Below are 123816 nucleotides of genomic sequence, written 5' to 3' on the forward strand. Positions count from 1 at the left end.
ATGAAATGTGCAAAAGGGGGGGAAGAATGGGAGAGGAACTGGGGTACACATGTATCAGCTGGAGAAAACTGTGGAGGCAGACAGATGGGCAGAGTGGGGGAGAAGGAAAGAGAAATGGATTGTAGAGAGGGAAGGATAGAAGAACTGGGGGAATGGACACACAGAAACGGACTGGTTGGGGGACAGCAAGAGAAAGGCTGTGAAGGAAAGGAAGGCAGATTTGTCAGGTATGTGGTGAGGAGGTAGATAGATTATCTGTGGGAAAGAGATGTGTATAAGCTAGGTACTACAGTAATAGGTAAGTGTATAACTACAGAGATGGAGATAAACAGTGTGTATATGTATGTGTGTTGGGGCGTGTTTATATAGGCCTGTGTAAGGGGAGCTGAATGATTGGCAGTAACGAAGAAGAGCCACAAGGAAAGGGAGAGAGATAAAGCAGAGGAACAAAAGACCAAAGGTAAAGATGAACCGTGGGGAAAAGAGAGGCATGGGAAGGCAAGGCAGCCCTTGCAGTGCAAACAAGAACTGGGACCTGGCAGGGAAGCAGAAGAGGATTCATATAGGAAGAAGGGAGACTAACAGCACTACTGTGTTTGTGGCTGAGGTTTTCTTACTGAGACCTGAGAGAGGATGCAGGGCTGAGATCAGAGCACAATTCCTCAGTACTGAACAGAAGCATTCTTATGTGTGCAGGGCTCACTGCGAGCGCACAGAGAGACCCAGTGGACCTGGGAGTGTAAATGCCACTGTGCTAGTGCAGACAGTTTCCTGCCTGCTGAACTGCAATGTGACCCTGAGCATCTGCAACCTGTGGACTGCTTCTTTCCAGTTTACCTGCTTGACTGCTAGGAGCTGTTTAAGATGACACCTCAGGCATTTATCTATCCTTTTCTCCCTCCTCCTCTTGCCCTTTTCCTCACAGTGTACTCACAGTGGAAAAGGAGGCATGAAAAAGCAGTGCTCAGATTCACAGGCACCTTCTTAATTCTACTGCCTCATGTAATAAACACCACCTTGCTTTGCTGCCTGAGTCGACCTTCCCCCTTCCCTTTGACCATTTCTTTTCTCTTCTGTTATTTTCTCTGCCTTTTTTCATCTCCTCCTTTCTCTCTTCCTTCAACTTTCTATCATTTAAAATTCTTACTCTTCCCTGTAACCCCAACCCCCTTTCTCTCTCGTGTTCTAGGGTCCTAGTTTACATGCCTCCCCTTGCTGTTGCAGCTTATTCCCTCTGGTTACCCTGTTTCTTCTGCTCCTTTTTATCTCTCCCCAGTTCCTCAGTCTCCTTCTGTCTGTGCCTGTCTGCCTGCTTTCCCTCACTCACTGTCTGTCTCTCTAGAATTGGGTTGTGAATTCTGTTGGCATCAGAGCGGGACAAACTGTAAAACCGAGGTTCCCGGAGGGCCAGGTTGTGATCATTTTATTTTTACAATGTCCTTGGATGTGTAAAGGTGTTTGTTTGAGGGGGAGGAGCAGTGCATGTGCTCCATGTGGGAGAGCAGAGTGCAGGCCAGAACGAATGAAGCTTATCACTAATATAGGTCAGTCACAGAGAAGAATCCCAGTGGTCTGTGAAATAGAGAAGTGCTTTGTCTCTTCAGGCTGGCTACTGGAAAGGTGGCAACTGAGCCACCTTTTTTGTTTATCCAACAGACACAGGAAACCTGGAAAAGTGCCCTGTCGAAGAATGCAGCAGTGGTGAGCATGGGAGGAGGATCAGCTCTGCACAGGGGTCTGCTCGTCTCCCAGCCACCCCCTTAACCCAGGGAATAACCAGCCTGAGATTCACTTCTCCTGCTCTGAACTGTCTTCTCTTTCATGTTTGTATGTCCTTGTTACACAGTGGGGAGCACGGCTGCTTCCCCCTCTGTAACAAGGATGCAGGGAGCTCCCTGTGCCCCCTATCAGACTTGCTCATTGTGTCAAAGCAGACAGCAACAGAGAATAATAATTAGAGAAGCCCAAAAGAGAACCATACCCCTGCATCCTTGGAGGATGGGCTGAAGGGTTTGGCCAGCCTCTGCTGGGGTTGGTGCTGCCAAGGAGACCTACACAGCCGGCAGTGAGGTATCACCAAGGACCTGAGCCTGATCTGGTGGAGCTGCATGAGCCAAGTGTACTGCTGAAAACTGCTTTGCTCTGCAGTAGACTTCTCACTTCCCATATGATTCGCCACCATGTGAGTAAACTCTGCTTTCAGAACATTCCCAGCAATTTTCATAAGTGGTCAGTAGCTGCAGTAAATGAATGAATGAATAAATGAATGAATGAATGCAAGTGGCAAATCCTGATGAGCGCAGCATTTGTCCTTGGAATTTTTTATTTCGTTTCTACTAAGACTTTTGTTGTTACATGAGGTCAAAGTTAATCTGCTAAGATGACATTCAGACAACGGAACAGACATACAGATTTTCGTAGGTATTTGGAGCCTCTGCATCTCTGCAAAATCAGTGAGATGCTGACTGCTCAGCACAACTGAAATTCAGGATAGCTCTTCGATATCTAAATATGGGGTTAGAGCCCTAAATGGGTGTTTTGTTTTCTTTATTAAAATAGGCCTCTATTCCCAAGACAGAGAATATCACCTCTCTACAATTTCTACCCATGGTACACTCTTCTGTGCCTCACCAGAATGTTCCAGTTTAGCATTTGACTGGCTTAATCTGATGTGTTTAACATACTTCCTCTATAGGAATTCACATTGGGAATCCTAAACCATTACAATGGCGATGTAAAACCAGACCGTAGGAGTTCATGTGATAGCCCTGTGACCACAATACACAGCTTGCTTTCTCTGAAACCGTGTCTAAAGCACATGTACATCTCATGGGATGTCTCCCTGACTATGTGGGACTACAGAAAGAAACCCTTCTCACTCTGAAATCAATAGCTTGTTACTGACATCAGAGGGACCTGATGATTTTGGATTTTCCAGGATCGCCCACTCACTGAACTCCTGAATAGCTGTTGGGTTACGTACTTCTCTTGATTGTCCCTCTGAAAAGACAGAGGACTAAATAACCTATCCCAGAGACTGACCATTTTTCTTGGTTTTCTTAGGATGTTCCTTCAAGAGTCTCTTTTAACCCTGATTTATTACTGAGCATCAGACAAATTAAAAGTTCACTATTCCTCCCCTGATACCTAAACTATCTGACAGTGAAGAGCAAGGGATGTCCTAAAGAAGACAAAAGTGTGCATAGCTGGCTTACAGAAGGGTTACCTGCATCAGTACCAACCACACCTAGAAGAGCAAATCTGCCCCAGACAGGAAACCCCAATGATACCTTTGCAGCTCTGAGGACCAGGTGGCAAAAATTCATTCATGTTTGGGCTGGATTGTCACTTTAAATGATGATACTGAACAGATGAGGCTGCAAAGGGTCCTCCTATCTGTCCCCATCTGTGCCCTTTACACTGGAAGAAAGGCTTGGAATATCGATCAGTGTTGACACGAGCCATCTTCATTGTAAGCCTCACCTTTCTCTCAGCATTTGTCATTGTGCTGATGCTTCCAGGAAGATTCTGAAAACCTTCAGTTCAGAAAAACCCAAGGCCTTTCTTTTTCAAGCCTTATTCTTTGCAATTCTCTGATTGCTGCTATCTTCACACGAAACAGGCTTTCTTTTTCTTTAGGAAGCAAACCACAGCCAATGTACATTTCTTCCCAGGAGCTTCATAAACCTGTTTGTCAAGAAATGATGAGGTTTTCAACTTGTGGGTTCTGAAGCTGACCAAGAGAAACCATCCTTTCCATGAGAGGCAGATCAGGAGTGACAGTCTACTTTAGTTACAGTCAGTGGATGAATAGACAAAGGCTTTATTGGAAGCAAGACAGTTATTTGTGCCCATATTTCATGCACAACGGGCAGTGAGGCCCCTTGCTTCTCTAATCCAAGGGTCTGGAGACCCTTTCCCTGTGCCGTGACCTTAGAGCAGATTCCGATTACAAAACCTGTGCAATAGCCTTTTCTCTAACTTTTTGTTTTCTGGATAGTTCTAGGGTTGGATGTATGTGGATGTCAGCAGGAAGTATCTGTGCCTGGGTTTGGATATGAATGGGAAGAAAACAGAGGATTTCCATGAAGGATCCGGGGATACAGCAAAGGAGAAGGAATACCTGTATGCTTGTGAATAAGTTGGTCTCAGATTGGATTTCTAGAGTGTGTTTATGGAACGTATAGTGTATGTGTGTATTTTCTGAGGTTTATGCAGGGGTAAGGGCATGTAGAGGTATGTATTTATTTATACACACGATGGTCTAGCATGAAGGTAGCCTGGGACTATGGAAAAGAGTGTAGAAAAATGTGTGTTCTGGAGTGGAAAAGTATGAGGGACAGCATCTGAGGGAGGGGGATGGTGCCTTCAGCTTAACACAGTTATGCAAATACATGGCGATAGACGTGCTGGTGGGAGCGGGAATGTTCGCACAACTTATTTTCTCTCCTAGTCTTCTTCAGTAAGTTTGTAGATATGTGTATGCACATATCCTCACTGGGGATGCTTTACCAAACACTGGAACACCAGCTAGAGTGACTTGTTAGCAGCCTGCCCTCTGTTAGAGCTAATGGGTTGCAGGCATTGATTTTTACTTTTTTTCCCTTATTGATTAGGCTGCTGTACACACAAACCTCAGCACAGCATGGAAAGAGAAAGGGGGGCAAAACAGTTCACATCCCAGCAATTCATCATGGTGGAAAATTCATCTTGGGAACCCCAGTTTTCTCCCGCTATCTCTTTCAAATAAAGAAGGAAGCCTTTCCCTTTTGAAGAAATCAACCCACAGGGCTCATGAGATGATAACACTTTGTTTTTATTCCAACCATCTTTCAGTAGCAAGCATTTCAAAGGTTACCATTCAATGGAAGAAAAAGGAGTCTTGCAGAAAGAGCATGGGAGTTGTAGCTTCAAGACTCAATCTGGAACAGATTTCTTGGTTATCTATGGGTACCCAACTCATTTATAACAACACCCAGATCCCACTAAAATCAGTGCAAATACTTTGATTTTGGTGGGCTTTGCTACTATATTCTGGACTTTTCAGTGCTTCAGTGCCTCTGTAAACTAATGTACTTTGTAAGAGTGTTATGAGGCTAAATGACTTGTTTGCACAACATTTAGCTTGGAAGAGGATATAGGTCAGAAGCTGAGGGAATTACTTATTGCAGCTTTATAACCTCTTACTTGGTCCCTGCCAGAGTTCCAGTCCTGTCTAAAATGGAGTTTTTTAGGCACTCTCAGGGCAGAACCAGAGCCACTTTTGCATGGAAACCTACTAATTTTAATTATTAGACCTCTGTGCTCTGTATCTCTCTTCTTTCTTCCTTTCCAGTCACAGTGTTACACTAGAGATGACTCTTCTGTAGTATTTGAATATTCGATGTTTGAACTGCCTTTTATGTTGATCCTCAAATTACATGAACCTGAAGAAAAGAGGACCACTGAGGCTATTTCCATCTGTATTTATCTCCCTATCTCTATCTCATTTAAATCTCTATTATCCCAACCTGCAATTCTCTGGCAAAGCCCCACAAATCTTCTTTCCTTGGTTTACTAGTTTGTCAAATTGGCCTAAGAAAACCACCAGCATGAAGATATGATGAGAATAATGTTTCTTAAGTGCTTTGGGACCCTCAGCTTTGGATGCCAGTGATGACTGCTCTGATCATCTCCTCTGCTTATCTAACCATACAGACTTTTTTCAACTTCCTCTTTTCATTCTCTTTCTGCATCAGATCTCACTTCTGTCTTCTCTGCCCCATTGGCTTCCAGTTCTATAATCATCACCCTAACCCCAATTTATTTTTCCTAACATCTCCTCTGCCGGTGCATCTGTCTATTAACACCTCTGCTCTGCCTGCAAATACAGCTGCATCAACTCAGTCTCTTTTACATCTCATTACAGCAGCTCCTTCTGAGCTGGTCTCCCCAGGATGAAGATTCCTAGATACCAGTTTTTGCACACTATCGCTGTCTGATATGTGCCAAAAAGCTCCACTGCAGCTCTCAATCCACAAACACTCTAGTCAGCTCCATTACCATCCCGTGGAGCTGCTTCCGACTTCGTGCCCTTCATCTCCCTTCCTGCATCTTTCCTCTGCCCCTATTTTTCCTACAGCACTGCCCCTTCTCTCCACAAATAGCAGCACTCTTGGTTTGCCATTGGAAGCAGACTTCCTGTGGCTCCCTGTCTCATCAGCTTCTCATTTCAAGTAATTTAAAATGTAATTTAAAATCTCTCTATTTCCTCCAGACTATTAATTTCTCTCTCCTTACTCTTCTATAGATGTCATTCTGTGTTGCGCTATTCAGTAAGACTGTTGTAAAAACCTGCCACAGTGTTTTCATTCTGTATTCTTGTTTTGGATTATAATTTTTAATGGTTCTTTGTAGAAAAGATGAAATCTCAGCACAGCATCTAGCCACAGCACAAGCAGTCACACAGGACATTCTGGCATTTGCATTGCCTTTGTTCCATTCTTCTCCTGCGGCATTTAGAACCGTAGAGGGAATGTTGTGAGTGGCTTAAGAGTATATAAGTAGGGTAGCAGGAAGAGAATTATTTCTGGAAATTGGGAAGTGTGAGGCAGGAAGCTGTGTTCAGGCCTGATCCTGGGACGTGCTGAGCCCTCATAGCTCTCACTACTCTCAGCCAGAGATTGAAGATCTCACCACCCTGCAAACGTTGCCTTCTTACACTGGTCATTTCTTTCTGACGTGCCTCTCTGCTGTTGTCACTTGGAACCAAACTTGTCAATGCTGTAGAAATATGTAATAAAGACAACAGTTCTGAATTGGTTTGAGGGTCTCTGTTTTGGACCGGCTGCTGCATCATCCTTGGCATCTGCTTGGATTCATTAGATGTAAAAATATGTAATCCTGACATTTCAGCGATATTTTTCTAGTTACAGGTGAAATCTGTAATTTCTCACAGTATTGGGGTCCCCTGCAAGCCCAAATCCATAACCTGTGCAGTGACTGCTTGCTCCTCCTACTAGTCTCACTAGACTCATATACCAATAGAAGAAAACTTCTCAGCCCAGAGACAGCTTCTGTCCAGGCAGCCACACATACAATGACCCAAAGCAGCACTGCCATTTGTAACAGTGAAATAAACACTTAACCACATGGGCTACACAGGGGAGCCCAAAGTGAAAACACAACCTTGTCTCCGTCTCCTCCTTGAATGACCCTTGTGTGTAAGGATGGGATCCTGGGAGCTTTCAGAAGGCCAAAGATCTCTTTGCTTCCACTAACTCCAGCCAGGTCGCTCCTGTGGCATTACTACAAGAGCTGTGCTACACATTTTTGAGGGTACAGAGTAACTGAGGAGCCCACCTTCCTTGGAGCTATGAGATCCACACATTGGTGCTTGATGGATTTGTGCCGGAATAGCCAGCTGAAGTTTTTTCCTCTTCAGAGTCTTCCAGACTCCTGGCTCAGCTTTTCTACCTTTGAAGAGTGAAGACTTGAATACTGGGGTTAAGTTTGAGGTGAACAACCACCAACACAAAAAGAAAATGGCTTAGAGGCCCGATAATTATTTATTCCTTCCTTATACCTTCCCCCTTCAAGGCCCCTTCCTTCTTTCAGTGGAAATGTCTCAGAAGGGGAGATGGAGTCCTTGGGAGATCTCTAGCTTCTCCAGCTAAGAGCCTTACAGAGCCTCCTCTTCAACACAGGCCGTCCTTGTAAAGCCATAATCTCCTACCATCACAGGGGTGTTCTCTACATCTCTGCCTCTCAAAGTCCTTTGAACCAAGGACAATGGTTCAGAGGCTGTCCACATCTACCATACTCCACACTCCTGCAGCAGGCTGCGTCCTAAAAGTGCATTGGGGCCACATCCCCCTTGCCCATCACTCCACGAGTACAGAAAGAGACTCCCAGCTCCTATGGCAGAAGTCAAAGCCAGGATTCCCCCAGGTGAGGCTGGGAACTCAGTGATCTTAACCTGCACTGTCTCCTATCACCCCCTCCTTTCATCCCTTCTCCTGCCTCCCCCAGGTCCTTTCCTGCCTGCTGGTCGTGATCTGTGTATGGCTGATGCCAGACACCACAAGTGCTTGCTGCTGAACACCGTCTCAGCTGTGCAGGCCCTCCAGCTGGGGAAGGTGATCAGTGGTCTGCAAGGCAGCCCATGCCCCCCCACACACACACATACACTGCTGGCTATGAAGCCTTTCAATTCCAACAGTCCTGGGGCAGACTGTCCTGAAAGGACAGTCCCAGTCTGCACCCAGAGAAGGAGAAGAGAAGGGAAGAGAGGTAGATAGAGTCAGGAAATTGCAACGTGGCTGAAGCCCTCCGAGTGGTTCAACTTCCTAGCACCCGCTTCCCTCAGCCCTGATCCCTGCACAGAGAAGCAGTGAACCTACAGCAGCTCTTCTGGCCCCCTTTTCACCGAACAATGAATCCGATCAGAGAGAAATAAAATCAGCAGCATCAAGAATTAGATGATTCCTTTTCTTTATGGCTGTTGCATTAATGAGCAGCTACATGTATAGGACCAGGAGGTGACTAATGTAATTAACCTGGTGTAATGATACTGCTGAGGAAGAGAGAGAGGATTATGACATACTTAGATATCAGTACTGCACAATTTTGTGTATGTTCCCGGTACTCTCGGGTTGTGTCTGACACAGGAAACTTCACCACTGATAAAACTCAGCCTACATCCATTCAGCTCATGCATCTTTCTGCGTAAAATGAGGATGTGAAATGGGGATTGCTTCCTTAGGTTTGAAGGGGAGGGAGGTATTCAGTTTTGGTGGCTTCTTTCCTTAACAGCATAATAGTCATAATAAAACAAATCGTCCTTTCTGGTGAAGAATCTTCCCAAAATGTCTGCTTCTTCGAGCAGGGGTTGGGGTTTCACGGAAAGCTGTAAAGACAAAGTCAGAACGCGGGGATTCACACAACACTGGTCAGGGGGAGATAGAGGGACAGAAAACACCAAAACACAGCCAACTTGCAGCGAGCCCACGAAGAGTGAAGAGCAAGCATTTAAAACCCCACCACAGCAGCAATAATAGCAGCAATAAGCGCTTATTTTTTAAATTACCATTTCACCCGTCTCCTGAGGACAGAAACGGCTGCCTGAAGTTTTGCGCTGGGCTGGCCGCGGTGTGCGGGTTTGCAGCTCTGAGCACGTACGGGAGGAAGGCTGAGCTGAGGGGGACAGAAAACCGAGAAAGAGGGGGAGCCCCATCTACGCCTGTGCCACCAACCCTTCTCGGGGCTGGCAGCGGCGGGTTGGGAGCCGGGAGCGGGGGGGGCTGCCCCCTTCGCCCCTCCCTGCTTGCTCCTTGCCTGCTGCCCGCGCAGAGAGGAGCGCAGCGCAGCGCAGCGCAGCGCAGCGGAGGAGGGCGGCTGCCGCCCGCGGATGCTGGGGCGCGGGCGGCGCGGGCAGGGCGGGCGGCGCGGGCAGGGGAGCTGTCCTTCAGCACCGCGGGCCGCCGAGCGCGCCTCCCGCACCGCCGCCGCCCGGAGAGCCGTCCTGCAGCACCGGGGCCCGGCAGCGCTCCTCCCGCACCGCCGCCGCCCGGAGAGCCGTCCTGCAGCACCGCCGCACGCCGCCCCCGAGCCGTCCAGCGCCGCGCCGCCGCCGCCGCCGCCTTGATGCAGTAGAGGGGCCCGGGAGTCGCCGGGGGCCACCGCGGGGCAGGGGGTGCCGCAGCAGCGCTCCGCGCCTGTACCCCCCCCCCCGCTTCCCCCCCGCCCCACGTTCGTGTCCTCGTCTTCCCACCGCCACCCGGAGCCCCCCTCTGTCCTCGCCCACCTCCGCCGGGAGCGAGCGCCGCGGCTGTGCGGAAAAGCCATGGGAGGCAAGACCTCGGCACCTGTTCAGCTGAAATCAAGGGCTTACAGTATACTGGGCAGCCTGGCTTGGTGGTAGGAGCGAGCGAAAGGAAAAGAGAAGCAAGCAAGCAAAAGTGAGAGAGGATTGGAGCGACTGCCGCTGCCGGGAAAAAAAAAAAATAAATAAAACCCCAAGGAAGATAACTGGGAAGGAAAAGGATTTTCATGGCGCAGGCTGCAGAGCTAAGCAAGAAGACTGAAGGTTGCATCTCTGCTCTTACAGTCTCTAACTGTCTAGGTCCAGATAATGAGAGATTGTGTTGAGGATGCTGCTGCTGCTCCCCTGTTCACTGTGGAAGCCATCTCCAAATTAGCCATTACATATGGAAACTGGAGACCAGAATTTTAGAAAAAGGGATTAAGGCGTCTCATTTTGGGGGGGGTTCTCTCTTTATTTGTTTGGTTTTTCTTGGTTCTTTTATCTCTTCTTTTTTTTTTTTTTTTCTTTTTTCCTTTTTTTCTATTTCAACCAGAACGTTTCCGATTTAAAAGGCAAGCCTCTTCCCGTGTGGTCTTTCTAATTTACACTCTTTTCCGTGGGCTTTCTTACCTCTCTTTTTTGATATCTATCTCTCTATATATACCCATTATATTATTAGTCGGAATTATTATTCATTTATTTTATTAAACACACACACCCCAAGAATCAGAAGGCGGTTGGGTATTTGTATAATGAAGAATTATGGGGCTCTTTGACAGAGGTGTTCAGATGCTTTTAACCACCGTTGGTGCTTTCGCTGCCTTCAGCCTGATGACCATAGCTGTGGGGACCGACTACTGGCTTTACTCCAGAGGGGTTTGCAAGACTAAAACTGTCAGTGAGAACGAAACCAGCAAAAAGAACGAGGAAGTCATGACCCATTCTGGATTATGGAGAACCTGCTGCCTGGAAGGTATTTGATTCTGGATCTCCACCACCCCCTCCTTTCCTCTCGCACCAACCCATGTTTCCCCCCCCCCTTCCAAATAAACCCCTCCACATTCCACCATTTTCTCACTTCACTCCTTTCACCACGGATTGAGAGCGGTGGGCTCGGTTACTCAGGGCACAGAGGCAAGAAGACAGGCAAAACATTCTCTGTTCCGTTCCCTTCTCCCTTCCTCTTCCCCACATTCCATCCCCCCCCCCCCCCCCGAAAAATTCACTTCCCCTCTCAAACTGGGATAACGCGCGTGTTACAAGAACACTGAGAGACCCAACTGTGTGGTCTGCCTGTCTTCAGCTTGTTTGTACTGCCTGGGAAAGCAATGCCAAAATGCTGTATTATTGCTGTGCTCCGGCTGTAACCACAGAGTGAAGTAATTTACAAACGGCTTATTTGCAAAGACAAGACTGGGAGCGAGGGGTGATGCGGGGAGGGGGTGACTGCAAAGCACTTTGGATGCAATTATCAGTTCACTTTAGGAGGGGGGAAGAGAGAAAAGGAAGCAACGCTGTTAGGTCCAAAATGCCTCATGCAGTGAACCTAACGATTCCAGTCATCTTGAGCAGAGTTCAGGGCATTTCGTAATGTCTGTGAGCAACCACATCTCACTGGGCTGGGTGCAGAGGGGTCTAGGTGGTGGCTGATTGCTCTGGGACTGGGATTTTTCCTGGGTTTGTTTGTTGTTTGGGGGGGTGGGTTTTTGTTTGGGGCTGTTGTTTTGGGTTATGGGGGGGGGGGGGTTGTAAGGTTTATGGTAAAGGCTAAAAATAAACAAGCCTCTGAAGGGAAAAAATCCAGCCTAAGTCTGATGTGGTGAAACTGAACAGCAACTCAGTGACATGTCTGATGGCAGAAGAGACACCGCCGCAGCCAACTTCTTGAATCAGACGTTCCTAAGGGAGAGGGAAGGAAAAGAGAGAGGCAGTGATTCGCTTTTAAATATGTGTTGCTCAGTACCGCTATTGGCATATGTGGGGGCTGGGGAGGTGGTCTTCAGCCTGTGCTGGAGGGAGAGGGAGAGGGGCAACCGATGTAAATGCATGGCTTATGTTACACACGTAGCAAGGAGGAGAGATGCGAGAGCACAGGAGCGCACATTACAGCCCATTGTAAAAGCCCTGTTTGTGAATTAGCTCCCAGCCGAAGGGTGGGCTCCCGGGGCTTTGTGGACATCCAGGGATAACGCCTGGATCTGGTGGTGTCCACTGGAGCTGGGTGTGCCTGGAGCTCCCCGGCGGGAGACAACAGGGAGCGAGTACCGCAGGACTGATTCTCTCAGACCGGCACTGGGAGATGGGAAGGCAGTGGAGGGGGGGGATAAACTATGCATGTCCTGATGTCTCTCACCAAAGCAAGCTAAAGCTGCTGTTTGGAAATGGTTGTGTCCGGGGAGAAGCGCGAATTTCCCCCCCGTTCTTGGTGCAAACGGTTGAGTGATGGCTGGACATGTTTTGAATAGCTAAGTGACTTCATTGAGCGATGGTCTATTTGACGCATACTGCATTTAGTGCCCTTTGTCAACCCAAACTGCTGCCTTTTAACATATCCTGCAGAGGAGCTCTATGCTGAATACTATATGCTGTCTCCACGCCAGAAAATCAATAGCAGTAAATTAATGGGGGATGTTTTAAACACACGCGCTCACACACATGCACACATTTCCTCCAAATAGATAGAGGTATATAGCAATAAAAAATGAAAAGCTTTTCAAATTGCTATTCATTAGAACCAGGGGAGGAGACGTCTCCTTAATTAAAAATTAATGAGAGAGGGAAGAGAAAAAATAAATAAATAAAGGAAGCCTAAATGCAAAACCATGTGGGGAAGGGACACTGCGGGGAAGAGCTCCCTTCCCGAGCCGTGTCCCCGGGCTGGAGGGCGGAGGGAGGCTTGGGATGGAGAGACAAGGTATGAGGACCCTGACTGGGAGAGGCATTGAATTTGGATCATGTCTATCTGCCCACAGAGCCGTACCCGGAGGGATGAAGTCCAAGGGGGAGGAGGAAGGGGCGGGTGAGGTTTGCCAGATTGGAGGAGTTCAGGGTTCCTGCTCCTTTACATCTGACAGGACCCCACAGGCACTATGGAGAAGTGGCTTGCATGGCAAAGGAATGTGCCAGGATGCTTCCAATTAAAAGCCTCAAAGTGCTCCTAGTCTAGGCCCTCTGTCCTCCCTGTTGATGCTCTCCAGCGGGCTTAAACTGCAGCCCTGCCTAAGGGGGTGAAATGCAGCCTGAGAGCAAGGTGCATCGCCCTGGCAGGGTATTCACTCTTGGCCCAGCCATGTGAGGGTTGGGCTGGCCCTTTTCCCCAACCTCCGGGTGCTGGGCAGAAGCAGCAAGTGGGGTAGAAGGGTACAATGCACCACATAGGAGCTGAGCCCAGCTCCGAGTCCCTAGCCTGAGGGCACAGGTTGCACCAAAACTTGGATAAAGGCTCAGTAGCCAGAACATGTCAGCAGAAGACAAAAGCAGCCCTGCGGACACATGCTGAACAGGCCCTGGGCATGGGTTCACTTGCTGGGGTGGCACGGCACAGGTTTGGCACCACTGCTGCCAGGATGCCTCTACCTGGATTCCCACAGCCCTACAGCCTGCATGGGCTGCTGGCTGGCACTGCCTTGCTCACAGGACAGCACAGCCAGATCCCCTCACCAGCCCTTGGATGGCAGACCTCTTACTGTCACATCTTAACCTTAAAGGGGGTTATTGTCTTTCTCAGCAGGAGGAATCAGAAAGGTGTCCCTGATTGACTCACTCTCCCTGGTGAAAGCTGCCAGCTAGTGAGCAAGAGGGAGAAGGGAGCAGCAAAGGATCCTTTCTCCCGTGATACAGAGGTTGGGCAGATTTGTGGAGGGAAGGGCTTGGTCTCAGCAGGCTGTAAAAAGGGCAACCCCTTGGACTGTGTTCACACCCTGCCCACGGTATGGCACAAAGGCTGTGGGACAGACACACTTCTGCTGCCTGGGGCGGGTGTCAGAACAGGTCTATAGGGTAAGGGCAGGTAGTGACGAGGAGGGCAGGAAGCTTTGCAACAAGGAAATAATCAAAGGAGCCCAAACTTCCTCCTGCAACTGGTAGGAAACCTCTGATGAGGCCGTCTTAATTTCTGGGGATGTAAGGGAACGCTGGCATTAGTCAGGACCGTAGGATGTCAGAGATGGTGGACTCCTTGTGTTGAAAATGCTGTGCTAAATTGTCTTTTTTCCTTTTGGCCAAGATACCCAGTAGCAAAAATGGATTTGGAGCCTCAGTCCAGGCGGTACACGCACATACGCTGCTGTCAGAATTGAGAGCTCCTCTTGGAGAATTTGGTCCCCAGGCTTTCAATTTCTGGGTCCCCCTCTCTTCAGTCATTCTGTTCCCCACAGTGGACTTTCAGTCAGCATTCGCAGATCTTGGTATTGCTCCAAAGAAGAGTATCATTTGGGATCTTACTACGGGATTGATATTTCTTTTGCCCCCTTTCTTGTGTCATATAGTGAGCCCCTGCTCTGCGGTGGGGCTAAAGCAGAGTGGTGGCGTCGGTTCACATTACTGCCGGTCACACTTCTGATTTTTTTCCTCATCTTTCTTTCTCAAATTTGGGGTTGCCCAAATGTGTCCCAGGGCCATTAAAAAATATTTCCCCTTCAAGAAAAATGGCCTTTCTCAGCCCTTTAAGTGCATAGGCACAATACACACACGTGCACCGAGCAATTGAGATCTGCAAGCTCATGCCAGAGATGGATACTGCACCTCTTACAACTTTGAAATGGCTGCAGATCTTCCAGCCTAAATCCTTCTTGGCACCGAGGGCTTTAAAGCCGCTTTTTATTATGAGTGATGCCTTGTCTAATTCTTTCATTAGTTCCTGTAGATCTCCTATAGGATCTCAAAAAAGTGAGCGACGATGCCTTATCAGGGTCTTACGAAGCAAGCAAATGAAATGCATTTTATATCTGTAGGTTATTGGTTTTGTCATGTTGTCATTATTACTAGGAAAGGGATAGGTCTGGGAGGCTTTTATACTGAGAAGGAGGGAGAGAAGAGTCCAGGGCAGGCAGGCATGAGTGATGTGCATGGGGTTAGACATCCCTGTAGATCTGACTGGTGTGAAGGCAAGTAATTGAATGGATGTTGGTGGAGAAAATAATTCCTGCCTAGAGACCCTTCCCAAGGAAAATTAATGAGCTGATCTGTTCCCTTTCCAGCTTGTTATATCTGAACAGCACAGAAGAGTTAAGTGCAGTTTCAGTGTTTGCAAAAACGAAGAGCTGACAGCACAGGGAGGCAGAGCACAGGCAGTGGACAAGCTTCTGCCAGACAATTCTGGTGCTGTGTCGCTTCCTCATGCTGCCTTCTCCCACTGATGTTCACTCCTGGGCCACCTCTTTTCTTTCACACCCATCTTATGAGTGCTTTTTTTCCTTATATTCCCTCTTACCTTTCCCAACTTCTTTTCTTTATCCCTTCTTTCCTGTCAGCATCCCTAGTTTTGGGTTGCAGAATTCCATGCCGTCCTACTTCCAAGGATTCACAAATTGACTGGGATCCTTTCCCCTGACTTTTGCTGTTCTGATCCAGCGGCTTTTATGAACACACAGTGAACAGAGCAGTAGATTATTAAGTCAAGGTCTCCATGTCTTCATGGTTCAGGAGCAGGAGCAGCCTAGCACAGCCCTGAGATGCATCAGGAGGCAATGGCCCAGCACAGAGCTGATTGCTGCTGGCATTGCATCTGCTGGGAAGGAGGAGGATGCAAAGCTGGACGGGCCTTGAGTGAAGAGGAAGACAAAGGATTTTAAAAAGTGGAGTGGCAGATGGTGGGGAGAATTACGCAGGATCCCAGACTCGATTGGGTTTGGTTCTCCTCTCAGCTTAAATTCACACCTGACTGTACTGAGAAGGCAGGGGTGAGAGGGGCTGAGACCTGCAAGCTCAGTTCTTTTGTAAGATTTTAAACAAGGAAATGCAGATCCTCATCACTGAGTCACTGGAACTGACTTTTAAATTGCTTTTAAATGATGAACTTTCCTACCAACAGAGAAAGAGGAACGGGTTAATATTGTCCTGAAATGCACCAGAAATTGCCTTGCTGAAGAGAGTGAGAGCAAAATGCAGTGGGAGGGACATGGAGATGCAGTGTGGCAGCAGTAATGTATAAAGAAATTACACAGAGATAGAACAAATGTCTCTTTGCCAGGGAGACCAGGAGCTATTCCTATCTAGTGTTTCCCTTTTAACCCATTCTTCTTCCCATGCAGCCTCCTGAGCCCCCATCTCACTTTGCTGTGGTTTGGTACAATCTAAGCAGGAGTTTGGGGGGAGGAGGACCGCTGAGGCTTGGCAGCAGAATCTCCATATTTATTTCGTTTAAAAGCAGGAGTGAGGAGGTTGCCGGGGGGGAGCAGGGAACATTTCAGGCTCTCAGATGGCTCTGCCCCCTGCCCCTGTTTGAAGAGCAGATTCCCAATCAAGCATACCCGGTTTATCCCAGGGGGGAGCCCTCACTGCTCCATTCTGCGCTGCTTCTCCCTTCCATATTGCGCTCGTTGTCAAGGGATGTGCTGCTGTCTTTCACGGGCACAAAACCTTCCCCCTTGCAGGGGTCTCTCGGGGACGGAAGGGGGCTTCTGCTGGGGGAACGGGTTAGCAGCAGGGCTCTTGTTCCGTCTCCTCCCCCTGCAGCCCCCATCCCAGGGCAACAGCTACCCAGCACAGGCAGCACAGAGCACAGAACAGATCAGGCATATGTAGAATGTATTGTAAATACAATACACTTAAAAGTTATTTCTCCCTTGCCTCTATGACCCCAGCTTTATTCTCGCCCTCCATCTTTGACTCATTCTATCCATCTCCATTTTAATTTGCTCTTGTTTCCCTCCCCTGTTTTTCCTCTTTATTTTTCTCTTTCATCTTCATGTCTCTTCTGTGTTTTCTCACAAAAGCAGCTTCGCCTTCATTATTTCGCCCTGTTTCTCTCTAAGTTCGCTGAGGCCCATCCCCCTTGCTTTTTCCTCTATTATCTTGTCCTTGCTCTCCTCTGTCCCCTTTGCTCCTGCCGTCTCATCTCTCTCTGTCCTCTTTCCTTTTTGCTGTTATTTCCCCTGGCCTTTCCCCCATCTCATATACAGTCATTGTCCCCAGCTGAAGGGCCCCATTCTTTTGGAGCTGTGCTCCCTCTACACTCTAAAGCAGCTCTTTTCTGACCACTCTCCATCTCTCCCCCTCCTCCTTTCTCTGGCCAGTATTCCCCTTCCTCGAAGCAGTGCATAACACCAGTTGCTGTTGCTGTGTTCTCTTGCCCCCAGGGCAGCCTGGCTACCTCTGAGGGGGGTGAGACCCAAGCCCCTCCTTCTGCTCCCCTCATTGCTCATTGCCTGTGGTCAAGCCAACATCACTCCACTTTGCTGCCTCCAACCTCTCCTGGCCGGAGGGCTCCCTGGCAGCTCAGCTGATGAGCTGGCTCATCTGCATGCAGCCAGCAACTGGGCTGGAAGGAGCTCATAGCAGTCCTAAATACCCTCCCCGGCAACCCTCAGCCATGGATCAGGCCAGGATCCAAATGGAAAATCAGGGTCTCCGTAGCCATAACCCTGGGGCAATTGTTGTGCACTACAGTGAAGGATCTCTGGTTGTCAGGAAGAAGTGTTTCAGCAAGCAGTCATCCTTTTCAAGCTGCTTACGGGGGGATGATTTTCTCAGGGATGCCCAAGGGGGTGAGGGGAAGGGGCTGGGGTCTCCAGGCTCAATGGATCTTGATGATCAGCTGAATGAACCGCAGTGAATCAGGTCAGGAGGTGCTGCTGGCTGGTGGGAAATGGGGATTATGGCCCATGGAGGGCTCTACATGAACCATGCAGCTCACTGAATGCCAGAAACAGCCATATTGCTGTTAGTGGCCCAGTGCAGCCCATGGCTGCAGACAGAAAATTCACCACCACCAAGTCCCCAGGCATAAGGAGTAGAGCAGGATGGATAGCAGAGAGTGCAGGAGCAAGGGCCATTGTAAAGTCAGAAGAGGGTTCATAAAAGGGTGACAGGGACAAGGAGGAGAAGGAAAGACTGCAAGTATGAAGGCAGCCCTGCAAGATTGGATGTGTTTGCCTGGAAAAGGAGGTGAATGAGAGGGGAAGCAATTGGATTGTATTGAATAATGAATGGGTTAGAGAAGATGGATCAGTAGCTCTTGATTTCCCCATTTTGTAACACATAGACAAGAGGACCTGATGTGAGTCACCGGAGACCCAGTTAAAGCGTTCTCATCTGATGCGTATCAGGGCTCTGGAGCTCATTGCCACTGGAGCTCCCGTGGCCAAGATTTTAGCAACATTTAGCAAGCAAGTGGGCATTTACAACCGATTTCACGAAACTTAAGCATCCTTCTAATGGATGTGAACAGCATTTTGGGTGTTTTGCAATTCAGCAATTAAGACAGTCGCCATAAAAACTAGGATAACATTTCACAAGGGCAGTCTATCCCATAGCCAACTGCCATGTGGTTCTTGCCTCTTCCCTGAAACATTTGTCAGGGATTAAACAGGGCTCAGATTTACTTAGTCTGGCATTTCTTTTATTTCTAGATGCTATGGTATGCAGTTGCGATAAAAGATGCAAACTAGGACTGTGTTTCTGCTGGTGTCAATGACTGCCCTAATTTGACATATTAACAGTGAGTTTAGGTATTTCTATCATATTTTTCTAGGAAGGATCTGGGATAGAGAGCAATTAAGAACATATGGAATTAAGTGGAGTCCTTTTTCTTCACACCCCAGGGTATAAAGCAAGTAGTTAGAAATGAAGGTGCTATATATGTGCGAAGAATTATTATTGTTGAAGTCCCTGCTTCCCAGAAAGCAATAGGCTTTGGGTCTCTTTGATGCTATCATGACTAAATTAGAAACAAGGTTGTCTCTTTTCTCTTGTATCTGTGTAAATGATTACTGAACTGCCATCTGATGACGTACAATACCGTAGTGTTTCTATGCACAAGAGATGTGAAGGCCCTATTCTTCCCTCATCTGCACTGATGAAACCTCACTGACTTGGATGGAGCCACACTACACATGCTGTCCATGCAGGCAAGGGGAGAATGAGGCTGAGGATGGGCTGTGCATGCTTTAAACACCACGTCCCCAAGGTCACTGCATGTCCCCGCATTGCCAGTGCCGTACCCAACAAACCAGGGGCTAAATTCAGTTCCAGTGTGAATGGGTGCAACAGCCCCAAAGTTAATGAGATTCTGCACTTGTTTATGCCAGCCGCTCACCCAGTCCAGCAGTTCCTTTTTTAACTATTATTTCCATTGCCATCATCTTTCACCTTCATTAGAAAAACTCAACCTGGCTGCCCTCCCTGTGGGCCAAAAATCCTCTTACTGACTCCTCACCCTGGATTCATGAGCATGTAACACAGCAGAAGTGACCGTGAACCCCCTGGCGTTCACCTTCCTCGTTTTCATCTTTCTGTGTTTCTATCTTTCATTGAATCTCTTTAATTTACTGGCAGCTTTCTGTCTCCCAGCCCCCTTTATCCTCTTTGTGTTACAGAAAAGCTCTCCCACAAAATTCCAAACTACACAGTCAGAGTTTTCATACCAAGCCCTGCAGGATAGCTGAAATCCACTGCTGTTCTATGGCACAGGCTGCTGAAGTTTTTATACTAGCTTCCTATCAAACCTATAACTCCCCAGAGAAGTATATGGACTTTATCCTGCACTTCCTCTTCCCCCAGAGCAAATAGTCCTACCTGCTAGCTGCGAAAAATGGAAAATGATGGTATACAAAAACCTGAGGATGCAATGCCATCCTATCCATGGGTAGGAATCTTTCTGATGTGTGTTTTTGCTAGAAGCAAACAACTATAAATTTCTGATTTAGCTTGTTGTATAAAGTATACATTCTGTCAAATAAAGAACAACACTATCCACCTCCGTCCCCTGGATTTTCTATTCCTTTCTGATTTTTCTCTTCCTATTTCTCAGTTTTCATTCTCCCCTTGAACATGATATTTTTTTTTTAGTGTCTGTTTTATTTTTCTCCACCCACTGCTTCATAACTACATTTCATTCTTAAATTTGCAGTCGCTCAGGGAATTTCTCTGTTTCTTCAGGTCTTGTTTATACCAGCAGTGTAGCTGCAGTGCGATGGATCACGTTTGAACACTGAATATGTCCCTGAATATGGTCATGTTCATTCAGTTTCATAGACCAGCCACTGCCAATCAAACTACTTTTGATCCAAACCTGTTTGTTGACTCCTGCAACCTAATTGTGACCTGTCCAGTGTAACCAGTAAATTTCTGAGACCCTTTTCCTGGAGCTTTATTTCCTTCTGAAGATGTTGTCTAATACTTTTATTTCTTAGTTTCTTTTTTTTTCTTTCTTGGTTTCAGTTTTTCTTCATTCTATCTTTCCCCTTCAGAATTCATTGTTTCTTCTTTTCTTCTCTTTTTCTTCTTGTTATCTCTCATGTCTGCCATTTTCTTCCCCAGCTCTCACCCATGATGACATTTTTTCCTTCCCTTCACATTTCTAGACTGTAGTCCTCCTGGGTAGGAACCATTCTTCTTAATCCCAGACCATTCAGCATCTATGGAGAGGTGGTGGAAAGCAACTGACAACTAAGTATGTTTTCATGTCCATATGTGCACACATGCACATGTGCATCTACTTTCAGATACGGTTGATATGAAAGCTTGGTGGTTGAATTGAAGTGTCCTGGCTCTGACTTTTGCCTTTCAGCCAGCCATAAGGAGTCATTTCCGAATGCAGATGCCCCCCCGAATTGCCTTCAGAGTACAGGGTCTCAAGGGATCAATCATCAAGAGTTTCTGCTGCTTCCTTTTAGAGTCAAGCATTGCCCTTTTCCTTAGGCTGAGGGTCATGGGTTTTTGAAGGGCAGTGGCAGAATCATGAAAGAAGACATTTTTCTCTTGCTCATTTTTGACTGAGGGAGTGAATGAACTGTGATAAATATTTTTCTGTATATAGCTAGAGCTGTCTCAAAGAAGCGGCAGAGGAAACAGATGGCAGAGGCCCTTTATAGGCAGCTGCTGTTGTCTCTTAAGGTGTCACCATCAGAAGAAAAGTGGTTGTAATTGGGGAGCTTCAAGATCAGTAACGCCTGAAAGGACTAGAGTAGAAAAGAAAGTCATCCTGCATGAAGGTTGGGGAAAGAGACAGAAATCAAATATTCAGAGACTAAGGAATGGTGCTTGAGAGTTGAAATAAAGTACAGGGAATAAGCTGAAGCAACTATGAAGTTTTACTGAACGACAACAACAGAATGGATGGTTTCTTTGTGTTTGGGAGTTCATACTTGCCTACAGACAGTGGGAGCATTGTAGGCAGGGTGAAGAGCTGGTTTAGAGTGTTTTGGGGACAGCAAGAGAGGCTGGTGTCCAGCGGAAACAACTGATAGACATAGATCTCCAATGCAGTGTGGAAATGCAGCTAGGAGAGAGGAAAAGTCCAGGAATATCTATCTCCAGGCTCTTATCTTCTCCAACTTGCTTCTGAGCAGCATTGCAGTGTGTGCTTTTGGGATGGGGGGGGGGTTGGGGGGGGGGGGGGATGCTACAGTCTGGTGTAGAAACCTCTGTCCCAGATATTCCTCAGATAATTTGCCTGCCCGCAGCCGTACCACCTCAGTGTATGCAGCAGAAAATGAAATTGTAAATTGACCTGTAAAATAACAGAAGTGGAGATATGCAGCTGCTCCCTCAAGAAATAACCAGAGCTAGGCTCCTTCCTATCTTCCAGTCTGGAAGGGATTGCACAGTGGACTAGACCCCTAAGTATGCCAGCCATGGAGTTGTTTAAATCTCTCCTGCTCCATTTGTGCCTCCAAAAGCAGGAGCCATGTGTTCCTTTCAAGGAAGAGAACATTCACAGAAAAGTTCAATAGGAGGTGTGGGAGGAAACCAGGGAGGATGACTGGATCTATCATGAAACGGAAGGGCTTGGGGTAACAGAGAAGCTGGGATCAGGCTTGGTATTGGAGATTAATTGGAGCTGAACACCGCACCACATCTTCTAGCCGAGACACCTCCATTGCAGCTGTACACAATAGTCCTGAAGGAAATAACAATTAAGAGTACAGCAGTGCAGCTGTTTTGCTGTTGGAAAAGGGAGCAACAGAGAAAATAGTATGTCTACCCTGCCAAGTGAACTGCAATGCAAACAGCAGCGCAGCACGCAGGAAAAGCATGGACTGACCATTTTCCTAAATTTCAGGTGTCACCTAATCATTACACCACTTTTCCCCAATCATCCCTCCACTCTTTCCCTCTTCAGGCATCACTTTGTCCATGTGTTCACAGGAAAGCATAACTGAGAAAGGCCAAGAACGGCTTTCCAGGAATTATTTCCACGGGCTGTCTAAGATCACAGGAGAAAGGTGTTTTTCTGTGTGCTGCATCATTACAGCTTGGCTCACATTTGCAGGAACAGCGAGGGGGAAAGCATTCAAAGCAAAGGAGGACTGTGAGAAAGAGCACTGTGGGGATGTACAGGCACCAGGGCCAAGGAGAATTTATACTTTTCTGCAGAAACTGAAGGGATGGGTTGTTTATGGAAGTATACTGACTCAGCTGTGGAGGAAAGCATCTCTGCGTGCTGGAAACAGAGGGATGTTTGGGGATGGAAGTGTCTGTGGCAGCTGGGAAGCACAGCTGGCCAGAAGGAAACACAAGGCAAAAGAAGACCCAAAACAAAGGAAAGCTGGGAAAATGAAGATTCAAAAGAGTTTGAGTATAAATTTTTTGTCCCACCTTGGTGATGCCAAGAAATTTATCTATACAAGCAACTCAAGGCAGACATGGCTACCTTCTACAGTGAGGCTCTCTGCTGGTCTCACAGATTGTAAACACATGAATTTGTCCTTCCTCTGGAGGCCTGGAGTACATCTTTCATAGTAAAGAACCCATGGTTTGGCCAGATGATCTTTGGTAAAACAGGGGAACCAAAACTTAGTGCTCCTATTCGGCTGTTGCTCTTTGGCAGAGGGTTTCTGAGTATTTCACCTTTTATTGCCATGGTGCCATTACGACTTCACCAAAATGCTTCACGTAAGGGTGGAAACACCTTTATGCTAAACATCATGCATACACAAAAGCTGTTGTCCCCACATCAAAGAATTGACAATCTAAGATGACAAATGACATATGAAGGGCAGCAAAGCAGAAGACAGCAAACATGTAGAACTTGTTTCTGCATTGTTGCTTTTGACATCAGTAAGAGTGTGTTACACCTGGAGCTGACTTCGTCTCCTTCTCCAGGCAGAGCAGAATGCAGAACAGGGCACATCTGCCCAGCACCAGGCAGTGCCAGAAGGATATACCTGTATATCTCTAAGCAAGCTAGCTTAAATATTTCAAGCCCTAATGGCTACTCAAGCATGGTGCCCTGCACAGGCAAATTAGCAGTGTGTCTGGGAGCTGTCAGGATGCAGCACTTAGTCAGGTGTGCTGCTTCCAAGACCCATGCAAGGTCACATTAGATTGTGCCATGAAGCCTCTCTCAGCTCTCAATCCAAATCTAACTCCTGTATTCCCATATGAGCATGCCTGTGTGGTTGGAGGGGTTCTTCCCCATGCTTGGTAACCACAGGTGGTGTGAAAGGAAAGAATGATCACACCTCATTCTGTTCCTGTGGGAGGGGTACTGTATTAACTGGGGTTCTGAAAGGAAGCTTGGTTCCAAACATGTCTCCAAGTGACTGAGAAATCTGGAGCCTGGAGATGCCATCACAGCTGGATTTCTCCTTTGCAGTTTTAGCAACCAGGGCTGAAGGACACGGAAACAAATCTCCATGTGACCTGCAGATCCTGTCCTTTCACATGAGGGCTGAAGCATGCTGAAAAGGCAACGCTGGAATGCTTTTGCCCATGTGATATCTGCCCTGAGCATACACGGCCACTTCCTTTTCTAGGGTTGTCACTTACCAGTGAAAATTTGTTGGATTCATGACAAAACTGCAGGATTTACCAGCAAAAAAAAAAAAATAGTTTGTTCTTAAAATAAATAAAATCTGATCTGGAGGTGGCAATTTACTCAGACACCCAAGAGATCACTTATTTTGAGTATCTTGTTTAATTCTCACTGAGACTGCTAGTTTTCTGTCATTCTTGATCTTAGTTTACTCAGAAAAAGGTGTAATACACTATATGGCTACACTATGTGGCTTCTTCCCCACAATAAAAACAAAGGAAAAGGACTCAAGGAGATGAAGGCTCCATGACCATCACTTCGCTGAGCTGCACCACAGCAGGGACAGAGGCTGAACCCACATCCAAACAAATTCTTCAGACCTATATGAAGCCCTGCTCTTCTTTGGAACCCAGTGAAGATTTAGATCTCTGCAACAGATACACAGTCAGTAGCGTTTCCCAAATAATGAACTAATCAGAAATACTAAAAATAGGCTGCACTGGAACATCAGTTCAGCCATTTGGAATGTAGAGCAAACGGCACTGAATGTGTTTAATGAAGTAGAAGAGCTTTGTTTTTAATCACTGTGCCATCGATAAAATTCTTGATAGGTGATCAAATGTGGACTTTGTTTTCAAATGCTGTGGCTTCATGAACCTGCCAAGACCCTCTTAAGCCACCTTTGCTCCTTTCACTGCTAATGCAGTTGGACTTCCTGCCCTTTCCAGGACCTAAATTAAGAATAATTGTAATGTCGTCTTTTTTTTCCGGATAACAAACATTTAGCCTCTGGGCCAGTGATCAATTTTCAAGAATAAATGTTCATAGCTGTACAAAATCAGACCCTGGGAACTGGGTCGGATATGTGAGAGAAGATGACAAGATGGGAGGCAGATCAGTTCGCATCTCTGCATGCTGTTATGAGAATAATACCAGGGCATTAGATTAGTAGGATGGTGAGAGTGAAAGAGGGAGAATCTGGTTTTTAATTGTACAGCAGCAAAATGAGTGGGGAATCAGGCTAGAACCTACAGCTGAAGGGAGGTTTAAATTTCATACAGGGAAGGAAGTGAGCTGGGACCTCATGGGTGTTAGACCAAAGGACATTCAAGAGGACTAAGGGAAACTGAGGCTCTAATAGGAAAAATAGGTCTATTGTGAGGATTGAAGCAATCCTATTGAACAAGTTTAGTTCATGCAGACCCTGTTGACTGTCCTTCACATGTGGACTCACTCTTCCAGCACAACTGGATTATACTCAGACCAAAATGACAGAGGACAAAAGAGCCTTAAACTGCCATCATATTCACGTCTTTGAACTCGTGTCATCCAGGATTTCCCCTACATACAGAATGTCTTCAGACGGAATTTAAGCAAAATTTTTGCAGTTTCTTGCTATTAAATGGGGTGAAAAAAGCTAGAATGAATTTAAGGACTGAGCCCTACATCTGTGCACTGGCTGACATATGCTAATACGTTAGTGATCTTAGTGGGCAGTTTGCTATGCACCTTGAAGCTATCTTTATTTTTCCTTCTAGTGGAGAAGAACCACAGTGTCTTCCTCATGGTCTGCAGGAAATCTTCAAACATACTTGAGATATAGTTTACACGCTTTACAACAATGTTTTAACATTTGTTTTCTTAGTACACACACAGACCTTAACAGTTCCAGGGTAATGTTATTGGTGTGGGGGACAACATCCAATATGTGCTAGGCCAGTATAGTAATTAATTAGCTGACTGAACATTTGCATTGTGATTATAAATGCACAAATTATTCAACTCTATTCTTTTAGGAACCAGGTTTTCCTTTTAATCTCATCTGTCCATCAATTACAATGTACTTATACCTCAAGGTGATGAGAGCAGCAGAAAAGCCTAATGGGTTGCTAGAAAGTGCTACAAATAAAATAGAGATGTAATTCATTAGCGTTGGGATGATTGGCCACTCTTTAATTGGATGAATCACACAATGGGTGTGCTCTCAAAGCCAATCAGTGCATGCCAGTTCGGTAGAGCCACAGCGAGCAATGCTGTGCTGCGTCATTCGGCATTCTCCGGTGAGTGATTAAATCCAAGTCATTTGTAATGAATCAAATGCTGTCACAGGGTCAACCTTGTGGGTCATGCTAGGTTATCATGGTGGCTTTGCACTGGTTATATCAGGTACTGCTGTGTCATACAGGTTTTTGCTGGGTCATGGGGTCATGCCGGGTTCCTCAGATGCCATCTCTTGAACTCACAAAGAGCAGTGCTGGAGTATGTCAGGGGAATGATGAGAAGGGTTTGCTGCTTAGCCTTCTAGTGCACCTGGTTAAGGCTTCTTCTCTTGACTGAAATATCTCTTCCCTGGATGATGTCCATTTGCCTGGTTTATTAATTTAAACACTGTGACTTTAGTGATCTGTCCCCTCCAAAACAACACCCGCCTATGGCCCACAGCAGGCACTTGATCCAGTGACTTCTTTTTTTCAGAACAGAAAACATCATGCTACTTTGGTTAATTATATTGGTGCCTGACTCAATAAAGTCCAAAATAGATCCTGACCTCTGCTAACATTGTTGTACGTTGCTGGTTTAACTTCCCTGTTGCAGACGAATTATAGCCAAGAAATGCATACACCTCCCCTCAATTACGGGATGCGGCTGAAGGACAAATAGGGCCAATAACAAGACATTCCAGGAGTCCCCTGCTTCTGTGGCACCTTGTTTTGAGTTCTGATTTGGTCAGGTATATGTTACAACAGCCCTGAGGTACTCTAACTTGCATCAGAGACTAAGCCAATCTTTTCTGGTCTGGTGGTCAGAAAAATTCAAATGCAGCACAAAGCCACCTTAACCCCCACACCATCCATTGTGTTTCAGGTACCACCGGGAAAGCTGGGAATCCACATCTTCCCTACAGAAGTCACTTTTAATGGAAAGAGCTTAAAATGTTGACATTCCTGACTATTCCAGGATTCTTTAAACGACCGTTATGGCCTCCTGTGAGGTCTGTGGTTAGTTGAGTAGTAACTGATGCTTGCTTTTATAAAGAAGGAACACAGGAATAGTCTCAATAACATTTTCAAACCTCTCAAAATAAATTCATTTTCCATGACACAAATGGCACCTCCAGAATAGACAGTGGCAGATTGTGGCATGAAATTTTACTGATACCAATCAGGATGACATTCCCAACCCACTAGTGCCATCGCTGGTCAGGTAAACAAAGACTAACAGATGATTTACTGAAGGAGATGTCCCATTTTTCATCAACAAAAGCAACACTGCTGGTGAGGTTTCAACTTGTGGTTTCTGCACACGCCATTGCTATCCTCTGCTCACAGCAACAGAAGTCATTCTGGTAGTGCATTGGTTTTCACTCCTTGATGCATTTCATCACCAAGAGTCCCTGGAGCACAAGAAAATGCTCCCATGCCCATTGTATATGTGGAAAAATTTGGACACAGAAAGGTTAAGTGGTCAGTAAAGTGTACACAAAAACTGCAGTAGAAGTGAACTTACTTTTCTCCATGTCTTAAGTCCATATCCAGATCAATCCATCGTCTTTCCAGAACACTGTTCACCTGGCTCCACTGACTATCTTACATAGATGATTTCAAAATCACCACAGAAATACTATGGATTGCAATCAGTAACGTATTAGAGCCAATTCAAGCTCTATAGTACTTCTTGCAAGCTCCGAGATTCTTTGAATATAGGAGGTCTCTGCAGGAGCTGCATCAGATCTTGCTGGTCTTCTATTGGAGTCAGTGAGTGAACCAGGAAAAAAGTTATTCCCACTGCAACTGAAATCAAACTCATATTTTCCTCAGCAGAGCTATTTTAAGTCATTCATTATTATCTTTTTTCTCCCCAAAGAAAAGCCTGTTTGATACTCAGAGGTTGTTAGAACCAAAGGAGAAAGAGAGAACACTGGGGTATTGTTCTTGCTGCAATTGCAGACTTACTTGGTACCTTAAAAAGATCTTATTAAAAAACAAACCAACTCTGGACTGCTTTGAGGAAGAAGAAGAAAACAGCAAAGGAAAAAAGGAATAAAGAAAATCCATGCTGTTCTTGGGCAGTGTCAGGGAAGTAAGGCTGAGGTTGCCGTACTGGGTCCAGTCCATTGCTACTGTAAGTGAGCATAATCCACCGATTCTTGTGTTCAGCCGTGATGTGTATGAGGCTATGACACAGATTATATAATTTAACCTTTGTGATGTACAAAGGATCCAATACTGAGCTTCTGTGTACATATGCCACAGATGGTGTTCAATGCCTTTCCACGTCGTGCTGGATTCCAGCTTTCTCCTCAGGCTTTCCGTGTCAGTTGTAGCTCACCTGGAGAAATGTTCAGGTGTATTTTTCTACTGCAAAAGCCCAACATGGAAATGCACCCACATTAACTTCCCACCACAGTGCAGCCTCATGGGTGTTACGTGATGCAGGCAAAGGCAGTTTGGCACTTTACATTACTTGCCTTCTTCCACACACCAACACAAGGAATCATCTCACCATCACCCATTCCTTTCTTTCTCCACCTGCTTGTCTGTGATGGGGTTTTTTTTCTTTCTCATTCATGTTCATCAGGTGCCTTCAATTCCCAGACATGTTCCCAGATCTTTCCCGGTGTCAGCTGTTGAGCTAAAAAGGGATTTTCTGAATTTGATTGATCAGGTTGTCACAAACCTGGCTAGGAGCCATTTGTTGGACACTAATCAGATTGCTGCTGCAGGATCCAGCTGCTGAGTTTCCAATGTGCTTTTAGTTTCTGGAGCGTAAAGACAGACAAAAGCACTACACCTGACTGAGCATCTGCAGGGATGCTTGAGGGGCACAGAGCCTCTATCGACCACCCCTTCCTGAGCACTTGACCTCCTGCTGCAGTTGCCTGTCCCTGCAGGTTTGCACAACTTCCCCAGGTAGCTTAAGTGCAGCCTTTCACAGAATCCTATCTAGAGGCATGAGCCTTTTGGCTTACACTTTAATTCATCAGGCACTGCTAGATGTAACACACGTGTGGTAGAGATGAACTTTGCACATAATGCCTGAACCCAGCATCTCTCAGAAAATACAGATCATGAGAAAACAACAAACATACGTCCCCACCCACTGCTCCCTCTCTCTTTGGTTCAGTGGGGGATCTCCTGCCTTCAGATTGCCAGCTCATAATTTGTCTTTTCTGAATGTGGTTATTCCCTTCACTAAATTAGCCTTTTTCCGTTCAAAAACCATTCACTCCCCTCTCTGCCACCCATTCCCTCCTGCCTCTTGAAGCTTCCCCTTTTGTTCATTCCCCAAGTCTTTCTTTGATCTCTTCCATCCTTATCTGGCTTTGTTCAGCTTTTTGTGTCGTGCATAGGGCTCAGTAATCCCATCATCCCTGAGTTCAATCTCAGCCATCACCCAGCAGGGTTCAAGAACCAACTGCAGTCAATGATGCACGAAGGAGTCTTCTGCCTAGCACTGAGTAGGCACCCACGCTGAAGCTACATTATTAGTTACAGCAATGTAAGAACACCGTGACATCACGAAAAGCGCACAACTCATGCAAAGGTCCCACATCAACATGAGGCTCAGGACCAGCTGTTCAACAGCAGGCACCCAGGGAAGAGGCGTTTGAACTTAGTACTATTCCAGTAGCATTGTAGGCTTAGTAAGTACAATGACTCTGAAAGACACAGAGGTATTTACCTGAACAAGCAACTGGGGCCTTCAGCTGCTCATGTGGCAAGTGTTCAGAGCTGCTGGTTCTGGAGGACACCTGCCCACCTGGATCTCCTCCACCCATTCAAGTTCCCTGCACAAGAACTCGGAGGAAAAAGAAAAGATCAGGACACAGGTTACCTTCTAGCCATTATATAGAACAATAGAAGCATAGAATCACTCAGTTTGGAAAAGACCTTTAAGATCAAGTGCAACCATTAACCTAGCAGTGCCAAGTCCGTCATAATAATGAGTCTGGGTCCCAGAATATATTATAACCTGCATGTTGTTATAAAAGGAAATAGGTATCACACACAGTATCACAGTATGTTAGAGATTGGAAGGGACCTCAAGAGATCATCTAGTCCAATCCCCCTGCCAGAGCAGGAACACCTAGATAAGGTTACACAGGAATGTGTCCAGGCGGGTTTTGAATGTCTCCAAAGAAGGAGACTCCACAACCTCCCTGGGCAGCCTGTTCCAGTGTTCTGTCACCCTCACTGAGAAGAAGTTTCTTCTCAAGTTTAAGTGGAACCTCTTGTGTTCCAGTTTATACCCATTACCCCTTGTCTTATCATAGTTTGCCATTGAGAAGAGCCTGGCTCCATCCTCATGACACTCCCCCTTTATATATTTATATACACTAATAAGGTCCCCCCGCAGTCTCCTCTTCTCCAAACTATAGAGACCCAGCTCCCTCAGCCTTTCCTCATAAGGGAGATGCTCCACTCCCTTAATCATCTTAGTCGCCCTGCGCTGGACTCTCTCCAGCAGGTCCCTGTCCTTCTTGAACTGAGGGGCCCAGAACTGGACACAATATTCCAGATGCGGTCTCACCAGGGCCGAGTAGAGGGGAAGGAGGACCTCTCTCGACCTACTGACCACCCCCCTTCTAATACACCCCAGGATGCCATTGGCCTTCCTGGCCACAAGGGCACAGTGTTGGCTCATGGTCATCCTGCTGTCCACTAGGACCCCCAGGTCCCTCTCCCCTACACTACTCTCTAACAGGTCGTTCCCCAACCTATACTGGAACCTGGGGTTGTTCCTGCCCAGATGCAGGACTCTACACTTTCCCTTGTTATATTTCATCAAGTTTCTCCCTGCCCAACTCTCCAGCCTGTCCAGGTCCCGCTGGATGGCAGCACAGCCTTCCGGCGTGTCAGCCACTCCTCCCAGCTTAGTGTCATCAGCAAACTTGCTGACAGTACACTCAATTCCCTCATCTAAATCATTGATGAATATATTAAATAATACTGGTCCCAATACTGACCCTTGAGGCACTCCACTAGATACAGGCCTCCAACTGGACTCCGCCCCATAGACTACAACTCTCTGGCTTCTGTCCTTCAGCCAGTTCGCAGTCCATCTCACTACCTGATCATCCAGGCCACACTTCCTCAATTTAGCTATGAGGATGCTGTGGGAGACTGTGTCAAATGCTTTGCTGAAGTCAAGGTAGACCACATCCACCGCTCTGCCATCATCCATCCACAATGTTATTTCCTCATAAAAGGCTAGGAGGTTGGTCAAGCATGACTTCCCCTTGGTAAAGCCATGTTGACTGCCCTTCATAACCCTCTTATCCTTGACATGCCTTAAGATGGCATCAAGGATAAGGTGTTCCATCACTTTCCCAGGGATGGAGGTGAGGCTGACCGGTCTATAGTTACCCGGGTCCTCCTTCTTGCCTTTTTTGAAGACTGGAGTGACATTTGCTTTCCTCCAGTCCTCAGGCACCTCTCCCGTTTCCCAAGACTTGGTAAAGATGATGGAGAGTGGTCTAGCAATGACTTCCGCCAGTTCCCTCAACACCCGCGGGTGCATCCCATCTGGACCCATGGATTTATGGATGTCCAGATTGCTCAACTGGTCCCTAACCCATTCCTCATGGACTAAGGCAAACTGCTCCAGTGACCTGACTTCATCTGAGGTCTCAGGAGTACAGGGTTCTTCAGGACTGCCTCCAACAGAGTAGACTGACACAAAGAAGGCATTCAATAACTCTGCCATCTCAGTATCTTCTGTCACCAGGGCACCCATCCCGTTCATCAGTGGGCCAACCTTGCCTCTGGTATTAGTTTTATCAGCTATGTATTTGAAAAAGCTCTTTCTGTTGTCCTTGACCCCTCTGGCCAGATTTAATTCTAAGGAGGCCTTAGCCATCCTAGCTGCCTTCCTACATCTTCTAGCAGCAGCCTTATATTCCTCCCGAGTGGCCAGCCCCTCCTTCCATGACCTATAAACTCTGCTCTTCCACTTGAGCATACCCAGCAGTTCCTTATTCAGCCACGCAGGTCTCCTGGTCCTCTTCCTTGACTTCCTACGTGTCGGGATGCTCAGCTCTTGAGCTTGGAATAAGCAATTCTTGAATGCCAACCAACTATCTTGGGCCCCTTTACCTTCAAGCAGCCTTGCCCATGGGACTTCCCCTAGCAATTGCCTGAAAAGGCCAAAGTTTGCCCTGCTGAAGTCCAGGGTTGCAATTCTACTTGCTATTGTACTGGTCCTACCACACAAGATCCTGAATTCCACCATCTCGTGGTCGCTGCAACCAAGGCAGCCCTCAACCCTTACTGCTTCGACCAGCCCCTCCTTGTTAGTGAGGATGAGATCCAGCAGCGCTCCTCTCCTGGTTGGCTGATCCACCATTTGCATGAGGAAGTTATCATCCATACACTGGAGGAACCTCCTGGACTGTGGCTGGGTTGCTGAGTAGTCCTTCCAGCAAACATCAGGGAAGTTAAAATCCCCCACGACGACCACGGCCTGTGACTGTGAGGCCGCTCTCAGCTGCTTGTAGAAGGCCTCATCAACTTCCTCACCCTGATCTGGTGGCCTGTAACAGACACCCACAACAGTATCGCCCCTGCCAGCCTGCCCCTTAATTCTCACCCACAGACTCTCAACTCGCTCATCCTCTGTTCCTGGACAGAGCTCAGTACATTGCAGCTGCTCTCGCACATAAAGAGCAACCCCACCACCCCGCCTGGCTGGCCTGTCTTTCCTGAAAAGGACATAGCCCTCCATGAGTATATTCCAGTCATGTGAGCTGTCCCACCACGTCTCTGTAATTGCCACCAGATCATAATCTCCTGACTTAACACAGGTCTCCAACTCCTCCTGCTTATTTCCCATGCTGCACGCATTGGTGGAAGCATCATGCTGTCTGTGGCTGCAGCTCAGCAGATGGTCCATTTGCACCCTATAATTTATGAGCCATGCTGCAGTATGATATAGAGGGTAGAGAAGAGAGTGCTTCAGTTTCATCAGGGACATGGAGGTAAGGCAAGGCTTCTTATGAATGGGCTAGGGAATACAGCTTAGGGTATGAGACAGAGTTTTCCTGCACTGACATGCCCACACGCAGACCAATGCACACATCACCCTTGGAATAAGGATGACTCGATGGGCTCTTATTATAAATGATCCTTGGCTAACAACATAGGTAAAGTAATTTATGGCTCTTCTTGCATTTCTGAATAATCTTTAGTAGGCTGAATTATCCATAAATCTGTTGCTGTTCTTTGGGTACAGATGTGAATCCAAGGACTCTCTGACTCTTAAAATGATGAAGTTTGGCAAGCAGAAATCACTTTTAAAATCAAGGATTCAGTCTTCTCTCATTTAAAGACTGCAGGAAGTGGTGACACACTTACAGGAAGCAAGGCCTGATTCTGGTAAACTGAGCTGAAATAACTTGCAATTTTCAGAACGGAATGAAACACATGGCACTTCTAATGCAAGAAGCTTTATGAGGATGTAACTGTTTAAAAGCTGATTATGGAAAAAAGGAACTTGGCATCCAATCTGGAAGGGTAGCAGAGGGAGGGATGGCTGCATGGCAGGACTCCTGTTGGTGTATGAATGTTTGCACCATGGTGGCATTGTTATCCCCTTCTTGTCCTGACAATATACAGTCAATGGCACTTCAGGAGGTGGGTGGGGGACATCTGGTTAATGAGGAACAGATGGACATCATCGGACGTGTGCTCTACCTGCTCTTTGCTTTGCTGCTCCCTCCCTCACTCTCCAATTTCTCCATTCTCCCCTGCAGCTCAGCTCTTCCTTCTCCTTCCTTTTAAATGGCAGGGAATGTTTGTGTACTCCTGAGAAAGAGCAACAAATGGCTCTGAGCAGAGACAAGTGCAATACCAGCAAATGCAGTTAGTAAACATCTCATTGCTTGCATGTGCCTTTCTCTGGCATCCCTACATGCTATGCTGGTCCCCACTTACTGCATCTGCTTCCCACCTGAGTTCCTGGACCCATCATGACAGTGGGCAACAGAGGCCACTTTCTCATGTGCCATTTCTTTGATAACACCTGTTTAATGATTTGAGAAGGACTTTCTTGAAGCCCATTCCTTGTGACTTGGCAGTTTACCCCTCTGAGAAAAGCTATTTATTTATCCATCCTGGCTCTCACCTCCTTAGTTCATGGTGTGATTTTTAGAAGAGGTGAACCAATAGAGATGGCGACCTGAATTTCTGTTCCATCCTTCTGATTCCTTCACAGCACAGATTTGTGTCTGAGCTTGTGTGTTCTCAGCCAGTTCATGGATGTCAGTAAAGTGAGTTTGTTGGTCTCCCATAAAAATCTGAAAAGCTGAATACAAACAAGATCCTGAGAGTAATACAAATTCCCAAAGGCTTGTGCGTCTCACAGCTCAGAGGAGACACCACAGTGTTCCTATATGTGCTTCTACAAAGGAAATCTTCCTAAATCCCTGTGTTTCAACCAACATTGATGAAATGGCAAACTAATTCCTATCAAGTTCCAATTGGCTTTCATTAATACCAGTGGCTTTCATTGAGATTTTCTCCCTGAGTGATATGACAGAAAAGGCAGTCCCTAAACCCCTTTTCACTCCTTCCTATAACAATTTTTCTTCACTAGAGTTTTGTTTGCTCACAGTTATAGAATTAAACTGATCCCTCAGTTTAAGTTACATGACGTCCGTATGTAACATCAGGACAGGGTTTTACACCTTCCACCTTCCTTTAACTCACCAAGCATTTTAGTGTGGGTGAGCAAAGTGCCCTGAATCCGCCTTTCAAGGGCAGCAAGCAGAGGTATAGTCAGCAGTCTGGTGTGCCACCTTCTTCTGTCTCTCTGTTCTGAGAGCTGTTACAGTGTCCAAAAATGGGATTAATTTTCTGTGTTGGATAAAAGGCCCCTGTCCCTTGCATGGTTTCTACTACAGCTGCTTTTGAGACACATTGGATTTTATATATATGGCACAAACATAGCATGAACAAGGAAGGAGAACTTCAAAGGAGAATGGTTTAGGTTGGCTGAGGTAGAAACCAAGTTAATTCACTTGAGTTGATCATTTCAATGAGGAAAATGGACTGAGTCCCCATGATATTCTCACCATTGCACACAACGCTGAGTTAGCATCCAGATCCATCCTCTGCCAGGATCTGGACTTTATGGGCAATTCGGAAGTCTTATTCAATATACATCCCAGCCAAAGCATCATGACTATATCTGATTGTCCTTGGCTTTCCTTCCAAGATCTTTCCCATACTCCGCCTCTTTCTGCTTTTTCCCAAATGAGCCCTCACTCCTCTCTTACATCCGTGGGGAATTAACAAGCAGATTCTAACACAGTGAGTTAGCAATACATCGCCAGCTTTACAGAGTCCAATAGCTACTGGCAAGACCAGGCAACAGAAAGAAAAGCCTGTTTATCGCTCTCCTTTTGCCATTCATCAGAAGCTGAACCAAACCCATGTTAGCTTTTTTTGTATGACCCTCCCTGGGACTCTATTCTTGCCTGGAGCATTTCCTTTGCAACAGCAGAAGAGTGAAGAGCCTGACCCCCACAACAGTAACCTCTGAAGTCCAGAGTGACAAGACTGTCTTTACTGTACTCATCTCCCATGAGCTACTGAGCATGGCAACACAGTCTGGAACTGGTGTATGCTTCATTGAGTTCACAGGGAGATCCCAGTCTAAGGATCCCATCCAGAAGTCCTCAGGGAGAGAATGTACTCAGCCATCCCTGGCAGCTCATCTCCAGGCTTCACCATGCACATACAAACAAGTCTGTCAGTCCATTCGGTGCTACCACTTTCCATCTGCTTGAATGGCTGTATACTTCTTGTTTTATCTTAGATCCTTTCTTCAGGCACATCCCATATCTCTCCTTGGACACATTCCACAGGGAAAACAGTTCTCTATGAAGTTCCTTACCCATAAAAGAAGTACCTGGTCATTGGTCATTCAATCCTCCTCGTGCAATGGATTTGGGGTGGTCTGGGTGTTTCTCACCAGCATAACCTCTCTGTTTGACAGCTCCCTTGCCTTCAACCCCAGGGTGCCTGTCTTGGCAATAATGTCATCTTCAGTGTTCCACCTCTAAATAGTCTTCCATCTGCTAAAGAGTGAAAATTGGTGTCGGTGCACCTGAACCTGTTCCCTTGCAGGGAGATTTTCTATGCACTGCCCCAGATTTGTCAAGTCCATTATGAAGAGCCCTGTTGTGCAGAACTTCAAGACACATTGCTTTGTAAGATAAATGCAGGTTGAAAGCGTGCAGCTGCATTCCTAGAGAAAAGGGCTACAATTCCCCAGAGACCCTCGAAGGTCCAAGGTAACTGCAGTCATGACCTCGTTGTCTGCACCAGTCTCATCAGTGCAGTAGTGGAATGAACTTGTACAAGCCCCACTGGAGAAGGGACAGAACTAATAATCCTGAGCCTCTCTTCTACAGCAAGTGCATGCCCAGAAATGACCTGGTGTGCCTCTGAGGAAACCTTATGCTGGGCAGGGAAGGAAGTGGGGTTTAATGGTGGGTTTTGGATTCTTGCTGTAATTTCTTGTGAACTACAAGCTAATTTTTCACTTTGCACCAGAATGCTGCAACACTGGGAGAAGTTCATTGCTTTTTGGCTGTTGAGGCTGCTTCACTGGGATTTCAGGATTCCAATTTTCCTGGACTGCACACAGAACTTCCCAAATGTGATGAGACCCATGGTCATCCCAAGCCAAATAAACCATGCCTAGCCTGAGTTAGAGTTCAGTTTCAGTCCTTTTTCTCTGATTCAGTTTCACTGGTAAGTAAGTTGGAAACAATAATGCATCATAAACCTTAGGTGAAGTCTGGGCTTCCATCCCAAAATTTTTCTCTGAGGCTTACCAGTTATGAAGAACATTGTGACCAGCCAATGGGTGGATCCACTGTTGCGCTCACCCTGTTCCTACACTTCAACTGACGCGGAAGGGATTTTTTACTCTAATATACCATTCATCAACAGAAATCTATCAATATGTTGCCAGTCTGGGTAAGCCTGGTTTTCCCTGCACGTGCTTTTCAATCTGATTCCTTTTCACCTTTCAAGTTCTACATGTAACACAATTTTCAGCAGCTGGATCCTGTGGTAGGATGAAATTTTGCAGCTGCTCTGTAGGAATTTGTAGTCTGGTCATTATCATGCTGTGTAAGTATTTTAGCACTGGCTTGCCGGGCTTCACGATGACATAGCACTGACTTTCACCCCCCAGTTGTGTTTGTTCATATACACCCTCCTATCACTTGGCAGGGGGTGTTAGTTAAGAAAAGGTTGGTGAGACAGTTGTGTCTGTTATTTAAGTCTGAATCATAGAATAACTGAAGCATTCAGGTGAGGAGGGACCTCACAAAGTCTCTAGTCCAAGCTATTGCTCAAAGCAGGGTCGGCTGTGAGGCCAGGTTTGCTCAGGGCTTTATCCATCTGGGGCCAGGTTTGATATCATATTCCAGCAGAACTTCAAATGAAGCATATAGCTTTTTAAAAATTAATACTTAGGTCTTAGCTCTATGTGCATCGCACCTTTGCAACTTATCACAGCTCCTCACTCTACCAGTCCTCAGTAGGTGCTGATCAAGAGCTGAAAACAGCTGTATGAGATCTCAAATCAATATAAGCTATAAGCCCTGCTTGGGCCATATACTTGTAAGAAGGCCAAAGGAAGAACCTTGTATGACTTTCTAGATGGTGCACACAAGTAGAGAGAAAGCAGTGCTTCATCTACTTTATAACTAGAGAGTAGCCAGAGAGTAGGAGATGTAGGAAAGTGTGATCTGCAGTCTCAAGCTCCTTGGGAGCTCAGCATGTGCACACTGGAGACTGTGAACCCATGGGAACATCTCTGATGTCTCCCTGCACCCTATTTCTAGACCCTGCAGTCAGATGCACATAGGGCCACCCTCTGTCCAGGGAATGAGTGGACTCTGTGGTCCACTGCTAACCAGCTTCTGTGCATGTAGCAGGAACTTACTCCTTTCTGTTGGCAAACGATTAGGCTGGAGGAATCATTGTATCATAACCCACCCAGGCCATCCTCAGGGTCCTGGGACTAGGGCTGAGTGTATGAAACCAGAGAAGTTGTCTCTGATCAGAATGGATGTTACTGGATTCAGATTCCCTCACTAAGGTATAACGCCCTGTCAAGAGGGACAAGGAGAAAAATATCCCTCTGAAATCTCATTTATTTGGCCCCTTATTCGGAAATTGTACAACAGCTCAGGGGGTATATTACCCCCATCATGGAGTGTGAAGTGGATGGAAAGTTTTAACAGCAACACCAAGCAATTTAGCTGCTTCAGATAAAAACTACTTTTTTCTCCCCTAAATGTGACAAGGGATCATAGTCCACCTATGCCGAGGATCTACTGCTGTAGGTCGCAGAGCTGCAAAACTGTGTCAGCCAGGGCTGCTCAATAGTTCAACGATCTATTGGACAAATGGGAGCATGAGAAGCGCAGTAAAAGGCAATCTGAGACCACGTGAGTGTCTGTCAGCCAGTGCCACAGTTCTAGAAAACCCAGGGTTGTAATTAGACACAGTAAGTATTTCATAAAGCAGTATCTCTTACCGTGATACATGTTAGATAAACACAGAAAAAAGGCTTTAGGCTGGCCTACTAGATCTAATGCAGTCAGGGTAGTCAAACCTGCAGCTAAAGGAGCGTTCCCAAACTTCGGGCTCCCAGGAGATGCTGCATCTCTGGGTGATACCACACACTGATGCTCCATAGAAGCTGGCCACAGGGCTGTAGACAGCTTTGTGCCCTTTTTCCATAGCAGTGGCTGCCTTGGTTGCAGGCAACTCCTCTTTACTGCCACCGCCAGTAATTCCTTGCGTTTCCCACGTGTCGGTTACTTTCAGTCCTTCTTTTTCGGAGCTCACTGCTCAGGCCAGCCAGGAAATAAGATGCTGCACTCCAAACCTAATGCAATGCAGCCAGAAGAACCCAGTCAAATTACTTTGCAAACAGCCCCACATTTGCTTGCTCATGTTCGCTAGTACATCCCATGGCACAGAGTGTCACTGCACTACATATGGTAGATGAGCACTTGATGTTTTGTCAGTTTTGAGATGTGTGTGATTCCCAGCATTGCTTATCTGGTTTATAGCTGGCTTATAATTTATGTGTTGGGCATATAATGGTGTGCAGTAGCATGACTGATCCAGATCTAGATGTGGTGACACTGTCACCTCTGTCCCTCTCTTTTAAACAGTTCATCAGATATTTGCAATCTAAGTTTCCAATACCCACTTTATTTACCTGAGGCATCACTTTGCACTGCAGCCATTTCACTGTACACAACATCTGGGATTTAATTTCAGGACTTCTCCACTCAGAAGCAGAGGCCTTTCATCCAGCAAGCCACTGAGAGTGGTTTCGCTTGGATGGAGAGGATGGACGTTTATAACTAATAAATATGCCAGCAAATCATATACGTTTCGCTGCATTCACAGCTTGAGCTGAGTGAATTGGAGACAGTGTGAGCTGCTGTAATGTGTCATTTTCTCTGTCCTGCCTGCACACAACTCACACAACTTAAACTATCTTAACTATTGCTGGACTCCCCTGCACTTGTCCCTTGCTGCCCAATAAACGGGATAGCGATGTGGTGCTTCTAATAGCACTTCTAAGACTACCCTATACTTCAACAATAGCATTCCTGGAGCATCCAAGAAAAGAAACATAGCTGAAAAGAACAGTAATTGAGAAAGCTGATACATTTTCACCAGGAGAAGATAGCAATTCATACCCTCTACCTACCATTATCCTTAAGTATTGATTCTCCAGTCACATTTTCTTTGTTAAATGGCTTATTTCATCAAGAAGGGATTCTGCAGTTGCAGCCAAACCTTGACTGAGCATATATGTGCATTTGGTGTGAAAAGTGCATGTGACCTGAATTTTAGACTAACCTCTAATACTACCCTTTTAATGAAAACTCAGCACGCTACATCTTCTACAGTCGGTAAACTCCTACCCTCTGAAGGGACAGGTTATGTTCTCATGGGCCTGTTGTCAGGATATTGTATCTTACTTCACAAAAACTATGTGTTGGTTATCAGATGGGCGAGAAGACAGGTTTTAGTAAATAACACATGAAATATTTGTGTGTCATCGTTCAGTTTACTTTAAACAAATTTGCTTCAATTGTGTTCCCACTCCATTTGTCTGCCTTCTGTGACTGTTCCAGCAACATATTTACTGGCACGGATTTTCACTTAAACAGCAACATTTAAGTGAACGTGTTCGTAAGAAGGCAAATGTTGAATCTATAACCAAAAATATGCCCTGTGATGAGACATTACTATTAGTGAGTTACAGGCACTACCGTATTGTTACTGGAAATTTTTGTCTGAGGGGAACTTAGAATTTAAACACAACGACAAGAGCTGCAAAAGAATCTGTTTTCCTGGGCATATTTTTGACATGTTCTTTCTTTTGAGGGCGGGCGATGGAAACTAAAGCATTTTCCATTTCCAGCTGATGGCATAGGATAACAGCAATTTAGTATATGCGTCCAGTCAGAAAAGAACTGAATTTTATATCATCTCATATACTTAAAGCAATGCTGGCAGAAATGGATTAGCAAACAAATCAGAGGTTGAATTACCCTGATGTTGTCAAAAAACATCAATCAACAAACAAATTAAGGGAAGTTATTGCTTTCCTCCAAGAATTATTTAAATACAAATGGGAGCGAGGGTTAATAGCTCTGAGGGACTGGATACGTCCCAGAGTCTTCCAAAGAGGGAAGAGCTTTCTGTTGCTTATGCATGGAATTGTGCTTTTACATCATTTTTCAATCCCATTTTTTGTAACCTTTGTACTGTGTGTTAGAAGAATGGAGGCTGGCCTGGGTTCACAGTGGGAAAATACAAGATTAAAGTTGAAACAATTGAAAAGAAATCTGAGATCAGTTGAAATCAAGACAGGGGGAAAGAAAGTGAGAGTCCCCAAACCAGAGAGATGGAAATGTCAGTCCAGGTCAAGGAAGTAGTATTGGAAAAAAACGTATGTCAACAATTGTAGCTGTGGAAGGCACTAGCAGAGAAATGCAAGTAAAGGCACAGACTGGAGCAAATCAGCTTGGAAAATAAAGGTGAGGAATTTGATATTTTGCCTCAAAACAAATGGGAAACCATGAGTTTGAGATGAAAAGGCAAAGATGTAATACCAGTTGTGCTTAGTTGTACACACAAATTTGGAAAAGCCCTGAGTAAGAACATTTGAAAGGTCAGACCATGCTGTAGACATTATGGCCGGTAGATTTACTGTTAGAGTAAGGAAAGCAGGTTCTCAATTCACAGAAATGCCCAGGTTATGCCTAACATTTGCAGAAAGGGCTTCACAGAGGGTCAGGAAAATAATACAGATTATTTGAAACGATTCTACCTGTGAAGGAGTTAACTGAGAAAAGCTGACACAAATTGGGAAGCTTTCTTACGCAAGACAGGCTGCAGGTAAGCAGGGAAGAGCCAGTGCAGTTATAAAAGGTATGTGTGCATTTGAGTACTATTGACATTATAGTGGCTGGTAGAGCTCAGAGGAGTTTTTTACCGAAACACATTATTTGTTTGTGAATGTCGGTTTGTTGAAGCTGACACTCTGCAGGAGCGTACTTTCTAGTCTCAGCGGAAAAGGTTGCTTAGATCTGAGACTGGATGACTAGGCAGGAGGAAAGAAAGAGAAGAGTCAATCAGAAGAGCCAACGAATTAACTCATCTAGAATACAAGAAATCCAGGGTGAAGTCTACGCTGGGTGAGAAGAAGAATTTCAATACTAAGCCTGGCTGCTAGACTGCTAGTTCGTTTAGGGCAGGGCTGCTTTCCCCCTTCCTCATAGAAAAAAAATAACTGAGGAGTTATGGATACGCCACAGTACGAAAAGAAGACTTATTCTGAAACTTCTAAAATACCCTGATGCTTTGCACCATCACATCTCTTCACCATTTCAGTCAGAAAGAAGACCCTGAAGCAGCAGTATCCTCATGAACGGAGGTCTCTGGCTCTGATGCCAGAAGTAACTAAGCTCTGTGTGGTCTTGATCAGATGGTATACAACTACATTTTCATAGGTACTTCTTTCTAAGTGCCTCATCTGAGATATTTTGCACCTACTGTTCTATTCTGTATTGTTCAAAGGTGCTGAAGACCTACTGCTCCCTTTCAAGTCCTACAGCAAAGCAATTAGGTTAAGTTATTTCAGACTGCGTTCCCAGAAATGAAGATGCATAAAATGAATGAACACATGAAAATACTGGCCCTAATATCTCTGTGACTCAGCTTTTCTATCTCTACAATGGAGAAAACGATGCTAACTGATTTTGCAAAATGCTTTGAGCTCTACAGATGAAAAGCAGCATGAATGTTAAGGGTGATTATAATTTTTATTAGAAAAAGATCTAAAGGATCATCTGTCCCTGGAGAAGGGATCCTAGCACAGAAAAGACATCCCTGTCCGAAGAACTGCTTGAAAGTTGAGCAGTTGCTAAGGACCAGAGTACCATTATCCCAGTGAGTACCCCGAGACAGATGGAGTGGGCAACCATTTCACAAGGCTGCCACAAGGTAAAAAAAGAAATGGGACCAGGCATCATTATCAGAGAGGAGATCATTAGATTTCTGCACTGTGGTCTGCATGAACCTACAGCAAAAACAGACAAGGACAGTCATGTAGGAGAGATAGGAGTGAGTGACTCTCTTAAGTGCTCTATGAAGAATAAGGAGGCTCTGGGTGCTTGTTAAATGGAACGGTGGTGTCAATGGAGGAGCCTGAGGACACAGCAGATAATGGCTTATTTTCAAAGAGCTGAGCAGAGTACCAGAAGCTAAGGAATTACTGGGAACAGAAGTAAAGTAAAAAGCTGGAGTAAGGAGATAGGCCTAAATGATGAGAGGTACCAGGGTCAAGAGAAGTAGTTGTTTTTCTGAGTGACTGAACTATGTCAGATGTTTCCAGGCCTGCAAAAAGAGTAGGAGGAGAGGCATGAGAAAGGCTCAGGAAAGGGGGGTGTTATGTCTAAGTGAGATAAATCAGGGCAATCTGTGACTGAAAGATGGAAAAAGTATATTGTACTTGTCTGCAAAAGGGCTAGGAGGTGGGAACAGCATGGGTGTGCTGAGAAGAGCACCAGTGTCAGAGAAACAGCTAATAGCAGCTTGAGAAGCAAAGAAGGAATAGGATCAAGACTATCCATAATAAACTGCCCTAAGTCTCCTGCTGGTAATGGAGGAGGGAGTCATACTGTTGTTTCTGAAACTATAACCTAAATTACGGAAAACCAGAGGCTGGACAAAGTATCCTGAAGAAGATCTTGAGGTGATGGGTTTTGTTTGGTTTTGGTTTTTCATGCAGATGGTGTTGGACAGAAATGGAGATTAACACAGCACTGCAGGTATTGCCATAATGACCTGAGAGAGGAAAGGAGGGAGCCAATCAAACTGCAGATGAGCAGTAAAAAGCATGTGGGGAGAATGATTGAAGGGAATCAAAGGTTTAGTTTAATCCTGAGATGAAGAGACAACAGGAATTGGTGCAAATTAAGCAAGACAGCACTGGGTAGGGAGGGAAAAGTTGGGCTTGTGAGGACAGATTCGCAGAGATCAGGAAGCTGAAGCTGAGAGTAAAGCAAAGACTGTGAGAAGTCTGAAAGATCATGGAAAGTAAGAAAACAGAATAAATTCACATGCACAAAATTACTCCATGAGTGAAAGGAGAGATGAGCTGTTCAGAAATGTACATAGGATCTACTCAGAGTTCCAGAGATGGGAGATGGGGCTCCTCCTGAGAGGAGCAGGCGTGATTCAGTTCTGTCCTTCAGGATCTACTGTTGGTAGGACATGATCCAGGGAAGCTGCAATAAGCAGCAAAGACAGCTGCATTGATCTCCTTGGGAACTTGCAGAGTGTGGGAAATGCTCTACTGCTGGGATTATCCCCTTGGTCACCTTTTGGGGAGGTCCTGAGGTTGGAGATGATTCCACTGCTTTCCTCTCTGTAGAAATGCTCTGCATCCTACAACCTGTGGGGTGCAATGGGAGATCCTCAGGCCCTCTGTGTCGTACTGTTCTGCTGCTGCAATGGCACCCATCCCACTGCTCCTAGACAGCTCTTTCCTGTCGACTGCCTCTCCTTACAAATAAACACTCCTGATGTGCAGCTGATTGATTAGGCAAGAGCAATGTAGAGACAACACTTTACCAAGCTATTTAGACCAAACCATGAAAGTACAAACCCACTCAATTCTCAGAGCCGGAGAAGCCCAGCAGGACTATAGGGGAGGCTTAATACTCACACTAAAACACCCAGCATGCAGCAGCTATATTATCTTTTCCTTACCTGCTGTTCCACTTGTGTCACTCTCTCTCCTTGAATCCCTGTGCTGACTTCCAGTCTCTTTCTACATCAAAGTTCAGTTCCTCATTTCATCTTCAAGGCCTCACGTGGCTCTGTTGGAGCTTGTTCCCTCCTTCCTTTCCCACCCTACGCACTCATTGCCCCCTGCCCGGCCCCCCTCCATCTTCTTGCAGCAATGACTTCACTCCTTCTCTCCTGCTGTCGCCTCCCCTCTTTCCACCACACAACCTCATTCACCTCCCTCGTGCCTGCCCTCAGGACTCATTTACTGCAGCTAGTCTTCCTGCGTTAATGACTTCCACTTCTCCTACGCCGTTGGCAAGCTTTGCCCCTTTTGACTATTAACTTTGTTTACTATTACATCCGTAGGATGAGGAATGATTCAGAGATACCAGGCCAAGGCCGGGAGCAAACAAGATATGAACATGCCATAGCTCAGCTTGTGACCTTTCTCAGGCACTTCCCTCATTCCAGCCTGCACATCTCAGACCTAATCTCATCCCTGCTGTTTTCCCACTGACCTCACCAGAAGCAGGATCCAGGCCTCACAGTTGCTGCCTAGAGGCTGCTGAGAGCCTCTTCTGAAAGAGCTGAGCATCCTCACTTGTTAGTGCCCCACAGGCTGGGGTCTTTGTAGTGTGAAACCCTTGGGGGCAAGATTCTGCCTTTTTAGCTGCCAGTAAAACTCTGTGTACACAGGGTGGCATGTGGAAATACATAATAATGCTTAACGCTATGAGCAGACAGCATTAGCAGGGGAAGACTTCCCCCTCCCACTCACCCTTTGTCTATCTGTTTCTTTCCCGTTGTCAAAATTTAGCATCCTCCACTGAGAGACTCGGTTTTGCTCTGATGCTTGGAAGGCATCCAGTCCCAGCTCACTCGCTTTCCCTGCCAGTCTCCACAGGTATTCTGTACACAGGGCTTCCAGCTAGTCAAGAAATGCTCTCTCTTCTTCCCCCCCACAGGGGAATCTCCAAGTTCCGGGGTTGTTACAGGATCCTGGTGGCTAGGCAAAGTCATTCATTCTTGTTCTGATGTATTAATCACCTCTGCGCACCGTGAAGTGTGCTACTGGAAAAGAGCAGCCCTTCAGCAGGAGCAGAGGGCAGCCCTGCAGAAGCATTTGCAGAACGCATTTGTCAGTTCAGGTCACAGAGGAAGCAAGAGGAAAACCTGCCCGGTTGTGTTTCTAACTTGTCCCAAACTCATTTTGCTCACTGAAAATAGCTCCAGGAGAAGCAGTTTGGACTAGAAACCATAAAATCATAGAATAGTTAGGGTTGGAAAGGACCTTAAGATCATCTAGTTCCAACCCCACTGCCATGGACAGGGACACCTTAATGCATAGAATTAACGCATAGAATGAGTTTCATGTTTGAGGTTGACATGACTCTAACGTAGGCTTGGCAAAACCAAGGCCACAGCCTTCCAAGGCTGTGCTGATCAAGAGGGCCAAGAGAACAAGGTCTTGGTGCACAACAATATCTTAGAGGTCGATTTTGAAAACACGTCCCCTTAACTGTCCCTGAGGAACAGATGTGCTTTCAGCAGCCACGTCTTCCCCAGCAGGACCCAAAGAGAAGTTGCAAATATCTGCTAAGTATGGTAGCTGAGGTGGACGCAGAAACCGGGCTGGAAAAACATGAAAAACTGTTTTCCTGACCCACAAAGCTCTGAAATTATAAAGCTTCCTGTTCTACACTGGGGTGGGACAAAGGTGGTTTTTAAAGGCTTTTTTTAGACCAAAACCATGAGTTAGATGCACTGAAACCGTCAGTAGGCCAATAGCTCAAATATTCACCTTATTCACCTGGAATTCAGGTGGTTTTGTCAAAGTCTCTGTATCCCCCTGAGAAATTTTCATTGAAAAACTCTGAATAACTTCAAGAGAGAAAGACTTGCAGCAGTGGCTGTAGCATGGGGAAAATAAAAAGGTATTTACTCATGGAGAGACATACACGCAGTGAGAGTGAAATGCTGCCCTTCTTTGATCTTGGCACATTTCCTGACTGGCAGCTCCAGTTCGAAGGTACGATAATGAGGTTAACATCTAAGGTGCAGCACGACATTTGTTGTTGCTTCACAGACTTCTGTAGCTATAGAAACTATCAGAAACTGAGAAAGTAGCTGGAATTTCAGACCAGTGATTCCAGTGGAGAACTGGTAATTTTTTCCAAGGGAAAGTGGGCAAATCTGGAAGGAGTTTGCGTTTTGGCAGCCTTTAGGAGACAAGTTGTTAATTTACTGGATTTAAAGCAGGGAAGTTTCAGTTCTGAAACTTGGGCTATGTCACCTCACGTGTGGGGTAGGTGGGGAGATATGATTTGGTGTAAGAATCTCTGATGGGCATGTCTCCAAGTAGTGCAATCCTGGCCACAGAAGGTGACTCGGTACCTGGCTTGGACATGATTCAAAGCCCTAAACGGCCTTTCAAGTTTCTAACTGAGTGTAACTGGACCAGATCACATTAGAAATAATATTCCCTAGTCTAGTATTGTGAGTAAATTTTATCCCATTATGAATAGCCTCCTCCCCAGGATGCGAGAGTAATGTTATGTGTAGTGTAGCTGAAAACACTTCAGAGATTAGCCCTAGCACATAGCTCACACCTACAGACTCTTCTGTAATAAAGTAGCGTACTCAATGGATGAAAAAATATTGGTGCGGCAGCACGGCTTGCAGTCAAGCTTCAAAGAGGTTATTATGACTGAGCAGCAGTACCTGCTCCCCCATATGCCTTCTGTGGCTGTGCCACAGGTAGTTTCATACTCCTCCTTCACAACTTCCCCTTCAAGCTCCTCTCCCCAAATCACCCCTCCCTCACTGACCTTATTGCAGGGATCATTCCTAAATCTAGCACGCTTTTCCCCTCCACTGTTTTCTTTTTAAAACCCAGCATAAACTAACACAATACACGCACACATACAACTGTAAATGTCCCATGATTCTGTGCTGCTATAAACCTTCTCCTTCTAAACACCCTGCTGGTACTGTTTGCTTGTTAAATAAGCCCAGTGCTGTGCTTAAATCTAACTTTTGTTGTAAGCATTTCACAAGAGGGCCAAGTCACTTTGTCTCCTTGTAAATCACTGGGGTACCTGCAACCCAGAGGAAATAACAATAATACACTTATTAACGTTCTAATAGCAGCCTCTGAAAGCTAACACCACTCGCAAGGCTTGGCATTTGTATTTTGCCCAGCTGCATAAAAAGGGGACTAAAATCAAATCTGTGCAATATCTACCGTAACACACAATGTTTGATGTGGATTATGAGTAAGGTAGCAAGCTGGAACAGTAGCAGGTTGTCTGGAGATATTGAGAGCCACAGCATAGCTGTGCTAACACAATTTAATCTGACTCACAGGGGCCAGCTACCCTATTCGGCCCTGTGGGATATAGACTGTGTTTACCTACACTTTCTGAACTCCAGTGACCCAAGTGGAGTATAAGCATGATGTTTGTTTCATGTGTAACAAAGCAAACCCTATGTCCTAGCTCTTTTAGTACAGAGGGCTCTGCTTTCCTACTGCTTTCACAGACCAGTCTGGTTTTTACTCCAGATATTTGCCCTGATAGTGATTGCACCTAAATAATCTCAGAGAAGTAGGAGCCTAAAATTGTTTGGAACCCATACACATAACCCACACAACTCTTCTAATCCTGAATCTAGGTGGGAAATTCAAGAAACAGTAAGAAGCCACGTTTGGATTCAGTACTCAGGCTGATTGGGAAGGGGCTGCAGTGGAGGTTGTCCCCACTCTGGGGACATGACCAAGGCAGTGAGCTTCCCATTTCTGGGATTGCTAGGGATACCTCCCTAGGCTTCCTCCCCCAACTATCTGTAAGAAGGGGCTTGCTGTACATCAGGTCAGCCCTCCACTCCTCCTGCCCTGTCTTCCCTCCAGTTTCGTCTTCTTATTGCTTTAGGAGCATTTGGGAGGCTTTGGATCATTTTAGTGAGTGAGGTTGAGGTCAGGAGTGGATTGACCAGGGGTGAGCATCCTGAAGAGGTTCGGTACACTTGCATGGCCCTCATCCTAGGGTGCTCCCCAGGATGGGATGACTGGCTGGGGAGCTGCTCTGGATTTGGCTTCTGAAACACCATTGCTGCAGGGTGAGACACAGCGACTGCTACGGGAAATTGCAGAATTAGGAAGTCCTGACCTCATCCTTGGTGGTTCCATTTTCAGATCGTAGGTGGTGCATTTCAGGGCAATAAAGGGCACAGGGCAGAAAAGCTCCACGAGTGCGTGGCACTGCACGTCGCAGCTCAGCCTGAAGCGCTGCAGTCAGCAGGGCTTTCTGCCAAGGAAATCCTACACCGAGTTCCCTCCTGGCCATCTCTGGTGGGCTGCCTGAAGGGACAGCAGAAATCCCAGCGAGCTCTCTGAGCAGAGTAAGGGATAACCAATATTCCCTGCCTGCGTATAGCAGCCTCTGCTCTCCGAGGGCAAGCGTGTGCGAGCTCAGTGAGCACGTAATGGCTGCCATGCTCATCTGCAGAGCCACCGCGCTGGGGGATCTTTCTCACTGTTGCATGAAGGGCTTTGGGATCCCTGGGGTATAAAAAGTGCTACAGAAAATACAGTCCTTCCCTTGTTCTATTTCCTTGCCTAAAATAAACTTCACACTCATCTGCTGGGCTGGAATAGCCAAAGCAGGTTGCGCATCCCCAGTAGAACCTCTCACTCCAACTCAGGTGACTGTGGCCAGACCCCCAGCTCTTACTCAGAGGTCGTTAAAGAAAGAAAGCGGTGCCTACCTGACCAGTCCTTCTCCCATGGGCAGGGAGGGTGATGAGATGAAAAGCCCTGAGGACCACTGTGGCACGGTTGCAGTTTTCCCGTGGGAAGCAAGCTGAAGGATTCCCACACCCTGCTATTCCCCAAAATTTCTACTGGTGGCTGTCAATTATGATCCAGATTTGACAATTCCTACTGCAGGCTGATGATGTTGTGTGGGACAACACAGGAGACTTACTGAGACTGCCAAACTGCTAAACACATGTGATGGGGGGCTCTCCCTTCCTCCATGTGTCTGAGCCTTGCAGGGGAATGGAGAGGAGAGCTGAAGTGGCACAGAAGAGGGAGGATGGATTGAAAGCTGCCTCTGTCATTGACTTGCTCCTTTCTTTGGATTATTTCCCTGGAGTTCCCAGATATTTTTATTATTAATAACTAATAATAATTTTTATGTAGCGCTTTGCATCCTGAAGGACCCTAAAGCACACCACATACTTCATAAGCTAATTACCAGCTGCAAGCCTAATTCTTCTCTTGGTTGTGACCATATCTGCTGAAGGAAAAGCTCAGTCACACTAGATTTACACCAGTTTAACTGAGGACAGCATCTCCCTATAGATCCAGCTGGATATGTCAGAGACAAATGCAGTGTGGAGTTGGAGATGAAAGATTTGAATTGCCTTTTCTCCTCCTTCATAATTTAAAAATGACTAAGGAAATTGCATTCAAAAAGCCTTGTGAACGCAGCATTATGACTGCAAGATTCCAGATTCGGATTTTGGGAATAGCCAAGCCCAAATTCCCACTGGAGTAGGAGCTCGGCCCACATCTGAACCAAGGCACTGTACAGCTCATGGCTGTGTTCCAAGCTGCACAGGCCACTTTTCACAGTGTGAGGACTGTTCTCCCCTCTTTTCTTGCCTGGTAAACCCATGCCAGTGCATAGTAACTGCTAATCACCCCTAGAGTTACAGTCTCACCACTGACCCAAAACATGACCTACAGTACAAGGTGAGCCTGGCTCTGTCCTCTGATGCGTGATCACAAATCAGCAATACAGTTGTATCTGAGGATGAAAATGCAACCCAATAGGATAAGGTGAATTATAAACTTTCCAATCCGTGGATTTCCTCTGCATATGTCTGGAGAGAGACTAATCCACCTGAGCTCTGGGTCTTTGAGGTCAAATTTGAGATGGTTCAGCCCCTATGTCCTCATCCAGCTAGGATGTTGTTTACGTGCTCTGATTTCTGAGAGTTTGATGTGGTAACCCTATATGCAAAACCTGTCCTAGTTACGGTATTGTTGCAATGATAGGGGAAAAAGGAAGAAAAAGAGAAGCAACAGCTCTTAAATACTCCCTTTGTCCCATCCACCCCTTTCCCTCCAGGCTTACATTAGTATCTCTCTTCGTCTGACATCTGGATACACAGCCATAGATTGGGATTGCCTGTGGTAGCTATGGAGCATCTCCTTTCCTCCCACGCCTTATGCACATCATTTCTCTCTCACTGCAGATAATTGCATCACCCTTCCTGTTACTCGGCTCACAGTTGTAGTGTCACATTTTGACTTGTTACACACACACACAAATGTTCTTGCTACAAATTGCCAGATTTATTTTGTTTCTTTTTAATCCTCTGTAATATCTTGATTTCTTTCACTCGCCTTTTTTGTTTTGCTTGGACTTCTCTCCGTGTCCTGATCAACTTCTGCTTCACTTTTCTGCCTTCCACCGCAGCAGCTCCGGCACTTCAGTTGTGCTCTTGGCGTTTAAAACCCAACATCATGCTACAGCATCTGAGCAGGACTATTTACAAACCCTTTTCTCAATTATTTTTCTGGTTCCCAGCTAGTTTAAAGACCCGTTTTGCCTCTCCTTGCAAGGCAAAGGCAATAGCTTTTACTGACTCAGCTGATATACCTTGAAAACTCTGCAACGGGGCTTGTATCCCAGGAAGTTCATGTTTTTCCTACCTAGAGTGACACCAGTCACTGTAACAACTGTAGGAATAGTTTCTAACCTCTCTGCTGAGGAATCAGAGATATTGTCAGTGTTTTACGCATTCACTGAACCACGCAGGAAAGCATCAGTTACAAGCACCAAATTATTTCATTGACATATAAATGAAATCATGACATGCATTTGTTATATATGTATATATAAAACTATTTTCAATTCCAGAATGCCAGCAGCACAGCAGGGAAATGCAAGAAATACAGCATCAGGAGGAGCAAATTTATTCACAGCTTTAGATGATTTAGATGAGCCTATTACATTTTTGCGTTTAGTGCTATTTTCAGAAGAAGCTCAGCTCAGGTTTGATTCTGGCAAAGTCTAGAAATAGAGCAAATTATTTACCAGGGGAGATGGTTGTGGTAGATGTACACAAAAAGGATCTTTTTGAATGATTTTTATTACAGCCGTATTGAGGGTTCTCATTTGTAACTTGGACAGATGTCTCGCGGTCCCTGAAAACCAGCCACCCACAATGCTTCGGCTTCTAAAGCTCAGATGTGCTGGATTTGTGTTTGCACCAAAACGTGTTCAAGAGGCTTTGCCCAGTTTTCCCGGCCAATCTCACTGTAACAAAGCAGAGGAAATTTCAAGGCACAGCGAGGATATTTTTGTAAGTTACGACCCTGTAAAAAAAGGGTGTTTATAAATGGAAATTTCAGATAATCTTAATAATAGCGTTTGCTACCTCTGCATCTCCACCCACGTCCATGGGAATAGCTACAGCCAGCGCTGAGGCTGAAGTCTATCGGCTACTTAGCAGCACACAGCAGCGTTCAGAGAGGGGTGGGAAGGCGAGGAGGCTGCCTCCTTCAAGGGAAAACGCAAAAACGACTGAAGGCTGAGAGCAGGCGCAGGGTCCGGCCGTGATGCAGCGCGGTGCAGCACCAGGACCCCGCCGCAGCTGCAGCACCAGGACCAGGCAGGCGGAGCGCTGCAGGGGACCGTGCGGGGAACGCCGGGACGTGCGTGATGGGGCTCTTCTGCGCTCCCGCACCGAGGGAGGGACCCAGGCCACCTCCAGCAGTACATGTGGTGTCTTCTTCTGTCTTTAGCCCCCTCCCCTTTGCCAGGTGACTGTCGGCGAGGTGGCAGAGAGCAAGAGGGGAGCTGAAAAAGGCAGAACAGGAGCCTGGTATTGGCTTGGATGGGACTTCTCTACCCGGTGGCCACTCTCCTTCCATCTTGTCATCTCCTCCTCAGTGCTACCCCACACCTATTTCCCCTGCTTTTTCATCCGCTTCCCATCTATGTCTGGATTTCTTTCTCTATTTATTAACCATCTCCTGACTAAACTCATTTCCTGAGAACTGGTACTATCAGGCATAATTGTTATTTGCTGCTGTAGCTTCGGTCATGGCTAATGTGTGGTGATATATCCTTTCCTTCATGCTTATCAAGATCTTTAAGGCAATGTTTGTACCATTTTTACTGCAGTAAACTCTCTTTATCATCTGATCCTTAGCAACAGCTGTAATAAACATGATTATTAATAAGAAGGTGAGGAGAGCTAGTATAATGGTTCTGCCTTGTAGGCAGGGGGGATATTCTATCATAACCATAAGATCAATTTCTGTTTTGCATCAGTTCTTTTACAGGCTTCTTCACCACAATATCTAAATGATTTCCAGTGGCTCGTTAAGTGATGGGGCTTGATATCAGTCACATGTGGTTTGTTCTTTTATCCTCTCCCCAGGGAGAGAATTATGTATGAACATACTGCTTATTTTGCTAAGGTTTTGTTTGGTTTTTTTAACATATGCACTGCTGCATGTTTATGTTGGAGAAGACCATGCCAAGGCAGGAACATAGCATTTGGACAGGAAGGTGGCAAGATTTCTGATGGTCCTTTGTTCCCATGGGATTTCTGGGATTGTCCCAGGCACCCTTCTGCAGACCCCATTTGCTGCTCCACTGAGTTTCACTTTGCAGTGGAAAGCTGTCCTTAAGGACAGAGCTGTGGTGCTGTGGACTCTTTGGTCTTCAAACTACACACCTGAGCCAAAAGGTATTGCTACTATCACAGCATCAGGGTCAGAGCTGCTAGAGCAGCACCTTCCCAAGCCCCAGATGACCATCCTTTGTGGCACAGAGGCTGCGTTCACTGATATAGCCCTACATCCTGCAACTGAGGCCTTTAAACGCATACTAAGGCACGTGAAAAGATGGCCTAATTTTTGTGAGGTGTTATCTCCAGGAAGATTCCCCCAGAGGGCTAATGAGAACTTTTGAAAAGCCAGCCTTTCCTTCAGGCACGTCAGCACAGGTGGGTAAAAGCAGATGCCCACAAGCACTCTCTGTGCTCTCTGCCACTGTGCTCTTTCAATCCCCCAAACCTGTGAGTGCTTCCGAGTGCTTCATTCTTGGAAGGGTGGAGAGCAATCAAAATGCCTTCAGAGGACTTCTTCTGTGCTCCCCTTGACACTTCATGAAACCTCACTCCTTCTTGTTGAAGTCATGTCAGGTTGGGCATTAACAACCCAGTGTCACTAGTGTCAGTTTTTGACAGGGACAGCAGACCTCCTCTCCTGGTCTGGAAGACTTTTGCCAATATGTGTAAGAAAGACACACAAACTGTTTGCCATATAGCGGTGGAATTTGTCTTCCCAGCCCAGAGACTGGCTCTGAGCCCCACTTCACCACCTGATTCAAAAGGACTCTGCCCAGAAACAGGGTCCTGGAGCAGACAGAAATGTTTGTGTTGGGTCTGATGACCTGCCCTCCCTGTGCCGCTTCTCACATTTATTTCATGGGTAAATAGTGAATATTAGTTTAATCTGCAACAAAGATCACATCTAAGGTAGGAATAACAAGTGCGAATCTGGGAGAGCTTTCATGTGTGCGCAGGCTTCGCATTGATCTGGGAGAAGGTCACGTCAAAGATGAGGACATCACATTTGAACTGGAAGGTGGGGAAAATTATCTGGCCCAAAATGATTCAGTGTCTGATTGCTTTCATGTTCTTATTATAAATATCCTCAGGCTATTTTCCTGAGGCAGGAAAATACCATCATTCCCATTTTGAGTGAAAGAAGAGGAGGGTGAAGTGACTTGCCTGAAACGAGACAGGGAGTGTGGCAGAAAGAGGTACTGAATCCTTGGTTAACACCAAGCCATCTTTCTGAGCTTTTATCGACAACAGCTATATCCAGCCCCCTTTATTTATTTCTCTAGAAGCCATCATGCCAAAACCTCTGTTAAATTGGAGAGTGAGACCAAAGGAAAGCTTTCAGTGGATTGCTTTTTTCCATAAATGGAAATATCACAAATCATTCTGGGAAAACAGGTCTTTCTGTTCTCATCCCTCTTTGTCTGCTTCTCTCCTTTTGGACGTCTTTTCCTCTGCCTCTGGCTCCCAGTTTTCAGATGTACAGTCCTGACCATTTTAAAGTGTTCCTACCCTGCAGGAAGGGAGTAGCTTTTCATTCTTTGGAACTTACTATTTTGTGATGGATTGCACTCTGCAGGCAAGCGCGACTTCTGAAAGAGGCAGGGCTGCACAAAGCGGCACAAAAATAAACCCCATCACCAACAATACCGAGCCGGGTTCTCATCGGGGGTAGCTTGGTCTGACTCTCGCTGCAGCAGAGCTGACTGCTGCCAGCTGCCCTGGATAGATAGCATGTACCCAAACGATGACCCGGCTGCATTGGAGGAGGTCTCTCTGAAGGCTGAATGCGCAGTTAATGTTGATTTTCATGCATCTTAGGCACTCAGTCCCTTTTGGCAGTATGGCAGGTTGTCTCTGCTCTGTCTAAATGCCCCGACTGGGCAACTTCTGTCCCAGTCCAGGCACTGGGGGGGTGCCTGTTGCACCAGTCCTAGCTCCTCCAGAAGGCATTTTCCAAAGCTTGGGCAGGCCACAAGCAAACGGTGGGGATTGTGTCTAAGGACTCACAGTAATAGCCAGGGAACCTGGGGGCTGCTCTGATTTTCTATGGGCCTGGGCTTCCCCAGCTTTTCTATCCTGAGAAAACACAGAGCTCCTCCCCACCTCCTCTGCAGCCTGCACATCCCAAAGCAGGCTGCTCAAAGGATGCCCACATCAATATGCCAGGGAGAGGGAGGTGACTGCAATGAATGAGAGAGACTGAAGAGCTGGTGGGTGAGCACAGGAAAGACATTGAGGGGAGAGCCTGGACTGTGCTGGGAGAGCTGCAGGGAGGAGGTGGAAGCACGTGGCTTAAGTTTCTCAGAGAGCCGTGCAGGAGAAGTCAGAGTGCTCAACACCTGCTTGTTTCAGGGTTCACAGCATGAAATGGCTCAAGTTGGGAAGAATGGGAAGGGCAAAGGGACACAGGTACAAAGGGAGATGTTGTTCTTACTCCTTTGAGGAGCTCCTACACACCCTCCCAAATAGTAATTTGCTCCTGCTGAGGCATTCAGGAGTATTACCTATAGGGCAGCACACAGCTCTTCCCTCCCTGGCTCTGCAAACTGCACATGCAGCACAGGAGAAGGCTGTTGTGTCAGACCTCAGCAGTGCTGCTGAGCTGCTCCATCCCTCCTCCCCACCAGCACAGGTGCCAGGGATGCTGCTGCACCATCTCAGCAGGCCACAGATGTCTGTCAGAGAGCTGCTGAGTGACCTTGGCACAAGGAGTGACACTGAGGCCTTCCCCGCACTGAGCTGAACTGCTGCCATCCATCACTCACCGATACAAACTGGTGCACCTGCACCATGTCCTCATGTGCAGCACGAGGCAGAGGAGTGCTGGCACCTTGGTTTTACAGAGTGGGACTCCAAGGCAGAGAGGAGAAGTGGTTCTAACAGTGAGCCTGTGGCAGAGCAAAAACTGAATCCTGTTCTCTTACATCCCCAGTCAGCGTGTTAATGACCTAAATTCTGCATCCTTTCCCCATCCATTGCCCAGAGGAGCTAGGAGGCATTGGAGGAGAGGATGTGACAGCACAGGAATTCAGAGTCACTGCGCTCTCTGCTAAGCACAGACAAAGCAGGGGCTGAAGCGGGACTAGTACTGCCCACCCTGCCAGCATGAACCCTGGCAATGTTGAGCAAGGGATGGAGGTCAGCCTGGCACAGCGTACCAGCCTGCGCTGAAAGGCAGCTCCTCAATGCCACAGCATCTTAAGTAAGCCAAGGCTGGACAGCCCAATGGCCAAGCACCCTGCTGAGCCAGGTCAGCCAGGACTTTTGGACTCTCAGCACCAGGAGCAAAGAGCCTGCATGTCTCCTCACCCTGCCTAAGTAACTGAACCTCTAACTAGCTATCCCACACAAGCCCATGTAAAAGACACCCTGCGCAAGACGCGGTGTCTTTCCCAAGCAGCTTGATTCTTCGCATAGGAATTAATCAGGCTCAAATACAGCAAGAAATAGAGTGGGGGAGAAAGAGAAGAGAAGAAGCAGGGAAAGGATGGCACAGATTGAAGAGGTTTCCAGATGCAGTGCCTCTTCCCTCCCTGGCTGATTCCAACTGGGGATCTCCGGCTGTGTGATGGGAGCCTTGCCTGGGAAGTGCTCCCAAACAGCGTACAAGCAGGAGGCACCCAGCATTCAAGATGTGCCAGGCAAGGAGCTGAAATCTGGTTTTGGAGGCTCCTCCAGTGCCTCAAAGAGCAGCGGTGCTCACATGCACTGTACAGCAGTGATCGCAGCCAAAGGACCAGGGTGATGAGCTGCTTGCCTGTCACAGGCAGATGGCCTAGGCAGTCATGGGCATGCAAGGGAAAGGACCCTCTTCGTGCTATATCTACCTTCCTCACAGGTTTTTAAGCGGGCAAGAAGCAGGGTGGGAGTGTGGCAAAGGAATTTGGCTGTGCAGCTTTCCTTTCAGAAGACATATGGCTAAGACGCAGACACTTCTTGAACGAGGTAACTGGATCGAGGATGGATGATTAATAACCTCCTTTCATAACCCACAGTTTCAGTGTGGGAATAACACTTCAGAACTACACAGAGAGGCTTTGTTCCTACTTTCTTCTCCTATTACTTACCTCTCACATGCACATACACTCCTCTGTGCTGTCTCTAACCTCTCTATGGAAGCTCTTTGAACTAGTAGTTAAAGGCGGTAGGTATCTCAGAAGCATTAAACACAAGATGACTGGATGCAGACAGAGCTAAGCTTGGGGGCTGACCTACAGGAACCTACCTACCTGCCTTCTACAGCTATTTGCTCACCACTGCCTCCCAAAGCATTCCAACCGTTGCTCCAGCGAGGCTCAGCCTCAAGAAAAAACTCAGAGGGAATCCTTTGAGCTTGGTCCTTCTTCCAGCTATGACCAAATATCTGGAAGGTCATCGGAATTAATCTGGAATAAACTTTCCAAGACATGACTGAAGACATGACTCTGGGACCTGATATGGTGCCTGCAGGTCTCAGCCTGGGTAGGGTTGTCCTAGATGAGCTCTGGGTTCATCACATTCAACCCTTCCCAGAGGCAACAACCACAAATCCAGTGGCTTCACTGTCCCCTCCCCATGCACACCCAGCTGGTCCAGTGGCTGGGCTCAGGGACAGGGTGGCAGGTGGCTTTCCCTTGTTGCCACAGCATCTGTCACTCTCCAGACTCAGTCTCCAAACCCTTCTGCTAAGGGATCAGTCAGCCTGAGCCACTTTGGTGGCTGACCCTTGGTGAGGGGGCCAATGGGATCACCATGCCTATCCAGGTACCTCATGCAGACACTGCTTTTCTCCTTCCTGAACAGATTATGCCCATCAGTTCTGTGTTAATGGCCAGCCAGTGCAAGAGTCCAGAGGGGAATGGAAGGGAAGGCAGGAGAAGAAGTTTGGGGGAACCTTAGAGGTATAAGGAAATTGCCTTCCACGTGGGCACCCCTGCACAAGCATGAACAGCCTGATGCTTTGAGATACTAGTCCACCAGTGGTCATGATGATGACGTGGCTTGAGTGTTACGTCTCTGGAGTGGTGTTCATGATTTCAAGAGGAGAGAGACATGAATGATGAAAACAAGAACCTGGTAGACATCCCAGATGACAAAAGACTAGGAAGATGTTGCTTGCCTCCTGCTGGGATGGCTTTGCTGGTCGTGGAGTGTGTGAGAAAGGATGCCCCATGACTAAAGCTAGCATAGGCCCTGTACATAAGACAGTCTGCTGAAACTGAGGATGATCAGCCTGGGTTCCCTCACTTACAGTAGAAGATTTTGCTCCCCCAATGCAAAGGGTGTTTTGCTGCTGAGCTACATACACACACATGCATCAAGCTTCTTGTAGCCTTAGTCTGTGAGAGGACACAAGAGGAGACCTGATAAAGGTATGCAAAACCAAGCAGCCCTGTGGAGAAAGCAGACTAAGAGCTTTCGTTCATCTCACACTGCACCAGAGCAACAGAATGTATCCTGCACATGAAAATAGTAGGCAGCGAATTCACAGCTGAGAGAAACAAGTGCTTTTCCACCCAAACCTGATCCCCACTGCTGGGATCCACCGAGGCCACACCAGGTGAAGCACAAACACCCACAGTTATGCTGGTCAATGCTGAGGGAAAGGACTCTGGCCCTTGTGATTCACGGGGTTATCCAGCCTCTGGCTCCTCTTCCCACCCCACCACCTTCCTTGGAGGTGGGCAGTGCTTTCCTATCTGTCTGTGGTAGGAGTCATGCCTGCTGGCCAAAGCTCCTGCTGCTCTCCATCACTGAGCAAGGGGTGCTGGGCTAGGTGGGCATCAGGCTTGATCCAGACAGCAAATCCCATGTTCCTATGCAAGTAAGAGGGAGATGCACATGTGAGCATGCAAGGAGAATACCTGGGCATTTAATGGGCATCCATACATGAGCAGGAGTGCGGCCTGGAGGGAAGGCAGGGAGGGAATAAAGGGCGATGCAGAGGGCAGTTGTTCCTGTGAGGCAGGTTTTGGTGTTCTCATTTGTTCTTGTTTTTTTCTCTTGTTCCCTAGGGAATTTTAAAGGTCTGTGTAAGCAAATCGATCACTTCCCTGAGGATGCAGATTATGAAGCCGATACAGCAGAATATTTCCTCCGTAAGTCTGCAGGTTCTTCTTCTTGCAATGGCTCGTAGGTGCTAGCGTCGGGTGCCTTTTGTTCTCTGTAGGTAGGGTGGTGGAGATGCTGGGACCTGTGAGGCTCAGCAAGCCAGAGGAGGTGACCCCAGAGCCTCGCTGTCCCCCAAAACCAGCTCCACTCTCACCTCCCTGGAGCCCTGCCCATGAGACAGTGCAAGTTTCAAACTCACAGTAACAACCGGTGGCTTTTTTTATTAATGGCAATTAATTCTAATATAAATCCAGGGTCTTCATTCAAATCCATTGGAGAGCTGCTGGGCAGGTGTAAAGTCAGGACTGGGCTAGCTGGGGCAGTGTGAGTGTATGTGAGAGTGTGCGTGTCTTCCTAAAGCAGAGGAAGTTTATATTTCCTCACCTGATACTCTGGTTGCATCAGATTTAAGAAATTAGCTGCACTGTGTCCGAGGAGCACCTATTTCTGTCTTTACCTTTCCCCAAACACCGCTTGCCTATAAAGGCTGCAGGTCTGATCTGTGCTGGGTTTAGAGATGGGAATGGGAAGCAGGAAAAAGGACAGTCAGAGCCCTTTGAAGAAAAGACCTGACGCTCACCCAGAGCCTCCTGGATAGGTGCTGTACGCGAGGCACATGGCATCTCCACAAGGACACCTAACCTGAGCTCCAAGCGCAGTCTGGGACACGTGGGTGAAGTGGGGCAGATCCACACTCTGTGTTGCCCTCCCTGATCACGAGCCAGCATTTCCACCTTGCCTTAGAGGCAAGAGCTTGCTCTTCCTTTAGCATAGCTGAACAGGGATCATTCCTCCTTTTAGGTGCCCACCTTGCTATCCTGCCCTCCCTCCACAAGCCCAATGCCTTTTGACATCACGAGAAGAGATCTTCTCCATTCAGAAATCTGAGATGAGAGCTTTTGACCTCCCAAGGTTAAGCATCAGAGGACTCCAAAAGGCTGGGAGTCTTTCAGAATAGCTCCTTGTCAGCCAGGCATTCTCCAAGCCAGATGTGGAGGCCCAGCCCTGCGGCAGGGATGAGAGAGATAATTTAGGCTCTGTGAGGCTCATTTGTATGTGAAAAGAGGCGGACCTTATGCTGCTTCCTCTTGCTTTCTCAAACACTTCTTTATCCACTGTAAATTGTAAATGACCCAGGGAGACTGCTTCCTTCAGATGCCTTTCTGCAGCATCAGCCTCTTAATCGCTGCTTGGCCCCTGAACAGCAGAGCTGAATACAGGGGGTTGATCCAGTTTGGCACAGCGGCTGTGCAGGCTGCCTCTGAGTCCAAACCTGCTCTTGCAGAGCTGTTTGGGAGACAGGAAGCTGCTTGCAGCATCAGCTGCACTTCAGAAAGAAGAACTGGGGGAAGGGGCCGAGCATCTCAAGAAGGATGAGTCTGTTCCCTCAGAGGGAACAAGATCTGAGCACACAAACTGACCCACCATCAGGACTGGATAGTGTCCCAGTGTAGAGCCCTTTTCAAGAAAGAAACAGGTTCAAAGAGGAGTTTGGTGAGTCAATAAAGGACTACTTGGATCATTCATGAGGGAAGTGGGATTTCTGCTGGCTTAGACATGACTGGAGAGGGACCCCACTGAACAGCTTCCTCCCAGAACTCCTGCCAAACTGGAGTCCCTGGGTGCTCTGCATGGATGATGCCTGGTGGTACTGGCAAGAACAGCTAGGAAGTTGTTTATTATCATCAGACTAAGCGATTCCGTCATTTAGAGGACCAGGACATAACTGTGGGGCAGTGCCTATGGCCTTGCTAGAAGGGCTTAGACTTTATTTCTGCCAACTGTCCACTTAAGGTGTGTTAGTCTCTTTGAAATCAAACGCCTCTTGTCAGGAAGCTCTTTGCTTCCTGCCATTTAAGCTTCACATTGTCACCCCACCTTGCTTTCCAGAAGCTATTTAGATGGTTATTATCACTATCCTGCTCCCTGAAACACAGCCAGGCAGAACTGGAAAGCAAGCAAGAGAGGTTTCTCCCTGCCGTTTGCATTCCCTATGCACAGGCAGTGGGTTAGAGCCCCCCCTCAAAGAGCTGACTGCTTGTGCCTGGTAGGATTCGAATGCCAACAGGGCCTTTGAAGCATGCTCTCTGCCCACTTAGGCATAAATCCTGCACTTGCTTCAGTAGGGTTCATTCTGGCAGGCAAGGAGGTATTGGCTTTCATCCCCCCTTCCAGATCTTTGCTCCATATGCAGAATTGCACCAGTCACTCTGATACCTTTCTTTACCAAGCAAGGCTTCATTTCACGCTTTGACAGTTTACTTTCTCTTGGGAAGGGAGAAGGGAAGGCCTTCCAAATTAAAACATATGCATATTGGCCACGCGAACACAGGCAGCCTGTTGGTACCCACTGAGCAGCCCACAATCAGCATGTGCGCACTTGCATGTGTGTGTGCACACGTATACACAGACCTGGCCTTTTGCTGCATGAATACAAGAGAGTCCCCCCAGAAGCTTTGGGGTATGTTTTGCATGTGTGTATGAGCATATACGTGCATCAGTGCCATTGCCCTCTGCTGGCTGAGCCATTCTCATATCGATCGATGGACAGTGCGTGTGTGGGAGCTGGCACATCCAAACCCATCACTGCCCTCTGGAAGGAGCCCAGTTGTTCAATCACTAGGATAAGCCCCGCGCCTCAGCGTGGAGGGCTGGGACTTCAGCTTCTCGGCCCTCGCTGCAGCCACAGAGCACCAGGAGCTGCTTCCCAACCCTAAAAGGATATATAAATAAATAAATCTCTCCTTGAGATGCTCAGGCCCTTTCGGGAGGATTCGAGATCGAGCAGCTCCGTGGGAAGCATTTGTGTGGCTGCTCTTTGAAGAGCGGCTGGAGCAGCAGTGCCTCGCAGGAGGAGAAGCTGGATGGTGCCGGGGCTCCCCCTCCAGTCTGTTGTTCCCTCAAAAGTGAAGGATAAGACAGTGTAAGGGGGGACAGACAGCACGGCAGGGTCCCAGCTCAGCCAGCAGCCCCACACCTCCCCACACTGAGACACCGGCTTCACGGCAGCAGACAGGGAGCAAGAGAGATGCATTGGACAGCTCTCTTTTTCTGACACACTTTGTTTCTCTCTCCCTGCCCGGTGTCTTTATGTCTCCTTGTATTACTTTCCCCCACCCGCACATTGCCTTCTGTGTCTCCCCTCTACCCCCACTCGCGTACCCCCACATAACCCCATATCCTCACCCCTTTTTCCTCTCTCTCACACCTCTGTTATTGTTTCTGCCCCGCTCCCTCTCTCCTCTGCAGGGGCTGTTAGAGCCTCTAGTATTTTCCCGATCCTGAGTGTGATTCTGCTTTTCATGGGTGGACTCTGCATTGCAGCCAGCGAGTTCTACAAAACCCGACACAACATCATCCTTAGTGCCGGCATCTTCTTCGTGTCTGCAGGTAAAGGGACGCACAGGGCCTGATGCTCCTGGGATCTGGGAGATTGAGAGCCTGCTCAGCTTGGGCATCCTGCAGGGGCTCGGTTGCTCAGGCAGGAATGCCTGTGGTTCCTATCTCTAATGAGCCTTATTCGGGGTGAAAGCAGACTTTTCACCCTGCTTCCTTGCCTGGAAGAGGCAGGCAGGAGCACCCTGCAGCCAGGAGGGGCTTTCCTGCTGCTTGGGAGATGCTGCAGGGAGAGAGTTTCTTTCCCTACTGATGGCATCTCTCAGGAACTAGCAGGGAGTGCAGCCCAGGGATGCTGCAGGTGTGCCAGGAGGGTCTTGCCCGGTTTCCTAAGGGAAGTGGCCCACTGGGAGGGGATGGGAGTCTGGAGGCCCTTCTGTCCACAACCCCCACAACCCTCATGTGTGACTCTCCTGACATCTCCCTTTCTGTTCCCCACCATCCGGCTGGCAGGTCTGAGTAATATAATTGGCATCATCGTATACATATCAGCCAATGCTGGAGACCCCTCCAAGAGTGACTCTAAGAAGAACAGCTACTCCTATGGCTGGTCCTTCTACTTCGGGGCCCTGTCCTTCATTATAGCCGAGATGGTGGGAGTGCTGGCCGTCCACATGTTCATAGACCGGCACAAACAGCTGCGCGCCAACGCTCGCGCCACGGACTACCTCCAGTCCTCCGCCATCACCCGCATCCCCAGCTACCGGTACCGCTATCAGAGACGCAGCCGCTCCAGCTCCCGCTCCACCGAGCCTTCACACTCCAGGGATGCCTCTCCCGTCGGGATCAAAGGGTTCAACACCCTCCCATCAACAGAGATCTCGATGTACACCCTGACCAGGGATCCGCTGAAGGCAACCACCACCCCTACCGCCACCTACAACTCCGACAGGGATAACAGTTTCCTCCAGGTTCACAACTGTATCCAGAAAGAGAACAAGGACTCTATCCACACCAACACAGCCAACCGCCGGACCACCCCGGTATGAAGCCGTCGCCAGGAGCTGAAAATGGGGCAGGAATGGGCAGGAGACGGGGTGGGATGCGGGGTGGGAAGGGTGGAAGTGGGGCAAGGGTAGCAGGGGGGTGGGAAGGAGGACAAGGAGGAAGAGGAAAAGGAGAAGGAAGAGCCCCTTGGGGGGGTGGGGACCTCCCCAACGCAAAAAAAAAAAAAAAGAAAAAAAAAGAAAAAAAAGAAAAAAAAAAAAAAGAAAAAATCCACCAAAAAAACCCAACAAAACGAAACAAAACAAAAAAAAGGACAAAAAAATAAAGAACCAACGAGCAAGCAGGTAAACAAACAAGTGAGAGAACAAAAAAACCAAACAAATGACAAGGAAATGAGAGGAAAGAGACAACAGCGAGAAAAAAAAAATTCTTAAAAAAAAAAAAGAAAAAAGAAAAAAAAGAAAAACTTAAAAACTGAGAGAAAGAGATTTAAAAAATAGAAATAAATTTAAAAGAAAATGCATGATTTCCCATGTACCATTATTTTAACATTTAATAAAAACAGACTTAAAAAAAAATGTAAAAGGGAACCAAGAAATAACAAAAGACAATAAATCCAGCGGGATGAGGAGGAGGAGGAGGCAGCTCTTTGGATTTTGGGGGGTTTATTCTTTAATTTTACAGTTTGTTTCCCACTTACCTTTAATCCAGCACAGGCTCCTTGGGGGACAGGGACTGGGGGTCCTGACAGTAGCGACTTTGATGTCCTTGGGCCGCTTACAGAGGATCCCAAGGTGCCGGGGGGTCATCCATGACTCACTCTGTTTCCCCAGGATCCATGGGGATCCGCTCCATTCCCCCAGGATAGAAGGGGATTCGCTTATGCCCCACAGGTGCATAGGGGTTAAGAGCGACTCCTGTCCCTAGGGAACGCAGGAGCCCATGCTGAGTCACCCCTCCACAGTGTCCCCAGGGGGGGGTCCCTGATTCCCTGGCCCTGGGGACCCTGGGGTTAACGGTGACAGTGCAAAAAGCAAACAGACACAGTATATAAAGAGACAGGTGTACACACAGACAAAAAAAAAACAAAACAAAAAAGTACAAAAAAAAAAAAAAAGAGGTTTCTTAAAAAAAAAAAACAAAAAAAAGTGGCAATTTTTTTAATAAAGCAACAGCTATAAATAAATGTAAATATAATAAGTGGATTTACTTGCAAGAAAAACAGATAGTATTATTTTTTTCTTTTCATTTTTGTTTTCTCCAGCTTTAAACTGTGAACAACAAAAAAAAAAAAACAAAGAGAAAAAGCAATGGGGAGCATGGTGGGAGGTGCAGGTAGAGGGTGGGGGGCTGTGGAGGGGAACCATGGCTCCCATCCCTTCGAGATGCTGCTGCTGTGATCCGGGGGGGGGAATACGGGATGCCAAAGCCGAGGGCAGCGTGCCGACGGGGGGCAGCACTCGTGCACCCAGGTGCCCATGTGCTCACACACGTGTGCCCAGGCACGGGCACGCTCTCCTGTGAATGCTCCAGGGGCTCCCCAGGCACCCCCCAAATCTGCCCGGATCCCACTTAGGTCCTGCCAATGGGGCTGCAGCCATGTGGGGCCTGGCAAGGTCTACCCAGCCCCTGAAATAGCTCATGTCTCCCCCTTGGGTACAACCAGCCCACCCTGATCCAAAGCTGGCCACCAGCTTTTAGCCTTGACACATGTAGCCCCTGGCCCACATCCCAGGGAGCCCCCTGCTATGGGCCTGAGCCCCTCAAGTCGCAGTGGCCGTGCCAGGGAGAGGTGAGAATCCATCGGGCATCTCCACACCTGCTGGGTTTTGTCCTCATCCCCTCCTTGCTGGGGCATCCCGTCCCGATGCGGCTTCATCCACAATGACCAGGTGAGCTGGGCCCCCACCCCAGGACCCCTGCACTGGTGGCAGCCCCTTCCCAGGGGTGCCAGGGTCAGCTTTTAATCCAGTTCCCCTGTGGAGGCAGAGGTAGGGGAGCACATGTGGCTACTGTGACGCCCTGCAAGGCGCTGGCCAGCCCAGGGCGAGGACAGGGCTCCTTGTGGGGAGGTTTGCAGGAGGCGGCTGCCGAGCCCTTGGGCAGCTCAGACCCACTTTTCGACTTCTTCTCCGTCCTCGTTCCTGATGCTCCAGTTTTTCGGAGCTGCGCAGTCCCTCGCTTTGGGTCCCAGCGGGGCTTCTGCTTAAAAGAAACCTCCACCTCCCCGCTGCTTTCACCCCGCTTCCTTGCTCCAGAGCAGGGCAGTGGGCAGCAATCGGGAGGGGCTCACCCCTTCAAAAAGCATCACTGGGCAAGAGGAGGATGCAAGCGGCTTGGCTGGGTGTCCAGACCCCCCCTACCATTGAAATCTCCTCCTGTGACCCCACAGCCCTTTAAAAGAAATTCACAGCGACCCCCCTGTTCCAGTGCCTCTCAAGGAATAAGTTAAGGCTGGTTTCCGAGACTCCAGCATTGGGGTTTCCATCCCCAGCTGCCCCCTCGCCCGCCCAATGCCGTATGGAGCTGGGGAGCATTCACAGGGCTGAGTGTGCCCCCCGGGGACAGGCGGGAAGGGAAGAGTGCCAGGAGAGCACGGATGGGAGGCGAGGGCTGGCAGGGAAGCTTTCTTCCGAGGGTGTTGCTCATGTCCAGCTCAAACCAGTGCAAGAAACCAACTTCCATTTTCTTTATTTCATGGTTTTTTTCAGACTGTTAAAAAGAAAAAAAATTTTAAAAAGAGAAAATGACAAAAAAAAAAAAATCCTGGTACATGAAATAAAGATTTTTTTTTTTTATAACTTGGTCCTCATTTATGTGGATTTATTGGGGCGGGAGGAGGATTTATTGTCCCGCTGTGCCGGAGGAGTTCCTCAAACGCCAGCGAGAAAGTCAACTACTGGACGATTCTGTCCTCTCTGGTGACTGAGTGGATGGTCTTGCTTCAATGGCTCTTCTCAAGTTGGTCTTCACGATACAAGGCAAGAGGAGAGGGCTTCGCTATGACCTTTTTCAAAGTAAGTGCAGGTAAATGCAAGCCACACACATGGGCTTTTCCTGCTGCCCTCCAAATATCTGCTCCAGCCCCTGTTTAGCCCCCAGCATTGCTGCTCCTGTCCCATTCCTCCCAGGATGGTGTTACCACAAAGGATACTACCCAAACTCCTACCCAAAGAGAGAAGCTGTCGTATTACCAAGCCAGGAACCATTTGTCAGGTCAGCATTCACACAGGCTGGAGGGGTCAAAAAGGAAAGAGAAAAGAAAGCGGGACTAATGTTGTTTTGGGGTTTTGTTCAACCACTCATGGGATTTGGGTGATTTCCTCAGTAGCTGAGTTGGCAGTGGCTGCCTGGTGGAAATGCTCAGCATCAGAGCCCTGAGTTGGGGGTTACTTACACCCAGAAATGGGTGAGGTATGTTCCCTCACCTCCCACCCCACCACTGGCAGCAGGGGTGCCACCAACGTGCTGAGATCCTCTCACATCTGCTGGGCTCCTGCTTACCGTGGGACCCTCCATGGCTTTCTGGAGTGGACCAGGATCCCCATCAGACCCCATCACCACCAGCTCAGAGGGGTGATGGGGATGGAAAGCCATCAGAGGGACAAAGCCTCTTCAAAGTGCAGCCAGGGTCTGATCCATGGTGGGGTGGATGAGCAGGTAGGATGAGGGGTTTAATTCAGTGGTGGCAGGGGGGAAGCGGCATGAATGTACACTTGGCTCCAAAATGTCCCAGCAGACACTAATGGGTCGCAGTGCCATCACAGCACCACAGGACAGCCCACTGCCTGATGCACCTCACACAGGTTGATACCGATGCTCAGCATGCAGATCCTCTGATCAGCATCACTGGGTACCCACAGCCCAACACCCTTCAGCTCACCCCTCCTCTCCTTTGGGCCCCTGGTAGCACTCCACAGATACCCCATGGCCCCAGCATGCCTGCCAGCACACACATTTCGTGAGCCAGCCAGCAAGATGCTTCACCACCAAGGCAATTGGGGGCACCCGCCGCCCCATTTCTGCTCCTCCTCCAGGGACCCTTCCCAGGAGCAGCCTCTCCAAGAAGGAGGGCACAAGGAGGGGAGAGGCAGCAAAGCAGGCCAGGCACTGACTCTGGGGGACACTGGGGATCTCCTGGCCCTGACATACACACATCTAGGATGCAGCCATCTTCCTGCCCTGTCTAGCTCACAGACCCCAAAACCTTCTCACACCCTTCTCATCCCCTTGCCTGGCTCTGGTGCTGGGTGCTCCCACCCAGACATGGGTGGGATGAGCTGGGGAAACCCTTGTGCATCTTCATCCATCCTCACTGGGGCACTAGGGAGATGAGGCTCCACTTCCCATGTGATGCAGCACAGGGAGTGCGTGGCTTAGCCCCCAACATGACTCCAGAAGGTGCTTCCTTCTCACAGGGTGCAGATGGTCTTACTTTTTCCTTTCTGCTTCTCCCCTTCTTCTGGCTTTTACAGATGGGGCAATGGCAGAGGAACAGTACCAGCCTGAAATTAGGCATGAGGAATGCATGGGGAGCACTGCTCAAATGGGGCAGCCTCCATTACATAACAATTAATACTCAGCACTTCTACAGCACTTTTCACATTCAAAGCACATTACAAACATTAACTAATTAATCTGTTATATTAAGCGATATCTTAAAGGGCTGATGTTGAAAGCAAAGGGCTTGTGCATGGGCAGGAGCCCTCATTCCCACTCTCTCCCAGGGGACATTAACACTTGGATAGGTGCAAAACCCTAAAATGCCACCCTGTGCCCGTCTTGGGTCTCAGTGCTCCCCAGAACATTTGCTTGCCTCTTCCACAGGGATCAGCATCTTCTCCACAGCACTGGAACTCTGGGGTCCTGGGGATGTCAGGGACTTGCAATTGAGAGGTCAGTTAAAATACCCAGATTGGAAATGTCCTCCTGCACGGCGTGGTTTCTCAAATCTCAGGACACGCTCTCAAATGCTGGCCAGGGATGGGTGGAAGACAAGCAGGCATCTACGAGGGAGGATGCTGCCCCACTCATAGCAACCCCCTAGGATGGCTCTGGCAAAGGATCCAAGCTTGAGAGGGCATGGTGCTGCCCGAGGAATGCCAGCCAGCACTGAAAATGATGCCAGGTCTTCCCTCACTATGGAGGCAGCATGGCTGAAGAGGGGGCTCCCTTTGGGGGACAGTACAGGGTGAGAGAGCACTTCCTGCTGAGTAATGCCCAGCTCCTGGCACTCATGGGTCTGTTGTTAATGTGTGCTTACTGCTCCTCCGCTGCCTTCCTCATATGGACCTCAGCCACGACTGGCTGGGTTTTGGGAGACACTCTGGGAGTTCCTAATATGGGGAAACCTAGATACATGGCCATCAAATTAACACCGGGCATTTAATAGCATCATTGAAATGGTTTAAACACCTAGAGGTAGTAATTAGTAATAATGGTTCGGTGAGGGAGGAAATTAAGAGCCAGGTATGGAGCCCAGTACTTTTCTCTGCAGGTAATTTTTAGTGCCAAATGACTACAGAGAGAGGACAAGCACTAGACATACAAGCCTACTGTCTTGTTTGCATGTGAGGACTGACACAGGGGAGGAAGGCAGTCGCATATCTCACCTTTTCAAAGCCAAGCTCTGAGGCCAAGGATGCAGAGAGTCTCAAGAAGGAGACCTGATGGAGAAAGGGGGTCTGTGAGGATGTAGTCAACCTAACAAAAGCCTCTAGATGAGCAAGGATGGCAAAGGGCAGGCCAGCTGTATGTCCTGGGGGGTCTGTCTAAGGGTAGAGGTGGCTCCAGACACTCAGCATCCGCTCCTCGGGTGCTTTGCAGCTGCTGGTGGCTTCCCCCATCCTTTCCCCAGGTCCTTTCGGACACCCTTGGCAGAGACAGAAAGAAGAGGCAACAGCTTTGGTATGGAGCAAAGGCAGAGGAAGGACAAATATTAAGAGCAGCCAAGGGTCTATACAGATTAATGGGATATGAACTAAGTGCCACTAGCCTGAGATTTCCCAAAAGCAGAGAAGTCATCCCTCTTGCTAAGCTGAGGCATGGAGCTGGACCCCATGGCGGCTCCAGTCCATTATGCTGCTCCTCACCCAGACAGGGCATTTACAAGAAGTTGACCAAACCAAGCACATCCATGCCATGTTTTAATGGCTCCACACAGCTCCAGAGCAGCTGTGCAGCCAAAATGCATCATGGAGAGGAGAAAAATCCCTCCAGGACATGGGACAGGTCCTAAAGAAACCTTTTTCCTGGGGATCTATGCCCACAAGGGTAGGGCAGACATTGGTGATGTTCCAGTGTCCACAATGGATACTCCATCCTAAGACCATCAACCACCGGCGGCTAGGGTGGTGCTGAGGGCCTACCGGACATGGAGCTGCAGTGAGGACCCCACCAGAGAAGACAGGACCCAGATGGGCCATGCTGCTTCCCACAGGAGCAGCAGCAGAGGCTTACCCAGCCATTGTCTTTCCAGGCTGCAAATCCCAGCTCTGACCTGGCTCCAGCAGAGCCAACGCAGACGTGAACCATTCTGGCAGAGCGCTGTCATTTGTGCCAGTTTTACAGTGTGCAGAGGAGTGCGAATGACGCCAAACCCTGCTGGCCTCATTTCATTTGCCCTTTATTGGAACCTCCGGGCCTTGCACCCTGGGCACACACCAACAGGGATGCAATGTCTCATGTGTGCAGAACGGGCTTGGACGAGGTGGCCTTGACTGCCTCCATAGCGGTCAGCTCTCGACATTGTGGGAAGTCGCAATGTGCAGGAGAAGGCTGACCCAGCACCGGCAGCTTCAGCAAAGGGGTCAAGATACACGGGTATGGGCTGAGTCCCAGAAACGGATCCGCAAGGGCAAAGCACTGGGCTTGGGAAAGGGTTTTCTCTGCTGCTGCTCCTCCTGCCGCTCCTGATCCCTTCGGGGATGGAGAAAACAAGGGACTTTGCTCTCTAGGGACCTGTCAATCAGAATCTGCCACCACCATTTAATTTGCTGAATTTATGCCTGCCAGGAGGCCTGCCTGCCTCCCGTTCCTGAGCAGGCAGTGCCATCCCGTGGGATGAGCTCAGCACAGCAGCCGAGTCTTAGAGCCGCACTATGCGGGAGCCGGAGCAGCCGCATAGCTCCCATGGGAGATTTCACTTGCTCAGTGTCCCATACAGGACAGGAGTGGCCGGGACCGTTTCCAGTCTGCCAGGGCTCCTCACCTCTTGCTTCCCCTTATTCCCCCTCTCCTTCCAGCAGGAAAGCTCCGAGAGGTCATAATGACATAACTGGACATGGGGGTTCAGCTCGCTCCCACCCAGGACAGGCTCCGGCAGGTCCCAGGTATATATATATGAGGGGCAGGTATAACTTCAGAAGGGGAGGGCAGACAATAAAGCTGTGGCCCTGAGCTTGGTGTGGTCATGAGGTTGGAGGCAGCATGTCCCAGCAAGGCGTCCTCCATCAGCAAACCTCCCCACCTCTCCTCCTCTAAATTTTACAGCTCCCCTGGTCTCCTGCTGGTGCCAAGCCAGGCATCATCCAGGAGCGTTCACTGCGGAGATGCTTCGTTCATGCAGAGAAAAGGGCAATCCCACAGAGCAGTTCCCAGTCAGGGAGCCCCATGGCTGCCCCACATCTCCTCCTGCCCCTGCTGCTACCACCCAAAGGCTTGGTGCTGCTCGTGGGCCCTTCTGGGGAGTGAGTGGTGCAGGAAAGGAGGAAAGCTTCCCAGTCCCAGACCTTTCCCATCCCTTCCTGCAGAGGCCACAGCAAAGCCTGGACCCGACCTTGAGAATCAGCTGTGACCTTGGGAAGTGCCTTACCCAGAAGGACAGGCTCTGGACAGAGAAGAGGAGGGAAAGAAGGACCTTGGGCTGCTGCAGAGGGAGCTTGCTTTCTGGAGCAAGGCTGAGAGTGCGCATCCTTTCCACTGCCTCGAGGTGCCTGATGCCCGATGGGGGACATACACAGCACGGCTTTGCCAGAAGGGACAAAAGCACCCGGCTGACTCCTCCAAAGACAGAAGAGAGCAGATGGCGCTGAAATCTGCTCAAGAGGAGAGGAAGGAATAGCCCCAAGGCTCCACAGTCCCTGTATCCCAAGAGGCACATTTGTTCCCAGCCAAGCGTGTCGGCCAGCCCAGTCTCTGACTTACCAAGGAGCAGGGAAAGGAATGGCAAATGTGGGCTGGCTGAGCTGCTGTGTGTCCCTTGGCACTGTGCTCTTTTGTGGGAGCTTTCCTGAGAGACCCTGGGAGAGAAACAGGATCTTATACATAGGTAGCGTCTGCATTTGACTCCTTACTGCCTTGATAACTAGGTCTTGTGCAAATGGGGTTCAACTCTGCTCACTAGCAGAAATCAGTTGGTATTCAGTCTGAAGTAGAAGGCTCTGGGAAGATCTTATAGCAGCCTTTCAGTACTGAAGGGGGCCTACAAGAAAGCTGGAGAGGGACTTTTTACAAGGGCATGTAATGACAGGACAAGGGGAATGGCTTTAAACTGAAAGAGGGTAGATTTAGATTAGACATTAGGAAGAAATTCTTCACTGTGAGACACTGGTGGTGAGACACTGGAACAGGTTGCTCAGTTGTGAATGCCCCATCCCTGGCAGTGTTCAAGGCCAGGTTGGATGGGGCTTGGAGCAACCTGGTCTAGTGGAAGGTGTCCCTGCCCATGGCAGGGAGCTGGAACTGGATGAGCTTTAAGGTCCTTTCCAACCCAAACCATTCTGTGGTTCTGTGATTCTATGATCCTGTGATTCTATGATCCTATGATTCTATGGCAAGATTTTCTTTCTGCCTCCTGAAGTCCTGCTCAGGCCTCTTTAACTGGTTGGAATAAACAGTAAGCTTTCCAGAAGAGGGACCAGCGAGGCAGGAGCATGTGGAGAACATGATTAGCTCCAGAAGATTCTGCTTTTTCATGGAGGTTACCATAACACTAACAGTGCTGAAGGAAATTACTGTGCACCTTTCTGGGCTGGACAGGGGCCCTTGTAAAGAAAGCCCACGCTGCCTGTGGTTCTGCTCACACGCACCAGGATCCTTTTCAGTTCGGTGCTGAATATAACTCAGACACTGGAGAACTGCAGGGCAAGGAGCAGGGCTCCTGCACCTGAAAAGCAAACCACTACCTCAGTAGTGAGAAGTCTATCGCCCTCCATCACCCTGGGCCACATCCTCTTCCCCGCTGTCGGTCCAGCTGGATCTATGCAGCATTTCCTCAATGCAGCAGCTGTGACCTGCTTCTGCCTCTGTTGACACAGTTCCACATCACCACAATAGCTTGTATCTCTAATGTATTTCTCCTTCAGTGAGGCAGGGAAACAATGTCCCTCCCTGCACAGCATGGAGGTGCCAGCTCCCAATGGAGAGGTTTACTGGGCTGGCCTGGAAGACAGCACACAGAGCAGGGATTGCAGCTCAGCCTGCGCACTCCCAGGCTCATACCCCAGCCACTGCACCAGCCTTCCTCTCCTTTTGCAGGCTCCGAGCCAGCAGGGACACTGCCGGCACCAGCTGCTCTAATTGAGCTTTGTAGAATAAACGTGTGGAATTAGCCTGTTGGCTGCTGGGATGAAATCCAGTGCTGAGTGCAGATCAAAGGAGGCAATCTTGCTGACAGTTTGCGGGGAGACAGCTGGACTCAGGCTCCTTCTGCAGCTCTGGAAAGAGCAGTGTTCAGCAGCTGAGGATGAGAACAGAGTATAATACATGCTGCCTCTTTGATGATACACGTGGTCCACACCCTGATGGTCAAAGCTACAGAAGCCATGGGAGACATCTGACAATGGTGATAAAAACAAAGCCAAGCAAGAGACAGCACTAATTCAGAGAAAGACTGGGTTCCCGAAAATCCAGTCAAGCATTTCTCCAAGAAAGCTGCCACACGAAGAGGGCAGGTTTATAGTCCAGACTCCAGGAAGGGGATGAAGGTGCTGAGAAGGAGGCCACGTGTCGCAGTGAAGCACAAGGCCTGGGAGAACAGCAGACTGAAAAGGCAAATAAAAGAGCAATGGGAAAGATGGGATTCAAAGAAGAAAGCCAGGGAAGGACAGAGGGCTTCCCAGTGTGTGAACACTGCTCTGTGGCAGAAGCCAGTTCCTACACAGCCAAGGCTGGTTGCAATGAAAGCCCAGGAGCCAGCAGTGGGCTCTCCTGTTTAAAGATAACAAGGATGACTTTAGAAGAAGAGTCTGACCTAAAGAGGGGTGTAAAGGTCAGGTTTTCCCACAGGGGGAAGGCATTAAGGCTGAAGACTATTTCCCTCGGTTTCTGGGTCTGTCAAGAAGCATGTGGCAGTGGATACTAAGCATATGGCACAGGTGTGCTTGCTGCTTAGTGAGGAAGAAGAATCCAATTGGCTATCTCTAATGCATTTGTTATAAGAATAAGAAGAGGAACTACTGGAAAATAGTGTTTAAATGTGAACATTAGTCTTTCAGTCCTCAGCTGCCTCTTTGAGTGGAAATACAGTCACACAAGCTGGAAAGCAACCCCTCTGCCTCAAGGCTTTCCAAGGCATCTTCAGTCAAGGCAGAAGGGATCTATTTTCTATGAAAGGCCCCTAATGTGTTGGGCACTTGGACTTGCTTTCCTTCATTTAAACCTGGCAAAACTGGCAATACCACCTGAGCTGTGTATTGTCCTCATTCAGCAGCAGGAGGCTGCTGCTCAACACAGAGCCAGCTCACAGAGCAACAGATATCCAACAAGCCACAAACCATGGTGGAGGCTGATGGTGGTAGAAGTTTCGGACTGTAACAGCCACAGTGCTGGAACGACCCCCCTCTTTTGTGGATCTAACACCAGCACAGAGCACAGAAACAGTGAAGTGGGAGACAAGAACAGAGAAACAGATGGGAGCAATTTATCCTGGCTCTTCTCATGAGCATCTTCCAGGGAAGAGTGATTAGCCTTATTAAGTGATTAAGTGACTAATTAACTGATGAACTGAGATTATGGATCAAGGATCAAATGATTGCAAGCAAGTGTATTTTGAGTACTTTTCCGGGAAACGACGTATCTCACGTGCCTTTAATGAGAGCTAGAGGCTGGGTGGTGAAAGGCTTGTGGCAGCGGTGAGAGGGGCCCCGGCTGCAGCATGGCACAGGATATAGGAGGTGCAGTGCCTGGCATGAAGCAGAAAGGGAGACACGGTTGCTCCTTGCCCTCTTCCAGTAAACTTGACCTAAATGGGGCAGCAAATCTCATCTGCTTCAACACTGGGTTTTTGTCTTAGATCCATTCTTGTCCTTGATAAGAAACCAGAAGGTTGTCTCTGTGCCTACATGGACATTTATCCCACACCAGCCACTCCCTACACACACTCTCTCCTCTGACCCATGCCTATACCCAACTCTGACCCACAAAAGGTAGTTTGAAGGGCTAAGCCCAAATTGCACATGATCTGTCATCTCTGGGAGACAGAAGCAGCGTTACACTGTCTTGTAAGCATCTATGCAGGCTTGGGAGCAGAGAAGCAGCCATGGAAGCGAAAGGATTTTGGCATATCAGTCTATTTGTCATTGCTTCTCTTCATTCATTCCCTAGTCCAGTTTTCTCTTCAGAACTTCTCACTCTTTTTATCACCATCAACAGTCCCTCTGAGCTCGTTCAATGCAGGAGGGTGAGGGATGGGTGCTGTGGGGGTTACCTGGAGCTGGGCTCGCACTGAGCCACTGTCAGCAACCAGCGAGGCAGTTCCAGCACTAATGATGTTTGTCTCCAAAAGGGCTATTTAGGTGAGACAGTTACAAATTGCATTTTATAAACTGTATTTCTATAAGTGGATTTTTTTTGCTAGCGGGGAAAAGTGCTTTAATAATCCCACTCCTGATTAATGGCAGGGCGTCTTGGCAAAGGAAAGACTGCTGCAGCTTCAGTTCTTTCTCAAGGAGGAATTACAAGTGGCAAATGAAGAAGAAAATGCACACTTCTCTGCCTGGAAAATATTGATCTAGACTCTCCTTAGGTAAAAGATACCCAATAAGATTATTTAAAGAGTTAGATTTTAGCCTCTGGGCAAAAGAGATGTGTAAACTAGATCCTGTTGCTTTTAGGGGCAGAGGAAACTTCAATTCCTCTGGCACATGAACATCTGTGATTTAACGATTTATTGCCCTCAATCCCTGAGAAGAAATACTATACCAATGCCAGTGGCAGGGATCTGAGGCACATGCTGTACTAAATCATTGGCTCATGGTCTCCCAGAGGGGCCATAGGGCTGAATCCTAACATCTACTGCTAGGTCTCCCCTCCCCTCTCCAGCAGGTCAAGGAAAGCCATGAAAACAACGCAGAACCTCAAATGCCACACTGTGAATACAGTGAGGGCAACTGCAATTCCCATTATTCGTGCATCTTTACCTCTCGAAGTCAAGTGTTTCATAACAACCTCTAAAACACAAAGTCAGTTGAATGATCATACAGCTACAAACTGAAAAGTTATCTGCTTTTCTACAAGGTTATTGTATTTTTATTTCAAGAGGCTGTGTGTGTGTGAAAATTAAGAGGCACAGCATTAAGTCATATTTTCTGTCCTGACATGTGGCTACATTGATATCATAGAACCACAGAATTGTTTGGGTTGGAAGGGACTTTAAAGCTCACCCAGTTCCAACCCCCTGCCACGGGCAGGGACACCTTCCACTAGAGCAGCTTGCTCCAAGCCCCGTCCAAGCTGGCCTTGAAAAGAAATACTTCTGCCAAAAGAAGTTCCACATTTCTATGAAGCTTAATCATTGTTTCTGCTGGAGAAGACGCTTTTGACACCTTGCCATCGCCTGTTTGAGCTGCCGTGCTTTCAGCAGACACCAAAATCAATGTTTTCTTCCTCTTTGTGACAGCCAGGTACAAACTGAACATTTTGTCATGTGTCAGCCCCAGCTTTTGTACTTCAAAGCCAAACCCAAGCTTTTTAATCAACGGGGCACATTTACTACCATTAACATCACTCTCTTCCCACTCCTACACATTTTTGTCGTTAAGCGGCAATTAACAGGGAGCAAAACTCCAGCAAGTGACACTGTCACGACAGAAGGCATAGCAAAACAGGAGACACGTTCCCGACAGGAGCACACGCCACACGGGAGGCAGCTTCACAGCGTCCGGCCGCCCCTCCAGCATCCCCAGGACGCTGAAGGACGCGGATACCCGGATCCGCCACCGGCGGAACGGATCCTTGGGGGCGCTCTCACCCGCTGCGCCTTCTCTAGCCCGCACGTACTGCAACTCCTTGGCCGCGACGTACTGCTTACTCTAAGGTGGCGCTTTACGGCAGCACAGCGTGTTTGGCTGTGGTTAGGGGTTTTTTTGCTTTTACGACAGCGGCCCTTGGCGGTAGTGCTGTCGCGCGGCGCTGACGCGGAAGAGGCGGGTCGGCCCGGCGCGGGCCTCTTTCCTTGCCCGCCGCCGCCGCTGCCGCCGCATCCGGTGCCATCGGGGCCGTAAGGTGGCCGCGCAGGTGAGGGGAGCGCTGGGGGCTGTCCGGGACCGGCCTCCCGTCCTACCGGCACTCATCCACTGGCGCCGGGACCCCCGGCCCCGCCCCGGCGTTGCCGCTAGTTCCGGTGGGGCCTAGCTCCCGCCCCTCCCCACGCTTGCACGCACAGCGCCGGGGTTGCCGGCACACCCTGACCACTCAGCTCGGTGCGGGGCCGCCTGCTAGTCTGCCCTCACGGTGGCTCCGCGCCCTGGCCTGTGCCGGGGTAAGGTCGTGGTTCCCGGTGGCCCATTGCAGCGGGTGTGACGGCGTGCGGTGGGGCTGGCTGTGCGGCAGCTGAAGGTTGGGGGGGTGTTGCCTTTCTTCCCTCTAGAAGTTTAAAACATGGCGAAGTTCGTGACACCCGTGATCCAGGACAACCCCTCGGGCTGGGGCCCCTGCGCCGTGCCTGAGCAGTTCCGGGACATGCCCTACCAGCCATTCAGTAAAGGCGACCGCCTGGGAAAGGTACTTCCAGCCTTGTGCTGCTGCTGAGCAAGCACTCTGTGCCTCCTGCCCTCCGACCTCTGCGTGCTGCCACCGGCTTTTGCTTTCTTACTACCAGAAGAAGAAATGGCTCTTCTGACACCCTTCCTAACACATAGCATAGTTGTGGCCGATTAGCAGGGCTGGCAAAGGGAGGTGGGAGTTGAAAGGCTCAGTTCTGGAGCACACAGCTGTGTTTGCTTCTGCTCTTGAAGTCCTGCCTAGATAAAGCCAGAGATGGGGTGAACTGCCATACTTATTTTAGATTAGAATAGAATAGAATAGTTAGGGTTGGAAAGGACCTTAAGATCACCTAGTTCCAATTCCTCTGCCATGGGCAGGGATACCATGCGCTAAACCATGTCAGCCAAGACTCCATCTAGCTGGCCTTGAACACTGGCAGGGATGGAGCATTCACAACTTCCCCGAGCAGCTCATTCCAGTGCCTCACCACCCTCACAGTAAAGAACTTCCTTATATCTAACCTGAACTTCTGCTGTTTAAGTTTGAACCCATTAGTCCTTGTCCTACCACTACAGTCCCTAATGAAGAGTCCCTCCCCAGCATCGTTATAGGCCCTTCAGATACTGGAAGACTGCTGTGAGTTAATACTTACTGTAGCTGTTTGTGCTTGTCCTTAGGTGGCTGATTGGACAGGAGCTACGTATCAGGATAAAAGATACACAAGTACGTGTTGTCTGGTGGCTGCTCCTCATGACTTATTTCCTACCAAGTGTTCTTCAAGCGTCGATCCTGCTTTCATGTCTCACACCCACTCTGATGGTTACCTGCACAGCTCAGCAAGAGAGGCCACTCAGACTAGGCAGCATGCCTCACCCTTGCTGGGAGAGCTCCGCGGGGCTCTCCCTGTCCTTAGGGCTTATTCCTGATTTTTGTACTGCCTCATGGCTGGGGCTTCTCGGGGACGCTTGGAAGGGCAGAAACATGCTGGTGTAAGGCCTGAGTCCTGATGTATGCATCATAAGTGAAGACAGTTGGAAAGAATTTTGGGAGAAAAAAAGGTCAAAGTGTCAGGGATTTTTCTAGCAGCTGTTGTCAAGATGCTCTATTTTATTTCCAGACAAGTACTCATCTCAGTTTGGTGGTGGAAGCCAATATGCATATTTCCATGAGGAGGATGAGACGAGCTTCCAGCTGGTGGATACAGCTCGGACACAGAAAACCGCATACCAGAGGAATCGGATGCGGTTTGCACAGGTAATGTGTTGTCAGAAACAGGCTCAAAGGTGAGCTTCAGTGGCACAGGAGGATTTTGCAACTAAAATGTTCTTTTCTTTTGTTTCATTTGTTTCTGCAGAGGAACCTTCGGAGAGACAAGGACCGTCGGAATATGCTGCAGTTTAGCATGCAGACCCTGCCAAAGAGTGCCAAGCAGAAGGAGAGGTGAGGCTGCAGACAGGAGCATACCAAACTTGGATTGGAACATGTGAACATACTGTTGATAAATTTAGGAAGTTGCTGTAACAGAACCCACTGGAGCAAACAGTCGGCTGGGAAGAATTTCAGGGTGTTTCCCAGTTCATTGCGCTGATGCCAGCAGTAGTTACAAGCATGGGTTTCAAGCTGCTGTCTAAGAATTTAAGAAAATGTTTTAGTTGTACTTAGAAAGTAAATTGGGTGTTTTGAAGCAGAGCATTCCAAAAACTGCATTCAGTCTTTAGAGATGAAAATGCTTAAATCGTTGCTCGGAATAAAGAGCAGAGCTTTTAACGCCTGGGGCGTCTTGATCAACAGACAGCTCAGCAGCTGTTTCAGTGGCTCGGTGCCTAAAAGTGCTGCTCCTCTGTAATTTGGAAGCATAGAAATGGTTGTGGCTCATAGGAATCAAGAATTTCTTTTCATGTCTTCTCATATTTGTCATTTTAGAGATCGTTTGCGGTTGCAAAAGAAGTTTCAGAAGCAGTTTGGAGTGAGGCAGAAATGGGACCAAAAATCACAGGTAAACTAACAAGCTTTCTGCCCCCTGCGGTGAGCTCTGGCTGTGCTCCTGGGGCAGCTTCTCTTGCATGAATCCTGCCTGATACCTGTGTCTCTGTTTCTCTCTATCTGTCCTGCCTGTGGCCGCACAGCAGAAGCCTCGTGACTCCTCTGTTGAAGTTCGCAGTGACTGGGAGGTGAAGGAAGAGATGGATTTCCCTCGGCTGATGAAGATGCGCTACCTGGAGGTTTCAGAGCCACAGGACATGTGAGTTTCTGAAACAGGTGTTTGCCTGTTTTGTGAACTGAGAGGATTTTTGGAAAGCAAAAGGGCAAGATTCTCCTGGCCTGCTCCAGTGTTCTCACTGAGCTACCCAAAGCAGAGGGAGGTAATGGAGCACCTAACAGGCCCCCCTTAGTCCTGTGTAGTTTGTGGGTGTTGGTATCTGTAGTCAGGGTATCAAGGTGGTCTTCCTGTTAACTCTCTGCAGAGAGTGCTGTGGAGCCCTGGAATACTATGACAAAGCCTTTGACCGCATTACAACAAGGAATGAGAAGCTACTGAGGAGCATTAAGCGTATCTTCCATACCGTCACTACAACTGATGACCCAGTTATCCGAAAGGTACATTTACTGGTTTCTAAAACCCAGTAGTGTGTTTCTTAGCATGTGCTGTTGTGAGAGACCAGCTGACACCATCAGACCAAAGTTAAGGGCAGAAAAATTCCACATCCTGAAGCTTGTAAAGGGATAGAAGCATTAGCTGGTAGCATTATTTTTCTTAGGTCCAAGGCAGAACTATATTAATACAGAACTAGGAATACTGGCCAAGGAAAAGCTGTCATTCTGGAAAAGCAAGCAGACCCATGCTTGAGCTATGATGGGAAAGAAACATCCACGTCAGAAATCTGGTTCTTGAGGTTTCTGCTTTTGGAGATGAAGAAGGCTCGGAGATCTCTGTGACCTGATCAGGAAAGAGGAGCCGTGCCTTTTCCCAACAGAACTCACATTTTTTAATAGATTTCTTACTTTTTCCTTGTTTGACTGAGGGTTGGCTTGGATTGCTGGATATTACCTAATGCTTTCTCTAGCAGTTGGTGGTACACCTACCAGTGTAACTTCCTCAGCATGGGAAAAGTGTTAGCAAACCAGATCATTAATTTCTTCTCATCCTTGCTGGGAAAGGGAAAGGTTGCCTGTTCTTGTTGCTGAAACAGTTTTCTCCTTCTGTGTCTGTAGCTGGCCAAGACCCAAGGGAATGTATTTGCCACAGATGCCATCTTGGCCACACTGATGAGCTGCACTCGTTCCGTCTATTCCTGGGACATCATTGTCCAGAGAGTTGGATCCAAGCTTTTCTTTGACAAGAGGGACAATTCAGATTTTGGTAAGGAAAAGTCATGAAAAAAATTTCTGTTACGATAGCTAAAGTTTTCTTTACGCTTTTCTTTTGGAGTTTATTCTGTGTCTCAGCATTGAGACTGAGACTCCTGGAAAAATGTGATTACAGCAGAACACTTCAGTATTGATCTGCTCCAGTGTGGAGCTAGAGACTCACTGAAGCTGATCTAGTTATTCCTCCAAGTATAACCACTTGTATCTGGTTTTCTTCCCAGACCTCCTGACAGTGAGTGAAACAGCCAATGAACCACCACAAGAAGAGGGCAACTCCTTTAATTCTCCACGCAACCTTGCCATGGAAGCTACCTACATCAATCACAACTTCTCCCAGCAGTGCCTGAGGATGGTAAGGTCAAGCAGTGCTGGGTAGTCAGGTCTGTTCGGGACAGCCTCAAGAGGAGACTTTGTTAAGTCTGCTGTAATACAGCACAGAAGCATTTTAATTGGCATAAGTACATCACACTGATGCTCTTTCAGGTTTGAAAGATGTGGGATTACTTGCTATGAGCAGCATGACTTTGTTGTGGAAAGATTCTCACCTTTATTCCACAAAGAAGAAACCCCACTCTTACTGGTGAAGCAGACAGGCTTCTGAGTATGCTTAGTGAAGCCGAAGTGCCAGTAGAAGTCCTGCTTACAGCGAAGTGACTAATGTGAAGATGAGGCTTCTCATCAGCTATTTTACTGGCTTAGCATGTTTTATATAAGGGAAATGGACTTCTGCTGCTGTAAAGGAATATTTATCCCCTAGGGGAGAGCTGCCTTTGGGGTTTTAATTCTAACATGCCTTTCTGTTTTCTCCTGCAGGGAAAGGAGAAATACAAGTTTCCCAACCCAAACCCCTTTGTGGAGGATGACATGGATAAAAATGAAGTAGCATCTGTTGCTTACAGGTATGTTGATATCTTTCTGATGCCCAGGTTTCGCAAGGGGGCAGGATGTCAGCGTGATATGGAGGCAAAACAAATTGAGCGTGTTATTGATAGAAGCTTTGCCATGAGTGGGGTTCCTGGATGTTCTCACAGGACATCCAAGGGGAAAAGGATTTTGCTGAGCACTTGAATAGGTCTGGGTAAGAACAAGAGTCAGAAATAACCTTCTGGTTGGTTTGTTGGCAGATACCGAAGGTGGAAGTTGGGAGATGATATAGATCTCATTGTCCGCTGTGAACATGATGGAGTGATGACAGGAGCTAACGGAGAGGTGTCATTCATCAACATCAAAACACTGAACGAGTGGGATTCTAGGGTGAGGAAGAACCTGATCCCAAAACTAGCTCTAACTGCTGCCTGACCTGCCAGGTACAGCAGGCAAGATTAGATAAACATCTGGTGGTGTCCCCCAGGTGGTTATGTTCCACCAAAGGAGTATAACTGGTGGACAAGCAGTGCTGATGGGGTTCTCCCCCAGGTGTGAGGTAGCTGGTTTGAACCCTCTTGTCCCAAGTGTTGAGCACAGTCACCAGTCTGTTCCCATGCTTCCCATGAACTCTTCCCTCGCATGCTTCCCTTCCTAACCAGTGCCACAAACATTGACCAATACCTGTGGTTCACATTACTCCACTTCCCAGTACAAGGGCTTTCCCTGTAGGTTGCTGTTGGTGTTCGCTCGCACGATACCATAAGGTAGACAAAAAACTTCCCTGTGTCGTGTCAAGGTGGCAGAAGAGATGACTGCTACTAGCTTCTTAGGCTAACCCTTGCTTTGATTCCCCTCTCAGTATTGCAATGGAGTAGACTGGCGCCAGAAGCTCGACTCTCAAAGGGGAGCTGTGATTGCCACAGAGCTGAAAAACAACAGCTACAAGTTAGCCCGTTGGACGTGCTGTGCTCTGCTGGCTGGATCAGAGTATCTTAAACTTGGGTAAGATGGGGTTTTCGCACCAAGCATCTTCCAGGTGCATTTCCCATGAGGTAACCTGGCATGTACATCCAAGTGAACCATTTGTAGAGTGAGTAATCATAGTATCACCCCATGTTTCAAATGGCCAGAAGGGGAAGGTTTGCAGTGAGCGCACTGGCTCTGGTGTGAGCCACTTCCCCTGAGCATCCAGCTGTTGTGTCCCCTGCTGTGACTGACCATGGGAGGTCTCACACATGTTTTGTCATAACATTTCAAAGCCGCTTTATATGATTAGGATGATAATTGGGGCTGCTCCAGCCTGGGGAAGAGAAGCTGTGTGGACCTCATAGCAGGCTTCCAGTATCTGAAGGGGGGCCTACAATAATGCCGGAGAAGGACTCCTTATCAGGGACTGTAGTGATAGAACAAGGGGTAATGGGTTCAGACTTAAACAGGGGAAGTTTAGGTTAGATATAAGGAAGAAGTTCTTTACTGTGAGGGTGGTGAGGCACTGGAACAGGTTGCCCAGAGAAGTGGTGAATGCTCCATCCCTGGCAGTGTTCAAGGCCTGGTTGGACAGGGCCTTGGGTGACATGGTCTAGTGTAAGGTGTACCTGCCTGTGGTAGGGGGTTGGAACTAGATGGTCTTAAAGTCCTTTCCAACCCTAACCGTTCTACAATTCTATTGCCAACATAGAAATAAATGCAGGGGCTGTGCTGGCTGTCAGGAATTCGAGATCCTCAGTGTTCTGTTACTGGGAGATATGGTGGAGGGGTGTAGCCATAGCCCTTTTTGAAATGCCGGTGTGAAATCAGTTGGGTCCGTGCTGTGGATAATGAACAAGAGGTGTTTGCTAATTTGGTTCTGGTGGTTCAGCAGTTCTGGATTCAGTCTTTGGATATGGGACTCATGCATTTGCAGCTGCTTAATTCCATCTTCCTTGCTAATCATGTTACTGCTTAATTTTTACCTGTGGGACTAATTCTGCTGTATCTTCTGTACCACCCCATCTGATTTGGGGGGGGTGGAAGGATTCCAGGTACGTTACTGATTGTCACCTTGTAGTGAGAAGATCCTCTTAACTTCCAGTGTTGGGAGTATTAGGCTCTTTTCAGCCCAGGAAACAAAACTAAGATGATGGCGCTGATTTTCTTTCTGTCATTCTCCTGGCTGGGCTTAATCTCCTGATGTCCCTCTGGTTTCTTCTTGCCCTACAAAGGTACGTGTCCCGCTACCACGTGAAGGACTCTGCCCGCCACGTGATCCTGGGCACGCAGCAGTTCAAGCCAAATGAGTTTGCCAGCCAGATTAACCTGAGCATAGAGAATGCTTGGGGCATCCTGCGGTGCGTCATTGACATCTGCATGAAGCTGGATGAGGGGAAGTACCTCATCCTGAAGGATCCCAACAAGCAGGTGATCCGGATCTACAGCTTGCCTGATGGCACCTTCAGCTCTGATGAAGATGAGGAAGATGAGGAGGAAGAGGAGGAGGAGGAAGGTTTGTAGTAAATTTGATGATTTATGCTTTCAAGTGATGATCTGGTCTGGATGAAAAGGGGTGACCTGTGGTGAAGACCCAGTCTAAAGGGTGAGATCTGATCAGTGATCTTGAATGGTGACGCTGGGAGAGCTCAGATAGAGGCAAAAAGAGCTTTGGAGTTGGAAAGGCAGATGTCATGCCTTGGTGTGGATGCTGAGTAAGGACTCATTTTGGCAGGGGTTGGGAAGAGGACCCGGAGTACCAACTGGGAAAACAAAGCCTGCCACGGGAGGGAGCCCTTTGTTCAGCGGCAGTGAGTGGGTGCCTGCTTCTGCTGGTACCAGCATATTTGTTTAGTACAGTTTTAGAAACAGGAGTGACCAGGTCAGCGCATTCAGAACACGTGGTGACCAAGGCTGACTGAGGTGACTCCAGGGAAGGCTTCAGTAACACAACTGGTGAAGCTCTGGTAACTAGCAGGTCATTGAGGAGCTCCAGAGGACTGACGGTGCTGCAGTGGGCAACACCGAAAACATTTGACCCAGAGATCTTGCTTCTATGATACGCAAAACATCTTCCAGCAATTTCTGGTGTTTCTTGTAGGGGTGGGAGCATAGACTTAGTTCTTACTATGGAATTTTAGGTCTCTGCATCATTTGTCCAGGAATGTAATTGCACTGTTGTTCCAAATGCGTGGTGTTGGCTGACAGCTCTGTCGGGGGGGTGTCAGGCACGCTGAGGTGGGATGGATCCCTGGTTTTTCCTCTTGTTCCTTGTGGTGGTTCCTTGACCAAGAGCCTTCCTTTCACCAGCTGCATTCAGTTCATTCCTGTTTCTCATCTCTTTCAGAGGAAGAGAGCTGAACCCTGCAGGCTGTCCGAGGAGGCATCAGCGCCCGGACCCCTCCCTCCCTTCACACCGACGGTCCCTCACCGGCATCGCGAGGCGGGACCGAGCGCAATAAAGTGACTTTGGCTCAGTGTCGCTGCCGTGTCGTTCGTGCGGGGCCTGGGCCTGGCTCCAATCCCCTGCGGCGCCTGCCCCTTTAAGCGCGCTGCCCCGCCCACCTCCTCTATTCCCCTCTCCCCCCCCCCCCCGCACGCGTGGTACGCGCGCCGCGGCGCCATGGTGCCGGCGGCGGGAAGCGGCGGCAGCGTGACGTGACGCGCCCTGCGCGCCTTCCCTCCCCCCCCCCCCGCCCCGTTCTCCACCCCGCCACCACTTGCTGCTCGGCGCGGGAGGCGGGGAGCGGCGCGAGCCCCGCGGTGCAGGTGCGGCCGCTGGTGCGAATGGTGCGGGCGGGTCGCAGCAGGGGGCCCCGCACGCCATTGGGCGAGGGGCGGCGGGAGAAGGCGTCGGGGCCGAGGCCTGACCCGATTGGGTGGGGGGGTTTGCGCGTCCCTTTCCCCATTGGCTGTTGGGGTGCAGAGGCACAGTGAGGGGCTTGCGGCTATTAGCCCACAGGTGCTGCTGCTACCTGCAGGCCTCGTGCTGTCTGCTATTGGCTGGGGCAGGGGGCCCTGTGTGCCCATTGGTTGGCTGGCCTGTGACCCACTTTGGTATTGGTTGGTAGGGAGCAGGGCCCTGCCCCAACACCCCACTCTGGGCCCTGAGGGGTGGTGGTGGCCTCATGGCGGCCAGGCCGGGGCCAAGGTCTCTCACCCCTTGTGTGACACCTCCCCGGCCCTCTCCCCCACAGGGGTGGCTGTCCCAGCCCCGCCATGACCCCAGCGATGTGCGGGGTGCTCCTGGGCTTGGCCCTGTACACCAGCAGCCTGTGTGTGCTGAGCTGCACCGCTTTGGTCTACCACGACTACTGCATCATCGGAGCCGGACCCTCGGGCTTGCAGGCAGCATATTTCTTCCAGCGAGCCGGCCGGGACTACGTGGTCTTTGAGCGGAGCCACGCTCCCGGCAGCTTCTTTGCCCTCTACCCTCGCCACCGCAAGCTCATCAGCATCAACAAGCGCTACACGGGCAAATCCAACAGCGAGTTCAACCTGCGCCATGACTGGAACTCGCTCCTCAGTCACGACCGCCGGCTGCTTTTCCGGCGCTACTCGCGGGACTTCTACCCCAACGCTGACGAGATGGTGCGTTACCTGGAGGACTTTGCTTCCCTGCTGAAGCTGCGGGTTCAGTACAACACGGCCATCATCCACGTCACGCTGGAGAGGGATGAGCAAGCCTGGAATGGGCACTACTTCATCCTGACTGATCAGGACAGGCAGAACTACAAGTGCAGGTAATGGGCAAACGCAGGGCTAGCCATGCCACTCTCCACGGGTGTCCTCAAAGGCATTGGCACAGGTTGCCCAGAGGAGCTGTGGCTGCCCCATCCCGGGCAGTGCTCAAGGCCAGGTTGGATGGGGCTTGAAGCAACCTGGTCTAGTGGAAGGTGTGCCTGCCCATGGCAGGGGTTCAGAGCTGGATGAGCTTTAAGGTTCCTTCCAACCCAAACCATTCTATGATTCTATGTATGCCGTACCACTGCTGAGCTCCATTCCTAAAAACCTAGAAGTTACTCGAGTAAACATACGGAGTTTATTTCTCACCTCTCCTGGAAGCTCAGCTCCATGACAGCAGGTTTGCTGGCTGTCATTTGGAGGTGAGCTGGCAGGCAAGCTTGGTGGGGATAGAAGGCAATTCTGGGCACCCACGCACCAGGAGCTGCGTGAGCAGGGCTGGGGCAGCAGGCAGTGCCTCTAGCCTCAGCTGCCTGGTGATTCCATCCAAGTCACAAAGTTTTCTCTAAGATTTGAGTAAAATTTACAGAGAAAGATAAAAAGATTGCTACACTTCACTTTAGTGTTAGTGACGTTGCTAACATGTTTTTATGGGTAGAAGTTAAAGGTTTTAAATATCAAAATCACTTTATATCCCCCTTAAAAATTACTTTTGTTTTGCTGGACTAAAAGGCAACACAAATTTTAAATCAAAGTAGCTTTTTTATGCAACATAGAATAACCTTTGAAACTTTAGTATTATATCTATTTTCAGTGAGTACATATAAGTAGTACTTGTACGTTCTTGAACAGTGGAGGCAGGTCAAGGGTCTGGAGCACAAGTCTGATGAGGAACGGCTGAGGGAACTGGGGTTGTTTAGTCTGGAGAAGGCTCAGGCAGGACCTTGTCACTCTCTACAATTACCTGAAAGGAGGATGGAGAGAGGAGGTGACTGGTCTCTTCTCCCAAATAACAAGTGACAGGACAAGAGGAAACGGCCTCAAGCTGCACAAGGAGAGGTTTAGATTGGACATTAGGAACAATTTCTTCACCGAGAGGGTGCTCAGGCATTGGAACAGGCTGCCCAGGGCAGTGGTGGAATCACTGTCCCTGGAAGTGTTCACAAACTGTGTAGATGAGTCCCTCAGTGACATGGTTTAGTGGTAGTCTTGGCAGTGCTGGCTGAACAGTTGGGCTTGATGATCTTGAAAGTCTTTTCCAACTAATTGATTCTATGATTCTATGATTACGTACAGCACCCACACTGACTTTTGCTATATATAACAATATTTCTAGTTGTCCTTGCTGGCCTGAGGATGGGGAAAAGAGGAGCAGCTCAATAGGTGAAGCTGGGGAGAAGTTTCTTTTGAAACCATGACCTCTGCAGCTGATCTGGCGTGACGACAGGGTTTATATCGCAGCCATCCTCCATAGCAGGAGGAGGGAGTGATGAGACAGAGTAATGGTCCCTGGTCCCATAATTCCTGTGTTTCCTAGTGCTATCCCTGTTTTTGCAGCTGCTTGTTGGTTGCCACTGGGACATGGGTCCCCAACGTGGTAAACTTCCCTGGCTCAGAATACGTTGAGGGTTACGAGACTGTGTCCACCAACCCTGAGGATTTCACTGGGCAAACCGTGTTGATCTTGGGCCGAGGGAACTCGGCCTTTGAGACAGCAGAGAACATTCTGGGCGTCACGAATTTCATCCACATGGTGAGCCGATCCCGCGTGCGCCTCTCGTGGGCCACCCACTACGTTGGGGATCTGAGGTAGGAAACCACTTCTCTTCCTCTTTCTAATGCAGCTGGAGTACAAACCTGGACAATCACTTCTTGCCCAGGCAACGAGCTGGACTGGGACTGGAGGTGCTGCAGTCCTGTGCATCGTAGAAGAAATATGGGGCCTTTTAGCTTTAGGCCCTTGGTTTAAGGCAGTCCAGGATGCAGTTGCTGAACACAGGAGCTTGATAAGAGCTCTTCAGGATCTGTGTGAAATAGGAAAATACCCCTTTGGAAACAGTGTCATTAAAAAGTGCTGGGTCCTAAGTTGTTCCCTTGCTTGTAGTCACAGGGTAGAGCTGAGAGGTTGACTGCATCCTGCAAGGGCAGTGAAGGTGTATTGCCTGTGCTGTTCCTGTGAGCCCTGAGGCTCTGGGGATAACCTTCACACTGAAGAGGGATGTGGGATACCTGGTAAAGGTTTGCCGTTTTTAGCAGCGGAGACAGAACCTCTCCTCCCTTCTTTTAGCTCTTCTTATATTCTCCTTTTCTGTCCACAGAGCAATCAACAATGGCCTGCTGGACACCTACCAGCTGAAATCTCTGGATGGGCTTCTGGAGGGTGACTTGGAAGACCTGGCTATCGTCAAGGACAAGAAAGGGAAGTTGCACATCACGCTCCGGTTCTACCTGGAGAACAGTAACATCAGTGCAGGCATTGACTCCATCACTCTCCCGCAGGATGAACTGGATAATTTTGCCCCCCGCGCACCTTACGACCGTGTCATCCGCTGCCTGGGGTGGAAGTTTGACTTCTCTATCTACAACAGGTGAGGAGGAAACAGAATCTTCAGGAAAGCAGGTATTTGGAGTAGAGTGGAAAGGGAAGAGCAGGTCCTCTCCTGGCAGCATTGCCTGGACCTCCACTCCACTCAGTGCTCTGAGCTGGCGGGTGCTGCACAGTCCTTTGTTGATGCTGCAGCTACACCTGTGTCGCAGTGGGATCCACTGTGTGTGCCACTGTCCCTAAGAGGCTGCAGGGCTGAGCAAATGGCCGTGTTGAGACCTGAATGACACAGAAAAACCTGTGCCTTTAGAAATTGATATTCTGACCTGCCAGATCACGTGGAGAAGGCTAGCAGTGTTTTGTGGTTTGGGTTGGGATTTTTTTGAATGATAGTACAGGTACAGATCGCTATAGAAAGGTGTTACCTGCTTTTTTTCCCCTGAGGTTGCAACCTTCACTCTGCCTTGGTTTGTCTCCTAGTACATCCTCGCGATGAAAATGATACTGTTAACTTCACTGTCTTCTAAAATTCACTGTCAGTAGCTCAGGCTGGAATTTGATCTTGTCCCGAGCTAACTTGGGATGAGCACCCTTGTCTTCTGGAAGATCCTCGTTGAAGTAGTAAATCCCAGTGAAGACAGTGGGGGCATGAAGCAGTGTTTTGCAGCGGCTGCAATATAATGTATATATAATATCAGAAACCCCTTCTATTTTTTCAGCCAAGCCCTTTCTGACAGCCTGCTCTTGTCTTTTGCACATTAGATCCCTTAAAATGATGCCAGGGAAAGGGGACAAAAAGAAGTATCCTCAGATCAAACCCAACTATGAGTCCACAAGCACGCAAGGGCTCTTTGTTCTTGGCACTGCTAGCCATTCCATTGACTTCAGGAAATCTGCTGGGGGCTTCATCCATGGATTCCGGTATACAAGTGAGTACTGGGGTGTACAGAAAGGACAGAGATGGCAATTGGTCCTCCCTTCGAAGGAACAATTCATAGCTTACAGCTGGCAGTAAGAACAACAAAACACAGCCAAGCTGCAGCTGCATCATCTGAAGTGGAGGAGAAGTGACTTGGGGTCATATCTAAAGTTTTGGGTTGTCTGTCTTTGTTTTGTCTTGTGTCTCTCTTTGCCCATTGTCTCTTACTTATGTAACACAATAGAGTTCTGCCTGCCAGACCCTCTGCCTCGTGACAGGCTGTGGGTGAGAGGTCTGTGCTGTGGAGTTAAAACCCAGTGGCTTTGGCCAGTAGAGAATTTCTGTCTTTATGTATGTGCTCATCCTTATCATTAAGACTACTCAGAAGTAATGAAACATCCCTTAGGATCCCCCTGCCTGCTCACTAACCACTTAGCATCACATCAGCTTTCAGAGGGCATCTCCACTGCAGTTACCAGCAATTGGGGTGGGAGATCCTAAGCACAGATCAGCTGTAAAGCTTATTTATTGTGTCCTGCCAGTTATCTGTGTGATTTCTGAAACAAGCTTGGATGTGTTAATAAGGCGTCCTTGTTTCTCCCCGTGTCTTAGCTCGTGCAGTTCACCACCTACTGGAAAAGCGTCACCATGGTGTCCCCTGGCCATCCACAGTCTACCCTGTTACACAGCTGACCAATTCCATCATCAAGAGGGTGAACGAGGCCTCAGGCCTCTACCAGATGTTCAGTGTCCTGGCTGACATCATACTGCTGAGAGAGTGAGTGAGTAATTATTCCCAGCACTGCACTCCATCATTTCATTCCTTTTTTCTCAACCGCTGCTTCCCGTGTTGCCACCACATAAATTGCTCCATTGCTGCCTAAGGACGTTACAGTCATGTAAGCAGCCACCTCAAAACTTGTACCACTGCCGCAATTTATGCCAGTATGCCCAATTCTGCCAGTTACCTCCCTCTCTTAAAGGGCTGAAAGGGTCCAGACCTTCTCTTTAGGCTCAGAGGAGCAATACCCTTCTACTGTCCCCAGGAAGAAGCTTTCCTTGAGCAGTACGTCTGATGGCTTTTTGGCCTTAGCCTGGACCAGCTGAAGGGGTGTTGGATCCCAGCTGGCTTTTCTCTGGTGGAAAAATCTGGTGGTTGTGGTTGCAATTCACAGGAATGCCACAGCATTTGAATACCTGGAAGAGTACCCAGTTGGAATCCTGGCTGAGCTGGAAATGCAGACAGGGAGAAAGGCTCCCAGTGGGCTGTTTGTCGTCATCATGGAGTATGGGAAAAATTTCTCTGGGGCTGACAAGGATGTCTTCTACTACAACCGAGCTGTGGGAGAGGCACAGCATGCCTGGCAGTCCAACTTTTTGCACCCTGTTATTTACTTTTACAAACACCTCCCAACAGGTAAGCTTTCCTTTCAGTTACCTGATACTAGCAAAACTTGAAAGGGATAGAGATACTTCACTGCCAAAGAAGGGGGTGGGACCTAAAGGCATTGCACATCCTTCTCCTCCGCTTCCATCATGTCCATCTTCTGGGGCACCCACCACCGTTGTGTGAGCTGAAAAAAAGCTGGGAGTTGGCAAGAAGTTTCCATCAGTCAGACTGATGCACCGTGGGGGAGTTGTACCAAAGACCTCACATTTGAGAATAGAAACAAATAGGCACACTGGGAATTTCTCTGTTCCCAGAAAGAGGAACACTGCTTCCCTTTGGCTGGCACCCTGTCTTTATTTTGCGGAGTCCTGGCAGATGAGGCCAGGCTTTTTCAGTGTTACCACCAAAAGAAGGCTGTTCTCTGTGGCCTTCTCAGGTCTGAGAGGTCACACAGTGAGAGGTAGCCAGAGGCAAGGGTTTGAAGATGAGTATTACAGCCAGCAAACAAACGCACTCAGAATAGATTTTCTTGGGAAATTACTGTGCAGAATCTTCATCTCTAGAAACCTAGGGTCAGGATCTGGCCTGCCTTGCACAAGAAGCATGATGGGTAGCAGCATTAAAGCTTGAAAGGACCTCAGTCCGTCTGACAGTCCCTGCCCGAGGGGGAACAGGAGTGAAATGACAGGAATACTGTGGGCAGGGACAAGGGGCAGCTTGGCAGGGCTGCTGAGGACAAAACTAACAGAGGGGCTTGCAAATGAAAGTCAGGTAGGGATTAAAAGGTCAGGACAAATGTTGAAACAGCTGTGGTAGCTGCTTTCTACTGCCCAAGCACTTTTTAATGCTGTTTTGATTCTGAGAGATTGCCTTAATGTTCTCTTGGCAGAGCATGAGATGAAACTTCGGCCCCCAGATTGGCCTCTCCCTCGCCCTGATGCCATCCATCACATTGTGGAGGACTTTCTGACAGACTGGACGGCCCCAAATGCTCACATCCTGCCCCTGAGGCGGTTTTTGGAGAACTGCCTCAGCACTGACCTGCGCAATTTCTTTTCAGGTAATTTGCGCGCAGGATGGAGGTGGCAGGAGGAGGAGGAGGGATGTGAGGAACACACAACAGGAGTGATCTGCAAAGAGCTGAGATCTCCCCATGGCGTGCTGGTGGTCTCACCGTCAGTCACATCTCTCTAATGCACTCTCCAGACAGTAAAAGATGGTGGTGCTGTGTGTATGTTCCCAAATACTCTTTGTTCCTGCTCACCACCAGAAAAAGACTGCCCCAGGTGCACCCAGATTAGAGAAAGGTGTATGAGGTTAGGTTCAATCCCTTTTCTAGCTTCAGTTTTCTTTCCTCCTCCATTATCTGAACATTCCTTTATGCCAGTGGGTACCAGATCTCTTTTCACGTACTGATGATGGGAAATTGGAGTGCTGGCCTGGGAACCTCCTGCAGGACTTCCACATGGAACACAGAGGGGTACAAAGAACATCCCAGAGGGCTGCAAGTTCAAATGCAGCTCCTTTTCCTCTCAGAGCACGGACTGGAGCTCCCACCCTGCATCTCCTGAGCTCTGCAGAATGAAGTCCATTACTCTGCTGCCATCCAGGGCAGGGTACCGGGTGGGAAACCCTGGTTGCCTTCCCTCATCCTCTCTGCTTTTCGTTTTGAATGAGTCTTCAGAAGTTTATGGGAATTTTTCTCTGCAGGATATCTCTGCTGAGTCTGATATTTGATCCTTTTCCCCCACAGAGTCCTGTTTCCTGTTTACCTTCACCCGTCAGAAGGTGCCTCCCTTCTGTCGTCAGGGCTACATGAGAATGCAAGGTCTAGAGGGGAGCGAGGGGCTCTTGCGCCACGCAGTAGAAGCTGGCCTGCTGCAGGATTACAGCATCACAGACTTCATGGGTGAGAGACCTCCTGATAGCCACAAAGGGTCACAGGACCAGCTGCTGAGAGATCATGTCATATCGGTTCGTCCGCTGCAGCATCTCGTTAATGCCAAGGATGAGCTTTAACCTTTCTCACTCCACACTGAAACTCAAAGGTGCTGTTGTGACAAAACTGTAACAGAGATCCACAGCAGGATTCTGACCTGCCCTGTGCATATTCTCCATCCTCATGTCTTCCACTGATCATGAGTTGCCAAAGACCTGCTCAGATCTTACTGTTACAAAGAGGACCAATGTGCTTTAAATGATAAGTGAGGGGCTAAAATCCAGCGATGCTGAGGCTCCCGTGTTATCCTTGCAGAGTTCAGAGCCACTTGAAGATGGTGTTGGTGTTTATCTCATGGATCAGTACCAGCAGCGACTTCCAGGGGTCACGGAAGAGAGTGCAGGATCACCTGAGTAACTTACAATGTCATGTCCTGCATCGGAGGTGACCTGCTGGTACTCATGCAGGCCGGTGCGGGCTGTATAGTCCTGGAGTGCCGTACACTGTGTATACTTGAAGGTTTGTTTCTATGCTGAATCCCGAAGTGGCACTCCAGACAACCTCCCTGGTACTTTTCCTGCCTTTCAGTTAGGGCAATTGTGTAGCTTAAGTGAAGATGGGTGTTTTTTACTGAGTGCATAGGTCAGATAATTTGTCATTTCTTAAGGGCACTACAAGGGACCCTTCCATCCAGGAAGGATGAGCAGCTTGCCTAGAATGCCAGATACACAGAGATTTACACTGGGTTCAGCTCCACTCTTCTCACGTTTCTCTTCTCCCACCCCAAGCAGCCTGAAAGGTTAGCCCTTGTCTTTTATAAAGCATGACCAATAGTTCTCCTGTTTGCACTATGTCCCATCAAGAAAGTTTTGGGTGGACACTGATGTCAGTAAAATGCTTGTTCTGTATTTTATTCCTTCTCCTGTTACTTTGAGATCATGCTGGCACTGACTTGGAGGCCGTTGGCATTTATTGCTCCTTCTGTTAGCCACATGCATATGTATGTGGGCTGCTTCCACTGAAGCTGAAAAGCAAGAGCAGTTTCGAGCTTGACATTATGATGTCCCTATGAGTTCTAGGAAATGGAGAAGGGGCAAAAGGGAACAGGCTTTTTGCCTCACCACTTGTTTTCCAACCCCTCGGCATCTAGAGGAATGTTCCTGTTTAGTGCTTCCAGAGTGGGGGAGTCCCAAAACTCCCCTAATTCTTCAAATTCATTTGCTGTTTCTGTAAAGTCCCAGTTTCTGCCCTGCTCAGAGGCTGGGGAGCAGAAGAGGTGAAGAAGATGGCAAATGAATTCTTGCTCCTCTGTGGGAACACTTCTGCTGCTGGGAGATCTTACATGTTCACACGCAGCTGGAACGGGGACACGATCACCTTCTCAATGTGCAGTAGTCAGCATCCTTCCATGGGCTTATGTCCCATTGCTACAGCTCTAAGGCCAGTCTGGCTTTTGTGGCCTGTAGCAGTCTTGGGGGGTGCCACTACTTGCTACATCCGTGGTACTATTGGCTTTTTATTTTGGGATTGTCTGACTGAATTGAGTTGACTGGTTGTCACTAAAGAACCGCTTTCACTCGTTCATCCCTGTGCGTACGGACATGGAGGGTGTCCTTGTTGCACCTGTGTGCGTGGGTGTTCTCCAGGTTTTTCCTCTTCCAACCTCAAATGCCCACAAGGGGGCAGCAGTCTGCATGCCCACAGCACACGGGTCGCCTTAAATTGTGATTCCACTTAGGAAAATAGTCTGTACAAAATCGGCACCCACTGATGCTTCCATCATGTTCTTTGCCTTTATCCCAGGGTTGGATCTGGTGATCCAGCTCCAGAGGGTTGTGCTGCTGCCTGCTTCCCACATGAGCAGGGATCTCGGTCATAAAGTCATAGAATGGAAAGGATATTGAAGCTCATCCAGTTCCAACCCCCTGCCACGAGCAGGGACACCTTCCACTAGACCGGGTTGCTCCAAGCCCCATCCAACCTGGCCTTGAACACTGCCAGGGATGGGGCAGCCACAGCTTCTCTGGACAACCTGTGCCAGGGCCTTACCACCCTCACAGGGAAAATTTGTTTCCCAGCATGTAATCTAAACCTACCCTCCTCCATGTGCTGCTGAGCACGCAGTGCCGTTTGGGCTTGCTCCTGCCAGAGCTGACAACATGAGGGAGTGCAGGTAGTGGCTCATTTTCCATGGGGCACTGCAGGGGAGCAGCAAGCTGCGCTGGTTTGCAGTCACCCGTGGGAGCAGGGCTGCAGGCTAGTCCCGGTGCCTGGCTCTGTTATGTGTCTCCCGGAAGTGAGTTAATCACCGGCCCGGGGGAGCGCCGGGCAGCCTCCTTCCCGGAATGCCCACAGAGGCAGCGCCCACCCCCAAGCGGGAGGGAGCCGAGGGCCGGCGCTGGGCCACCACCACGTGCAGGAGGCGCGCCACACCCCGCGCCGCGCTGGCGGCTCCCATTGGAGGGCACCACCACCAATCAGCACTCACGGCTCGCGCCGCGTGACATAGCCGGCCGGCCCCTACCAAGGTTGAAGGACGGAGACGCCGACCAATCCAAGATCGGCGCTCGGGGCGGAGGCCAATCAGCTGTGAGGGTGGTGGTATCGCTGGTCCCGGCTTTCCTGCGGCGCAGCCAATCAGCGCGCGGGTGGGCGGGGCGGCAGGCGGAAGTTTGTTTGCGTGCGGGTCACCTCAGGGACTGGGAAGGTGCGGGCCTGGGGTTGTGGGGAGGGGATGGAGGTCCGGGGTGTGAGGTGTTCCATGGCGGCTGGGGGCCCGCCTGTGGGGCTCTCCTGACTCCGGTAGCCTGCCCCTGGGGTTGGAGAGGGGGTCTTTCCCCACCGGTTCGGGTGGCTGAACGCGGCTGGGATGGCCTGTCCTACCGGTGGGACCCGCTGGCTGGGGGAGCCGTGTCCTGTGCCGTCAAGGGAAGAGGGATCCCAGTGCAGGGGAAGGGAATAGCCCCGGGGGGGGGGGCCCGCTCTGTAGGGCTGGGGAAACGGGGACCCTGTGTCTAGGGTGGGGGCCAGCCTCATAGAAACGGGAAGAAGCTGGGGACTCCATGGCAGGTGGGACCTATGGCTGTGGGGTTGGAGCTGCAGCGGGGTGGCAGGGGCTTGGCACAGTGGCAGCAAGAGCTTCCATGCAGTGCCCCATATACGTCTATCTAAGATATCTCCTGGCTTGGGGGCTGCCATGCACAGGGGGCTCTGAGCCAGGCACTGCTGCACTGGGACTGGCTGTGGGGTGCACCCACCCCAACATACGTGATCCTCCTCTCCCCACAGATGGCCCAGAGGCTGGCGCTTCGGCGACTGCTGTCCCTTGCCCCCAGGACGCTGCCCCCAGAGGCCCCTGCGGCACGCCACAGTAGGGCCTTCAGCTCCTCAGCAAACTGCAAGAGCACCTTCAATGTGCAGGATGGCAGCGACTTCCAGGACCGGGTGGTGAACAACCCCAAACCTGTTGTGGTGGACTTCCATGCACAGTAAGTTCCCTCCCATGGCTCTTGTGCCCCTCTCTGCCATCCATCACACATGCAGGTGTGTCCCTGCTGCTTTCCTGACACAGTGCAGAGATGCAAGTGTGTGCGAGGGCTGTGGAGCTGTTGACCCCGCTGCTGAGCATCTGGTGTTAAAAGGTGCTTTTGCTCCTACAGCACAGTCCCTAGAGGGCTTACTCGTTGAGTTGCACCACTGTAGGTGTAACTACACCCTGTGGGAACATAAAACACAAGTGCCAGGAAGGCATTCTTCAGAGCAGTGTAACTGCAACTCCCAAGTGCTTGGGTGTCACCTCGGCTCTGGTATTGCATCATCCTGCAAGTGACACCTCAAGAAAAAGCTCTGATGTCCCCTTTGTGGGTTAAATACCCTCTTAAAAACATTAACTGATGTGAACAGCTGTGGAAGAGCACTGTGGTTGGTTACCCTTGCACTGTCATGTTGTGTTTTTCCAGTTTTCTATGTTGTGTGCTCTTGAGGCAGGGCTCTTGACTGTACATGCCCTTAGGAATTGATAACAGCCACATGATGCCAACAGCAGCATTTGTCATCAATAAAAACACTGTCATCCTCTTGCCAGTAAAAATATTCCTAGATGTTATCTGCTGGAATAAAGATACTGATTATCTTTGTTTTCTCATGTATTTCCCTAGTCACACAGTGCTGTCATGTGAGCCTGTTGTGGCTGATCCTGGGCAAGCAGAGTATGAAACAGCCACAAAAGTTCTTTAAATAGACCAAACTGACAAACCAAAATGAATGTTAACCAGGATCAGACAGAGAGGAGAGGACAAATACTTGAAAGCCTGGAACCTGATACAGAGGGAGGCTGAGCAGGAGCAGAGTTTACCAGACCTTCAGTTTTAAAAGAAAAGGGCACTTAGAGCTTTAACTTACGTTTTCCTTGAGCTGAGTAAGTTCAAACCATCCTAACCGATGCCATTAGAGGCTGCAGGGGATGTTTTCTGTGTACAGGGCCTCACAAAGTCTTCTGGTGTTGCACTTGGTTTGGCATAGGTGGTCTGTCCTCGAACAGATGTGATACCTCTGAGTTTTGCAGCTAAAGGGAATCTCTGTAGACCCTGCAAGCAGTGTGGAGGGGAATTCTATGATCTGATGATTAGCAGAAGTTGATTTGAGTGTTGCTGCTACCCCTGCACCCAGCAGCAACACTGGCTCCAGGGCAGCTTTGTGGGCAGCAGGGTCACAGCTCTGCATGTACCCACCAGCGAGGACACAAAGCAGAGTTGGGATAAACGGCTGAGAAGAGGGGCAGGAGGACCACCAAGGCTGGCAGAGCAGATTATGGTGTGATCCAAACGACATGAAAAGCACCACGAATGCTAAGTGGTGACCTCTTCTTCCACTCAGCCCCACCACTACACACACAAAACTCACTGACAGTTCGTTTGTGGACCTTGTGGTTTGGGAATGGTGTTTCCAGGCTGGCTTTTGAATGGAGGCTGCTGTGCTTCCCTCCTCTAGTGTCCTCTCTGCTCTTTCTCCATCAGATGGTGTGGCCCCTGCAAGATCCTAGGCCCCAGGTTAGAGAAGATGGTGGCCAAGCAGGAGGGGAAGGTGCTGATGGCCAAAGTGGACATTGATGATCACACAGACCTTGCTATTGAGTACGAGGTAGGAGCTGGAAGAGCACAGACTTTCTTCTGCTGGCAGTGCAAAGAAGGTCCCTCCTTGGGGTGAGGTGTGCGTGGTGTGGGGAGGGGAAATCCAGTGCCTACAGGTTTCTCATCCCTCCGTTCACTTGTCAGTAGATGGGTTTTGCTGCTTGGCCCTCCTGCAGCTCTGCTGCTCATGTTCAGCATCCCCACCTCTAATTCTGCAGAAAGGTGTCCTCTGAGCCTTGCAGGCATCTATCAACAGGAATGCTTGCCTGGCCTCAAGGAGACTGCAGCATACACAGCGTTGTAGTACATGCATAGGCTGCTCAAGTGCAGGGCAGGAACATGAATTAACAAGCCCCAGTGTGCTCTGACCTGAATGTGGTTTGACTCTTCATGCAGCCAGCCCTTCCCTGTGCAGAATTTCTTGCATAGTGACAATGTTCCATCATCAAGCCCCAGCACAAGGAGACGGCATGGGTTTCGTTTAGACAGATAAAAGCCAGGTCAGAGAACACATATAAGCAACAGGAACATGCATCTTGGTGTTGACAAGCACAGGCCTTAGTGGTTACACTAGTGCTTCACACGCCTCTTGGGTGTGTTTCTGTGCTGTCTTGCTTCCAGGACAGGGCAGAGTGACTGGAGAAGAAGCTTTGGTTTACATGATTGTGTCAGTGATTAGGTAGTCTAAGAAGAGCAAAAGCTCCTCTAGCAACTGTGCTCGCTTCTCTCATCTCTCCTTGTAAACAACTCAGTCTGCGGAGTCCGGGCATCCTGTTGCTGTGTTTTACAGGGAAGAAAACGCTTAATTCCTACTCACGTATAGAGCTGCTCCCCCTCTGCAGATGAGTCCCAGGGCTGAGGCTGGCACAGGAAGCTCCTCAAGCTGCCCACCAAAGTGTCCTGAGCAAGCTGCCGTGTTCTTCAGCCTGGAGGAGACATTCTGTGCCATTCCCACACCCTGCTGAGCCAGAAGGAAGTGGAAACAGCTTGTTTCCTCCCACTCTTTCCCAAGGAGACCTTTCTGCCTGTGCTGTGGTGGCATATCCACACAGCCGGTGCCCACAATCGTGATTTGCAGCTCCCACAAGCTGAGCATGAAAGCCTTAGGTGCTGCTCTTGGTGGTGGTGTTCTGGCAGAGATGCCCCAGGCCAAGGAAGATGGCTGCTGGCTCCTGAGCAGGGCTGTGTTGCAAGCCTGAAGGCTGTGTAGCTCGAGGGTGAAGGTGAAGAGGGTGGAGTTGTTTCAGTGGTGGTCAGAAAGTTAGTAAATCCTAATAGATGCAGGCAAGGCTCTTGTAGCAGCCATCCAAAGGAGAAAAGGAGAAGAAAGATTATTAGCTCAACTTTTGTATTGTTCTAAGCCTTCCAGTAGATAGGATTAGCTGGGTTTGCAAGAGGATAATCACAGATGGCTGGAAAACGGCAGAGTGTGTGCATGTGAAGAAAGGTCATTAAAAAGAGATGGGAAATTCCCAAATTGCACAGGTTTGACACTCTGTGTGTGCTTTCCCACTGGATGGCCAAGGAACACCGGCACAGCCTGCTATGTACATGCATTTATCTGCAGGGTCTGCCTATCTTGCAGCCCTGGTGATACAGGTGCAGGTGGCATTGAGGCTGCTGGCAGGCAAGAGCCAGCTTCTAGCAATTTGTTCTGGAGCATCATGGAATCATAGAATGGTTTGGGTTGGAAAGGACTGTAATACCCTCTAGTCCCTGCCATGGGCAGCAATGCCTCACACCAGACCATGTTGCCCAAGGCTCTGTCCAACCTGGCCTCGAACGCTGCCAGGGATGGAGCATTTACCACTCCTTCGGGCAACCTATTCCAGTGCCTCATCACCCTCACAGTAAAAAACTTCTTCCGTATATCTAACTGAACTTCCCCTGTTTCAGTTTGAACCCGTTACCCCTTGTCCTACCACTACAGTCCCTGATGAACAGTCCATCCCCAGAATCGTTGTAGGCCTCCTTCAGATACTGGAAGGCTGCTATGAGGTCTCCACTCAGCCTTCTCCAGGCTGAACAGCCCCAACTTTCCCAGCCTGTATACAAACATGATGAAGATTTTGTTTTCAGGAGATCCTAGGGATCTCTGCTGCATCCTCTGCTCTGAGTGATATGTGTGTCTGGTTTTGACCATAATCCCCATGGCTAAGCCCCATCCCTAGGTAGTGTCTGTGCACAGGATAGCTGCAAACGGATAGGGGTAAAGGAGAGCTTTTTGCTTTGTTCTTCATAGTTTAGGGCATCCTTTTCAAGGCAGGAGTTTGGTTCATGTGCTGGGCATGGGCTTGGTTGTGCTTCGTCTTCTGGAAAGTTACCACTTGAGATGTGTGCATAAGGAAGACACCAAGTTGACATCAAAGAGGGACCAAAGACAGTGTTTGAGGGAGATCAGGATAACCAAAGGTGGTATTTGAGAGGGATCAGGAAAGACTGAGTTGTTTTAAAGTCATTACATTGGGGACTGGGCATCTGCAGGCTGAGAAAGCTTTTGTTTCGGGGGGGTTTCAGCATCCAGGTCTTCTCCACAAGCTGCCAGGAAGTCTCTTTCCATCCATGTTAATTCCCTGCCCACACATGCAGCCCCCAGCTCACTGCTCGATTGCACAACGTCCTCTTCAGCAGCCTCCTCACCGAAGGGGAAGGCAGGGCAAGGGGACAGACCCCCTGGAAGAGCTGAGGAATGCCGGCGCATTCCTTCTCTTGGCTCCCAGCCCTTCCGGCTTAGCACAGAGTGGGGACACGCTTCCTCTGACTAAAAACGTCCCCGGCGCCTTTTTCCGTCTGGTTATGCCCAGCACAAAAGTTCTGTCCCTGGGGATTCCTCCTTTTATCTAACACCTTTCATCTCTGGTCGTGGCCTTTCTCTGCTGCTCCAGCCTGCTCCTCACCTCTGACCCCAGAGCAGAAAGGGAGAAGGAATACTTTTGTTTAATCTGCCGACTCCTAAAATTCTTCAGATTCATCTCTTGCTTTGGCCTGTTGCCTGTGTGCATGGCTGCTGGAAAGGGGCAGCCCCTTCTCTAGCAGCTCAGGAGAGCTGCTGGATACAAAGATGTTTGTTCAGCAGCAGAGCTTGATCCTATGTTATGCCTTATTCTGAAGCCTGGGTGAAATCCTTGTCCCTGCTCCATTGTGTGACATCCAAGCTTGTATAAAAGCCCCAGTTTCAGATGGGAGAGAATTCCCTTGGAACGAGTGCTGCCAGGAATAGCCTGGATGGCCCTGTTTATTTATCTCTGTGATCAGTGCTGATCAAAAGCAGCCTGACTTTTTTTCTCTACAGATGCTCTTGAGGGAGGAGGAGGAGCAGGTTCAGTACAGATGGGACCCAAAAAAATAAGGGGGGAGGGAGGGAAAAGGGCAGCAACTTTGCATTCTAGAAATTCCCATGACATTTGCTTCTTGAGCTGCAAATAAAGTGTGTGCTCCGTTCAGAGGCTGCCCTTGCTGCAGCCAGCAGGAAGGAAGATGTCAAAAGCGGTGTGTTTTCTGGGCAGAGGCAAATTGCTCAGTGCCCCTGGTTCTCACCCAGCCCCAGACCTGCCACCTCTTCTTGGGGTTTGCTGCCCAGCACGAACAGGGGAAGAGAAGGAGGGATAGAGGTTGTGTGCAGCTCCTGGGTGTGCTGCTCAGCACTCAGAGCCCTGTAACTTGGCATAAGCTGCTTCTCTGTAGTGCTTCAAACAGGCTCTTGCTCCTCACCCAGGCTGCGATGGCCTGGTCCTTGCTATTGCTGGTTGGGCATCCAGGTTTTTTGAATGGAGCTGGGCCAACTCTGTTCATTATTAACCCACTTTGCAAACCAGAGGGAGGCCCAGTGGAGGTTTGCCCTTCTCAGGGAGGGAGAGACCAGCTGAGTGCAGTGCTGGTACCATCCTTTCTCACCCCTAAAATCACAATGGAGCATGTTGGTGGCACCATTGCCAGTGCTGGGGCCTGAGCTCTCTGGATCCGCTCCCACCAGTCACTAGGAGGAGCTGAAGATCGTGCGTTGAAGCAGCCCCGGCGCTCCCATCCCTTCAGATGAGACTCACAAGCCCTGGAGGACAGACTGCTGCAGCCACGCTGGACTGGCCGGGTGGGAAGGAAAGCACAAAATGTCCCTTTCATCTGAGGCTCCCGGTGGGAGGAAAGCCAGCCCTCTGGCGGGTTTCCCAAGGGAGGATTTGCAGACCTTTGGTGGTAGCAGGGCTGGCAGCAGACATGGGAAGGCCCTGCAGGCTAGTGGGGAGGCAGCAGGCAAGATAAGGATGTGTTTTGGGGGGAGGCTTTGCAGAGATAAGGGCACTGTGGGGTCACAAACACGACCAGATCTCTCTTGCCACAGCAGCACTCTTAAGCTCTGGTTGCTCCTTTCTCAATCGTGTCCCTGGGGTCTCTTCTGTCACTGGTCATCCAGCAAGCCCTTGGGGAGTGTTGTCATTTCTGCTGCTGTCCTCTTCGATAATTCCAAGAAAACTCTGTTCTTGGCTAAAAAAGCAGCGCCCAGAGCAGGACTCGCTTTGGTCAGAGGAGCTTTATCTCTTCTTAGCTAATCATCAAGGATCCGCAGTGGATGCTGCACTGGTGTGTGACCAGAAAGGGAAGGATGGGTTGAAGGGTATTGTTGTTACCATGATAGGATGAGGCAGGAAATCTGCCTGTGCAATGATGGGGAGGACCCTACTCTGGCTCCAGTCCTGCCTGCATAAGAACACGGGTCAAGTCTGAAACCGCCCTGGCCATAAAATGTCCAAAGGTCGTCATGTCTGAGGAGTGTCCTGGTAAAAGACTGGGTTTGTTTGCTTATGATAGGACAAAAAGAAAGGAGAAGAGGAATTTGTACTGGAGAGGGGAGAAAAGCTTTGCCTTGTTTTTACGTTAGCTTTGGGTTTGTCTTTAACATTTTGGGCCTTATTTAAACTTGAAAAGCTGCTCAGCCTTGACTTAAGCAGTGCAGAGATGAAGCCACAGGGAGAGGCAGAACATGGAGCTCAACTGGCCTCTCTTTTTGAGAGCAGACACATCACTCCTGTAGCCACTTCTGTGGAGCTCCATGTGGGGCCCAGGCCCAGCTTCTGCTCATCTATGTCTCCCTGTTTCCCTTGCCCGTAGGTGTCAGCAGTGCCAACCGTGCTGGCTATGAAGAACGGAGACGTTGTGGATAAGTTTGTGGGGATAAAGGATGAGGATCAGCTGGAGGCATTCCTCAAGAAACTCATTGGAGCCTGAAGTGAAAGGGTGGCTGTACCTCTGCCTCCAGACACGTCCACATTGTGCATTCCTTGCCTGGGAGACCTGAGGGGCACGTGAATGACCTGCCTTGTACAGCCTGGGGTTTTCTTCTCATTTGGGGCTTTTAGGAGACGGACAGTGTTGTAATCCTTCCCTCCCACCCACCCTCTTCTCTTGAGCAGCAGTAGTTGTAAAGGGCACTGAGGAGCAGAGCTGCATATTCTCAAAATGGGGAATGCGGCTGGAATTAGCCTGTGTTTATCGGCACAGAGCTGACGTGCAGAACTGCTGCTGCTGAGTTCAGGGGAGGAATGTTTTCCTCTTTGCTTAGTATCTGATACCCCAGAGCAGAGGGTAGCTGCTCCCTGCAAGATGTTGGTACATACCTGCCCTGGGTGGGTTTGTTTAAAGCTGAGAATACCTCTGCCTTGTCTGTGAAACCTGTCTCTGTCCCTCTGTCCTCGTGTCGCTGGGACAGGTACAACTCCTCCACAAATCCACAGGCTCCAGTCATAATTTTATAAGAGAAAATAGGGAGAAATATTTTATGGATCTCCTTTTATATGTCTGTAATAAAGAGAGCTTTATCAGTTGCTGTTGTCTAGCTGCAGAATAAAACTTGATTCTCAGAAATCACAGGGAAGACCCTTACTGTCCAGAGAGGCGATAGGGAGTATCGGCACCTCAGTGGCTGGTTTGTGATGATGGGTTGGGAGAGCACAGGTTATGACTTGATCCCTACTAAAAAGGAAAGCACAGAACAAACAAGTGGGTTGCTTTCAGTGCTGCTTCTAGGACCCCCTTTGGGTGCTGCTTGCTCCAGGATGCCAGAGGAAGGACTTGCCTCCTGTATGCAGAATAACAGCAGCTCCTTGCGCACAAGAAACCAGAGCTGCGCTTGCTTCCCTGTGTTTTTCTCACTCCTTTCCTGCCTGTGGACCCTGAGAGCCTCCCTCTCCCTTGTGTGAATGATTAAATCTGCTCATGCAGGTGAGCCCTGCCAACAGGCAGCCTTTTCACTTTAATAGCCCTGACCTTTAGACTGAGGGAGCAGTGTGCACTTGTATTGTGGGCAGCCTTCAGCCCTTCCCATCTCCTCCTTATATACACCTGTTTCCAGTCAACCTGGCTTCTGAGTGCTCCCAGCCTCCTCCTGTGCTTATGGGCAGAGTATAGCACCAGAACTGATGCCCACTGCGGTGCTTATTTCCAGTTTGCTTATCTAAGCCACATGTGAGCATTGTAAGTGCTTAATCACCAAGTACAAGCTGCTTTTTTTCTCTTTCCTTTTTTTAACCTCCTTCCCAGCTTCTGAGCCTTCAGTCACTCTTAAACCTGCTTTGGCTCTGCTCCATTTCACCACCCTGGCACAGGTTGTTATGAGAGGTGAGGCCATTCTCTTCTGCACCTCTGCAATAACATTTTATGACCTTTGACGAAGCAGAGGAGTGGTGATCCATGTCCTGCTGCAGCCACAGTGCTGCAGGCATTGCTCCTGCCTGCTCCCATTGCCCCAGGGCCTAGGCAGCAGCACAAAGTGGTGGTGCTGGTCCCCCGAGATGGGCTGGGCTGATCTCACCCCTGGCACGCTGCAAGAGGTGATGTCATTTGGATATAATTTGGTAAAGAACTGTTGGTCAGTTACAGTCAATAAAGAACTGGCATTTTAATTCATTCAGGAGGCTACAGAAGCTGTGCTGCTCGTGTCCTGCTGATGTTCCAGGCCAGGCAATTTCCCCTGCAGTTCTGGTGTTCCTGCTCTGTAAACACTTCTAGTAAAGACTCTCTCCATTTTCCTGCATGAGCAGGAAAAGTAGGGGAACAGCGTCACGAGCCCAACAACAGTCAACTTTCATGCTTCACCATCACCAGAACAGGAAAAAACACAGTGACTTTGCATTGTGTAATTAAGGGGCAGTATAAATTAGCTATTTTATCACTTCCTACTGAGGAAAAGCAGAGCTAAGGTGCCATTCAGCTGTTTCTTTGAGATAAATGCTGAAGACCCACATGTCCTGTGGAAACCCTTCAGAAACAGTGTGATGGGTGGAGAAGAGAAGGAGGAGTTTGGGGGCACCTTGAGACTCCCCAAGTGCTTTGCACACTTTTCACCACAGGACAGGACTCAAAGCACAAGGATGTTTTCTGTGGCACGATCTTAATTCAGGTCCCAATTTGCTGGCTACTGGAGAGGCTTCAGGGCTTCCCACAGGTGCTGGGAACAGAGGAGGTGCAAGCGGGAAGCAACCAGCAGTGTATTTATGTAGAGGGGTTCCACAGCAGTTTTCATGCCACCTGAAAGTGGTGCTTGAAACCTTTAGCAGCAACCTTTCCCAAGAAGAAAGAGCTGAAGGTAGTAGGTAATTCCTCAGTAGCAGCTGCTTTTTCCATGTTGGCTGAGAAAAGTTTCCTCTCTGTTCACTCCAACAAGAATGCAGTTGGTTTTCCTTCTTGAAGTTAAGTACATTGAACGCTCCTCTGATCTGCTAAGGATTTGCTGTCTCCTGCCTGAGCCTGGCTATATTACAGCAGCTTTCTCAGCTTCTAATGCTCCTGGTTGCTGTTTTATCAAGGACACTGTGGTTGGTGCCTAAATCCACTTCTCCCCCCTCCCCAGGTATGTTCTGAACTCAACATCAACATCAAGATCCCCCCCAAAGTCCAGTGCGGTGCCTCTGTCCTCACAGCCTTGTCCAAGGTGCGCAGGCTGAGGTTTTCCATTCATTCCTGTTGGCTTCACACTTGCATCAAGCCCTAACACAGCTGTTCCTTTCCCGAAGACATTTGTGCTGCCTGTTGAGTTCCATGTTAACGTCCAACTGCTCCAGGCCACAGTGAATGCCTGCAAGGAGGGAGAGCTGTGGTACCTTCCCTGCTAGGGATGCTATGCTGAGACCAGCTCCAAGTGCTGGAAGAGGATGGAAAAGTGAGGTTTCCTGGCTTGCAGCACACGGTGGGCTGTATATATATAGTCCTTTGAAGGGGATAGTTTTGGCTACATTTAGTTCCAATGAGGTCTGGCCTCAGCAGTCGCAGCATTGACAGTAAATCCTTTGCTTTATCAATGTATTACATGATTGCTCTTGTGCAAAGAACAAAACAAAGACAGGCTCCATGTCAACAGGGAAATGGCCAACACCGACTCTGCCTTTCACTAGCCTGGCTGGGCCGTTTGCCCTAACAGTTTGTTAATCACTGGGCTTCCACACCCCCCTCATTTTCCTCAACTAAGTAATTAGGAATAAGTAATTAAATGCTCTGCCCCTGCAAGGCTGTTAGCAGCAACCCTAAGCTCAGCGCTGTTCAAAACTGCTGCTGAATGGGATTCAGTGCTCGCTGTGAGTTTCAGCTTCCTGCAAGCTAAAGAATAACAGCTTGCACAGCTGCAATATCCTAAGCAATAAAAAGATAAGATAGGCTTGGCTTCCAGACCAAAACCAAACCAGATCACCTGTTACACAGTCCTTGTTACCTGCCCAGGCTCAAGTCCATCACCACACACTAGTACTGCTCTTCTCAAGGACCTGGGGTGCACTTGTGAGCTTTATAGTTCCTCTGCCTCTGCAGCTTTGTAACTTCAGCAACACTTTCCCTCTTAAAAGGGAAAAACCAGACTGCAACTCACAGTGAGAGTTGTAGCCACAGGATAGGTGCGATGCCGGAAGGAGCTGCTGTGCTGAGCCGTGCCTGGGCGCTTTCTTCCTCAACGTGCATCCTACCATCCCGGGAGGGATGGAGGCAGGAACAGCAGGGGAAAACCACATTTTTTACACCCAGAGGAGCCAAATGGGTGGAAACCAGAGACCTCCAGGGAGAGCTTAACAATCTGGCACCCAATACCCCAGTGGGAATGGAGCCAGGAGATACCCTGTGGTGCCTTCCCTGCTGGGATGGCACTGGTCCCATGAGGAGAGGCCAGATAGGGACACTGGAGCTGCTTGTTCCCTGTGGGATGAGGAATGCTGACAGCTATGGCCAACAGGGCAGCACCCAACCTCCCAACTGCCCACATTGACATCCTAGGTCCTCATGACCCAGTTGCAACCAAAACGCACTAAAATTGACTGGGTTTTCTCCACGGCCTGCAGTGAAGAAATGTTCCTGTGTGTGTAGGTGTGTGTTTATCCACTCTCTTGTGGAGAGTGCCAAGAGCTTCTGAGGCTCACAGATGTCCCCAGCAGCTGTAGCTGCTGATGGAAGAGGATGGGAGCCAGCCTGCTTGCTCTCCCACCTGGGAGAAGGCTGACTTCCTGGTACCCTCGTCAGCACACACTACTCATCCCTCTGCTGCTGGAGGCACCCCCTGGCTCCATCTCTCCTGTGAGTGGTTGAGCAATACTGGAAAACCGGGAATTTTTGCAGCGAGAGCCCTCAGAAACACCCATTTGAGGCTGTTAAGTGCACAAAACGCACCAGAGGTTTTGGTGGTTTCCAGAGACCATGGTGACCTCTGGTCACCTGCATGGCTGCAGCTCCTGCATGCCAGCCAGCATGCAGCTAGCAGCAAGAGGGTGTTTGTCCTGGCCGGCTCTGCAGGTAGCTCCATGGCTTGGGGATGGAGAGGAGCTGCATCCCCTGAGGTTGCTTTCTTGCTCCATCAATAACTCTTTCCCTCAGGGCCTGTAGCTGTGGGCGCAGGGACTGCGGGCTCCTTCCCTTGCAGGTGGCTTTAACCACAGGGCCGTGCCATGCTGCAGCCAGCGGGCAACAAGCACCCTGGGTCTGGCTAGTGCAGCACGGCGGCTGAAATAGAGACGGAGGCAGGAGCTGCAGGCAAGCTTCAGCACGCCCAGTGGTATTTATATAACATTGTTTTGCTTTAATCTGGCTATTTAAGTCAATTGTCAAAGCCCTTTCTGTTCACGAGGAACCTTTTCCTTTTCTTTTTTGACTGCAAGTTTCATCTTTCAAAGCTTGGCTGGTTTTGAGCGATGCTGGAAAACACCATTTGCAGCGGCTTTTTTGTTCTGGTATTGTTCAGGCACAAGTGGTTGTTTTCTTTTTGTCCTGGCATAGCTCAGGAGTGACTGCATGGGCTGAGCTCAGGCTTTCTAAAAATACTCACCCGTGAGCATTGCTCCAGCATGGCAGTGTTCAGACCCAGAGATTAACGCCTTGCAGAGGTGCAGTGGTCTGAATACAAGAGCCTCAGAGAGAAGCCGCTGGCAGCATCGTGCCAGCTCTGGGCACTGTAAGAGCCACAACACGTGGCGGGCAGAGTGGACCTGCAGAGTGCTGTGGGTCCCTCCGCGGTGCTAGGACCCAGATAGAGGGGAAGAGAAGGCAGCTCCTGCAGAACCAACCCAGGGTAAATGCTAAGTGTGGGGAGGCTGTGGGGTGAGTCACAAGTCATAAAGAAAAGCACTTCTTGCAGCGTGGAGCAGCAAGGCTGAGGGATGAGCCTGCTCCTCACCAGAGGTTGGTCTGTGTAACCACATCCTCTTGTTGGAGCGTGAGACAGGCGGCTCTGGGGGACGGCGGGGATCGAGCAGAGATCAGGCACATGACAAATAGCAGGAAAGCATGTGGGGGCTCCTTTGTGTCCTTCCACCGGCTGATTGCAGGAAGCTCCCCAGGTGACGGCTTTAGCGTCTGTGGGACAGGAGGCCGCATTGTTCTGCGCTCCTGTTTACAGCCTTTTGTGCCAGCTTTCGGCAGGAAGCTACAAGACAAAACCCTCACATTCTTCTTTCTCGCTTGCCAGGTTTGCTCTCCAGGGGCTGGTCCTTCAGCTCAGCTCACCACCAGAGGAGGTCCAGCTTCCCCTTCCACCCCCAGCCACATCCCATGGGCTTCGCCCTTAACATCCTGGCAGGAGCATGGAGAACTTTTGTGGCACTTGGTCAATATTAAAGGTTGCTGCTGCCATGCCTGCCACTGCATTTCTAACGCTAAACTATGCAGCTGCCCAGCACACCAAGACCCTTGTACCTCTCTGGTCCCTGGTTAGTTCCTGTTCCCCTTTCCCTGGCTTCAGGCTCAAGTTCTGTTCCCAGTCTGGGTTTTCTTGGTCACACTCAGAGGAAGCACATTCGGGGTTTTCTTCATGTCTGGCATTGCACGGGAAAGCAGAAGCTGGCAGCGCCCTCAAGATGAAAGGATGTGGAGACACAAGGGCCCCGTCACTGCTGGTCTCGCTGGAGCCTGCAGCACAGAGACTGGCAGCATGTGGCCATGGCCACAAGCAAACTCCTTAGGTTGCTGTCATCTCCTTGTTCCATGGCTCTCCCATGATGCCGTGCCTTCCTGTGACACTGTGCCCAGCCATGGTGCCCGGCAGCACATGGCTGACCCAAGAGCATCGCTTCCATCCTGCAGCCAGGGGCACAGCAGCTGAGCTCCACCAGTGTCAAATCCCACCCCTTGTCCCCTGACTCCTTTCTCCTTCCCTCTGTGGGGCTTTACTCCGAGACTGGGAATGACGGTCACATCCCTTTGGAGGCACAGACAGGCTGCGGCATTCCTGACGAGCCCAGCCGCACGTCGAGGGCTGCTGGAAGCAGATCTCCCCAGTGCAGTGATGACGGGGCAGCTGGATCCATGTGTCACCGGCTCTGCTGAGGGGTGTCAGCAGGGGTTTTGCATGGAGCGGATGCACCTGGTGTTGTAACCTCACCTGGATGGAGCCTGGCTTCAGTTCAGCTCCCTCCTGCGCCCGTGATCTCATGGGGTTTTGCAAGCGCTGGCTGGGCAATGGAGGGGGAGCTGCTGGGAAGGTGCAGAGCACGGCGTGATTCAGCCCAGCTCCCTGCTGAGTCAGGCTTATTTAGTCCCATGTCTCCATGCTCTGCTGCGGGGGGGGTGCAGGAGTGCTCCCAGACTGCGTCTCCCCAGCACTGCTGTCCTTTTGCCCCCCCATCCCGGCCAAAGCTGCCTCCTGCCGTGGCTGCTTCCTCTCTGCGGTGCTGCTGCGCACAAGCAGCTGCATTGTGTCAGCCTGATGGATGACCCGATTCCCGGCAGCAGGGATGGAACTGTCCGTGTGGAGCTCCTAAGGGTAGTGCATGGGCCAGCCGTGCTCCAGGGACCTCATCCGTGTCTCCAGCCAACACCATGTCTCCTGGTGTCTTCTCTTGCCAACACATACAGCAGCACGGGTAGCACCCAGGGTGTTTGAATCTGTAACCCCTGCTGTGCAGAAAGGGTGGAGGGACTCTCCCCAGGCAACAGGCTTGGTGGTGAGTGGCAGTGCCCTTGGAAAGGTGTGGGCAATTCCTTGGAAATAGAGTCTGAGGAGGACAAGTGCCTACAAATGGAGCCCACATAAGGATGAAGGAGCAGCAGCCTCCAGCCATCACTGCCAGGCACTAATCAGCAGCCCCATAAGTTTGCTGTGAGGGCACTAGGAAGTGAAATGCCATCTAACAGGGTGTTCTCCTGCCCCATTTCTGCCCCAGCCGCTTCTGGCTTTATGGTCTCCTGCACCAGGGCAGGGGGATGGGACAGGAAGGCCCTCATTATTGAGGGCTTGCTAATTAGACGGGAATGTTATCTCCAGCCCAGATGTGAGCTCTGACCTCCCCCTAACCTTTTTCTGGAAACCAAAACAGACACAACGCTGTTTGTTTTAAAATAATAATACTGAGCGTTTGGGGTGAAGCAGGAAAACTTGGCCCTGGGGTACCGCCAGGGAGGCAGGAGGGCACCCGACCAGATAACCATGCTGAGATGCACCAGTGGGTGGGACAGGGCAGAAAACAAAGTCCCATGGCTTAGGGTGGCTGTGTGCATTTTTTGGGCTCTCTAACCTATATCCAGCAGTGGTGGTGGCATAGACACGGCTTCCCATCCCATCTCACATCACCCCATCCCATCCCATCTGGGATCAATAGGTCCAGAGGAGTAACTGATGGAGATCAGCTCAATTTGTGTTTTACCTCCCTTCCTTGCTCTGGGATTTACCAAAGGACCTCAAAAGGAGATGTTGATCCTTGGAACAAGCTCTGCCTTTCAAACCTGACCTGACTGCCTTTTGTTCATGCCACATAACGCAGTCCCCAAATTGTTTTGGACTAAAGGGAGCTGGGTGACCTGAACAGTTGGTGATTCTTGTCCTTGTCTTGTAGCAAAAACTTGGTTTATTTCATTTCTGTAATAACCTTCTATAGCTGGGGAGCAAACTGCCTAGCCAGCCTTTTGAGGACCTTACCCTACGTTAACCCACATTTACATCTCTGTTCCCTACAGCAGATTATATTGCTTCACTTCCTCTTCTTTTTAAGCCCATAGCTGCAGTCTGGAGCTTAACCCTCAGGAGGTCTCTACCTGGCACCCCTTGTCCTTCTGTGTCAGACATCCAGGCACCCTGTGCTGCAACAGCAAAGCTCCTTCTGACCTAGGCTTGATGGCAGTTCTCGCTGCCAAATGAGGAGTGGATGTGACTGGCTGAGAACCCAGTGCTCTTGGGTTTCTTGTTCTGCTGCAGCCTCTGTAGTTGGGGTGAGCCACTGGTCCAGCCTTGGCTCTACCCTGCCCAGTCCATTTACACCACAGGAACAAGAGAATGACCTGCACTGCACAGCCCCAAGACCCCCCTCCAGGGACTCTTCCTGATGGGGCTTTCAACTCTGTAAAGTGGATTTGGGTGCACACTCAGCCGGCACTGCAGGGATGCTCTTTGCCTGCCTCCCTCCCTGCCTGCAGACCATGCCCATGACCTATCTATCTGCCAGCCTTATACCTTACATCTCATATCCTAGTGGTGTATTTCCCCCATCCACAGCCTGGAGTTCACCTCAGCTTTGCTCATTACCCATTCTTTATGAAGACTTCAGAGGGATTGCTCATCACACCGCAATCCTGATATTGCAAAAGGTGCCGCTGATTTGCAGTTACACATCATTCTGTCTACCATTATCCCAAGACAGCAAGCAGGTAAAAGCTGGAGGTGTCCCTTCTTGCTCACCTCCTTGGAAATCACCTGCTGGCCCGTGGAGCAATAGGTGTTCTTTTTCACGCTCCAAAGGTTGTGCCTGACAGTTCTGACATCACCGCAGTGATGCACTGCCCTCCGGCAACAGCACCAGAGCAGAACATGATTCCTGTTGTCTTCCAGTCCCAGCTACCGCCTGGTACACCCTGTCTCCCTCAGCTTCAGGGTTACTGAAGCAGAGTAATAGCTGAGAGTTGAGTAATTGAGAAGCTACCTGACCAGATTTAGACCTGACTGTAAACATCTTCTCAGATAACAATGGGAAGGAGGATCTGTGCCTGCTGAAGTGCAGAGCTGCCGAAGGAGAAAGATGGTGCACAGATGTCCCTGGGTACGCACACGGATGTACACACGGCATACCTGCAGCACAGCTCTGCTCACAGAAACCAGCACAGGTCCCCAGATTTGATCAAGTTTGCACCCATATTTATGATCTAAACTTCTGAGCCGGTATTTACAGGATGGGTGGATGCACTGACTGCGTGTGACACTACACATGCTGGTATCGTGCATGCACGCCCCAACAAACACACTCACAGAGCCTTGTGCTTTTACAAGGAGGCAGAAACTCCTGCTCTCCTCCAGGAGGTGAGATGAACAATTCCTCAGGCTGCTTTACATTTGCAAAAGGGACATTAACAAATGGAGGAATTCCAGTGGAGATGCATAGAACTATAGAATAGTTAGTTGGAAAGGACCTTGAGATCATCCAGTTCCAACCCCCTGCCATGGGCAGGAATGCCTCATACTAGACCATGTCACCCAAGGCTCTGTCCAACCTGGCCTTGAACACTGCCAGGGATGGAGCATTTACCACTTCTCTGGGCAACCTGTTCTAATGCCTCACCACCCTCACAGTAAAGAACTGGGTCCTGCACCATTTGACGCATGAGCAGGGGCTTAGGGAGCTGGGGTGGTTTGCAAAGACAGAAGGCTTGTGAGGGGAGTTATCAACCCATTGTCTTCAACTCTCCAAAAAGGGGCTGTGCAGATGGTAGAGCCAAACTGCCAGAAGTGCTCAGTGAAAGGACAAGAGGCAAGACAGAGATTGTCAAAACCCAGCTGCATATGGCTCTGCGAACCCTCATCTACCTTAAGGCTGGTCCTGCTCCAAGGACATGGTTGGACCGGAGACCTCCAAAGTTGCCTCCTACCCTAAATAATGTTGTGATTTTGGTTGGCAGTAGACATTCCTTAACTCAGATACTGACTGCAACCACTTGCATGCAGGATGCTTTAACAACCCCTGTGACCAGCCATGCAGCTGGAGTCGATTCATTCATGGTATCACTGGAAAGGAGGCTTTCTGGCCTCTCCTGGGCTGCATTCTGTCATGGTTTCTGACCAGCTCATGTCTGGCTGCCCATGACTGTACATTTCCAGTGCTTCTCTAGTACCCCAGTAGCCAAATGGACCAAGGAAATAATAAAGCTGGAAACATCTCTCTTTCTTTTGCTTCAAGTTTGTTTCAAAACAGAATGAGAATCTGCATCAGCTGAGACTGGCAGTGGGAGCGTGAAGATCAGAGGATGGAAGGGAACCGCCTCCCTTCGAGGGCTGCTCACACTTGAGTTGGCTTCACACAATCATCAAGCCCCGACCCTAACCCTTGTGAGGCTGAGGAGGAACACGCTGTTAAACCCGTGCAGGTTAACCTAACTCACATCACTGATCACCTGGGACAAGGTGCACAACTTCTCTGTCTTTAGCCACAGGCAGCCTGCAAGCAGATAAAGGGTGGCTGCTGTGATAAGCTCAGGAGAGGGGGTTCACCTGAAATCACTTGTCAACAACTCCCACAGCTCCTGCCCTCACCTTGGCTCTTAAAACGCATGGTTTGAAGACCATAAAAACTCAGTATGTGTTAGGGAAGGTTGTTACATCTGGCAGCTCATGAGTATCTGCAAACCTGGGTGTCAGAACTAGGAAGCCCATGTGGCAGCATCTAGCCTGCTCCACCCTGCATTTCTGTGACTGGAACAACTATACGAAGTGTATTATGGAGGAAGCTCTCAGTGCCTGCTTCCTCTCTTGTAAAACAGAGATAAATGCCTCCTGGTGTGCTAAATATGACTGGTTTTGCTGACGATAGCTGAGGGATGTTGGTCAGCCTTCCATGGCCTGTGAGTGGCATGGCTAACCCCTGCCTGCTGCTCCTTCCCAAAACATGCCAGTGTTTGCAGAAGGAGATGGGTGCTGTAACATCTTTTTTCTCTTTTTCCCCTCCCATTGGGAGAAGTAGAGCTCAAAACCAGAGTTACAGCTCACTGTAGCTCCCCCACCACCATCCCAGCCACCGTACGTGTGTGGCTTAACTTCTCATGTCCTTGTTTTAATGAACTGGTGTCAGGAATTTTATGTGCATAGCAACCTTATCTGATGACAGTGACATTTTTAGCATGTTTATGTTCGGCTTTATTTGCAACCCGTTGCCAGTGTCGTTCAGCTGGGTGGACTGAATGGGGTTAAAATGTGCAAGAGCCCCGTTCACTCACTGCAGCTCAGCCAGAGATACTGGGGGGCTCCAAAGCACATGCAAGGGCAGAAGGATCTGCAGTGGAGTTTGTGCAGCACATTTGCCAGCTGCAGCCTTTCACACAGTCACCAGTGTCTGACAAGCAACCCTGGGGGGTGAGGGGAGGGTTGTTTGTTTTTCCTTTCTTTTTTTGCTTCCGGTTCTCAGTACTGTCACAACCAGATGGGAATAGGTTTCCCACGTCGGATGCGGGGGACTCTCCAACCCAGTCCTCCCAGATACCCACAGCATCACAAATGCAGGCGTTTCTGCTTCACCGCAGCTCCAGCTAGTAGGAGGTATGGGGGCGAGGAGGAGGGGAGATAGGTCTGTTTGCAGTCTGAGGTTTAAACAGCTGGATCCAGCGAGGGTTCCCAGGGTTTTTCCAGGGAAGATAGCCTGGGAGCAAGCATCAGGAGTGCCCCTGGAGGCTCCGCCTCTGCACATCAGCCTCCAGTGGAGCGCTCCTGCCCAAATAAGGCAGTGGTTGTCGCAGCAAAAAAGAGCCATAAATAGTGGTATGATCACTACCTGCCTCTCTCCGTGCGAGGCTGGGCACCGTCCCAAGCCCGGCTCTTCCTGCCTGCGGCTTCCAGGGCTCCCCTCCCCACTCCAGCTCCACAAAGGCAGCGCTTCCCATGTTCCTGCTCACGGATGTGAAAGCCCCAGACACGAGGTCCAGTTTCTCCAGGTGCTCTGCCCTACACCATTCCTCACCTCGAGGTGTTCAAAGTGCAGCAGCCTCCTGCCTGAGATGAGTCACTTGCTTTACAAAGTGCTGTGAGAGGGGGGCTGTGGCTCACATGTCTATGTGCCTTTTTTCAGCAGCTCATGGGCCAAAAGTTTCCTTAGTTTGAAGGGTTGAAAGTCTTAGGTACAGAGAAAGATGTAGGAAGAGAAAGAAAAGCAGTACAGCAGGCAAAAATTAGATTGACTATTAGGAACAATTTCTTCACAGAGATGGTGCTCAGGCATTGGAACAGGCTGCCCAGGGCAGTGGTAGAATAACTATATGTTATATACCATCCCTCTGTTCAAAAAGCTGTGTAGCTGAGGCCCTCAGTGACATGGGTTAGTGTTGGCCTTGGCAGTGCCCAGGGAATGGTTGGACGTGATAATCTTAAAGGTTCTTTCCAACCTAGCTGATTATACGATTCTATGAAAACAAGACACTAGCAGACACTGTAAGCAGCCCTATGCAAGACGTTTCTGCTTGCTTCTTTTCCAGAGCGTGAGATCCCACTGGAGAAGGTGCACCCAGGCATGACAGAGAAGGCACTGTGCTGACCTGCATGTAGGCAGGGGTCACACCACCTTGCTGAGCTTGGCCCTAATCCTATAGCATGGCTACGGAACTTCTCTTGTGGAGTCCCCTGCACCCTACACAGCCCCTGGGGACCTGAGGCACTTAGGTGTGCTGTGCAGCCCCTGCTGTTGGTGTTGAGGGAGGAGACTGTCCTCAGGGTCTTATGCTTAGCATGTGAACCTTCAAATGGCCTCCTTGCCCCATCTTTTCTCTCTGGGAAAATGATCTTCCAAGGGCATATTGCCATTCTGAGATGCAGTGTGTTCCTATGGCAATACCTAAATGCAGAGGAGATCTTGCTGTCTCTTGGAAGCAGACGTTTATCACGATGAGGAAGACACTGGGGGCTGAGCAGCAGCGAAGTCTTAGAGCAGCAGTCAGGAGACCTGGTGTATCCATCAGACAATTATTTGCCTGTTTCCTGATGTGGCTGAGTTTTACTCCTTCCCCCGCTTCTCAATTTTTCTCAAAGTAATGAAGCAATTCATTGTCAGTGCATATTTTAAATACTGACTCTCTTGGTTCCTGTCTTAGACCCAGCACATACTTCCCAAAAGTTTCCTGTGGGCCCCAACTATGCACTATAAACATTTTCCATCGTACGTGAAGTAGCTCTGTGCTGCCATGGGGTCCTTGGTTCCTGCTAGCTGGGGTAGTATCCTGTACCCAGCTCCTGCCTGGGACCTGCTGCAGGTGATAGGGCCTGTCCCAGCCTTTCTTCACTTCTGATTGCTTTTTCACACTGAGTTTGTCTGGTCCATTTAAAGAGCTTGAAAGCTCTTTTGGGAAAGCAACAGGAGCTGATCTGGGCTTAAGAATCAATCTGTGCTACTGCAGCGCAGTGAGAAAGAACAACTGTGGTCTGATGTGCAACAATAAAGGGGTGAATGCCTAGCTTTGCTAGGTATCTTCACTAGACTATCCTCAGCCTCTTCCAGAGAGGAGAGGCAAGGTTGTTCCCAGTGAGAACTGCTATGCTTGGGAAGCTGCCACTGAGAATTATGAGTTTTCCCCTACATGGTCTTTTCCAGGTCTGCTGGCAGGCTGGGAGTCACAGACCCTACTGGGACTGTAGCTTGAGCAACTCTTGCCCTAGTCCCACATAAACACTGCTCTCCTGCTTTCTAGGCAGCTCCTTGGATGAAAAAGCAACCTTCAGGAAATGCAGATGTAGCCCTTCATCTATTCTTGAATATCTGGGTGTCTTCGACATTGTAAAGGTCCTGGGCAAACAGCACTATCACAGGTGACAAGTATGATGGTGACTGGACACTGAATTGTAACATGGTTCTCCTGATACTGTGGGTTAGTATTGCCTTGCTTGACCTTTCTCCAGAAATTCAACAGAGAACAAGATCAGAGAGCAGAACAGTGTGAAAGGTTTCATGCCAATGCAGGGCGTAAAACGTTTAGCATTAAGGTGGCAGCTGTCCTTGCAATACAGTTTTCCATCATTGGGATTGCCTCTTTTTAGGGCAGAAGGACTGTCCCAAGCCCTGAGTTTCTCCCTTCCCTTGCCAGGAGGCAGAGGGAGGAGGAGGGGTGCTTGTGCCAGGGTGGCTGGCTCCTCTGTGGGACGGGATGGGACAGCTCGCTGCCAAGAGGTGAGGTCATTGCCATCAGGAGGAAGCCTTGCGTTGGCAGGGAGGAGGGCAGAGGCCTCTCCCTTCCCAGCTGTGTGTGCCTCTGGGTCTGAGCACTGGCAGGCAAAAAGATACCCTGAAGGCCAAGCAGGACCCTCTTTCTAAAGCAAATTTTGCTTTGCAAATGGAATGAATGGAGAAGATCTGGAGGAATTACAGCTCACAGCCCCTCTTGCTTTCCTCTTGCTCTTCCTCCTGCAGGGGTGAGTGTAGCACTCAGTTCAGGGCACACAAACCCCCATTATGCACAGCCAGAGCCAATTACAGGGGATCATAATCTAGATTTTTAAAGGAGACTTCACAGTGATCTGAAAACACCTTGGGCTCCTGTATACTGAAGAAGCACACAAAAAAGGCATCTTAAAGTGCTTTTAATTATACCTTTCCCCCCCCCTTACATATTTTCTTGCCCTGTTTTTTTTTTTTGGCTTTGCTAATTAGAAAACTAATTTTAGAAATTACTCTTGTCCACTCTGGAAAACTAATAGAAAAGGAGTAAAAATGCAGTTGCATGAAAATGAAAGTAAGCCTGGGGAAAGGTAATTGTTTATAACTGAGGGGTTTTGTGAACTCCTGTGCCTAATTAGCACACTGCAAAGAGGAACCTCTGTTGAAACTTCCACACCCCGCTTTCTCAATTAAGGTACAAGGGAGATCATAATTAAAAAGAGCTTGAAGACAGCTGCTGTGTCCCCTAGCAAAGCCAAACCTGATTTAGCATTCCTCAAATAAAATAAAGAACCCAAACACACATACATATACCTTCTTTTCCTGCATATGATTCTTTTTTTCTCCATATAATGCAAAGGTCTTTGTCATGGATTCCTAATGGGAACAAAAAACTTACATTATGATCCTCATTGCTGATGTGTTTTTAGCCCACAGGAAAAAAGGGCTGGGATGATTATTTTCGGGGTTATGATGGCTGTCAGAAAAAACTTTGCAGGAAAGCTGAATCACTGGGTGAGCATCTTGTTTTCATCCTTTTGTGTTTTGCTATCCCACATCTAAAGGGCGGCTTATGAAAATTCAAAAGGCTTTTATACATGTACATTCCTCTATAAAGAATCAAGGAATTATAGGCCTCTGTGCTGTCTCACAATTAGCCACAAACTTATGTACAGGTGTGTGTTTCAAGTTCAGTGTTAGATGCGGCTGTAATCAGGAGAATGATAGAGCGGCAAGAGGTTTAAGGATGCTTTTAGTCCATGTGTGAACAGAAAAGACAAGGAGGGAGTGGACACAATTTACCATGGGTTGAATGCCTTGTCCCACTAAGTAGAAGACAGCAAAGCTATCTTATTATTTTGTGCTTTAGATTGGTATCACGCTTGGGTCTGTAACTCACAGTCCAAATACTCTCTTCTACAAAAAGCCTTTTAACCTCTTGATATCTATTTTCTCCTGGCAGCAGTGCTTGCAGGACTCTTTACATCCTGACCTAACACAAGCCGCTTGCCTCATGCAAAGGAATTTCAGAAGCAGCTCCTGAGCACCTTTGTCCTGTGGGTTTGATTCCTCTAACACTTTGCTGTCTCTTGGTAGCTGAGAAATATGCAGAGCAGGTGCTAGCCTGTAGTTGGGTGGCTCAGTAGCCTGCTACTTCTCAGTGAGGTATTGATTTTTGACAGGAATTTTGTGTTATGCAAATACGGAGGATACCCAGTGAGTTGCCACCTTTGTTCCAGAATAATCCCAGGAAATGATGCTCTGATAAATGGGAAAGATGGTGACTGTGTTGAATGGTGTTTGTCTGTACCTCAGCTAAAAGGTGGTTTCCTACAGTGATACAGTTATGTATCTTTGTTGGTATTTTCTCACATCCTACAAAGCAAATGCCTCAGTAAGTCCTGGCTAATTCTGTGCCTTCTGTGCTAGCGCTCTCAGTTCAGTCTCCTGGTCCATCCATCTGATCCAAACAGACGGCTGAGAACAAGGGCAATGCATGGATATTCTTTGTGCCCAGCTTCCTGCACTGGCCCGTATGCTTCCAAAGGCAGAGCAGACTGGCAAAGCTGTACAGAACAGTCCACTCTGACAGTGGGAGGTTGGAGGAGCTGGGAGAATTGAGGAGGCTCTCAAGGGAGCAGGAAAGAAGTCCCAAATGTGGGAGGGAATCTTGGCAGAAATGAAAGGGGGGTTGTTGAGAAAGCATGCACTGGCTCCAGATGCACAGAGCTTGCAATATGTTACACTGGGAATCTGGGGGGGTGTTTATAAGACCTGCCACTGACTTGCAAGCACAAAGGATGTAGCCTCCTCTTATCAGAAAAATGTGGGCTTCAGTCTTGCAGAAGAGGGAGAATGGATGCTTGCGAAACTTCACATTGAGTCTTCTTTCTGGTTGTGGCCTGACAGAATGGTCCCAAAGGTTGGCTTTGACTGGACCGACTTTGGTTTCTAGCAGACAAAAGCAGTGTCTTTAATTGTGGCAGGCTATAAACGAGTTAGTTCCCCTGCAGTTCCCACAACAAAGCTGCAATGAGAAATTGGATGACTTTCTACAGCACTGGAAAAATCCCTTGTTCCTCACATCTCTTGGGCATACTAGAATATTTCAAGCTAGTTTCATTTTGTCCTCAGCCAGCTCCCTGGAATGAGAACCACAGAGCCACTTCATTTGAGCAAATATTTAGTCTTGATTACTATTGCAGGCTGAGCCCAAAAACAAACAGCAAACATGAGGTAAGCTGAGAGGCACCATTAGCCAAGCAAAAGCTCACATAGTAACCTCAGGAAAGGCAGCAAGCTGAAAATTGGGTGTTCTCATTCTTTTGTAGGGAGGAGGAAAAAAGGGGGGACTAAAATCCTGCTGGGAAAGGAAGAGGGAAGTAAATATCCAGTTAGATGCCTTTTGCTTAGAGGCTTAGTTGTGTAAGTAATACTGAAAAGCATTAAAACAATGGAAAAAAAATTAAAGTGAAGTAGTTAAATACTTATCACCTTTATGTATTCTTTGAACTTAGTCCTGTTTTCCAAATATTGCAGTTACCCTGGTACTGAATTCTTGGTTCTGTGAAAACATGGCCCAGCCTGAGACCTACAGAAGGAAAAGAGAAGAAAAGGTGGTATAAAACACTCCACAGCCCTGCCTTATCAGGATGAATTAAACAGCGTTTAGATGGATTTGTCAACCTCTTTTAAAGTATTTTTTCCTTGCCAATATCTGACCCAGGCCTGGCAAGTATGTTTGCTCCCTGTCACAAGCATGACCAGTGCAGGGTGGCAGAGGGGCTGAGGAGGGATGTTAGTCTCTTTCCAGCTTACCCTCTGCTGAGTGAGAATGCCCCCAAGCCTTTCTAAACTCAGGAATCTGAAGCATTTCTTACCCCCTCTGAGAAAGGGAGAAGGAAAAGGCGGTATTTGAGATGTTAATAAAGGATCCTTAGCACTTGTTGAACCAGGGAGCTGTGAGGCCATGGCAGACATTACATGCATCCTACTCGCTGAATTACCACTGAAGGAGCTAAGCTGTAACAGACTATGTGAAAATGTTAGTTTTCTGTGGCAAAGAATCGCTGTGTTTATTTCAGGTGGGTAACAGGATGTGTTCTGATGGCATTCTGGACAAGTTTGGGTAGGCCTAAGGCAGAAAACTCAGATTCTGAATCTCAATTTTGGGGCAAAGATAGTTTTGCTGGATGGCTTGTATTCTTGTTGGCCTTGTTGTATAATGGTATTGGATGCCAGCTTTCTCTGAATTTAAAGCTGAATAGAAAAGCGTGAGCATCAAGAGAACACGGCTAGAGGAAACAAGGTTAGGAAGGGGATATACTGAAATAAAAATGCTTGTCGTTTAGCATTTAGATAGTAGAGGTGATTATATTAGAATTCCTCGGAGATAAAGACTGCTGGGGCATTATTCTTAGTATGTCAGATCAGGAATGTGGTGTCTCTATCCATGCATAATGAATTTGGAATCTCATCTCAGGGTCTGGAAGAACTCGCAAGCTCCAAGAGGAGTTTTCCTCTGCCTAAAACAGAAGTGTTCATTTAGGTGTGTTTCTGAGGTTTCCATGACTTCAGTCAGAGCACATCCATTTGGTACCTACTTCCCCAGTAAAGACCCCTTCTACAAGATGGTGTCACTCCCATTTTATTGAAACAAGGGACTCTGGCACAAAATACTTACTATGCTACATAACCAATTGGTAGAGATTTATGCCTCCAAATGGTATCCCAAATGAGCAGAGATGCTCTACGTAAACACTTCATTTTTCAGCTGCAGATCTTGTCTTTAGGGTGTTAAGAAAGTAAAAATGTGTTCCTCTTTTACTGACACTGAAGCAAGAACCACAATGAGTGAGCAGGAGTTCAGCAGGTTGCTCACATGGGGCTGTGTGGGTGGAGGGTTGGGGAGAGGTGAAAAGTAGAATAACTGTTTTAAATGCTAGAGTATGCCAGGTACGGCTCCTCCCCTCCTCCTCAGTCTTGGGGTGCAGGAATAGTTCCCTCTTACATTTTCTCCATCAGCAAAGTCAATTTGAAAGACTCCTGTCACATTGCCTCAGTTTAATCCCTTCAGCCATGCGGATGCATCTCTCGGTGGGCCTATAAACTAGATCAGTGAACTGATCTTTTTCCTTAACCTTCTTTTTTAACTCTATTTCAGTGATCCAGTTTACAATATGGCTTTTGAAACATCTGCATCAGCACTGCTGGGGCAGTGATAAGCTATGACACAGCACTAAGAATGAATTGCTAGTGGGAGAATGGACATCATCTTAAACCAGCTTTGCTGATGAAGAGGGCACGATGGAATCGCATCCTCACATATGAAAATGCGCCAATTAAGCCGTTCCTTTTCCACAGCCATGCCAGAAGGGTTAGTTCTGTTAAGGATAAGATCACTCTGTAAGAAAATGGCTACTCTCCTTCCAATATATCCTACTGGCTGCTTCTGAGACAAGTCACTGGGCCCCATTTCCCTTACTGTGGTCCAGTGCAGCACTTTTATTCAGCTGCTCCTGATAGAATTTGGATGAACAGAGCTAGAACTTGGGCTTAAATGGTTAGTCACTAAATTTGTAAGATCTGACCCCCCAGTGGAAACATCACTTCCTTTCACTCCTTCCACATCTTAAGTTCATGATTCTCCACCTTTTTCAGTCTCACAGTTTGGATTTGGCATTTGTTATAGGGCAGAAAAATAAAGAATCAGTACAAGGGGAAGAGGAAGTTATGTGCTAAGAGGTGGTGCTTATATTGCAGACAGATTTCAGGTTGTTCAGAGGACATAGGTGTGAAATACACAGACATGCGTGGCTTTCTTCTACAGACCCACCTCCAAAGAGCCATTTCCTTTTGTTACAGGAGGTGAAAACCCCTCAAGTTGTCCTCTGCATTTGTAGCTGCTGTATGGGTGTATGTATTAAAGCCAGTCCAGCGCTGCTTTTTTTGAGAACTTCTAATTATGAATCTGCACTGAAATGACTGATGTTTCAGGCTTTTGCAAAAGCAGAGCTTAGGCTTCTTAGCAATACCAGATTGTGCCATTCTCCAGATCTGTACATGTGCGGTTTCTGTCTAAAGCCACTGTGGTTAGTGTTTAGCAATGTGACTTCTCCAGTGAAGTAAACACACCTTTTCTATCTGTCACTCTTCTTGTTTCACTCAAGCTTGTCAGTTAGAAACCCATTTTGGAAGAGATTTCTTCTGCCCTGCAAAGCACTGGAAATAATTCACAAAAATTAATTTAGCCATTTTACCTGTTTTGTGAGATATAGAAATCAAATGTCCTTGCATTTATTGTTGATTGCAGAAGTGCAGGCTTCTCCCTGGGATTGCTGCTTGCCAACAAATTTAAGCCCAAGTGTCTTGGATTAGACCACTGTAGGGAAGAACACCGTAGCTCAGCAAAGTGGGCATTTGCTTGGGGTGCAGTTAAGGCTGGCAAATTGAAGAGGCATCTATGGATGCTCACTTCTCAGTAGACTTTTTTTTCCCCCACTGTAAATTCTACAGTACCATTAATTTACTCCCACCAAACTGGTAAATCTGCCTACAGTTGAGATATGCTCTTCAGAATTCAATGACCAGGTTTATTCTTCCAAAGGATGCTGGCTTGTAAACACTAGTGGAAAAAGTGAGTGAAGTTGATCAAAAGGATCCAAATAAACATCCTGTGAATCTTTAGAAAGTAACAGATGTGTAAAATATAAGGTTTTTTTAGTCATACTCTCTCTGAGGTGTGTCTCTTTTCCTGGGTAACTTCCTGCCACAAGAGCAACACAAAAAACCTATTGCATTTATTTCATAGTAATCAAGCTATGGAAAACAGGTATTTCAAATGTGACTTGCCCCAGCTACTGCACATCTACAAATCTG

General features: G+C 48.6%; 4 protein-coding genes across 7 annotated transcripts; all 4 read left to right on the forward strand.

The window, feature by feature from the left end:
• Positions 1–9829: 9829 nt before the first annotated feature.
• Positions 9830–64670, forward strand: CACNG2 (calcium voltage-gated channel auxiliary subunit gamma 2). The gene is made up of 4 exons (XM_080624003.1): positions 9830–10757; positions 58699–58782; positions 62045–62185; positions 62645–64670. The coding sequence occupies exons 1-4, from the start codon at positions 10547–10549 to the stop codon at positions 63178–63180; spliced, it is 972 nt and encodes a 323-aa protein (XP_080480129.1). The 5' UTR covers positions 9830–10546; the 3' UTR covers positions 63181–64670.
• An 11784-nt stretch (positions 64671–76454) lies between these two features.
• On the forward strand, positions 76455–84740 carry EIF3D (eukaryotic translation initiation factor 3 subunit D). Of its 3 annotated transcripts, none has more exons than XM_080627970.1 (15): positions 76455–76594; positions 76947–77080; positions 77740–77785; positions 78180–78316; positions 78417–78502; positions 78986–79058; positions 79189–79304; positions 79528–79660; positions 80276–80423; positions 80653–80783; positions 81245–81330; positions 81556–81685; positions 82158–82300; positions 83500–83780; positions 84612–84740. In XM_080627970.1, exons 2-15 carry the CDS (start codon positions 76958–76960, stop codon positions 84623–84625), a joined length of 1647 nt encoding a protein of 548 aa, XP_080484096.1. In that variant the 5' UTR covers positions 76455–76594; positions 76947–76957; the 3' UTR covers positions 84626–84740. The 3 variants fall into 3 exon arrangements, with proteins under 3 accessions (XP_080484096.1, XP_080484098.1, XP_080484097.1); XM_080627972.1 differs by having other exon boundaries at positions 79192–79304; XM_080627971.1 differs by having other exon boundaries at positions 76464–77080.
• Positions 84741–85447: 707 nt separating this feature from the next.
• FOXRED2 (FAD dependent oxidoreductase domain containing 2) lies at positions 85448–92821 on the forward strand (the record flags this gene model as incomplete). Its single annotated transcript, XM_080636655.1, has 8 exons — positions 85448–86007; positions 87506–87757; positions 88267–88536; positions 89256–89422; positions 90025–90190; positions 90588–90829; positions 91692–91862; positions 92556–92821. Exons 1-8 carry the CDS (start codon positions 85484–85486, stop codon positions 92819–92821), a joined length of 2058 nt encoding a protein of 685 aa, XP_080492781.1. The 5' UTR covers positions 85448–85483.
• Positions 92822–95384: 2563 nt separating this feature from the next.
• Positions 95385–105882, forward strand: TXN2 (thioredoxin 2). 2 transcript variants are annotated; one of them, XM_080632489.1, is made up of 4 exons: positions 95385–95448; positions 96030–96229; positions 97757–97880; positions 105711–105882. In XM_080632489.1, exons 2-4 carry the CDS (start codon positions 96030–96032, stop codon positions 105849–105851), a joined length of 465 nt encoding a protein of 154 aa, XP_080488615.1. In that variant the 5' UTR covers positions 95385–95448; the 3' UTR covers positions 105852–105882. The 2 variants fall into 2 exon arrangements, with proteins under 2 accessions (XP_080488615.1, XP_080488616.1); XM_080632490.1 differs by lacking the exon at positions 105711–105882 and adding an exon at positions 102974–103686.
• The last annotated feature ends 17934 nt before the right edge of the window (positions 105883–123816 follow it).

This window comes from Psittacula echo (assembly GCF_963264785.1).
Source record: "Psittacula echo genome assembly, chromosome: 1".
NCBI classification, from domain to species: domain Eukaryota; kingdom Metazoa; phylum Chordata; class Aves; order Psittaciformes; family Psittacidae; genus Psittacula; species Psittacula echo.

What these genes read in the sequence shown, in the direction of transcription:
- CACNG2 (XM_080624003.1), top strand. Translation starts at nt 10,547, where the DNA reads ATGGGGCTCTTTGACAGAGGTGTTCAGATGCTTTTAACCACCGTTGGT. An exon ending in GAGAACCTGCTGCCTGGAAG is followed by an intron (nt 10,758 to 58,698) that starts GTATTTGATTCT and finishes CTTGTTCCCTAG; the next exon opens with GGAATTTTAAAGGTCTGTGT. An exon ending in TACAGCAGAATATTTCCTCC is followed by an intron (nt 58,783 to 62,044) that starts GTAAGTCTGCAG and finishes TCTCCTCTGCAG; the next exon opens with GGGCTGTTAGAGCCTCTAGT.
- EIF3D (XM_080627970.1), top strand. Translation starts at nt 76,958, where the DNA reads ATGGCGAAGTTCGTGACACCCGTGATCCAGGACAACCCCTCGGGCTGG. An exon ending in AGTGCCAAGCAGAAGGAGAG is followed by an intron (nt 78,503 to 78,985) that starts GTGAGGCTGCAG and finishes TTGTCATTTTAG; the next exon opens with AGATCGTTTGCGGTTGCAAA. An exon ending in GAGGGACAATTCAGATTTTG is followed by an intron (nt 80,424 to 80,652) that starts GTAAGGAAAAGT and finishes TTTTCTTCCCAG; the next exon opens with ACCTCCTGACAGTGAGTGAA.
- TXN2 (XM_080632489.1), top strand. Translation starts at nt 96,030, where the DNA reads ATGGCCCAGAGGCTGGCGCTTCGGCGACTGCTGTCCCTTGCCCCCAGG. An exon ending in GTGGTGGACTTCCATGCACA is followed by an intron (nt 96,230 to 97,756) that starts GTAAGTTCCCTC and finishes TTTCTCCATCAG; the next exon opens with ATGGTGTGGCCCCTGCAAGA. An exon ending in ACCTTGCTATTGAGTACGAG is followed by an intron (nt 97,881 to 105,710) that starts GTAGGAGCTGGA and finishes CCCCCTCCCCAG; the next exon opens with GTATGTTCTGAACTCAACAT.